At 45.1% G+C, this 143,815-nt stretch overlaps 1 protein-coding gene and 1 long non-coding RNA gene across 4 annotated transcripts; one reads left to right on the plus strand and one right to left on the minus strand.

The window, feature by feature from the left end:
* The first annotated feature begins 4,220 nt into the window (after window positions 1-4,220).
* On the plus strand, window positions 4,221-119,220 carry SPRED2 (sprouty related EVH1 domain containing 2). Of its 3 annotated transcripts, none has more exons than XM_036085916.2 (7): window positions 4,221-4,915; window positions 88,953-89,130; window positions 97,200-97,368; window positions 99,543-99,607; window positions 112,424-112,525; window positions 113,740-113,889; window positions 115,952-119,220. In XM_036085916.2, the coding sequence occupies exons 1-7, from the start codon at window positions 4,890-4,892 to the stop codon at window positions 116,615-116,617; spliced, it is 1,356 nt and encodes a 451-aa protein (XP_035941809.1). In that variant the 5' UTR covers window positions 4,221-4,889; the 3' UTR covers window positions 116,618-119,220. The 3 variants fall into 3 exon arrangements, with proteins under 3 accessions (XP_035941809.1, XP_035941811.1, XP_035941810.1); XM_036085917.2 differs by lacking the exon at window positions 4,221-4,915 and adding an exon at window positions 68,592-68,730; XM_036085918.2 differs by lacking the exon at window positions 112,424-112,525 and having other exon boundaries at window positions 4,224-4,915.
* LOC118531743 (uncharacterized) lies at window positions 106,803-114,331 on the minus strand. The gene is made up of 3 exons (XR_004915378.2): window positions 114,149-114,331; window positions 111,268-111,580; window positions 106,803-108,636 (listed from the first exon to the last, which is right to left on the minus strand). It is a non-coding gene; the product is annotated as an uncharacterized LOC118531743 (long non-coding RNA).
* Window positions 119,221-143,815: the final 24,595 nt, after the last annotated feature.

The raw sequence follows: 143,815 nt of genomic DNA on the forward strand, positions 1-143,815 counted from the left end.
ATATTTGTTGCAAAGTATAAGTTTTTATACTTCCTCCGCTTTGGACATAGCTGAGTCTTCTAAGAGTTCTAGAACTAGAGAATGGCTAAACTGACTCGTTGCACTAGCCTTTCTCCCCAACCTCAAAGGTCGCCAGGGCGCTTACAGTCGGGGATGTTTGCTGCCTCAAAGGGAAGAGAGAACCAGCTCTTGCGAATGAAACAGCACTTCAAAAGAGGCGGCGGCCTATGTAGGGAGAGGGAGCAGCCACGGTCGAAAGACCCTTTGAATAATCCACTCTGAAATTGACTGAGGCTGGTAGAGGTGTAAACTGAAACTCCAGAGGCTAACCCTAAGCGGTTACATTTTCTCCACCAGAAGGTTTCCCAGCCCTGTCACTCACTCCTGCTGGCTTTCTCTCCCTCCCCAACGCGCGCACACACACACACATTTTGGTGGACTGCTGCACTTGACATTGAGCCTGTCTCCTACCTGAAGTGGGGCACCTCGGAAAGCAGCGAGGTTGGCGTTTCATTCATAATATATGACCTCAAGGGAGGAGGGAGGCAGGGACAAGAGCCTTTCATCTCTGCTACTTAAAATCCCAGCAGTGCAGCAGAAAGGGAAAATGAGCTGGGAGTGAGCTGCATCGGGGCATGAAGTATGGCACGATAACGGTACGAGCGAGCGCGTCAGCGGCCCGCCCGCCGGCTATTTATACCATGTAGATTATGCAATCTGGCTCCAGCCATTCATGCCCCGACTGGGACGCCCCGCGCCGGGGGAGGGGGGCGGGGGGCACCATTCCCGGGCGCCGGGTCAGTTTCTAAGTTTGCATCATCCCCTTTATTACGAGAGCTTGGGTTTCCATTCCTGCCGGCTGGCCTTGGGAGAGACAGCTGGGCTACAAACTCACTTGGCACACACGGGCACACACGACCGCTTACTTAAACATAATAAAGGCACCGGGACGCCGAGGCGCTGCCGAGCAGCGCGCAGGGCTGGGCTCCGGGCAGACCGGAAGGAACTGATAAACCGAGCGCTAATGATACCCGCTCCCTCCCCCGTCGGAAGTGTCCTCTGAGCGCCGGTCATTGAGAAATACCGAAGGGGCAGAATGGGGGTGAGGTGAGGACAGGCCTGGGCCGCAGCTGCGCGCGGCTTGCAGAGCGGGGAGCGAGGGCGCCGCGGCAATGGGGGATTCGGCCGGCCGGGCCGGGCCGCACGAACCTTAGGGCACAACTGGGTCCTCCCCAAATCACCCCAGCTGGGCGCGCGCCCCTCTGGGGGTTGGGGGATAGTGATTTATCAGATCCCACTTCGAAACCCACCCCGGGGAGATATACACTCGCGGCCCCTACCGGACCCAAATAAGGTGGGAGGACGCAGAGAAGGGGCGAAGGACACGAAAGAGAGCCGGTTGCGGAGAAAGATAAAATGTCCGCTTCTCCCGGCGCCCGTGCCGGGCGGTAGGGAGCGGGGGACGCGGCCGGCTCCCGAGTGAAACCAGACCTGCGGGTCTACTGAGCATGCCCGTTCCGTGGCCGCCGAGGGTCGCTCCGGTTCCGCGCTCCGGGCTTTCCAGGCGGCTGGCGGAAGGACCCGGGTGGGGGTGCTTCCCCGCCCCCGACTCTGGCTTGAGGGGCGGGTAGGCGGGGGTCCTGCTGGGGGCTCCGCTGGGTGTGCGTGAAGTTGTGAGAAGATCGACTCTACTTTTGAAGCTGTACGATCTCACTCTGAGTCGACACCCTTGAATCGATCGTGTTCAGAGCTGCCCGCCCCCTGTTTTGCTGGTTGTGGGGGAGAGAGACGGATGTGGGTATTTAGCTCTTTCAGTAATGTCATTAAAGTAAAGCCCTAAATCCGTGATACGCGCTATTCTGGTAACAATTTAGTAGACTTTGATAATACCCTGATATTCAGATCAATAAACATATCTGAGTCATTCGCCCAATATCACCATTTATTCGATGGAGCTGCAGGAGTCCAGTAATTGATGGGGAAGACCAAGAGGTGACCTGCTAAGAACATTTCCATTAAAAAGCCCCTTTTGGGTGATGAACGAGGCAGAAGAGAACTGAAAGGATTTCTTTAAAAGAACATGATGGAACGTGAGTGAAGGAGGGTGGCATTTAGTAATACAATTGGCTACAGAGGAGAAAGGGTTGCCATTCATCTAGTTGCAGCGCGCTGCTTAACACAGTACGTTCGCTGTAGCCATTTATTCTTCCCAGCAGCCCTATGTTGTGGGTATTATCCTGACACTACAGGTGTTTTACCCAAGGCTCAGAGAACCTAAGGACCTGCTGGAATTTGGCATCAGGACATCCAAGTGGGGAGCTGGTGACTCCTGGACTTTAGAATGTTTTCCTTTGCTCCTCTGCTGCCTGGTCTGCCATCTGGGGCAGTCATTCACTGCTATTAGCAGGGAGCTGGATGAATGAGTGGTGATGACACCGATTCACTTGCCTACCTGTAGAAACTAATAATCAACTTACCTGCCACCTTGCCATTTGGGCACTCTGAAACTGGAGGGTGGAGCCATAGAGATAGATGCCCATTGGGTGGAAAATTTTGACATGGACAAATATCTGTCCCTGGAAGTTCAGGAATGACTGAGTGGGATCTCTTTCAGCACCTCCAGGAGAAAAGAAATGACCAAAGGTGAGAACTGGATAGATGCCTTTGCCTTATGGGGATTTAGAGAACAATGAGATGCTCCTTTGTTCACTGCTTTCTCAGAGACTCTCAATGGCCTCAAAACCTGAGAAAGACAAGATTGTACTTGTTATCCCTGTTTTATAAAGAAACTGAAGGACTGCTAAAAGTCTCACTCAAGGTCTCAGGCCTGCTACGAAAAAAACAAACCCAGGTGTTTCTCCCTTGTCTAGTTCCCTTTTCAGCACTACACACCAGCACTCAGCATCAAAGGTGGGTGAACCCCAATCCATGTCCACAAAGATCATGGTTGTGATAGGCATGAAGCCTAGGGTAAACCACTAGTTTCTCCTTGACTCAAGGTGATACTGTTACTATCTTTGGAACACTTGTGGCTCTCTAAATGCATACATATACCCTTTAGGTATACTACATTTGAGGCATATATTTAATTTCTTAATTTGTTCAGTGGCTGCTATTTGGTTAAAATCTCAGCATGTTATCTTGGCACATTCAGTGGGGTGGAAAAATGTACTGTGCTTGGAGAGCAGGAAGGGGCAGGGACTCTACCTCTTGCTCTCTTGCAAGACCCCCCCGAAGGAAATACTGAACAGCTATGTAATTTGTGGGACCCACTGCAAGTAAAAGTGTGGAGCCCCTTGTTCCAACACTATAAAAAATCTCAAAATTGCAACAGCCGAACATCAAACCAAGTAAAGATCCCTGTGCAACTGCACAGGTTGCATGCCAAGGAAGTCAGCCTTATCCATTGCCCAGACAGTGCTGCTTTGGAGAGTATGGGCCCACTCAGCCCCGCGGTCCTGGGGCCAAAACAAGAAAAATCATTTAAAGACAAACTGGGGGGGGGGGGGGGATGTGATCCAGAAGCTCTCTATCTCCTCATCTGTGCAAAAGCCCACTGGGCTGGTAACCTCTGGCCCAGTAACTATGGCCTTCAAGGGTCTGGGACAAGAGCCATCCTCCAACATGAGAGAGGTTTACTAAATAATTTTTAAAATGTATTTGGGTTTACCTTTAAATCCGAAGAAGTCCATCATTTCTACTGAAATGCAAACGTTTCTGGGCTGTGTTGGATTTGCCTTTTTTTTTTTTTAATGTACAATGATTCCTCGAAAATGCCCCCTCCACTAGCAAGACAAAACAGATCACAAGATTCATGAGCAATTGAAAAGCCTCTGCCATTTAGAACCTTGGCAAAACACCTGTGCCGTCCCCACCCTCCCGCAGCACTGTGGAGGGTAGTTGGGTCCTCTGAGCCCAAACACCCCTCTGGGCCTCCCCTCAACTCAGCGTCTCCGCCCCCGTCCCCCACCATTTTTAATCCAGGGGTTTCGATGGAGGGAGGGAACCAAACTGGAGCCAGATGTGTGCGAGTCCCCGGCTCCTGCCACCTCCCTTTTCTCCGGCTTCTTAAAACCCGGAGCGTTGGCGAAAAAGGATCCGGAGCCAGACAGACGCCGCACAAACAACTCCGCTCCGAGGCTCCTCCGGGAGTGGAAGCCAGGAGGGAGGGGGAAAGGAAGCCGAGCATGCTCAGTAGGCGGGACAAAGTTTTTTTTTTTCTCCCTTTTTTTTTTTTTCTTTCGGTCGCAAGTAGGAAGCTTTTTGCACTCCACCACCTCTGGCCGCTGGGAAGACGTCATCGCTTCCGCCCTACTTCCTCCTCCTGTTGGCGGCGGTGAGAATCCAATATGGAGTAAATCGGTGGAGTCGAGAGATGGGGCTCGGACGGGGCGCCCTGCACCGCCTCCCAGGCGCACCTCCCCCGGCCGCCGACCGCTCCCCGGAACCGTGATTGGCCAGGCCCCCGGGGGCGACCCCGGACCGAGCCCCCACCCGCGGCTGGCCCTCCTCTCCTCCTCCTCTCAGCAGTCCCCGCCGCTCCACGGCGCGCTTGTTTTTCTCCTCGTCTCCCCCACCGCCGTCCCCTGCCCAAATCTCTCCCCCTCTGCTCGCTGCCGAGCCTCCGGAGCCCCTCCTGCCGAGCCCCGGGCGCTGCGGCGCTCACTCCTCCCGCAGCTTGCCTTTGCACCCCTTCCCTAAACCTCACCCCGCGCTCCTATCGCCTGCTTCCCCTTCTGCCTTCTGCGGCGCCCCTTCATCTCTCGCCGCTCCCCCTCCCCAACCAAATCAGGCGATCTCCGGAGATGTGAAGAAGGGGGGTGAGCGGACAGGAAGATGAAGGGAGCAAAGCTGCCCGCCGCGGGACAGGCGTCTAGGTGAACAGGAAAATGACCGAAGAAACACACCCGGACGAGTAAGTTTGGTCGCGGGGTGGGACGAGGGTGCCCCGCGGGGGCAGCGTGGGGGACGGGGCTGAGGACGCAGGCGGGGACGCTGCTTGGGTGAACTTGGCGTGGGGTGCAGCTACTAGCCGGCCTGTGGGCTTTGGGATGCAAGATTCCCCCCCTTGTTGTTGAAGTGAGGAGGGGGCAAAGACTGCTGAGGGCCGGCGGGGGCGCGCCTTCAGTCGGCGGGCTGGTGGCCGCGGCGGGGGCCAAGGGCGCGCGGGTGACCTCGGGGCGGTCCCCGCTCCTTCGGGGACTCACAAACACTCCCTCCCCCCCCGAAATCTTCCGCGGCCGGAGCGAAAGACCTGACACCCCCCCTCCGGCTTCCTGGGGTCGGTGGGTTTTCACATAGTGACTTTGTGACTCCTGCCCCGCCGCTCGCCCCCCGGTCCCTTAGGCAGCCCACTGGGGCCCAGGCTCCGCCATTTCGTTTTCTTGAATCGCTCTCATTTGCATACCACATTTTCATTCATAAAAAACACGGCGGAGCGAGGGGAGGACTGGGCGCGGGCTGCGCGGGGGTCTGCGTGAGCCGGGATCCCCAGGCAGGTCGCGGTGCGGGAGCCGCCGGAGGGGTCCCGCGGCGCGTGTGAGCGTGTGTGCACGCGCTTTTGGGCTCGGGATAGGCGCCCCGCGGGATCGGGGCCGCTCGGGGGCGGATCCGAGTCGTGTGCTGCGGGGGCGGGCGGGAGCGTGCGGGGCAATGTGCTGCGGGCCAGTGTGTGTGTGTGTGTGTATCTGTGTGCGAGTGTGTGTGCGCGCGTGCACAGGCATGCGTGCCCGGCCCGCGGGCCCGAGGGGAACAATGCTCGGGGCGCTCCGCTGGAGGGGCTCCGGGGCTGACCCGCCTCCTTCCGCGGGATCGGTGCCGTTTTCCAGCCCCGGTCCAAGATGAGGCTCCCTCCAGCCTCGCGGTCTCGGAATCGGGTTTGGCTTTCTCTCACCCCCGCCCGAGGCGTTTCCAATCAGGGGAGAAGCGGAGGCAGGGCTCCTGGGTCCGGCGCCTGAGGTCGTCGGCTTCGGGTCCGAGTGGTCACCGCACGGCGGCCGACGCCGCTGTTCAGTGGCTGTGCCCGCCACCAGCCACTTTTTCTTTTTTTTTTTTTTGTGAATAAGACGCTCTCCTTTATTGTCACATGATATCCCTCCCCTCCTCCCCTGCACATTCATAAATCCGGAGCCTGCTTCGGCTCCTTTCATTCAGAGCTGCCATTAGCTAAGGTAGCAGTGGCGCTGGCTTGGGCGCAAAGAGCCGGTTGGTAGCCGCTGGGACGCACCGTGGGGGGAGGCCCAGAGAGCGTGTCTGAGGGGTCGTGGGGGCTGCGAGTATCTGCTCTCGAGGCTCGGGGTCTCTTGCCCCTGCGAGCATTGACAAGTCAGTGCAGAGAGGGGAAGTGACTCAGGGCTGGGTGACGGGGAGGGCTTTTCTTGCAGCAGGTGACAGAATGCTGTGCTCTACTCTTAAGAATCTACTTCACTTTTTTTTTTTGTTTTTTTTAATGCCCCTTTATCCTTTGGCGTCTGCTGTTGCCAGGCTGGGCGGGAGAGGGTGTTGAGAGGGTTCGTGTTTGGGAAAGGGAATTTCCTTCCTGTGGTCCCCAGGGATCTTTGACTGCTGTAACCCCTGGTCTGCCAGACACCCGCAGCTGGAGAGCATGCCGCCTGGTGTGCATGTCGCTGCGGTCCCACCACCTGTGCTGGTCTTTTTAAACATTTTGCTTTGCCTTCATAGAGTGTATCTTGAAACGATAAAATGAAAAAAAAAGTTGCTCTTTTGGGGAAGAAATATGCTGCTGGGCCTTGCCCCCATTCGGACTTGACTAATAGACAAGTGGTTTTATAGGTCCTCCCTTGTCCTTGCACACACAAATAGCAGAGTAGCAGGGAGGGACCGTTGCCTTGCTCTGGACTTCGGGATTCTTGTTGGAGATTGGTTCCACTCGCCCTGCGTTGGGTTCCTTGGCTCCATCCCTTGGGAATACTGGCCTGGCCTCTCCCTTTTCACCCGCAGCATGTCAGCTTTGCATCCTACCCCATTTGATAGCCAAAGCAAAAGGATTTGGGGTGGAATCACCAGCAAGAAATGACTATGTCTGCTTCATGCTTTCAGAGCAAGTTCAGCATGGAACTGGCCACCCCGACTGCTGTCAGAAGCCCAGTTGAGACAATGGGTATTTGAGGACAGGTTCTGGTTTCAGTTAGAGAATCAGAAAGCTGTGGCGCCTTAGCCCAGTGCAGAAATGGCCTTCCCGGGATTACTTTTAATGTAATGACCTTGGCATGAGACATGAAATGTAAGCCCGTAAGAACATGGGCTGCATGGGCTGTAAACTGCCATTTGTGGACACTGTCCATTATATTATTCAAGTTCTTATGTAATGACCCATCTGAAAAATTCCTTTTAAATGTTAATGCTTGGAAGAAGGTTTCTCTCTGGGTTGCAGAGCTTGCTGTGATTGCCTTTTTGTTGATGGGGTTTTTTGCAACCACTGTCTGGAAGCTCAGAGCTAAAATTATTGCTTGATTACAGTAGTCATAGTTAGCCTAGCTTTTGCTAGATTTATTTACCCTTCCTCTAGTATGAATTTTGATCTTTTATTTTCTTTTCTAATGGCTTTATGTTTGAAGTCCTACAGATACCTTTTGGAAGTAGACAAGGTGTGTTAAAAATAAAGCAATTTGTGACTTCAAATTGGGGACCTACGGGGGAAGTAGTTATACCTTAGGTAAAATAGATTTTCTTGATAGTCCATATTTAAGGCTTTTATTAAATGATACAGATATATAATTAATATGCTTAGCATCAGAGTACAGTAAGTCAGAATCTTGCAACAGGCAAAATAGTGCCTAATTTTAAAAAATAATAAATGTTTGTCTTCTCATGCTCTTTTCCATGTCGATTTAAAACTTCTCTAATAAATATATGATAGTTCAGGAAAGCTTGTCTGCTCTTTTTGCTGACTGTCCTAAAAAATAGCTTCCATACAGAAAATACTCTGACCCTTCTCCTCTGATCCCACTCCAGCTACAAATGCATGTTAAGATTTACAATTCTACAGATTTTTTAAAATAACTTAAAAGTAAAAACCATCAACAAACTATTGAAAATTATCTTTTGTATGAGTGGAAAAATTTTTTTGATCATATGCATTTTGTCTGTATCTTTAAAGCATTTGATTATGGTCATGAATGATTTGGAAATTTGTTGACAAAATGAAGAAACCCTTCTCAAGTGAGCTTAACACAGGAGAAATGAGCCTACCGTTTAGCTATTCTGTTCCTCTCATATACTCTTCTCAGCAACACATATCTTGCTGAGAATGGACTTGTAAGCTTTGTTCTTAGTCATGTTTTTCCTAATGTTGAAAGGTCTTCCATTAAAAAAAAAAAACTTAAATATTTTTACTGAGCCATTTCAAAGAAATTAGACATCAGAATTTCTTATATCTAAATAGTTGAGCTTACTTCCCAAAAGATGAGAATACTCTTCCATGAAACCATAATACCATCATCACACTTTACAAAATTAAGAGTCATTCCCGTTGTCTTTGACATTCAGCCCAACTGACTGAAAAATGTCTTTTACAACTGTCATTTCAGCAAGGTGCCAATTAAAGATCCTGAGTTAAATGCATTTAACTTAAACTTAAGGCTCAAGGCTCAGCCATTTGCTCACTTTCCGATCTAAGGCAAGTTACTTACCTTTCACCTTGGTTTAATCTGAGTGAATAAAATGGGAGTGAATTTTAGCAATTTCATGGAGTTGCTGTGAAAATTATATGAGATAGCCTATGTAAAGCTTACCGTTGAGCACCAAGCATAAATCAGGTGTTTGGTGTTGGCTCTTAGCAGGGCACTGGGATAGGTTTCTTAGAGGCTCAGCTTGTTAATTTTCAAATAATCCTATGAAGAAGGAGTTACCCCATTTATTTTATTATTATTTAAAAGATTTTATTCAGTCACTCATTCATTATTTAGAGTGCACACGCAAGAGTGGTGGGGAGGGGCTGAGGGAGAGACTCTCAAGCAGACTCCCCGCTGAGCGCAGAGCCCAGTGTGGTGTGGGCTGATCCCACCACCCTGAAATCACGACCCTGAGATCATGACTTGAGTTGAAATCAAGAGTCAGAGGCTTAACTGACTGAGCCACCCAGGTGCCCTGGAGTTACCCTATTTAACTGATGAGGAAGCTTAAGTAAAGTCGCTTGCCTAAGACAGCAAACATTTTTTTTTTATAGCATTTTACTCATTAGTCTTCTCAGTAGTCCTCTGAGGTAGATAGGGTATTATTACCTCCATTTATAGAGGGGGAAACTGAGGTCCAGAGAAGATGAGTAACTTGTCCAAGGTCATATCATTAGTAAATGAAGGAGCTAGGCTTTGACTCCAGCCACCTGACCCAGGAAGGACTGTTTTTAACCACTGTGAGGTACCTTCTCAGGAGAGGACAGGCTGGCCAGCCTTAGTCATTCTGACTTCCGAGCTCACACTGTTTCTGTCAGTCATGCTGTCCTTGATTCTTTTGAATTGGTGACAATCTGTCATTGCCATAATTTTTTCCGCTTCCTTTATCTTCTCTGAAATTGCTGAGGCACATACTGAATTAAAGTGAATTTAAATAAACTTGGGCTTGAGAATTCTGTGATACACCTTAAGATAATAGGAGTGTGAATTCAAGAGTTGGTTATTGCTGGATGGTAGCTGTACGTTCGTTGAAATAACGGTTGTAGAAATTAGACCTGGTAAAACAAATAGTGATCCAGTTTCTTCGCATTAGCCTTTAAAAAGGGAAGTTTCTACTCCATAGGAATAGAATCCTTAAATGTTAAAAACACGGAGTTGACTATGCAGAATTGGAATCTTGGTCCATTCCTCAGAAGATGTTGAAAGCAAGACAAGACACTTGGAAAGACCTTAACAAAATTTTGTAAGCCAGGACATTGTCATTGTATAAAGTTAAGTGCCTACTTCGAGGCCGTACATCTTTCTAGGTGGTGGGCTTTCACTTCTCTCCATCTGCTAGGCTTGTTTTCACGAGGATTTAGCAAGTGCTCCCTCCTTTCTAGCTATAGCTGATCCCCTCTGCTTTCCATTTCCTTTAACCAAATAAAATATATAAAAGTGAATCAGTACAAATATCAAAACTGTTCTGCCTCAACAGTCTGCTTACTCCTGCTCTTTATTCTGGAATTTTCTTTCTTCCTTCCCTTCAACAAGTTAATTTCTGCTCATTCCCCCTTCCCACCAGTTCTGCGGCCATTCCTTTTATGAGATCCTCCTAGTCTTTCCTCCCCTCCACTCTTCACGTCAAAACTGAGGGCTCTTTATAGCATTTTCCCCCACAGTGTATGGCAGTTCTCACCATTTAGAGTTGGGCTTATACCCAGCTAGATTCTTACCAGAATATGAGCTTCTTGGATTCAGGATCACCGCTCAACTGCTTAGTTTTCTAGTTGTTGGCCCAATACCATTGGGCACATTATGGTTGCTTAATAAATGTCTGTTGAATTAAAAAATGGATTTAATTATTTTAAAATGCTTTGTCCCTACCAACGAATACAATAATTATAATTGTTGTATTTGGTTAACTTAGTGTGTATAAGCCCCCTCTGAGAAACTCCGCGTTCACATGAAACCCTTACCACATTTTGTGGGACTTGGGTGCAGAACTGTCTTGGTAGTGGTGATCTGTGATTGACAGCTCAAAACCATTTTGATTCCAATGACTGTTGTGGGAGTTGGGAAGTGGAAGATCTTGACTGCAATAAGCCAGGGCCTATGTTTCTGCCTCTGCAGGAGAATCTCTGCGGAAATCACAATATTAACAATTTGCAGTAGCTGCGGGGTTCTGATGGAGTCTCAGCACTCGAAGTGGGAGACAGCCGTGCTGATGAACACCAGTATTGGTATAGTTCCTATATTACCGGGCTGGACACAAATACACAGTCGGACAGCAAAACCCTCAGAAACTGAACAAGATGATAAAAGAGGCAGAGCAGCAAGTTTTGGTGTGTGGTTTTTTTTGGCTTGATTTCTCAAGTAAATTGGGCTGGTTTAGTTTGTTTGTTTTGAGGCCCAGTCATATTGATAAACTCTTGTAAACGCTTCTTTTTAATCAATATGTAAGGCTAGAACATTGATGATTTTTTAAGGCATTTTCAAGGGCCTGTGGTCACTGGAGTAGAAGGAATATTTTGCACTGGTGCACACAGTGCCCTGTGGAGCAAAAAGCGTTTTCTGTGCGCTCACGCTGGGCGGGCATGAAGCATTGTTACTGCAGCTTGGTATGTGTCTCGTGTCATGGGAAGGAAGTCAGACCAGGATCTTAGTAACATACTTGATAGTAACTGGCATAGGAGTTCACTCAAGTACCAACTGTTTTATAACCAATTTCTCTGGCAAACTCTGTCAGCAGTGTGTTCACATGGGGCATGTGGTACACAAGATAGCAAATTGTATGTGTCATTTATGCTACTCTCAAAGGGTAGTTTAATATTTATTTAAACACAAAATACCTGCTTTTGCACTCACTTCAGAGCACAGAGGTGAAGAAATGGATTCAGACTTCATCCTGGCATTCAGAGCTGGTGATTGAAGGGATTAGAACACGGGCAGCTTCTGAAATGTATGGCTTTGTCTCCTGTGTGTACTGATATATAATGATTTTTCAAATCTGGTTGTTTTCATTCTTAGATATATTCCCTGTGGTCCATTCCTAAGTGCTTAAACTTAATTATCAGGTTAAGTTTTTAATTGTCTTTCCTAGTTCATCTGGCAATGACATCTTTGTCTCTTCATTTTCATTACTTATTCCTCTTCTTTTTCTCCTTGCATTGCTTTGGCTCTGGCTTCCAGTATTGATTTTTCAGATAAGCACTACTTAGTTTGTATTTGCATCCCACCCTGAGAATGCACAAAGAAGGTTAGCTGCCCTTCTGGTGTTGGGAATAATAGCATATGAAGCCTTATGCCCATAGTCTTACAGAGTGCTGAGCCCATAGTAGGCTTTCTGCAAATGTTTATTGATTGATTAAAGCAAATATTCATTAATTGAAAAGTAATTTTACCTTATATCAAAATATAAACTATTATTCTTACTGTACCTACATCCAAAAAGATTTTGAGGTTGCCTTTTCAAAATGTCCAAGGAGGGGCAGACTGCGATGGTTTTGGGGTCATACTGTGCTTCTGTCCTCTACTGACCAAGGGCCCCTGGCAGGTGTTTTAAGCCAGGAGCCCTGGGTTAATGTAAGTGAAGCTCACTCTGCTGTCTAATTCATAGGCTGTTAAAAAGTGAAAATGAAATCATGAAGGTAAAGCATTTCAGCACAGTGCCTGAGGAATTGGGAATTCAGTGGGACTCACCCACCTCCAGTGTCTCATATCATGTAGCAAGGTAGGATTTATTTTCAGAATTTACAAGGTAGAGGATATCCATTCGCAATATTTTACCTTCACAGCAACCTTTTGAGTCAAGGAACAAGATTCTCACTTTAGGCCTGTAAGAGCTGAAGTGACCTGCCCAAGGGGGTTTCTAGGAGGAGAATTAGAGCCTCGAAGTCATGTTCTGCTTTTTATTCGGCTTTCCGGTACCGTGCTGGTGGGACCTAGAGTAGCACTTGAGTTGGTGCTGTAATATCAGTAATGCCCCGCTGACTATTGGCCCTTTTACTCAGTGATCCTCGTTGGCTATCTTTTTGAGATTTCATGTTTTAGAGAAGCTGGCCTCCTCTCTTACTGTCAGTGTACTTACCTATAGTGGTAGCAGCCTCGGCTTTCTTGCCATTCCTGTCTGTGGTCCAGAAATCCTATCACCAGTGTCATTCAGATTGTTCCTAAGAGTCAATAGGCTTGGTATGGGTTGGGTTGGTGTGGGGGAGGGTTGGCTGAAGGTTCCCTGAGGAGTGAGTTTTTGTCTACTCGCCTGCCGTGTTGGTGTTTTTTATATTTTCAGCCAAGAAACAAAGTGAATGTTAGATCAGGGGTTTAATTTAATCATCAGCGTCCCAGGAATTTTACTCATTTTTATAGATCTTTAAAGTTGCAAAGTGTGAATATAGTCTTCATATAATAATTAAATCTTTCTCCTTCACTTAATAGGTTAAATCAAATCTGTGATTTTTCTCAGACTCAAATTCCAAAACGGGTCTGTTCTGCCAGGAGAGTATGCATTGGCTCAGTGTTATTTCTGGGCCTGAAGGCCTAATAGTCGTCTTTTCATTAACCTGTGTATAAACAGGTTTCAGATCTGGAGTCTGCTGTTTTTAAACTAGCTTTGAGGTCCTTTCCATCCATTCTTAGATGTCTTTTACACTAAGGAGAATCAGGGGGTACTAGACTACAGGTGTCCATTCAGAGCGTGGTAGACTTTGAATCTAAAGAACTTAATTTTAGGGGCACCTGGGTGGCTCAGATGGTTAAGCATCTGCTTTCGGCTCGGGTCATGATCCTGGGGTCCTGGGATCGAGCCCCGCATCAGGCTCCCTGCTCCATGGGAAGCCTGCGCTTCTCCCTCTCCCACTCCCCCTGCTTGTGTTCCCTCTCTCACTGTCTCTCTCTCTCTGTCAAATAAATAAAATCTTTAGAAAGAAAGAGAGAGAGAGAAAGGGAGAAAGAGAGATGAAAGAAAGAAAGAAAGAAAGAAAGAGAAAGAAAGAAAGAAAGAAAGAAAAGAAAAGAAAGAAAAGAAAGAAAGAAAGAAAGAAAGAAAAGAAAGAAAAAGAAAGAACTTGACTTTAGAAGATACTTGGACCCTAGGGGTGCCCGGGTGGCTCAGTAGGTTAAGTGTCTGCCTTCGTCTCAGGTCATGTTCTCAGGCCTGAGACCAAGCCCCACTTCGGGCTCCCCACTCAGTAGGAAGTCTGCTTGTCCCTCTCCCTTTGCCCCTCCCCCCTACTCGTGTGCTCTCTCTCTCTCTCTCTCTCAAATAAATAAATAAAATCTTTAAAAAAAAAAAAAAAGAAGATACTTGGACCCTAATTGCAAAGCCATGTATTAATTATTTTATTGGGTAAAATAAATAACCGGGGTGGTGAGGCTTGAGGAAAGGGAGTGGCTAGCTGTTGAGGGCCATTCACTTACTGCACCTAATGCACCAGACACTGAATCTGCCAGACAGTACCAGAGCTGTGACTCAGAGCGAGTCTCTGGCCTTAGGGAGCTTATGTTCTCAGGTGCTAGGCACTTTCATATGCCCTAGGGGTATGAGGACAGCATCACCTTGATGATTGACTCTCAGAGTTGTTTTTTCTTTCTTCCCTTGATTCTGCAGGGTTCCTCCTAGAGCTGCAGGCATTGGGATTCCCAAATTTGGGGTGGGGGGGCTCTTCATCCGGAGCATTAAAGGTACTACATGCCCTTCCCAGAATCCCCTAACGAGCTCTTCAAGTTATTTTTAGGGGTGTGTGTGTGTGTGTGTGTATGTGTGTGTGTTGTGTGTACACGTACTTGTGTACTCACACATGGGTAGAATATGTCTGACAGGCAAGGAGAAGATTCAGAGAGGTTAAGTATCTTGTCTGAGGTCACAGAGCAGAATTTGTTATTTTTAATCCAGGTCCTTTAACTTCAGATCCCATGTTTATAGAATATTACGTGTCATAACTTCGTAGAGCTTTAGTTTTCTTATATAAAAAAATTGTGTGTACAGCTTGACTTATATTACTGTTGAGCAAATGAAGTTAGAACTCACTCTGAATCCTGAAAATACCGCAAAACTGTGAGGTGACATTTCTTTCTTGCATTCCTTTTCAGCTCTGTGAAGTAGGAAAGCAGTGCCCACAGAGGTGGCCTTTTCTGTACTGAAATAAAGAGCAACTTTAGGAGGCCTGGGTGGCTCAGTCGGTTGGGTATCTGCCTTTGGCTTGGGTCATGATACCAGGGTTCCAGGATCGAGCCCCACATCAGGCTCCCTGCTTGGTGGGGAGTCTGCTTCTCCCTCCCCCTCTCCTGCTCCTTCTCTCTCTTTCTCTCTCTCTCACTCTTTTTGTCTCAAATAAATAAAATCTTAAAAAAAAAAAGAGCAACTTTACAGATACCTCTTTGGGAAAAAGAACTAGCCACCTTATCCTTGAAAATCTGAATGAGCAGAATGGATAATAATGCACACTATTCTGAACCTGTGTTTTAGCCTAGCTATTTTGAGAGGAGGATCAAACTTGAACTTGCATTGGGAGTCTTGCAAAGTGAGGATTCTGATTTAGTAAGGCCTCAGATTCTGTGTTTTTAAAAAAGATTTATTTATTTATTTGCGAGGGAGAGAGAGAGAGAGAGACAAACAGGCAGACAACACAAGCGGGAGGGGCAGAGGGAGAGGGAGAAAGAATCTCAAGTGGACTCCACACTGAGTGTGGAGCCCAACTTGGGGCTCAATCCCAGGACCCTGAGATCATGACCTGAACCGAAACCAAGAGTCAGACACTTAACCCACTGTGCCACCCAGGTGTCCTTCAGATTCTGCATTTTTTTTTTTTAAGATTTTTATTTATTTATTGAGAGAGAGAGAGAATGATAGAGAGAGAGCATGAGAGGGAGAAGCAGACTCCCTGCTGAGCAGGGAGCCCGATGTGGGACTCGATCCCGGGACTCCAGGATCATGACCTGAGTCGAAGGCAGTCGCTTAACCAACCGAGCCACCCAGGCACCCTGCATTTTTTTTTTAATGTTTTATTTATTCATGAGAGTCAGAGAGAGAGAGAGAGAGAGAGGCAGAGGCAGAGGGAGAAGCAGGCTTCCCGCCTAGCAGGGAGCCCAATGCGGGACTTGATCCCAGGACCCTGGGACCATGACCTGAGCCGAAGGCAGACACTTAACGACTGAGTCACCCAGGTGCCCCCAGATTCTGCATTTTTAATAAACTTCCAGGTGCTGCTGGTGCTGCTGATCCATGGATAACAATTTATGAGTAGCAAGGGCCTCTCTATGGCTGTGATGGTAGTAAGCTCACAGCTGCCAGGTCTGTGTCTTCAAAGTCGACTTCACATACTTGGCATTTGGAATCTGTTGACGAAGCTCATTGGATGAGAAGGTGGTGCTTATTCATGGAGAGATATTATCAAGCAGCCACTTCTCCAACCCTGGCAGGGTTTCCAGCTTTGAGATACAGCTTGACTTTAGATGGGAATGTGCTGGAAGAATTTTTTCTTACAGCTTTAAAAAAGTTCTTGGTGAATGCCAGGAGGCCCAAGAAATCCATCATTTAAAAAGAAATTCAAAGTCCCAGCACTGTATGTAAAGTCTATGGTCAGCTGGCATTCTGCACCTTCCAGACAAATCAGTCTTGTATGGAAAGCCTGCCGCCCTGGGAAGCAGGCGCGTGTACGGCCCTAGAAGAAATCACAGGAAGTAATTAAACAGAGAAGGTCAGAGAAAGAGGAAGTGGTTGTGTTGTTTCTGATGCGAATAGCATTGTTGTTCCTGGGGATCCAGATGATGGTGTTTAAGTCTTCTGGAATGCGACTGCTTGGGGATTTGATTGTATTTAAATTGCAGCCCTTTCAGTTTATTCTTTTAGACAGCAATCTAGTTAGGAAATGAATTGCTTTTAGGTCTTATCAGGAATACCCACGTGCCTAAGCAGAAGTTTTAAGCAGGGAGTTGCTTATAGCTTGGCAAATTGGACCTAAATGAAATGAATGTCAAGACTATTAGAGGTTAATTTTAGGTGTCTGGAGTTCTCCTTAATTCTCCTGATTAAACACTTTAACATAATAGTTTCCTTAATTGGAATAATGATGGAATATTAGCATGCATATTAAACCATTTACCCAAATCTGAATAGGGTTAAAATGCAAATTATCCATCACTTGTCAGTGCTTACTCTTTAGAGATGATTCCTGGTGAGAGATGGGGAAAAGACTGGAATGTGAATCTGGATGGGGCTTTCCACTTGAGGCAGCATTGCTAGGAAAGCCAAGAATAGACCAGAGGACTGAAGTAAGTGAGAGACCCTTTGTTCCCCCAAAACAGTGGTACTAAAAATACCCCAACACTTATGATAGCAAAACTGCAACATGGGGGCGGATGTGGTGGGAAATCTGAAATGAACTGATGACCCTCTGGTTGTGTCTTCATTAGCCTGTCATATTTTTCTTGACAGGAAGGTGATGAGAGCCTAAAGAACTCCCCCCCCCCCCCCCCCAGCATTTAGATACCCCATCTGAAGTCTTGGTCTGATGCCACCACCCAGCAGTTCCCAACCAAGTGTCTGAGAACCCATAAACACTACAAGTGTCTGTGAACCAAATACATAATGTCACCCATTTGTATCTATTACTCTATTTCGATGTACATAGCTGCATTTATAGAATAATAAACTATGACCTCATTAAAATACTACACAATTCACGGTGGGTGTTTGTTGTATATTTTTTCTTAACTCACAGTCATTAACAAATGCAACTGTAATCCCTGAGGAGGGGAGCTGGTATCCGAAATTTCTCCCTTTGAGTCTATATACTTAGAAAATTGGGAATCCCTGGGGCCCTCCTTCCGGATGTAAGAATGTAAGTGTGGTCATTCTGTAGGGGATGCATACGCAAGAGGGTGTGTTCCTACTCCAGGGCGGATTGGTTGGAAGGTCTGGGGAAAGTAAGGGCCAAGTTTAGTTGGAGGAAGAGAAGTTGAAAATGAGTCAGGACATCTCCCCTAGAGACTTGGCATGATGTTGGATCTTCTGATTAAAGGAGGGAGTGCTGGGGGCGTGAGTCTTCTCTGTCTTCAGTTCTTGCCCTTTTTAGCTCCCGAGGTCAGCATTGTGCAATACCTGTGCTGTGAAGCTCTCGGATGGATACCAAGCAGCAAAGAAGATGGCTACCCTGTTAACGTGTACAGAGCTCTGGGAGTCAGGAAACTTAGGTGCCCATTCCTTCTTTGCCACCAGCCTGCTATGTGACCTAAGATGCCGAGCTTCTCCGGACTCTGCTTTCTCATCTCTAAAATAAAGGAGTTGAATAACATAACAATATTGAAGGACTCTTCTAGTTCCAAATATTTCAGGGAGAGTTAATGTTAAAAAAACTTATTCATATTTATTTATAAGCATAATATATATTTTTTTAATTGAGCATAGCTGACACACAATGTCTCATTAGTTTCAGGTGTACAACATAGTGATGCAGCAGCTCCGTACCTTATGCTGTGCTCACCACAAGTGTAGCTGCCATCTGTCACCCTACAACACCATTACCTGTATTCCCTATGTTGTACCTTTCATCTCTGTGACTTATTCATTCTGTAACTGGAAGCCTGTATCTCCCACTCCCCTTCACCCTTTTGCCCATTCCCCCACCCACCTCCCTCCGGCAACCACCATTTTGTTCTCTGTGTTTTATGAGTCTGTTTCTGCTTTGTTTATTTTGTTTTTTAGATTCCACATATAAATGAAATCATTTGCTATTTGTCTTTCTCTGTCTGACTTATTTCACTTAGCATAATATCCTCTAGGTCTATCCATGTTGTTGAAAATGGCAAAAATCTCCTTCCTTTTTATGGCTGACTAATATTCCATGGTGTGTGTGTGTGTGTGTGTGTGTGTGTACCACATCGTCTTTATCCATTTATCTATTGATGAACACTTGAATTGCTTCCATATCTTGGCTATTGTAAATAATACTACAATGAATATAGGAGTGTATATATCTTTTTGAATTAGAGTTTTGTTTTCTTTGGGTAAATATCCAGTAGCGGAATTACTAGATTGTATGATATTTCTATTTTTAATTTTTGTGAGGAACCTCTATGTTGTTTTCTATAGTGGTTGCACCAATATACATTCCCACCAACAGTGCGTGAGTGTTCCTTTTTTTCCACATCCTCGCCAATATTTGTTATTTCTTGTTATTTTGATACTAGCCATTCTGACAGGTGTAAGGTAGTATCTTATTGTAGTTTTAAGTTGCCTGATGATTAGTGATGTTGAGCATCTTTTCATGTGTTTATTGCCACAGAATTCTTTTTTAAAACAGAGAAAAATACAAAGCAGAAATTAAAATACTTCTTGTTGCACCAGTCAGGGAAGAGTTCACTTACAACGGGGTGGGTCTTGAATTTTGGAGAACTCAGATAGGGATGGTGGTGGTATTTTGTGGGGAGGCACAGGTCAAGCCATATAGGGAGGAGGCATCTCTTGTCCAAAGGTTTCTTCCACAGGTAGAAAACTCCTTTTCTAGGTTTATGCTGGGGGAGCTCAGAGAAAGAGCTGGTTGAGTTGGCTGAGGTTAACTTTAGAAGTTGAGTGCCAGGCTAACAAAGCAGGTCCTTGGACATTTGTTCTTTAGGTAGGACAGAGCTGTTTAAGATTTTGAAACAAAGAGGTGATGATGTGGTATGTTGGTAAATTCAAATTAGTTGAACTAGTTAGAGAGTGCAGGCGAGGCTGGAGTCAAGGAGGCTGCTAATAATTGTTGCTTTGCCATACCTGGGCAGGACTTTTCTCTCTGGCCTTAATTAAATGCAGTAGGTATTGTTGTAAAAAGTTTTGTCCCAAGGAGGGTGTCGTTATGCTTATTGGAAGATGGTCAAGTGTGCTGTGAAATTCAGAACATTGCTTTGTAGATCAAACTTACAGTTTGGGAATAACCCAAGTAAGTGTTTTTTTGTTTGTTTTTACTATTGTTACTTCTGCAGAAACACAGCACTGATCTGTTGAGATTGCCCTTGTGGTGCACAGGATATATTGCCCTTCCTCAGTAGAGTAAAATGGTTGCAATTAGGTCATAAAATTATAGAACTGGAGAGGATCTTAGGAAAATACCATCTCGGCTCCCTTCTTTTACATGTAAATTGCAGTCCAGGGAGGTCAAATGAGTATACTGGGGTCACCACGCTAGTCTGTGATTTGGGATGTCAGTGAGCAGATGTCATCTGGCCTTGGTTCCAGTCCTGTTTTGGGCACTGTGTTAAACATTCATGACAATTGCTGTCTTCAAGGTGTGGAACCCCCAGGAGACAGGATAAAGATGGTAGAAATAATTCGGGTTAACGTGGTCCATGTAGATGGTGAACCATCAACACTGAACAGATTGCTAGCTTTGGTCAGCTCTTGTGCAATAGGTTGCAATGGATGAGCTTGCCAAATGCTGTCCCTGTGTGGCTCACCTGCAGACTGCAGGTAGGAGTCCTGAGATCTGACTTCCACGTGTTGTGTTTCAGGGACAAAAGGGTTAGGAGTAGAGAAAGAGGAGGGCCTCTTTCAGCTTGCCCTTCTGGGAGAGAGGAGATAAGCCCTTAGATGAAAAATTGAAATACATGTGATGTTCCAAGGTTTTTGCCCCTGGGCACCAGCAAGAAAGTTTTGAAACATTACCTCTGCTTGTTCTTCCTCCCTAGCTGCAGTGCCTTCTGTTCTCCCCATGTGTTTGCTTTTGATGTTAACTGCCAAGGCAATGTGGTCATAGACAGCAGGAAGTAATATTTGATATGCAGGTCTCGTGGGGTGGGGGTAGGTGGATGCCAGGATGGGAAGGGTGGCGGTTTTGGCACATTAGTGTGAGAACACTGCATGCTTCTAAGCCAACGGGTGCTGTTGCAGCTAAGGAGGGAAGGAAAGAGTTGACCACCTGGTCATATAAGAGCATTTTTATGGTAGCTTTCTACTTTAAGTTTTTCTAAGGTCACTGCCCCATAGGTTGAACCCAGATAAAGTTGGGATTATCCTCTGTACCAAACACAGGTAGTGTTGTAGCCAAGGGCTTGTAGAAACCTAGGCTTGAGGAAGAATCAAAATAATCTCCAAACCAAGACACTATCCCCATGAGCCAGAGGTCCCACAGACAGGCTGGGAGGACACACCCTACTTTGCCACAGTGAAACTTAATCCATTTCCCATTCCTGCTTTGAAACCATAGTCTTCAGTCAGGACTCCCCCTGGGATAACAAGATTTCTACTGCTTGTGTAGGATAGGAAACTTGTATTTTTAAAAACTTTCTTTCTCTTGGGCTTCTATCCACCCCTCCCTTTTGTTTCTTTTTGTTAATCCCCTTCAGCTGGGCATTCTTCTCACTCATAAAGTAAAAGGGTCCCTTGTGAGCCTGAAGATTCCCATGTGGAGTTTCAGGCTCCTAGTTCAGTGCTTCTGGATCATCCAAACCATGTGGGTCGTTTGGTTGTAAATGATGGATCCCCCTTCCACATTCCTTTTATTCCACAATGAGCAGCACAGCAGTGACCAGGAGAATTAGACAGGTGTGGACCACCCACCACCCCTGGCATGCAACCTGAAACAGACCTCCCCCCAACCCCGACTGTCCTAACAAGGACAATTTATCAATATAACAAGAGGCCCTAAGGGTGGAGCATATCTGGGGTTGGTTTGGGATGCTGTTTAGGATGCATGGCCCTTCCTACTTTCCAGTCTTAAACCTTTCTCATCCCTAGACGAATTGAATTCGAATTTCACCTCCACTCTGTGTGTCATTATTAAAGTGAATCCAGGAGATTCTAACGTGCCTTAGACTAATCAGGATTTGGAAGAGGGGAAGTGGGGAATGCCCAACCAAACCTAGAGGGTCGTAACCAACCAAGATGGCTAGGGAAAATTTTCTCTTTTTAAAGATCCTGGGTGACAGATGTTAACTAGATTTATTGTGATGATCATTTCACAGTATATACAAATATCGAATCATGTCATACACCTGAAAGTAACATAATGTTCTATGTCAATTATATCTAAAAAAATAAATAAAGACACCCCCCCCCCCACCTCCCCAGCTTGTCACTACCATTAATTTATCCTACTGTGCCATTTTGGAGGGTATTCAGAAGGCAACACACCTCCATATCTGTAAATGGGAATGTTCTGAGAAGTGTTCCTCCTCCTTTTCCCTTCTCTCTTGATTCCAACTCATTTAAGTTGGATAACAAATCATTATTAAGGGAGGAAGATACCAAATTAATGGTACATGTGAAGCGAGATCATAAGAGACAAAAAATAAATTCTAATTGCTGATCCAAGAGGTCTTTTATTTAATAAAAAAATTCTAAAGCATATGAAAAATCACCTACAGCTGCCCAAAATTATGACTGTTTTTTATTATTTTTAAAAAAGGTTTTGCTAAAACCTTGAGTGCCCTATTAACTTGGTGATGTAATGCAGTTGCTTTTAGGATACATATTTAGCTATTTTAATAGTTAAAGTAGTAAATATAGGTTTTGTTTTGTTTTCTTTAGTGGAGTGGAACCAGTTATTTTGCAGGAAACAAGAATAGTTTTTTGCATTTGATTTTTGAATGCAAAAATCAATGTGAGACTGTTATTTGCTCGAATTTAAAGGAAAATAAAGTTATAGAATCATATGCTTTTACCTAGAAATAAAAATACAGTGACTTAAAACAGATGTCTCTGACAAACACTGATGCCAGGTTTTAAGATTGTAGCTTATCACCCAGAACTAGGAGAAAATGGGACACAGTCTTGAACAACAATGTAAATGTACTCAATGCCACTGAACCATATGCTTAAAAATGGTTAGAACGGTAAATTTTATGTTATGTATATTTTGCCACAATTAAAAAAAAAAATCAAACCAAAAAAAAAATGGGACTGAAGTCAACTAATGGCTTAATAAGAACTCCAGAAAAATGGCAGCTTGGAGCATGACCGTCTGGACCTGTGCACCTCAGACTCTGAATCTTCTATTTAGAATCCTCTTTTGTAGGTTGCTCGTTTCCGGTCTACCCTTAGTCCCCTACATCCCCTCTCTGCTCCTCCCCTCAAAAAAGCTCCCTTCACGGAAGTTTGAGGCAGATGAATTTGAATTTGAGATTACTCCAGTGGCACTCAGTCGTGTGGCTTCTAAAGGTTCCTGCATTTCTTTCTAGACTAATGTGTCTTTTTTTTTTTTAAGATTTTATTTATTTATTTGACAGAGACACAGCGAGAGAGAGGGAACACAAGCAGGGGGAGTGGGAGAGGGAGAAGCAGGCTTCCCGCGGAGCAGGGAGCCCGATGCGGGGCTCAATCCCAGGACCCTGGGATCATGACCTGAGCCGAAGGCAGACGCTTAACGACTGAGCCACCCAGGTGCCCCCTAGACTAATGTGTCTTGACAAGGGGTTGGAATCTCTGAGAAAGGGCTAAAGATCCAAACAGCTTTGCAGGAGCGCTACCACCACCACTGGTCTTGATTTTGGGTGGTGGGGCAATGAGCCCCTCCCAGCCAGGGAGACCAGGGTTGAGGGTCAGCTCGTTACATAGTGACCAACCGATATGGCCTTGGGCAAGCACTTGGCATCCAGAGAGCCTCGGTGCTTCTCAGGTAGAACAAGAATGCTGATCCGGATGTTGTGACAACCATGTGGGATAATGATGCAAAAAAGTGTGCTAACACACGTGTAAAAACCAAACAAGCCAGTCTGCCCTTCCTCCTTTCCCCTATTTGGAGACCAGCAGATTGCTAAACTGGCGGGTGAAATTAAGAATCACTTAATTCAGACGTGTGAGAGTGAATGTGTGCCGTAGTGCACGGCTATGAGGAAACAACCTGCTCCTTGACAATGTCAGGCCCTTTTTTGGTGTTTTTAAGAGTTGATGTTTCTCTCTTTACGTAGTTTTACTAGTAGCATGTTGGTGTAAATTGGATTGTTAGCATTTCTGAGGTGGCGTGCCCCTAGAGTGGGAATATTGGCAACTTTTTATATAGATTTTGTGAATTTTTCAATAAACTACACAGTAACTCTTACCAACAAGTACTCATTCTTGATTGTTGAAAATTTATACTCATTCATAAACTGTTTATAGATTTGACACTTGCTGGCCTTGGGAAAACTTAAGTCACCACATCACCACATTTGATACTTAATTTGGTAATCTCTGTGTCCACTAGAAAAAACAAATGTTATAATGAGCTGCTGTGATAAGCTCTTGGGGATAGGGTTATTCATGGTCGAGGGCACAGTTGTCCATATGAGAGTACCCCCCCCCTTTTCCTCCCCCTCCCAGGATTGAAAGGATCCGAAGATCTTACCAATTCAGGGAGCTGAGAAGCATGCCCTGTTCCACCACGCTGGATGGCCCTTCAGTTTCTACTTGGACACTTCTGTGATAAGGACCCCACGTGCCCAGTGACTTGGGCATGCAGCTCTGATTGTCGGCGAGTTCTTCTATGGAACCACTGTCCACAGCAGTTCTGACCGCCCTGCTGATACACAAAGGCAGTGCTTGCTGTCTTCTGCTGGCCAGGCATTATCCCGGTGTCCTTATCAGTGTTCAGGTTCAACCCTCTCTCTCATAAAATGGGGGCCCAGAATTGGAGGTGCTTTTCCAGATGCAGCCGACTCTTAGACATTGTGATATTTGCCTCTCTTCGTGCAGTCTAGGGTGGTGGGGGGCCATGGTCCGTATAAAGGCACCAGGCTGTTTGCATCGAAAATACATGCTGCTCATGCTGAGCCTGACCCAGGATATATTGGTCACCCTCAGCTGCTGTGGGCTTTAGAGCAGTAGACCTCTGTCCCTGTGACAGGGCAAAAGGGAGGCCCTCTTTGTGCTAGCCTGAGCACTTAGGTATCCTCCTGGCTCTTGGTGTGCTGGGCACAGATAGGGACGAGCATTCCCTCCTTTCCCGAAGGAAATCTCCACTTCTAGGTGAGGTACTCTAGTGTTTTGTATTCCCTGGATGGTATTCTCTGGCACGGGTGCAGAAGGACAGGCAAGGAGGGGAATGAGCTGCTAATAGCATTGAAATTGGTGTTTCTCAAAGCTGGTCCTGGGCCACCTAGTCCATCTGTAGTCTAGCTGGCTTGTTAAAAATGCACATGTCTGCAGCCCCCCCTCCCCCCACCCCCAGACGTCCTGGATCAGCCTCTCTGGGGTATGGCCCAGGGAATCTGCATCTTTGAAAAGCTCCCCAGGTGATTCCTCTGACTGCAAGCCAGGAGATCCACTTCCTAAATTGTAATTACATCCTTGATGTTCATTTTCCTAATTGTCCAACTACTGAGTACTCAGGAATCTTAAAGGCCACCTTTGAGCCTTACTCCAGCCACCCAGTGCTTTTAATAGTTCCTGAGTATGTGTTTACACAATCTGCATTTTATGAAGTCCTTAAAGACATATTTACCCAACAAGTCACCAAAGGCGCTCCAAAGGTCAGTTTTCCTCGACTTCTATGAAAGGTTCTTAACTCAAAGTCAATTAACACCAAGATAGACACCAATTAAGGCAAGGAAGTGAGCTGTTCAGGCCAACATTCCATCCGTAACTTTTGTCCCCTGTTGTAGCTTAGTTTTACAAGTCACACCACATGACCTGTACACGTGTGGCCAGTTACAGCATACAGGTAAACGTGCCATTTGTCATGTCATCGTGTGGGAGTGCTTTTAAAAGCATGTAATTTAAGTAACTATGAAATGATGCCATGTTAGCACTTTTGCAACTGACCGACTCGCCCTCCCCATGGCAAGTGGAGGGGATATCACAGGAAGGCTAGGGAAGAAGGGCAGGGCCACTCAGGCTTCTGCAGTGTTGCTTTCAGAGCCTGTGGTCGAATGAGTCTTGCCTGGGTCCGGAGCTAGGTCCAGAGCTGGGATTTCCTCGTTTACAGAGAACAGTTCCTCAAAAGAATTGCAGGAAGATTAATTGAGATAATGTGGATCACGTGCTTCGCACAGCGCCTGGTACATGGAAAGCAATCAGTTTAGAAATGGGTATCTCCTGCAGCTGATGATGATGATTATAACAAATTGACGACCCTGAGAGAGAACAAACCCTTTAAGTTAGCAGTTGCAGTAGGTCAGGAGCCTCCGTTGGCAGATTTTCCCCAGTGAAGGCTCAGGGAAGCCTCAGGTCCTCCTGTGGCGGCTGGGACCCCATCCCGACACGATCTGGGCACCCCACACTGACAACCATTCCTCGGGGGAAAGGTATGGAAGTGCAGCAGGCTCCTGGTTTCACCGGAGACTCCGTGCGTGACATTTTTCAACCTAACTTCTTACCTGTAAAAGCCTCATCCTTAGGAGGAAAAAGCTAGTTCCTCTTTTGATTTGATTTGGGAACCATTTTTAGTTAGGTTAAGAACTGGGATGGGGAGTACAAACAGTGATGTGAAAAGAGCCTCTGCCTGAGAAGGTATACCAGATGCCGCCAGCATGCCGAAGAGCCCAGCATGGGCAGGGAGGAGGGACCGCCGGTGCAGGCTACGTGCAGATTCTCTGGCATCAGCACATGAGTTAGAACCCTTTTTTCATCCCCGCATTTAAAATTATTATTAGTCTTCATCAGGAAACAAAATTCCCATTACTAGAGGTGAGGCTATTTATTCTTTTTTTTAAATGATGTCCAAGGTGTGTATTGCTCAGAGCTATGTTATAGGAAGGCAGTAGGGGCTTCTTGGTAAAAACCAGAGGATTTAAACCAGTGCTGTCCAGTAGAAGTACAATGTGAGTCATATAAGTCGTTTTAGATGTTCTGGTGGCAGTAAAGAAAAAATTAAATACGAACAGGTGATTTTAATTTTAATTCAATACATCTAAATTATTTCAACATGTAATCAGTATTGAAAATTAGTGCAATATTCTGCATTTTTTTTTCCTATCACGTCTTTGAAATGCAGTGTTTTCCACTTGCACCACATCTCATGGGGCCGGGCTGTTTGCAGGGCTCGTGGCCATATGTGGCCTGTGCCTGCTGTGAGGTGGTGCACCTCTAGCCTAAAGCGGACCCAGCTGTGGACTCCACTCTGCTGCTTACTAGCCGCGAGACCGGGGGTAAATTAACTGAGCCTTTCAAAGCCTCACATGTAAAAAAGGGACCACAGTACCTACTTTTCTGGGCTGTTTTTTTAATTCAAATGATGTATGTACATAAATTGATGGGTCTGTGAAGAGGTGCTCTGTCAATAGCATCTACGAATTTTGAGATCGCCACTGTGTGTTGTGTAGGGTGTGGCTGAAAAGCGAAGGCTGATTATGAAAGTCAATTATAGGGCGATATCTGTGGGCCGAAGAAGAATTTCAAAAAATCTGACCCAGTTCCTGGGCCTCTGGCCTTGCATCTTGTACACAAGCATTGGCAGGGGGCTCGGGTTCTGGTCAGTGCAATTTGTCTAGCGCTCTGTGACCAGTTCAGAGAAGAAGGCGGACGGGGAATCGCGGTGGCATCATGGAAACGGTCTCCGCCTCCGAGGCGGGGCAGCGGTTTCAAATTCTGACTGCCCCTTATGTTGCATTTTTCATCTTTCCAAACTTTGGCGTTTTCGTCTCTTAAATGGTACTAATCCTAGGAGGCTTGTGAGGATTCAGTTAGACAACACACGACAGTCTGCTGCGGCGTCTGGCACATCGGAGGTACCTAATACGTGAATGTGACTGGCTTCCAGAAAGCAGTTCCATCTTGTCGACGGGGCCTAAGGGCTGAACAGAAGGGAAGGACCATGCCCCTCTGGTAAGCAGCTCGAAAGAGGGAACCAGCAAGAGAAGAGAGGGGTGCCTACGACTGGTCTTGTGAGAAACCATCCAACTATCTCTGGAACTGAAAGCACACTGATTAATCCTGTCTAAGCCAAGTGAATGGGCGTGGAGGATCTAGAACTCCTCATCCATTTGGTTCATTGAATACTGAGATTCTCCTAGGCTGTGCCAAGGATTTGTGACTATGCAGCGTTCCGAAGGGGACTCTGGCAAAGAAACAGGAAAGAGGAAGAGAGGGGGCACGGCCTGGGTGGGTGGCGTATTGGGGAGTTACCCTCCACACACGGGCTAGGTCATAAACATTTTGATAACATTTTTTTTTTCCTGTCCCTTCTAGTCCTCTGGCTTCCTTACCCGGCTTTCAGTAATTTTGTTTCTCTGGAGAAGAAAATGACTACTAGAGCGTTGCACTTTCTTGTATTAGTAGTATCTGAAGACACTCCCAAGAGTCAAAGGGAGAAGTGTTCTCAAAATGGAGTTCTGGGGTTACCTGTGTCCCTAAGGTGAAGCATGAGGGGATGCGATGTCTTCAGAGATCCAAGGACAAGTGAGTCAGCCAGCCAGAGAGAATAAATGCAAGTTGATCTTTTGATTTAAGCAAACCAGACACCAAAATCTAGATTTGCAAAGCACATGAATGCGGGTGTGTGTGACAGTCACTGTCCACAAAGACTCAGCATAAAATTGCTTTAAATAGGCAGCACCCCCGCCCCCAGCCTCGAGCTGAGAGAAACTTTGCATGCTGTGTATCCACCTCTCTGATTTACCAGCAGCTCTCTTGCACCTGTGGCCACAGAGCAATGGATGAGAGCCCCCTCGCACGGCATCTTTACTTGATGAGGATAATTTAAATGGCCCAAAGATTATCGTTTGATAGTTTTTCACTGCATGCGGGGTTTTCCTTAAATTCAGGCGTAGGTATTAATCCTATTCTCCCCCCTACCACCACCACACACACACACAAATGTGTAGCCACCTCAGCTGTTAAGTTGTGATTTGTGAGTTTTCTCATGGTTAGCTCACATTAGCTGTGAGGTCAGAGACTTTCCAGGGTGGGACTCTGAGCTATGAATAAAGGAGCTGAGTGCCCCATTTGAGAAAGAGACTGAACTTTCCATTGCCCCAAGTAGTGTCCAGTGACTTGGAATAGAAGCCCATGTGAGCCGCCCCGGCAAGTGGCTTGGTGGAGAGCCCTGCCTCACTTGTGGGTCTGAGCTCTCAGGAAAGGTGGATCTTATCTCAGAGGAAGTGGTGGCTCCCTTTATCAGGCCATTCTGGCAGAACAGGTTTGCTCCCAACAAAGGAGAATTTGATGTTAACTATTTCTGGCCTGTCTCTCCCCTGCAGTCAAGGAGGGCTGATTTGCCTAGCCCAGAAAAGGTGAAATGACACGTTCTGAAGTGTGTGGTGCTACCTGCCCCCAACCTTCCATCCCCCGTCCACAAGTCCCCCCCAGAGATTAAAAAGTCAGGACATTTCACGTGCAGGTCACAGACAGTATAAGGACCAACTTCATTTCCACAACCATTTAGGCCCCTGTCACTGTCTCTCTAAAAGCTTCTCGCAATCTTGGGGACAGACAGGTGCGCAGACAGGAGCAGATAGAACATTGGGTCCCACCAAGCAAAACTAGGCTCTTGCATCTAAGGGAAGGAGGAAGGGGGCACATGGCTGGTGTTGCTGTTTTTAACATTTCAACTGATTATTCTTGACCACCATGAAGAGAGAATGATAAGAAGGGTGTTGGAGGATTAGAAAGTTTGTAGGTTTGGGTGGAGAGGACTAGGAAATCCTGTTTTCTCACATTTTCTCTGGGGGTGCAAGTTCGGGGTTTTCTGCCGCTGGGATGGTGTTTGTGGCTCTGGCATTTTGCCCAGGGCTGAGGTGCTTGCTCTCCTGACTTAAGGTCAGCGTTAGCAGCTCCAGGGAGTGTCCATCAACAACATCTCGGCTGGAAGCACCATGTTACAGATGAAGATCCTGAGGCTCGGGAGCTAAACCCAGGTCACACAATTGCGTAGCAAGAGAGTGTGGTTGGCCTGGTTGTTTTCTCTTCCCACAGGGATCATCCAGATGAGTGCCTGGGAGAAAGGGATGTGGGCTGCTGTCCATCGCAGGAGTCAGCGGGGGGGATTCGGTAGGAATTTGGAAGAGTTCCTGAAGGAAAGGGCAACAGTCACTCTGCAAAGAGGTCCTGGGTCTCCTCAAACAGGAGTGCCCTTGGGGGGTAGGGGGAGAGGAGGAGGAGGAGGGTGGATGAGCCTGAGGACTTGTGGAGGAGCTCAGATGTAGCTGCTTAAATTAGTTCAAAGTGAGAAATGTAATTACTATACTTGCTCCAACCAAATGTCTGAACATTGTTATAAAATGAGGTGTAATCACAGAAGAGAAGATTGCAGTGCGGCATTACTCCCACAAAATAGCCTTTTGTGTTCTCTGGAGCCCTGTGGTGCTGATTAATCTTTTGGGGGTGTGTTGAAGTCCCATTAAGTTCAGGTGTGTGTATTGGATGTAATTGGGGGAGGGGGGCAGTTTTGGTCTTGCTCATTTGGACAGTCATTTACAGTTTGCATTTGTGACAAGTTTGTGATGAAGGAAAAAAGAATCACCATTAAACATTTTAGTGCAGTACTTGAGGCCAGAATAAACTAAGATCTAAGCAAGAGGAAAAACCGAGGAAGATGTGTGGCACCTGGCCCTCTTTAACTGCTATTTGAGTGATGAAAGATGAAACAGGTACTTGGGTGACTCCCTGGACCAGTATCTTGTCCACCGAGCCGAAAGTGCTTTAAGGAGGCAAATGGAGCCCCGATTCTGCCGTTTGTTAGTCATGTGACCTGGAGAAGCTGATCAACTCCAAGCCGCCTTAGTTTTCTCTTCTGGAAGATGGGCCAATGTATGCACAGTGACGTGAGATAACTCCTGGCACAGAAGAAAGCACAAAGGCTAAATATTAGCAAGCTGCCATTATCGTCATTATTCTGATCATGTTTATTGTGTTTCTGCCACATGTGTAACCAAAGAAAGTGGAGAACGCAAGGTCTGTGAGGGAGCGCATGGCTGGAGCTAAGTGAGGTTGGTCCAACAGAGGTTCCTCCAGAGGTTTCCCGGGCCAGGTGTTGGGGAGGGAGGGATTTGTTTGGCAGAAGGAAAGGGTGATGATGTTCAAGCTGGGGAGGTGGTGCATGGGACGACTGAGCTGTGTGCATTTATAAGAAACGGACACACGGTTTTGTAGACCTAAAAACCTGTCCTCTTTGATCCAGGTGGCTTCTCTGTGATCTTGTGTTCCCAAACTTGGATCTGTTGACTCTCCAGCTCCCCAAAGCCTGAGGGTCCATTCTGTGCATAGTAGGGTTTATTTAGTTCTGAGAGGTCAGGGCATTGGCCTGGTTTGTTCGTCGTGTGCAGTGCCTGGCATGATAGGAGCCCGGCAGCATCTGCCAAATGAACGAATAGGGGAACAGTATGAATGACTATCTACATTAAATTATACATGCTCCTTGAGAAGCTCCCTGAGAAAATTGCCATTACTGAAACTGTTTAGCCATCCAGTAAAGAGAGGAGAAAGACTTTTAAAACATTTGGTTTGGTCATAGTTAAGTTGTAGAAACTTGCTTTTATACCTACTCACCATGCAGTTTATTAATACACTTACTATATGTGATTAATTTTGCGAGTATATTTGATTACAGATTTTAACTTCACTTGACAGGGTTGCCTGCCTCACACAATCCTTAAAACAATTAAGGGGAGCATGAACATCCCTTTTTCAGAAACTGTGCTGCTGCTTCTGAAGTCGTGTTGATATTCACCTGATGATCACAGTGCGCAACCAGTGCTGGGAGGCGCCTGGGTGGCTCAGTCGTTAAGCGTCTGCCTTCGGCTCAGGTCATGATCCCAGGGTCCTGGGATCGAGCCCCGCATCGGGCTCCCTGCTCCGCAGGAAGCCTGCTTCTCCCTCTCCCACTCCCCCTGCTTGTGTTCCCTCTCTCGCTGTGTCTCTGTCAAATAAATAAATAAAAATCTTTAAAAAAAAAACAAAAAACCAGTTTCGGGACGTCCAGGCCTCCTAGACCCGGGGCTTTGCTGTGCATGTGCATCACCCGGGGGTTTGACTAAGCTTTGGGTTCCCAGTCAGCAGGTCTGGGGTGGAGGGGCTCAGGGTCTGCGTTGCTAGTAAGTTGTCAGATGCCATTCCTGTTGCTCTCTCGGGACCATACTTTGAGTAGCAAGACTTCAATTTGTAGTATTTTGAGGCTTTTCTTTGTGTTCTAAAGGTGTCTAGCATATCTTCTTCTAAATGTTGACTTTTATACTTAATTCCTTCTGGAAATAGCGGTTTCCTTAGAAGGGCTGTCGTTTGGTTCGCCCGCGGTTAGTATGGCACAGCCGAGTGTGGCTGCTCCGAGAAGCTTGGACATCGCAGGATTCCCTGTAAGCCTTTAGTGAAGGCTGATGTTTTATATTTGGCTTTGGGGAATTATTTGGGCATTTTGGATGTAAATCAAATGTTACTTGTTGCAGTGTTTGGCAACAGGTACGGATTGTGCCGATAAAATTCTTGGGCAGAAGTGTATAAAATCCCCCAAACATGGTAGATTCGTTTCTGTTTCTCGGTTTTTGACCACATGTGCTCATCAGCGTCTAACCTTTTGTAGTTGATACTGAACCACACTTTCTGGAGTCTTGCGAAAGAAAAACTAGTTACAATTCTTTGCATGGCTGTACCATGCCTATTGATTTTAATAATTTCTGCATTTTTAGAGAATTTCTTCAGATGCAGCTACTTTGTGGGACTCCATTACTCTAATTCAGGCAGTAATATAGGTGTGAGTTTAACTTCCAGTTTGTGTTAAGATGCTGTGATTGCATAGTGAACTATGATAGGAATTGCTGTTCATTCACTAATGAGGCTTCACCCGCTTTGGTGCTGGGGGCTCAAACCTGCCCCCTTCTCCTTTTTTCTCTCTAAGAGAGAGAGGCTTGCCTGAGTGGTATCTAGTCCAGTGGCTTTGCATACGGTCTGTGTGCAGATGACTCAGATTGATTTCTCCAGGCCGGCCATTCCCAGAACTCCAGATGTGTCCAAGTATCGCCACATGGAGGTCTAGCATGCATCTAAACTTAAATGTCCAAAACAACTTCTGATCCCTGAAAAATGGGCATCCCACTCACCCAACCTTCCCTGTCTTGACAAATGACACCACCATTCCCTCAGTGGTCCAGGTCCCAAATCTCATGGTATCTTTGATCCCACTTTCCTGTATTGCCTGTTTGCATCTAATTCATCAACAGAGTGGTTGTTCCTTCGTGACAAAATAAAATTGTCCTTTTTTCCTCTTTGCAGTTACCTCCCTTGGTCAGGCTGCACGATCTCTCCCCTAAAGCACTGCTGGAGCCCTCTGGCACTCTACCTCACTCTTGCCCTCTGTATAATACGTTTTCTGCAGAGTAGTCAAATGATCTTTACAGAAACCACATTGTTTCATGTCTCTTGTTCCCTGGAAACTTCTGACCCACTTTACCAATCCCCAGATTCTTTCGTTGGCCTGGATCGATCATTCTCCTCATCTGGTACCATTCTCTTGGAAGCAGGCCAGCTCTTTTCTTGTCTCAGGGTCTTTGTATTGGCCATTCCCTCTGACTGAAATGCTGTTCCTCCTGCCTTTCCCATCATTGGCTCCTTCCTCATAATTGTATCTGAGTTTAAATGTCAGCTCCTCTGGGATGCCTTCCCTGACTCTGGTCACGCTGTTACCTCATCCAGTTTTAAATCGGTGCAGGATTTAATCACTGTCTGTTGAATTACACGTTCATGGTCTGTCTCCCTGTCCATGAGCAGGAACCTCCTTTGTCTTTTCTCTAGTGTGTAATAGTGCTTAGAAAGTGCCTGAATACAGTGGAATCTCAAGTATTTGTGACTTTATCTTGAATGCAGAGAACTTTAGAGTTCTACCAGCATTGGTGTTTATTTACTACTGTTGGGGCAAAAAGTAAAATAATAAACATAATCATTTCTAAAGATTTTTTGCTTTGTTTTGTTATAGTATAAAGAAGTTTCCAGAGTATATCCGAAGGTGAGGTCCTGCAGCTGCAGGTCTGCATAAAGCAACTGACCCTCCTAGTGATGTCTGAGCTCCTAGGAAATCAGTGTGCCTTTACAGTTACCTTGGGACAAAAAAAATTAGCAGATGTTTGTGTGTTTTAATCCTCTGAGTTGCAGTTAATAATCTGTGGGTGAGGGGCGCCTGGGTGGCTCAGTCGGTTAAGTGTCTGCCTTCAGCTCAGGTCATGATCCTGGGGTCCTGAGATCAAGCCCCGAGTCGGGCTCCCAATTCTGTGGGGAGCCTGCTTCTCCCTCTTCCTCTGCCTGCCGATCCCCCTACTTGTGCGCTCTCTGTCAAATAAATAAATAAAATCTTAAAAAAAAAAAAAAATCTGTGGGTGGTCTAAATGTTTGCATTTAGTTAATTAAAAATATTGACCCACTGTTTTTGGCAAATACTTCTTGAGCTCTTGCTACTTGTAAGTCTTTATATTTGATGCTAGAAGGGGAAAAAATGGTAGGAGACATGGTGACCGACCTTGTAATTCTGCTTGTAAACATTTAGTTGTTGACTTCTGGTTAAATGTAGTAAATTGAACAAGTGTATAGATCTCTGCTTCCTCCCAAAGCTCTAATAAAATGACATAAGGAATAAAAACAGTATAAACCCAAAAACCTCCCAGAGAGATATCAGCCAAATTTTGCAAGATGGAATGGCATGAATGCTGATTTAGCAGAGTGGAGAAAGCTGAAACCGAACTGCGTGCCTGGGTGGCTGGTGCAAAGTTGGGGGTGGGATAGATGGAAGTTTTTGCTACAGAATCTGAAAGGCAGGGTTTCCAGATGCAGCCTGAACTAAAAACAGGGGTAGAAGAACATTGCATCAGAGCAAGGGAGAAAGCAAGAGAGCACCATGAAATTGAGGGAATAGGGTCTAACACAGAAACAAAGGGAAGAAGCCCCAGCAATGTAGCTACACATTTAGGTCCTAAGAGCAACCTTTCTGGATGGTGGGGATGCAGGACAGGTGGTCCCAGAAGGGATGGCACTAAGAGCAAAAATGCTTTTGATCCTATCAAGAGAATGTTCTACAGCTCTGGCCCAGTTTGCAGATGAAATAGTCCTTAATATATAGAAAACTAAGCACGAGGTGGCCATTTTTCATGTAGAAATAAAAAGTCAAGAAATATGACTACTGAATTTTACAAGGTCAGTTCTAAATAAATATACCAGTGTATCACCAAATCTTGATTTAATTAAAATGTCCTGTAACTATTCAAGAAGGCGTGAGGAGGAGAATTGTGGAGGAACCAGGGTGACGGAAGAGTGCTGAACCTGAGAAAGCCAGTAGATAGGTGCTAATATTGATGTTACAAGGGTTGTGCATCGGTGGCTTTATTGGACAAGTATTCACAACTGTACCCTCTACCATGTTGGGCATGGGCTTGTCAGGGGCTATTCCTTTGGAGGAAGAGACATGTCTAAAGAAATCTAGCTAAGACTCCTACCTTGAAGAAGTTGGCAATCTAGTTAGAAAGGCCAGAGTCGGGGCGTCTGGGTGGCTAAGTCGGTTGAGCGTCGGACTCTTGGTTTCTGCTCAGGTTGTGATTTCGGAGTTGTGAGGTCAGGCTCTGTGCCCAGTGCCGAGTCTGCTCGAGACTCTCTCAGCCCCTACCCTACTCCCTAACCTGACCCCCAACCCCCCCACCCCCGCTCATGTGCTCTCTCTCAAATAATAAGTCTTAAAAAAAAAAAAAAAAAAAAAGCCAGAGTCTGTGAATTAAATATAATCATGTTACCTTATATTGGGAGCAAAGGGCCAAAAAAGGTGACAGAAACATTATAGGAATTTGATGGAGGGAAAGAGGAGATTATCTTGGTTTTGGCAGTTCAGAGAAGCTTCAAGAAGAGAAAGGAATTGAGCTTTGCCTTGATGGATTGGTAGGGTTTGGATAAAAAGGAGGTAGATCCAAGCCCATTCTGGTTGCCAGTGAGAATAGTTAACCTTGTCATTTATTCAGTATGATGGTCGTGAGGGCTGGGTTTATTCTTTGGCACTGTCATTGGCTGATTTCTGGCAGGACTGGATCATCTTCAGGATTCTCATCAGTGTTGGGCTTCTGGCCAGGTCACATAAGATCATATAAGCTGGTGAATGGGGTGCCAAGATGCAATGTGCATCTATTTCTCTATCAGAATTTTTCTACTAAGTGTTTCATTCAAAACAAAAAGTCAAGTTCTTTTCCTTTTTTCTTTTCTGATGGCCATGACTGAATTTTTCTTGCATGAACGGTTCTTGTGTTCTTATTTAAAAGAAGAATTTGGCATATGGCAGACCTCTTCAAGCTATCTTTAGTTGGTTGTGGGGTGTAAGTGATTAAGAATGCAGCTGTACTTGCTACCAACACATGCTTTTAAGGAGCGAACTGCTAAGCAGACAGGCCTGGTTAGAAGTTTAGAATAGCCTCTTGGGATCAAAGATCTAATTTTTCAAGTGCATGATATTCAAGAGTCCCTCCCCTCAGGACTGAAGCATTGAGGGCTGTTTGCGCCCAGAGGCAGCGTGACTTATTTGTTTAAAATGGCGGCCACTCTTGGCTCTGGTGAGGCAGCCATGCTTCACTTGGAGTAGACGGGAGGAGGCTGACTTCACTTTACTTTGCATAGTTTGGCTTCAGTGCTCCTTAGGAATAAAACATTCTTTACTTCTCTAGTGTGTCCCAGGACAAATCCATCTCTGTCCTGTTGCTCAGTCACACTGTGGTGCTGGGTCCTTAGTCTTCAAAGCTTGGAACTCCCTCTTGCCTTTCCTCCAAAAATTTGTTCTTTCACTCAGCAAATATTTACCAACTTTCTGCCATATGCAGGACTGTGTGGAGAGCACAAAGATGAATCAGACATGGGGCCTGTCCGTAAATGTTGTCAGTCAAATAGAGGACGTCTTGCAGTAGGGCGGCCACCGGGGAGCTTTTACCGTGAAATGCCCAAGAATAGCACCATGTGCTGGAGGTATTTGGAAGGGGAAGGAGAGTTAGATGGGTGGGTTTCAAGTAAACCCTCATAGAGAGGGTGACATTTGAGTTGAGCCTTGAAGGACAGGCTTAGCTCTTCAGAGTGGAGGTGTTTTAGGCAGAGGTATGTAACATGTGAGCTACAAAAGCAAGAGGATGATGGAGAATTAGAAGAAAGAGTAATCGGTGCTTTTTCAGCTCTCACTATACCCCAGGAGGCACTTGGCTGGGGTGTCACCCTGGTTATCCCATTTAGTCTTCATAGCAGCTTTTTTCCTGCTATGAAAACAAAGGCCTGGAGCATTTAAATAACTTGCCCAAGGAAACTCATAAAGTAGGAAATGAGTGGGGATTTGAACCCAAGACAGTCTGATTCCAAATCTCAAACTGTCGGCTTCTAGGGTGGAGCAGGCATCAGCTTAAGCAAAAGATCATTTGAGGGGAAAAGGAGTAGTTGGGAAGGTAAAGTTTAGAAAAAAGTGGCTTGGGGCAGATGGAAGAAAGAACCTTGGAAGAAAGAACCTTGAATGCTGAGCTAATTACTCTGTAGGCAGCCGGGAGCCATTGAAGGCATTTAATGGGGTGTGACGTGGCCACAGCAGGGCTTCCAACTCTAAGGCAAAAAGATCTGAGTTCCTCACTCCGTGCCAGAAACTATACCAGGTGCCTGATACCCCTAGTGCCATTGAATGGTCCTGGCAGCCCTGTGAGAGTTCTGTGGGCGCCCCCTCCTACCCAGGAGGAAACAGGGAAGTTGAGAGTGGTTACGTGACTTGCTAGAAGTGGAATAGAGTATGGTGTGCGAGGTAGACTTGAGGTCAGAGGCAGAGAGACTGGTAGGGCCACCAGAGGAGCCCAGGAGAGACAGAGGTGATGCAGGGGAGGGAGGGAGCTGTGGGGGTGACAGGATGGGGGTGCAGCTAAACGAGGTGAGAGAGTTGGTGTGGCAGGTTTCTAACTTCCATCTTGTGGGGCGCAGGTGCCAGAGAGAGCCCTAGGGCAGTGCGAGCAAAAGAGGGAGCAAGCCGCCTTCCTTTCCAACCCCACAAATGACGTGAAGGGTCAGGTTGGGACGGTCTGCCCACAAGTGGGCAGAGGCCTCTGAGGCCTGACTTAGTGATGCTTGAGGTCCACAGGGATTAAAGGTGGGAAGAGAAGAGTATGGAGGATGGGGAGCTGGGGCTGTGGACTTGCAGTGCTGGACACTTGGATCTGAGGCTGGAGAAGAACCTGGGATGGGATGAGGGCAGTCAGGGCGGGGCACACGGATGGACAGCCAAGGGCGGTATCTCCAGAGGGGCCGGTAGTGGAGAGAAATTGCTGACGTGGCAAAGTCCTGGTCGTAGACATCGCTGTAGTTTACACTTGCTGCTAGAGTCAACCCCAACCCAAGGCAGTCTCTCATCTTCCTTGTTCAGAAAAGGAATAAAAATCCTATGATTGGTATAAACTTGCCTAAGAAGAAGACACAGAAGTAGTGTCTTTTTAATACGAAAATGTAGTGCTTCAGAAATTTTTTTTTTTCAGTTCCTATAAAGGGAAAAAACCCCGCTGGCTAGTACCTGAGTGTTGCGTCCTTTGGATTCCACCTTTCTCTGAGTCTCCCTGTTTTCAGATCGGGCTTGGTGTGCCGGAAACTTGAGATAATAAGCAAGATAGCTCACGGCTCCTAGCCATCCTAGTATCAGAAACAGACAAATGCAGGGGTGTGGGACTGCGGTGCCCACATGTAGGAAGGCGTCCTGTCCCCTTGAGTGTTTAGTACATGCCGGGAGAGGGGCGGAAGAGTTGTGCTGCTCTCTTCCAGTGAGTCAGTTGAATGTTTGATTGCGTGTCTAGGAAACAGTGGTAAGAAATCAGTCTTCAGATAGCGTGTGTTCTCAGATTTGGCCCAGAGGCAGTTCTTGGTTTGGGGGCTTATTAAGCCTTCTTTGCAATAGGAGGTCTGATAAGCCCTTGTTCATGTCCATCCACGACGGCCTCCAGGTTTCCGTAGATGAGGGGCCTGTGCAGGGGCCCACAGCCACCCCCCACGTATGACCACCCTGTAAAAGTAGCACTCTGCCAGAAGCCTATGCATTTTAAAAGCAGGAATTTGTCTGTGGAGTCATCTGTCCAAATGTAATGATGTACAATCGCTTAGTTGTTGAACTGTGGTTGATCTCTTTCTAGGAGGAAATGAGAATTTAAATTGTTTGCTGGACTTAAAAATTTTTACATATGAGGAGACCCCTCCTCCACTGGTCCCTGTCGCATAGGGACAGCTTTGCTCCCAAGCAGCGGTCACTATTGATTGACATGCAACAACTTTTTTCCCTGGGTACTTTTCACACATAATAAGTCGTCCTCACAACAATTTTTTCCTTGTGTGGTTTTAAACCCATTGTAGAGATGAAGAGCCCAGATTCAGAAGGAAAGTAGCTTGCTCGGGATTCCCCAGCTGGTAAATGCCAGAGCTGGGATTGGAACCCGGATTTCTCTGACTGCACCCTGGTTTTCTGCTTTCATTATCAGGAGTAGTCTGACAATTGGCAGTGGTAATTATTGAATGATTAAATGAATGAATTTATTTTTATTTATTTTATATTTATTTTATTTGAATTTTTTTTCTCCAAAAAAAAAAAAAAATAGAAAAAATAGCCTAAATGCCCTGTAGTATGAGAGAATGAGTATTTGAGATAGTTGTTTGGAGAAGTGGGCCACAGACCAGGAGACACCAAAAAAAAAAAAAATCACCTTTCTATCTGGTAAATCTCTTTATTATGTTTATGATTGCAAAGGGAAAGGAAAAAAAACTATGATTATTCACCCAACAGGGATGGGTAAAATAAAATTGTACTCTTTGGCTCTGGATTTGGGAAAGTAGGTAGGAGTTAGGGATGAAGCTGGAGGAGCAGGTTGGGGAGAGGTGCAACATTTCCTACATTTCCCACATATTCCCACGATAGTCCTGCATCTTTGTGCATTTGTCTGAAAGGTGGTGGAAGGCTTCGTTCAACATTATTTTGGATAACCCGCTGCTTTGTTTTTATCTCTGTAGCAATAACTTTGTGTAAGAAAAATAGCTAGTTCTGGGATCTTTTGCTTTTTGAAAAGGAGGCGGAGAGATCTGTTTTAAACTCTTGACAGGCCTCTCACTCTTCCTTATTTTCCGTTATTTAGTGGCAGAAGTAGAATCTCTTGGCCATTGAGGTCTGGGGCCAGAAGTGCCTGAAGGACCCCAGTCCCATTCTGACTCTGCTTCTATCCCCCTTCCTTTCTGCTCAGCTCCCAATAACCCACCAAAATAACACTTAGGAAGACAGAGGTAGGGTCTGGGGTAGGAAGAGGATTGAGTGTCCCTGGCATGTTCTGATTAATCCTATTCATTGTCAAGTACAGCTTTTTAATGAGCTGATTCATTACTGAGAGTGGGTCTCATGTAAATCCCCAGTTTGTATCCTGTGGATTTAATTTCTTAACAATTTCCTCATTTCAACACAAGGCTATTGTACCATGGGTTTTATGATTTCCTTCGAATGTAGAGCCTCACCTCACATTTTATTTCAAAACTATGAGGTAAATATAAAAGAAAAGAAAAAGCTTAAAAAAATAAACCAAACACATCGGTGGATATTTAACTTCGCTCTAAAAGAAGGATTGCCCACGCATAAAAGTATTGGAAGGAATTACAGAAGAATCACTGATAAGTTTCCAAGCTTTTGTTTGTGTGATACCATAGACAAATTTAACAGACAAATATGCACACACACACACACACACACACACACAAGTTTGCCTTAATTGTGATTTATGGAGTTAATACAAAACTGTGAAAAATTTAGGAAATTACCAAAAAATACATAAGACAACCACTAGAAAAACAGACAAATTAATACTTTAAAAATGCCAAGCTAACTGGTAAAAGAAAAAGAGAGTTGGCTAAACATGAAATAAAAAGTTAACCCCACAAATTATTAAAGTAATGCAATGAAACAATAGCATTTTTCAATTCCTATTAATTATCAAATAGAAAAATTTTTAAATGCTGATATGGCTTTGGTGAGGGGACATTTTTCATATATTGCTGTTGAGAGTAGAATTTAGTGCACTTTTTCTTTAAAGCAATTTGGTAATATATATGTATTTTTTTAAGTTTATCATCTTTCTTCAAAATTTCTTCTAGAAACTTGAAGATCATAATCATATGAAAACCCATTTATGGGAAGTGGTGTTTAAAGTTACAGGAGTTGAAAATGTTGATAAGAGAGCATAGGGGAGTGGTTAAACCACATGGATCATCCACACGACCAGATAGTATGCAGCCTCAGTATGTTTAAGGAATTAATACTAGTAATACAACATTGCCTGAAAACAGGACACAGAACTCTATCTACAGATCACCATCCAAATTTTGCCTAAAACGTGTGTAACAAAAGGATCAGAAGGAACTCTATCACACTGTTAGCTCTGGTTATGGTCATTTTTGAGCTGTGGTGTTATAGGCATGTCTCTTGTGTTCTTCTTTATTCTTTTATGTATATATTAAGGTGACCAGCTGTTCCATTTTGCCCAGCACTGCCCTGATTTTAGCACCGAAAGTCCTACCCTGGACAGTTGGTCACTCTAGTGTACATGTATGCATATTGAGATGAATTTGTGCCATTTGGCAGGAAGGGCCAAAGATAAAGTGACAAGTGACAAGCTGATGGGGCCTGTGTAGGAGTCAAGCAATAGATTTTCTGGTGATAAATTCATATGTCTTATTTTAGAAAACCCAGGCAAAAGTAAATATGCAAAAACTTAAATGGTGCTTACATGTGGCCAGTATAGTTCTAAATGCTTTTGGTGATTAACATTCTTTAATCATTCCAGCCTGTGAAGTAAGTACTGTTATCACATCCCCATTTACAGAGGCATAGAGAAATCAGGTAATTCACACAGGGTCCCACGGCTCTTAACAGAGTCGATCTGCGCTCAGGCAGCCTGGGCTGTTACCCACCACCTGTGTGTCTGCAGACTACTCCCACCCCCTCCCCCTGCTCCAGCCACTTCCATTGCTGCCCCTCTTGATGTTCATGTCCTTCTCGCCCATACCAGGCCACTGAGTTGGCCGCCCTCGACTTACTGCTGCTCTCCATTCCAGCCCCCGCCATGCCAGGACTGCCACTGACCTCAAACAGAGGAAACACCTTCCCCGTCCAGAGCCTGGGGTGGGGATTTCCATAGCAGAGTCGCTGGCCTCTGGTGATAGAGTTCTTTCAGTTTTGCCACATGATCTTGTGGCATAGGGCTGGGTCCAGGTGCAGCTTTAGTTATTTCTGGAAACACTTCTCCTTTTCCTTGACTTCGCTGAGTCTGGCTCCTTGGCCGTTCTCATCTCTGAAGGTGATTTCGGCTCCTCTGCCCAGACCATCAGACATTTCTGTAGGTGCTGGAATCTTCCACGATGGTTCTGGACTCTGTGCACATTTCCAGATGAGTCTGAACATGGGGACAGAGTGAAGTATATTAGGATGTCCATCCTCCCTTTTGCTCAACTAAGACCCCAGTGACTGCCTGTTGCTTTGTTAGCCATGGTGATCTCTGGGTGGTAGATCACAGGTTGTAGATTTTCTTTTTGCTGATCTGTTTGAAGCATTTCTTCGACAAATTTGCTTTACTGTCCAGGTTTTTAAACTGTATTTCAGTTTTCTCTTACAACGCAGTTTTACTCCTGCAGAATTCCCAGCTCCTTCAAAATCCGTGCATGGTAAAGAGCGTCCTAACCCTCATTCAAGTTAGAGCAACTCCGTTTCTTTACCAAAAAGAAATACCTTCAGCTCTTGTCTGAACTTGTACCTTGCTGAGAACTCCGCCAGAGTTTCTGCTTAATTGTTTGTTTTGTCACATTAATGGAACAATGAGAGGGTACTGGCATTCTTCACCCATGAGGTGGAAGCACAAAATCACATTTCTTCTTAGGTGGGGGGAGCGGAGGTGGGGGGGTGGTGGCAGGGCAGGGAATGTTTTTTGCCTTTACATCTTAGAAATGTTATTTGACAGATTATCAAGTTTTAGGTACTTCTTTATGAGGACTGTGGTGTTTAAGCTAAAACAAAGTTTATATTTGGACCTCATGTGTTGTATTTTCAAAGAACCTGTGAGTTTCTTTGTAGTCTTCCTTCCAAAAATTTCAAAAGGATGAGTCACTGTCCCTCCCCTTAACACACTTTTTTGGGAGGGAAGAGGGAAGTAATGTAACAAAATTATTCTTTCTGAATTGTTAAAGTAGAGTATCTTCAGAATTTTTAGTGTTTAAAGGAAAGACCATGTTTCCTAAGGCAAGATACTCCTTAAAAAAAAAAAAAAAAAAAAAAGACTCATATATCTTTGTATTGCTGTCTCTGAAAGGGTGATGAGGCATCTGCTGGGGTGAGAACAGGGGAGAATTGCCAGGGGGATTCCTGACACTGGGGTAGAGCCGTAAAGCAAAGGGCCTTTCATCCTCAAAGGGAAAAGGGATAGAGGCCTGAGAAGCTAGAGGGAAGGGGACAGGTGGGCCAGTCAAGCTTCCCGGAGCCCCTGTGCCCACAGCTCCCTCCCGCCAGCATCTCTGGGGAGCTGTTAGAAATGCAGAATCTCCCTCTCCCCCCCATGAATCAGAATCCCCTCCCCCAGATGACCCACCGGCACTGCCTGTGGGTGCTGGCTGAATTGGTGGCTTGTGTGGCTACCCAACAGAGCCGTTTACCTATCTAAACCAAGGGCAGTGGGGGAAGGTGGGCTAGGAGCTAGACTGAGAGGTTGTTTAATTTACAATATACTCTAAATATATAATATTATAATGTGATATATAAATTTATGGTACTGGACTATGTGCTCAGGGTTTGGGTTTTGTTTTGGGTACCAGGAGACGACCAAGAACACAATAGGAGTGTGTGTGTGGGGGGGGGGGATGAAATGTCTCCCTTTCCCCTGCCCCCTTGTCTTCCTGGTAGTCTTTGGATGGGACCGAGGGACTAATTGTCCCATTGGTAACAGACCCTAAGCACATGGTAAGTGAGGAGACTAGTCACCCTCATCAAGGCAAACAGTAGTTTTTCATGAAGGTCCTCACTCTGTGGGCTCCAGAAATCACTGAAAAGGGTGTTGCAGGCCTATGGGCCTTGGCTAATTTGAGCATGGCCCAGGATAGAGTAGGAACAGAGACCTTAGCTGGGAGGCAGGCATGGGCTGGGCTGGGTTGGGCTGGGCAGCCTGCTCACACGGGGCCCTGGGTTGGCGTCACCTTACCCCATCTTCATTTGTCAGGTACTGATAAGTCTCTTGCCCTGCCCCTGATGGGGGACCTGTGATTCTTACTTTGAGGATTCAGATTCAGGGTTCCGTAAGCTCTGAATTCACTCAGGTTAAACTTCTCCCCCTAAGCAAGTATGAAAATAAGGGACTGAACACAGTTCACGGGTGAGTCTCTGGCCTGGTTCTTTTTGGCTTTGTCATGCACTAAACCTGGCATTGTCCTTAAAACCTCACTGCTAACTCATGGTGGCTTTTAGCTATTTGGTCTCCCTAGTTTTTCAGTGTTCGTAAGTTCCCTTTTTACGTAAATGTGTATGTTAAGGTTAAAGTTCGCATTTTTAGTTAACAGTCTAAACTGTTAGCTCTAAACTGGAAACAAATAGGCATTCTGTGTTGCATAGGGTTAATTATTTTAATATTTCTGCTTTTGTTTAACCAAATGCTATAGTATGTTCGCTCTGGAATTCACATATACACAATTACCTAATTTTGCAACATGGGTCCTGTTTACTTCAAAAATAATTTTGAAGCATTTAGCTGGCATGTTTTGAAATTTTTGTATTTTTCACTTATTGGTATCAGAATTGAATATATTTAGCTGTTGTTCTCTGTTCAGTAAGCTGAGATTTGGGTGTGCTTACCATGATTTTGTGCAAAAACTGATGAGGGTTACAAATTATTAGATAGGAAAACTAGAAGCCTCTGGAGGGAGGGAGTTTATATTCCCTTTTCCGTGGTCCTAGCTGGAGAAGAGTGACTGTATTTCTGAAAGAGAAAGCACAACCAAGAGCTGTGAGTACAGCTGAGGAGGAGATTGTTCTGGTAGCCATTTGGAATTTCGGTCTGCAGTGTTCTGTGACAACAGGTGAGGGAAGCAGCATCAATTGAGTACCTACCACTTAACCCATTCTGCATGAGGTTTTTAGTATATTGGCCACAAAATCATACTGGAAGAGTCCCCACACACACCCCCCCCACCTTGGGGTTTTTAGATCTTCAGGGTATTTGCTGAGTACCTCACAATCCAAGTATTTTTCTGTAACGTTGAAACCAGCTTCAACTTAAAAAAAAAAAAAAAAAAAAAGTAGCTCTTGAAGAACTGTATGTGGGCAATGTTTGTTGAGTGAAATGTGGCCGGGCAAACAGGACTGTACGGTGAAGGTCGTGAAGAATGCTCTCATGCCTGGGACTTCTGAAACCAAGTGTTCTCAACACACAGAATGACCGCAGAAGGTCCAAAACCTGAAATGTCCTCCCTTAGGCACCCTGAGCGTATTACTTGGTTTCTCTTCTTCTATTGACTGGGAACCATACCGGAAGGACGGAGATCATCTACTTCTGACAAATCTGTGATTACATTCAGACCTTACTAGATTGGCAGCACTGTTCTGGGTCTTGGGTAATCAGAGGTGACCTTACATTTGTACGGGGGAGCTGCACCCTAAGTGGAGAATGCAGTAAACAAGAAAAGTGGACTGTCCGGACCCCTGCCAGCAGAGATGGGATGGAGACCAAATGATCCAGCCGACCCAGCTCAGTAAAGGGTGGCTCTTGCTATTGCTGTCACTGGTACTGGATGGCCTGTGGGGGGACGAACGTGCCTTGACTAAATTTGGGGGAGATCTTCTAATAGTAGAGGGCACACAGAGTTAATGCCTGTGCTTTTTCTGATACGGTATCATCCCCCACTTGGCCTCACTGTCTCCCATAAGCATGATCAGGTGCCAATTGCTGGAAAAATCAACTGTGCCTGAATGTGTAGGAAGTTATTTGGGATTTCCAATGTTTTTCTTCCTCTTAAAGAATAATAAAGCAGGCTCGCATTTCTGGGGTAGTGGTGGTCATGGTTCATCTCTTCTGCTCCCTACCTCATTCTGCTACTTTGCTCAAAAAGAACTTCTGGGCTCACAAGCCTTTTCCCTGAAGAGGTCATCATTTCAAGGGAAATGAGCTTGCGTTTAAAGGTTCTAGGTAAGAAAATCCAAGGTTCCTGCCTTTCTTCTATTTCCCAGTGGCAGTTGTCAGGGAATGAAACACTGATGACCCTCTTCCCCTCAGCTCTCCCCACCCCTATGTCAGATGGAATAAGATGAAAAGAAGGCAGTGCTGGCTCTCCTGTTTACCATCCTTCTTTCATGCCCCCCACGGTGCTGGCAGCGGCCAAGGAGGTGGTGAGATTTCTGCCACTGCACCAGCTGGGCCACCTGTGAAGCCACTGCGAAAGTCAACATGTGCAGCCTTTGTGTCTGGCCAGTAGGTTTCATAATGGTGCTTAATGGAAGTTCCTGTTCAGATGCCCTCAAGCTCGTTGTGTAATTCTGTCTCTGGAGCGCCCGGGTATCTTCTCTGAGCAAGATCTTCAGGGAGCTTTAAAAATTTTTCCTCTAACTGATCACTTGGCAAGGTCCTGAGGAGGCCCCATGAGTGGCCATTAGAAGGACAGAGCGGTTGTCCTAGTGGCCGTTCAGTAGAAATCTGTAGTAGTCCTCGTGTTGTACCAACTTTTGTTCTGGAAAGGTGGGAATGGAGGGCACACACGTGACTGAGCTGTGAACTCGGAGCCCTGGGCCTGGTGGCGTAAGTCCCAGGTGGAGGAGGGCCAGGTAAGTAAATAACCATGCTATAAGTCAGGACCAGGGAGCTCAGTGGGAGGGGTGCGTGAATGGGTCACTCGGGTGGAAGCCGGGGAGGGGATGGAGGAGGGCACTTGCTGTGATGAGTCACTACCTTGGATACCTGAACCGAGTATTACACTGTATGTTAACTGACTGGAATTTCAATAAAAACAAACAAAAAAAGAGGTTGGAAGCCAATTTCCTTGTTTTGAAGTCTTCTTTGAGGGGAGGGACGAATTCCAGTGAGCGTGAAGAGCGGTGAGAAGGGTTCTTTTCAGGAGTGGTAGTGTCCTCTGCCTTCTGGGCTGGTCTCAAGGAGACCGACAGGGGGGCCTGCCTGAGTTGTGCAGCCTGCGGGCCTCGCACTCAGCCTTAAACCGAGGGCCCCACCTTGCTTGGTTTAACGCTTTGCCGTTGCTGTCCTGAAATTCTTAATGTTTCTATTTTTGCTTTGGCAGTGGGCCCTGTGAATCATGTAGTCAGTCCTGCCTGTGGAGGTGGGGCTGTCAAGGTGGGTTGAGTCCGACTCCCAAGAGCTCTGTCTAGGAGCAGTGGGAGCCATGCAAGGTGTGGCGACAGGGTTGTGGAGGAGAACCAGGGAGGCTGGCAGTCCACGGAGGGAGGCTGAGCACGTCGTGCTGGAACAAGAGACGTGGCAGACACCAACACAGCTCCGGTCCCCACAGCTGGTGGAGCTGGGCCGCCTTCAGGCACTGGGGCCAAAGGGGAGAGGGTTGTAGGAGATGGCTGAGGCTTCTAGCTGGGCTGGAGAGTCCGCTCGCCGGCAGGAATGCAGAGGAAGGGTTCCCTGAGCCAGTGGCAGCGAGGCAGATGTTTTGCAGGAGTGGGGTGAGGCCCTTTCCAAAAAGACCCGGAAATCTCTGGTGGGACAGCTTGTGGAAACATGCACCACAGCTGCTCAGCTGCAGCAGATGACCTGCAGATCAAGGTTTGTGTCAGTATCCAGAGCTTCACTAGAACAAATATTCATCCAAAAATAAACTTCCCGTTCTTCCTGTTTTTATAACTTGCCTATTTCCTCCGAGTTTGAGGCTGGTCTCCAGTTCCGTGGGTTATTAATCTTCAGAGGATCAAGACCTCTATAGAAGTATTTCCTGTACATGTTTATCTACCCAGCCCTAAATTATTTTCTCCAAATGATAAGAGAACTTTTCCATACTGGTGTGTCAGACTTTTCCTTTGAGAGATTTCAATGAGGCACCACAGCAAGAAGGCCAGACCAGAAGGGTCTATCCCAGCACATGGGAAACGCCGGCAGGGGCGAGCAGTGACCGGCGGTGGGTGTTCGTGGGCGCCCTCACTCAGCTCACCTCCTCCAGACTGCGGATGGCTCCTTTCTGGCCAGAGCCCTAGGAGATAAAGTGATTGCCGCAGAGGGCCCGATGAGAGGGAATTTTAAGCACCCTACTGAATATCCACAGGGGAATAATAGCTCCAGAAATACTTCTGCCCCTTTGAAGAATTTAAAATACCCCTCATTGGGCCATAATTTGTTCTTAAAACATCTTCCAGCCTTGCCCTTTGAAAGACAAGGGGATGAGAGTATATTTGGTGCTCATGACTGTGCACAAAGAAGAAGAGAAAAGCCATGCTGAAGCTTGGGCCAAGTTCAGACCCGGTAGACAGACAAGCTTGGGTACGTGGGCGTGGGCGTTACCACTCACTGGCTCAGGAAGTCCACCTGCCTCTGGGAGACGATCTTTGGTCTCCTACCCTTCTGTGCTTACAGATCCCAGGCCAGAACGCTGGTGAGTATTTTTTTTAAATGTAAGCCGTCTTGTGTGACTCTTGCAGAGAGGCCGTGGGGACCGGGCTGCGTGGGTGGCGGCTTGTGCCGCAGCGGAACTTGGAGGGAAGCCAGCTAGCTGCCTTTTCCTGAGGCCTTCGGAGGTGGGGCAGGGATGTCCTATTTTGCACAGGGCACCGCCCCTCCCCCTTGGCGATCCAGGTGACTGGATTGGGAATTTCTGTGCCAGACCACGGCCCACTGCTCTCAGCCCACACCGTCCAACATCGTAGCCCCAGGCCACCTGGGCTGTGGTGCACTCTGAACCAGGCTAGTGTGAACTGAGATGTGCCCTAAGTGTAAAATAACACACTGGATTTTGCAGACTTACTACAAAGAAGAAGAAGAATGTAAAATAATTTCTCATTAGTAAATCATTTTGATTACTTGTGGAAACGAAAATATTTCAGCTATATCGGATTATGTCAACTCTATTACTCTATTTAGTTTTGCCTGTTTATTTTTTAATGTGACTACTAGAAAAATGGTAATTGCACAGGGGGCTCACATTACATTTCCACAGGACCGTGCTGCTGCTAGTCTATGTGGTGAGATCAGCTGCTAGTTGTGGCTTTGAAGGCAGTGCATTCTCAGAGGCTGGAGGGGAGGGGAGGCCCCTCTCCTTGGTGGCCTGGCTGAGGGGAGACCCAGCCCTAACCGTAGACAGTCTGTGGCAGTGGGTGGGACAGCCTCCTTCTAAGCAAAGAGTTAATAACTTCATAAACAGCAGCAGGAATTTTAAAAAATCCTTTCCAAAGCACCCCTCCTGGCTTCATTTTTTTTCTCTTAGCCTGCTTTGCAGACTAGCCTCCTTCCTGGAAGCTTCCTCTCCTCGCTGCCCCCCCAAATTCAGAACTCCTCCTGTCAGCATGGGACCTGCAGGGATGGTGTTGTCCATAGGATCTTACAGTTTTGTTTTGTGCTCTTGTTTAGATTCTTCTCTGTCCCCAGGTCGGGCTCCAGTAGCTGTCACCGCAGGAACGACCCAGTTAGGCTGGAGAAGCCGCTATTTCAGACTGGTCCACCTTTGGAGTGGTGGGCGTGAAGCTTAGGAAAGTCCTGCTCTACAAGGATCGCAGTACAGAACCACAGGCAACCTCCTAATGTCGGGGTGGCATTTCAGGAAGAGGGGAGTGGGGAATCCCACTGGTATTTGAAAGCCTGAAATAATTCCCTCTTGCAGGGAGGAGTTTCACATTGACTTCAGAAGGCCAGGAACCTGTTGGATTGTACAGTTATCATTTACCAAAGGCTCTTACATGGTGAAATTTCTCTGCTTGGGCACCTGTGCCCAGGGAGGGGGTTTCTGTCCTCAGCTGTCCCAGCAGCCCTGCACCAAGGGGCTCCATAGTGTTGACGAATTTTGTCCACACTTCTGTCCATCGAATACTGAACTTTTGCTGGAATAGTCAACACGAGAACCAGCATTTCTTAAGTGCCTGTTCTGTGCAATGTCTTTCTTACATGTACAGTTAATTGGCATCACAGACTCTAGTATACCCCAAAGTAGGAACCATTGTTTCCCCTTTTGCAGATGGAGAAACTGAGTTTAGAAAGATGAGATAAGTTCCCTGAGATCTCATGGCTAGAAATCAATGGGGCAGGGAGTACAACTTGGGTTATGGGACTCCAGAGCTGAGGGCATAACCATAGGGTGGCACTCTGCGGTGCCCAGATGAGCCCATGAATGCGTTGTTCCATTCTGTGCATGCATTTGTTTATCAACATGTCTGCTGGTGCAGGCTGGGACATGACACCAGGGAGGGTTTGATTCTGGGTTGTTGCGAAAGCGGGGCTCAAAGTTGAGGAGTACTGTGAGTGTCTCAGAGCTTTGCTAGGAGGACACCCTCTCACATGGCTTTTATTTTTTTATTTTTTTACTTTTTTAAATTTTATTTTATTATGTTAATCACCATACATTACATCAATAGTTTTTCATGTAGTGTTCCATGATTCATTGTTTGCATATCACACCTAGTGCTCCATTCAATACGTGCCCTCCTTAATACCCATCACCAGGCTAACCCATCCCCCCACCCCCCTCCCCTCTAGAACCCTCAGTTTGTTTCTCAGAGTCCATAGTCTCTCATGGTTCATCTCCCCCTCCGATTTCCCCCTTTCATTTTTCCCTTCCTGCTATCTTTTTTTTTTTTTTTAACATATAATGTATTATTTGTTTCAGAGGTACAGGTCTGTGATTCATAAGTCTTACACGATTCACAGTGCTCACCATAGCACATACCCTCCCCAATGTCTATCCCCCAGCCACCCCATCCCTCCCACTCCTCACCACTCCAGCAACCCTCAGTTTGTTTCCTGAGATTAAGAATTCCTCATATCAGTGAGATCATATGATATTTGTCTTTCTCTGATTGACTTATTTTGCTTAGCATAATACCCTCTAGTTCCATCCATGTTGTTGCAAATGGCAAGATTTTGGGGGTTTTTTGATGGCTGCATAATATTCCATTGTATATGTAGACCACATCTTCTTTATCTATTCATCCGTTGATGGACATCTTGGCTCTTTCCATAGTTTGACTATTGCGGATATTGCTGTTATAAACATTGGGGTGCATGTACCCCTTCGATCACTACATTTGTGTCTTTGGGGTAAATACCCAATAGTGCGATTGCTGGGTCGTATGATAGCTCTATTTTCAACTTTTTGAGGAACCTCCATACTGTTTTCCAGAGTGGCTGCACCAGCTTGCATTCCCACCAACAGTGTAGGAGGGCTCCCCTTTCTCCGCATCCCCGCTAACATCTGTCGTTTGCTGACTTATTAATTTTAGCCATTCTGACTGGTGTGAAGTGATATCTCATTGAGGTTTTGATTGGATTTCCCTGATGTCGAGCAATGCTGAGCACTTTATGTGTCTGCTGGTCATTTGGATGTCTTCTTTGGAAAAATGTCTGTTCATGTCTTCTGCCCATTTCTTGATTGGATTCTTCTCTGGGTGTTGAGTTTGATAAGTTCTTTATAGATTTTGGATACTAGCCCTTTATCTGATATGTCATTTGCAAATATCTTCTCCCATTCTGTCGGTTGTCTTTTTGTTTTGTTAACTGTTTCCATTGCTGTGCAAACTTTTTATTTTGATGAAGTCCCAATAGTTCCTTTTTGCCCTTGCTTCCCTTGCCTTTGGCGATGTTTCTAGGAAGAAGTTGCTGCGGCTGAGGTCGAATAGGTTACTGCCTGTGTTCTCCTCTAGGATTTTTGATGGATTCCTGTCTCACATTTAGGTCTTTCATCCATTTTGAGTCTATTTTTGTGTGTGTGGTGTAAGGAAATGGTCCAGTTTCATTCTTCTGCATGTGGCTGTCCAATTTTCCCAACACCATTTGTTGAAAAGACTGTCTTTTTTCCATTGGACATTCTTTCCGGCTTTGTCGAAGAGTAGTTGACCATAGCGTTGAGGGTCCATTTCTGGGCTCTCTATTCTGTTCCATTGATCTATGTGGCTGTTTTTGTGCCAGTACCATGCTGTCTTGATGATGACAGCTTTGTAACAGAGCTTGAAGTCCGGAATTGTGATGCCACCAGCTTTGCTTTTCTTTTTCAACATTGCTCTGGGTATTCGGGGTCTTTTCTGGTTCCATACAAATTTTAGGATTATTTGTTCCATTTCTTTGAAAAAAGTGGATGGTGTTTTGATAGGGATTGCATTAAATGTGTAGATTGCTCTAGGTAGCATTGACATCTTCACAATATTTGTTCTTCCAACCCATGAGCGTGGAACATTTTTCCATTTCTTTGTGTCTTCCTCAATTTCTTTCATGAGTATTTTATAGTTTTCTGAGTACAGATTCTTTGCCTCTTTGGTTAGATTTTTTCCTAGGTAGCTTATGGTTTTGGGTGCAGTTGTAAATGGGATCAACTCCTTAGTTTCTCTTTCTTCTGTCTTCTTGTTGGTGTATAGAAATGCAACTGATTTCTGTGCATTGATTTTATATCCTGCCACTTGACTGAATTCCTGTATGAGTTCTAGCAGTTTTGGGGTGGAGTCTTCTGGGTTTTCCACATAAAGTATCATATCATCCGCAAAGAGTGAGAATTTGACTTCTTCCTTGCTGATTCGGATGCCTTTTATTTCTTTTTGTTGTCTGATTGCTGTGGCTAGGACTTCTAACACTATGTTGAATAGCAGTGGTGATAGTGGACATCCCTGCCGTGTTCCTGACCTTAGGGGGAAAGCTCTCAGTTTTTCCCCATTGAGAATGATATTCGCTGTAGGTTTTTCATAGATGGCTTTTATGATATTGAGGTATGTACCCTCTATCCCTACACTCTGAAGAGTTTTAATCAAGAAAGGATGCTGTACTTTGTCAAATGCTTTTTCTGCATCCATTGAGAGGAGCATATGGTTCTTGTTCTTTCTTTTATTAATCACATGGCTTTTAAAATGCTATGTGCTGGGGTGCCTGGGTGGCTCCCGTTGGTTGGGCATCTGCCTTTGGCTTGGGTCATGGTCCTGGGATCGAGCCCCACGTCTAACTCTGCTCATCGGGGAATCTCCTGCTCCCTCTGCCCCTTCCCCCACTTATGCTCGCTCTGTCTCTGTCTCTCTTTCTCTCAAATAAATAAAATCTTAAAAAAAAAAAAAAATGCTATGTGCTGCAGAACCTTCTCCCCACATGGCTGTTGCCTCCAGTGGAGGGGCCCAGGCTGTCTCGAAAGCTGTTCCATTGGCCTCCCCAAGGTGTCTTACAGCTTTATGTTATTTGCAGAAAGGGCAACTCCATGGCTGGCTGGCTAATTTGGTGAGGTTTGGAAATAAGCAAGGGGTTAAGAACTGTATGTTCTGGAATCAGGCTGTTCTCTTCATCCTACCTCTCAATGGCTTTAGGGGTTGGGCTCTTTGCTCTCTGGGTGGCAGTCTCCTCAATTGTAAAATGGGGATACTCAGTACCTGTCTCAGATAACTGCTGTGCAAATTAAAAAGGGCACACAAAGGCATAGTTACTTGGCACATCAGGTAAATGTCAGTTAACATTTCACTATGATATGTTCATTAATGCCATTTAATGCTGCATGATGGATTAGAGTCCTATACAGAATGTACCAGAAAATATGATCCCGTGGCCTGAGTTTTTTGTTGTTCTAAGGCAAAGACATCAGAATTTATACCTTTGTATCTGAATATGTACCTTTGTACTTGACTGTTGTATCTTTCAAAGCTATGACCTCACCTCAGGAAGCAATATGCATATCTTGATCTCCCAACGATTTGCTTGAAACATTTTCAGAAGCCTTTCCTTTTTGGAACTCCCAGATGAAAAAAAGATGATTATATTAAGTATTTAAATTGTGAAAGTAGGGGCGCCTGGGTGGCTCAGTCAGTTAAGCATCTGCCTTCAGCTCTGGTCATGGCCCTGGAGTCCTGAGATCGGATCGAGCCCGGCATTGGCGTCGGGCTCCCTGCTCAGCGGGGAGTCTCCTTCTCCCTTTCTCTCTCTCTCTCTCTCTCTGCCCCTCCCCCACTTGTGCACGTGTGCACTCTCTCTCTCAAATAAAATCTCTTAAAAAAATTAAATTGTGAAAATAGATTTTAAGTGTGGAAATGGCCTTGAGTTCATTAGAGCTAAGTTTGGTTAATAAGTCGAGAATAAGCTTTGGTGACAGATCTGCTATGGGTTAAAAAATCGTGTTTTAACTAAAAAGTAAGGGTTAGGTTTGTTTTGTTTTACATTTTGGTGGTTGGCTTATTTATTATAAGACTAGCCTTGAAGGCAGCCCCGGAAGAAGGGTTGCAGGCAGCTCTGGACTTGGGGCAGCGTCTTTGGGACATGAGCAGAGGCTGCAGAGCAAAGCCGTAGAGGCACCTAGTGTAGTAAGTAACACCTGCCGCTGAGTTGGCGTTTGGGGCTTGTGTAGCTGGTGATGGGGCCAGGAGCAGAGGGTTCCCTGCATCCAAGGAGTAGAGGCCAAAACCTGGCTTTGGGTGTTGACTTGCCTTCCACGTCTGTTTACCCTTTGTGATACACAGAATTCAAATCCGAAAGCGTCAGCATGTGTCAAGGGAAGGCCCTCAGGTTGGTGTCCTCCACCAAGACTTTAAAGCTGGGCATGGGAGAATCCTTCCTCTTTCTTCTGTATTGCCATGGACAGCTGAGTGGCTAGAAAGCACCACTGAGCTGGCACTCACTGGGGGTGGAGGAAAATGCATATCCCCATGGAAAATGATGGAAGAAAGTTCAAGAGTTTTGTATCTTGAGGCTCATGATGACTAATAGGTTCATCCAGAAGGGCTGGGCCCCCAAACAACCTTTAGATTATTTCCTACAGGTGGAAATAAGAGGTGCCATGTTCAGTCTATCCTAAAGTTTATCTTGGCTGCGGAAAGAGCATAGGGCTTTAGAATTTGGCTGGTCGAACTCCAGTGCTGCTCTCTATTGCTGGGTTGCCCTGGTGTCGTAACTAGAATTGCCTAGGCTTCATTTCCCTCATCTGGGAAATTGGAACCCAATTCCACTTCAGGGTTGTTGTGAGAAAGGGTCATAAGAGTTGCATATGTGAAGAGCCCCAGCAGATGCAGACCTTCCACCTCTCCCAGGGCCTGGGGAATGACACCAGAATTAACCCCATTGCCATGCAGAAGCCCACAGTCGTACATCAGAATATGCCACCTGCTGCAGGGAAATGTCCCAGTCCTTTGTGAGGTGAGGCTTGTTCTCCTGAAAGGAGAATTGCCAGTTCCTCGCTGCTTTGAATAAGGCCATCTGTTCAGTACTCAGCAGCTCTAACAGATTAAGCGGCCCAAGACCCTTCTGCCTCTTAAAACAAAAGCTTTTCTGTAGCTAACAGAGGCTAGCCTCAGCAAGATGCACACTGGCACTTAATGCTCAGGTGAATACAAGGAAACACCTAATGGAATGCTCAATATGAACTTGATATTGATTATAGGTCATTTCTTGTTTGGATTTAAAGGAGGCCCACCTTCAGGTTTTCAGCTCTTTGCCAAGTCCCTACTTTTTCCTATAGTCCTAGTGTTATCCTTGATTGCACTGATCATTCAGGGAAGCTTGGCCTGGATCCCTGACTTGAGGTCCCCGGCGAGACCAAGCACTAGGTCAGCCGGGTCACAGGCAGGCTCCAGCAGTGAGTGTGTGGCGGCCGCTGACCTCTCACACTTAACCCCTGACTTTCCTTGAACCATCCCGTTAGGCTCTCGGAGCTCTGATTCTCAATTTTTGCTGCCCATTAGAATTACCTGGGGAACTCTGAAAAATCTAGAAATACAGGCTGTGTCCCAAACAATTAAATTAGGTACCACTGTTTTAAAGAGGGAGGGGAGAGCAAAACTCCCAGGTGATTCCAGTGTGCAGCCAAGTTTGAGAAGCAGCGCTTTAGGTGATGTGATGAAAAGTCTTCTGGTACAGTTCCCTCCTGAGTTGACTTGCTTTGGCGAGGTCATTAGCTCTATCCTCTACAAATCATCTGGGGCCAGCGTGTCACTAGCTCTAGGGTTTGAACTGCCTGTTGCAGTCAGTAGTGAGGGAGGTCTCCGTGGCATATAGCTGTGATGATAACCTATTTTCTTATGAAACGTCTTACACAAAGGTAAAGAGAATAGTGTAGGGGATCCCATGTACTCCTCACCCAGCAGTCATTCTTGTTTCCTTTGCCTCACCACACACACTTTTTGGGGAGGTAGGGGGTGGGCTGGAGTATTTTAAAGCAAATTCCAGACATCATTTCACCCATAAATACTTCAGTATGCATCTCTAAGAGATAATGACTTAAAAAAAAAAAAAATAACCACAGTACCGTTATCACACCTAAGAAAATGAACAGTAATTCTTTGATCTCATGTAATAGCAAATCCGTGTTCACTTTTCTCCCAATTTGTCACAAAAATGCACTTACACATTTGGTTCGTTCCAATTAGGGTCCAAATAAGTATAATTCATTTTTAATAGTTTGACTTGCACCCCGGGGTAATTAAACCGTCATTGTGTGCACACACAGGTAATGACGCATCTGCAGGTCTGATAAAAGCTGTAAATGGCGTTCGGCTCATCTGATGTTTACGAGATGGCCTCTCTTTGCTCCTTACCTTCCATAGCCCTTCTGGTGAGCCTTGACCTGTCGTGGAGGCCCCCGTCACAACCACTTCTGTGCTGCTCTGCTTCTGCCTGAAGGCATAGTCCCTTTGGTGAACTTAGAATAGAACCTCAGGTTGCTTGTAGAAAGAGAGTATGAGTCAACTCTGTGGACAGTTTCGAATTTCCTGCTCCTTTGCTGAAGGCAGTGGCTGGGAAGGGCTGGAACTGCCTCTTGGGCTCCTCTCTGGGCTCTGCTGAGGGGTCCTGCCGGGCTGGTTCTCTTGGGATTCGCCTGGGACTTGTGCTCTGATGCAGGGACCAGCCAGCAGCTCAGCCCTGCTTCCTTAGGGTGCAGATGGTTCTGTGAGGCTTCGCCTCCAGCTGGACCTCTGGGTTCAGGTCCAGATGATGACCAGGGGAGGAGAGGGTTACTTTCTGCCCTCCGAGGGCAGAAAGAAAGCTACCTCACCAGTCGCCCAGTCGGCACAGTGTCTGTCTTCTAAGAGCTAGAATGCTATTAGGATTTCTTAAAGGGACAGATGACTGGATGGCCCCTGGGATGAGTGGGTGGCAAGTCTTTAGGGGGAGTGAGCAGGAGAAAGATAAGGATGGAGAATGGGCAACCTAAATAATTGAACTCTGGCTCCTTGCACAAATATCTGCTTGTGTGCCTACTCCATATGCATCATATCAAATCAGAATCTCATATTTCTGTAACCGTTTTTTTCCTTTAGAAGGGCTTTGTCTTGACTTCAGATGGATTGGCAGTTGCAAGGTTTTTATTCCTTCTTTCTCTGTACCATGGCCAGGTTAGTTACAGAGCAGTAAACAAGCATCTTAATATATAAAGGCAACACTGATCTCTAAAGTTGTTCGTCACAGGATTGTTTTCATTAGCAAAAGGTTCAGAAAAACCTAAATGCCCTTTAATAAGGGACTAGTTAAATCATAGCATTTCTTTATGGTGGAATATTGTACAGATGTAAAAGGGGAATAAATTAGTTCTATGTTCCCATATGGAAAGGTCCCGAGGAAATAAAAAAGCAGGGTCCAGAACATGTGAATAATATATTTGTATAAACCCTGGAAGGATACACAGAAAGCTTTTAAAAGATGGTTACTATTGGTTTGTTGGGTGGGAGAAGGACCAGGGCAGGTGGAATGTGGTGGGAGTATGCCTTTTTTTTTTTTTTTTTTTTTTTTAAGATTTTATTTATTTGAGAGAGAGATAGAAAGAATGAGAACAAGAATGGGGGGAGGGGCAGAGAGAGAGGGAGAAGCAGCCCCTCCACCCCTGCTGAGCAGGGAGCCCGATGTGGGGCTCCATTCCAGGCCCTGGGATCATGACCTGAGCCAAAGGCAGGTGCTTAACCAACTGAGCTACCCAGGTGCCCCAAGGGAGTATACCTTTTTATATTTTGATTTATGAATCATGAATATGTTACCTATGCAGAACAATTAAATTTATATCCTGCAGATAACTTGATGGCTTATCATGCCCCAGCTAATCTTAGACAAGCTTCTGACCATTCCTTATCTGTACTTAAACACCTCAAGAATCTGGTGTGTTCTGAAATGGATCAGTGAGCCTATGACCAGCCCATGGAATGTGTGCCATATCATTCCCATGATGCCCTGCTCAACAGCAGATTATAAGTATTTGCTTCTTTTCTGAAGCCCATGGGCTTTCACCCTTCCTCACCCTGAAATATAAACTGAGGGGGCGCCTGGGTGGCTCAGTCGTTAAGCGTCTGCCTTCAGCTCAGGTCATGATCCCAGGGTCCTGGGATCGAGCCCACATCGGGCTCCTTGCTCAGTGAGAAGCCTGCTTCTCCCTCTCCCACTCCCCCTGCTTGTGTTCCCTCTCTCGCTATGTCTCTCTCTGTCAAATAAATAAATAAAATCTTTAAAAAATAAAAATTAAAAAACAAAAACAAAAACTGAGCTGACGTCTAAAGTTTAACCAGAGAGGATGGGGAGAGGCTAGGGAAGGTCGGCTGCTGTGTCCTCCAGCACAGTTGGTTGCCCTCTTAGGAGGAGGAGGAGGAGGTATTGTAGGAGAAGCTGTGGGCCCCTGGGTAGGGGGATTGGGGTGGCTTCCCTTCCCATTTCTTGTCTATCTGCACAGTCTTTTGTTTTTCCCTTGGCATCCCATGTGCCATATTGTCTGTGTGTTTGTATTTATTTCCAGCTTCTACTGAGTGGTAGCAAAATCCCTTTGAGCTGAACTGGTCCCACCCTGGTAGCTAGGAATGTTCTAAAGTTAAGACTTGCTCTTCACATTTGACACATTCTTAGTATTAGTGCTCACAGGAAACAAACAAATGGAATGCATGGAACTGTTTTCTCCCTCTTGAGTGGAGAAAGAGGGGCAGAGAGAATCTTTGGGGGAGACTTGAAGCAAAGAACATGCTTGGAGTGAACTTTGTTTTAAATTATTCTGGAAGATGAAATTCAAGGACACTCAGGACTTATTCTTGGCCCTGCCACAAATGTACCTTTTATGTTCTATTCCAGTTTGTGCATCTGGGGCTTACTCTTTGGTTTTGTGTCTATAAACTAGGTGGGACCTACATCCATTGTCCATTCTCCTCACTATTCTGTTTTAGCCGTCTGGTAACTAATTTTAATAAAACTTGAAGGCCGTCCTTCTCTATGGCAACTAAGTGAAGAGACTGAGTAAGCCCTCCTTGGTCCCTTTTCTTCCTTGAATGAATACTACAGTGAGTACTATTCTAGGAGTGAGTACTGATCAGGTTGAGGTTTGATCAGGGATTTGTTTTCTCATGTACAGGTCTTTTCCTCTTTCGAATAGAGCTGTATACATGATGAAAATCGCATGTGATGATAATTACCCTTGGCAGCTCTGTAGGAGGCCAAGCAAAGGCAAGCCTTTCCCCTCTTCCTCCAGTCTTGGGAAGGATCACTGTATTTGTGATGGAGCACTAAATGAGGTAGTTGGCTAGTATTCACAGTCCATGTTGAAAGATGAGTGTGTACTGCATCTTTAAATACCAGGGTCCTGTCAAGGGTAACGACAGACCAGGAGAGGCACATGGATAGTCAGTCCCCAAATCTTGACCAACTCCAGGGTGCATGTGTTCCTTGAGAAGAAGAGCCTCTTTCTTTAAATGTATGCAGACTCGGGCTTCTGTTCTCTTGTTCAATTATGCATATATAAGCTTCCCCTATAAGGCACTCACCTTAACTATCACAGAGGGCCAGGTTCTTCTCTTGGTGAGGTACTTTGGATTCTCCCCTTTCCTCTCTGATCAAGTTTTATTATGACCACTCTTAGGGATTTCTGAGAGGGGAAGATCCTTTGAAAGGTGGCACCAAAGTCAGTGATCTGTAAGCCTATCTGATCACTTTGCACTCTCTTGACCAGCAAGCCCTAACTCAGATTCATTGGCCCATTTTTTTTAAATTTCTGATAGAACTAAAATGCTTATGGCAAAATCGGAAACAATTTTCAGAGTAATCAGTAGCTTTGGCTGCCCTTCTGGTGATTTATTTAGCCTGGCACCTGAGAATTGTAGTGCAGGTAAATATTCTGGACACTGTCATCTACTTCTCTTGTTCTGGAATCATTTCTGATTGCCTTTCAGAAACCAAAAGTTAGCAGTGTGACAGAATTGAGGGATGATTTTGGTTTTTGCTAGGTAGGTAACATAGACTTGGAGTCAAAAGTCACAAGCCCAGTTCTGGCTCCTACAGCTAAATTTGAACAAAAAACTTGGCCACTGGCCTTAGTTTCCTCATATGTCAGATGTGATTGGTCTAGAACTAGAAAGGTTTGCTTTAGGATTCTAGGCTGCTCTCCTAGTTCTTTAGTTAATATCTAAGGTCCATAGATGTGAAACCCATAAATTATTTGCCCCCCCCCCCCCCGGTGCTGAATCAAAGAACTAAAAAAAATCTTATTAAGCCTTATATACAATATCTTTTGTTTTTATCAGAAATGAATAAATAGAGGGAGCGCCTCTCTATTTGGGTTGCTCAGTCGTTAAACGTCTGCCTTCGGCTCAGGTCATGATCCCAGGGTCCTGGATATTGAGTCAGGCATCGGGCTCCCTGCTCAGCGGGAAGCCTGCTTCTCCCTCTCCCACTCCCCCTGCTTGTGTTCCCTCCTCGCTGCGTCTCTCTGTCAAATAAATAAAATCTAAAAAAAAAAAAAAAAAAGAAATGAATAAATAGAAAAATAGGGAAATGTTTCCCGGTTATTTTTGTAATGGGGTTCAGAGAGTGACAAAGAATATGTTAAATTAGTAAACATGCCCCACATCACTGTAGATGCCTCTAATGCTCTTTCTACCACCTGGATGTCATTTCAGGTGAATGTTTTCCTTTGCATTTTCTAAGTATTCTACAATGAACTTAACACATTTTGTAATGAAGAAGAATATACATTACAAAAGTTTGCTACTACCTTTTTGTCATTTCCTCCCTCCATATAATTTTTATCTCCACCCCCTATTTAAGCCAATAAAAGTTAATCTGTGTGTGTTGAATGAAATGAAAGAAACTCTGGTCTACTAAGGGTTTACCATTTGTTAGACATTGAACTACAAAAATGAAAAAAAAAAACATCTTTTCTTGAGAGTCTCAAGTCCAATAGCAAGGGGGACATGCAAGTCACAACAAAATGCTGTAATCATGGCACCGATTGCCATGAAGACAGAAGAAAATGTACTAGACTCCATTTCCTACCTCCGGTCTCTTGTCTGGGATAAAAGTCCTGTGAAATTGTAAGGCTCGATGCCTGCATATGATGCAGCCACGGCCAGTGTTGGCATTAGCTGCTATTGTTGACCAGCGTTGTTGGTAAGGAAGACAGTTCTAGCTTTGGGGTGAGAGCCACATCCTTTTAAACTGGTGTGTTAGTTTAGGCTGGCCTCTTAGATCCAGGGTCAGGACATAGCTTTGCCCCCCAATCTGTTGGTCTTGATCCACCAGCATTGCCAGCTTTCTTTCCGGTCCTCTCTCTTCTCTGTCCACTTCTTTTTTTTTTTTTTAAGATTTTATTTATTTATTTGACAGAGACAGAGATAGCGAGAACAGGAACACAAGCAGGGGGAGTGGGAGAAGGAGAAGCAGGCTTCCCCTCGAGGAGGGAGCCTGATATGGGACTCGATCCCAGGACCCTGGGATCATGACCTGAGCAGAAGGCAGACGCCTAACGACTGAGCCACCCAGGCGCCCTGTCCACTTCTATTAGTAGGCGGTTTTCTCATGTAGCTCTTACCAATCCATGCCTTGTAGAATTCTTGGAGGTTCAGGGGCGCCTGGGTGGCTCAGTCGTTAAGCGTCTGCCTTCGGCTCAGGTCATGATCCCAGGGTCCTGGGTGGAGCCCCGCATCGGGCTTTCTGCTCAGCGGGGAGCCTGCTTCTCCCTCTGCCACTCCCCCTGCTTGTGCTCTCTCTCTCTCTCTCTCTCTCAAGATAAATAAATTCTTAAAAAAAAAAAAAAAAAAAAAAATTCTGGAGGTTCAAAGCCTGGACTAGTTTAAGCTCTACATTTTCCAGACAAGGAACTTGAGGCACCAAGAAAAGTGACTCTGCCCAAAGGCACATAACTAGTGGTAAAGCCGAGCCCAACCTCCTGCCTCCCAACAGAATGAATTTGCAGGATGTCTAACCCCAGCAGTGTGTGCTGTGTACGTAGGTGAACAGTTGAGCATTGTGGAGAGTTCTCAGAAGAGATTTCCATTTCCACAACTGAGTATCTGTATAGCCATCTGACAGAAGTGGCGTCCACGAGAAAGGTTTGCTTAGCTAGGAAGCTACCATTATCTTGGATAAGTTTTTTATGACCAACATTATGGTAAGTGGTAGATTTAAGACTTCCTAGAATTACACAGCCTTTGAGCAGCTTCAGGTCTCATTCTGTCATAAAGTTAGGGAAACAACAGAGTGGGCTGGCTGGGCTGATGGCAGATTTGGGTCCGGCACACACAGTCTGTGTAAGGATCCTCATGGTGCGAGTGTGTCCTGAAGAGTGAGCTCTCCAACCTTAAGCAGATTGCAAACACAGACCTCACTGTTCAGCGTGGCAGATGTTAAATACACTCACCGGTCACCCATTGGGCACTCCCTATATTCCCTTTCGAGGTCTTGAGGCATCCTCATCCCTTGAACTTAAAATTCCATGCCCAGATGTAGGTTTGGTTTGTCTCTGCAGCCCGTGTCTCCGAGGCCTGGCTCTCTTGCCCTGTTTGCTGTCCAGGCTTAAAGGGTTAACATGGTCTTCTAATGGACACCTGGCCTCCAACGTGGCCATATCTGCAGAACCCTGAATGCTCTTACCATTTCTCTGCTAATCAAACCCTTAGCTCCTTTCCTAATTTCCCAGAGTGACTTTCCTGTTTCTGATATAGTTTGGATTCCTTCTTCCACTTTTATCAGTTCTGCCCTGTTTGTGTAACATCTTATGCTGGAGAAATTCAGACACTCTAGACTAAATTGACCTAGTAGTTCAGCCCCTTGTTTTTACTCCACACAGGCCAGGCACAAAATTTGTGGGTATATTGATATAACTATATGGAATGCCCCACACTAAGTGGGCACTGGGTGAATGTCAGTTCCCTTAACCTTTCCTTAAGGAAATCTTGCCAAATCCACAAGCTTAGCCCTGAGAGGCCCTCACATCATAGCGTTTCTCATTTAAAAAAAAAAAAAAATCTGGGGTGCCTGGGTAGCTCAGTCGGTTAAGCATCTGACTCTTGATTCTAGCTCAGGTATTGATCTCAGGGTCATCAGTGGCGGGCTCTGTGCTCAGCGGGGAGTCTGCTTAAGATTCTCTCTCTCTCCCTCCGCTCCCCCCACCCCTCACTCTTGCACACACGTGTGTGCACACACTCTCTCTCAAAAAAAAAAATAAATCAGCTAAGTCTAATAGCTCACATGCATGTAATCAGTGCAGGTCTTCTGGCTCTGACCAAGCTGAGCATCCCCAAAGTAACCATGAGCCTTATTTTACCCTTGTGCCAACCAGTTACACTTTCAGGAACATGGCTGAAAACTGGGCTTGGTCTCAAGTGAGACTTGTCATGTGTACGTCTCTGAAATCCTGCTCCCAGTAGGTAACAGTAGAAATCATCTGCCTCCCCCTTCCCTTTCTTGAACAGCCCCAGCCCTTAGCATCCACGTTGGTATTTAACGTATGCAATTTTCTATTGGATCGACTTTGTAAAAATGTTGATAATTGCCAGTAAGGCATCCAGTGGCCACCAGGCTGTGTATCTAAGTACACCTCAGACTTAATCTCTATCCAAACAGCTGGCTAAGACCTTTTTTTTTTTTTTTTTAATAAAAGAGCTAACTGAAGGCGGTTAGAATGGTTTCTTTTGTTCAAATTTCCTCTCCCAGAGACCAGTCCCAGGACTCCCTTCACCTGCATTATCCATTAATGCAGTGGGTTCATTTTCCCCAAATAAACACGCTTTCCTGCCAAAGAAAACAGGCAGTGCGATTGGATGCAGGGACGTGCCTTGGGACCTGCATCTAAGGCATGTTCTTCATTTTTCTGGGTTGCCCTCAGTCTCTTTACTGGACTCTTGTCGGCAATGATGATATGGCAGCCCTCATTTCTGAAGGCCCCTCAAGTTGTATTAATCCCGCCTGCGGCTGTCCAACCCTCTTGAAAGCATCCTTCATTTCTGTTTGTTCAGTTTCCTGAATGCCTCTTCCAGATCATCTTTCACCTCTTGCTTCAAGCTCTGGGGACACATGTGGTTTCGACAAAATGTACAGATGTGACTTGGGGGAGGGGAAGCATGGCTGTGGGCTCACACACATCAGCTGGGCTCTGAAATAGGGAGGTCTTCTTCTTTGAGTGGGCCAGTCAGGAAGGAATGGAGGTGGAAGGGCCAACAGGCAGCCTCAGGCCCTCTGGATAGCCCCGCCAGCCATGAGACAGAGCACTGTGGTATGTGTTTTGCATTGTAAGGAACGCATGAGCTCCAGCTTTCATGGACCAAATCACCATAAATAACGCCTGTGTGTCTGGTTTCTAAATTGAGACATTAAACAGAATAAAGGACCAACGACCAAAACTTCTATAGGGGAAAGACCCAATTCTTTATCCGCTAAATTGTTGATCACCAGGGCTTGGCAAACTTTTTCTTTAAAGGTGTGGTTGGTAAATATTTTCAGTTTTGGGGGCCATAGGGTTTCTGTCACAACTGCTCAGCTCTGCCTTTGTGGCTGTAAAGCAGCCCCGGATGATACAGAAACAGACCAGTGTTTAGTGGCGGGCCCTAATTTGCCCACCCCTGCCCGTCAAATTTATAAAACTTAGAAATATTCTAATCATCGTTGTTTGCAGAAATTAATGAGTGCTGTCTATGTGGCCAGGCCCTGAACTAAGTACTTGTTGTGAGTTATCACATTTATCCCATTCAGAACAATTCTGTGAGGTTATTAATAATATTATACCCATTTTACCAATAAAGGAGCAGAGGCTTTGAGAATAAGGGCCAGACTGGATTTTGAACCAAGACAGCTTGACTCCAATTTCCTGCTCTTTTACCACTACACAGTACAGCCTGTAGATTACATCATCAATATCCACATTTATCTTTAGATCTTGACATTAGCCAGTATTTGGACTTCAGCCTTTCCCCATGCCCCCTAAAAAACCCAAAACATGCAAACAGATTATGGCTAAAAACTCTTGTACAAATTAATATGTGGCAAAAATTTAAAATGAGTCCATTAGCAAGTTATAATAAATGAAAGCCATGTTCTGCTATGCTTCCCAGCTAGTTTCGCTTCTTAAATACCGAAGGATCATGGGAGCTGAGTATATAAAGGCCTGGGGCTCTCAGGCCAAAGGCATCCAGGCTGGTTTCCAGGTTCCAAGACCTAGTGCTCTGAAAATGTGGAGGTAGAGCTGGGCCTGGAGCAAGCTACTGCTCCTTGGGATGGCCTCACCCAGGGCTATTCGCCTCTTAACACCAACACTGACATGAGCTGTTAACCCACTGTACACATACGTGCAGGCTCCTCAGTTGCCCCTGATGGTGTGCCAATCTCGTGTGGTCAAGGGAGACTGGATAGTGCATACTACAAGTTGTTTGCTGCCCGGTGATGGTCATTTGCATGCGAGTCTACCAAATAGAAATGTTCATTAAAGATGGCAGAAATCAAGTTTGGACGCCTCTTGTTGTTACAATAAGTAGTGTGTTCTGAAGAAAGCTAAGGAGAGTAAAATGATCAGGGGGAAAAAAAATCTATATCCCATCATCTACAGCAATGTTTCCCAAAGTGCTTTCTTTTGCTTGTAGGGATGGTAATGGGGGAGGGGGTTCCTGTGGTCAGATAAACTTATGAAATGCAAGACTAAACAAACAGTATTCTCGAGGCTATAGTTTGTAGGTTTCCCAAAATGTTTGTTTGGTTATTTTGTTTTGTTTTTGGATCCTCTTATAAAATTGTTTACAAGGAACACCCTTAATCTTAACCCAGAGGCCTTTCCTAATGTTGACGTTTTGGTAAATTTCCTTTATGGTCCAAGATTTTTTTTTTTTTTTTTTAATGGGTGAGGTGGCAGCAGCAACAACTATGGTGGTCACTAAATCTGAAACAAATCTTTTTTAAAAAAACAAAAGGTGGTCACTAAATCTGAAACAAATCTTTTTTAAAAAAACAAAAAGCGTTATGTATTTTCTTTCTTTTGTGTGTTTAACTTTATTTTGAAGTATTTCATCGTCATAGATAAGTTGTAAGAATAGTACGAAGGACTGTTTTTTAATTTGTTACCTCTACTAGATGGGCAAAGTCTTTTTGTTTTATTTAAGATTGTATTTATTTATTTATTTATTTATTTATTAGAGAGTGTGCCCGCCCTTGCACACATGTGTGTGGGTGGGGAGGGTAGAGGGAGAGGGAGAGAATCTTGAGCAGACTGTGCTGAGCGTGGAGTCCAACATGGGGCTCGATCTCACAACCCTGAGATCATGACCTGAGTCGAAACCAGGAGTCGGATGCTTAACTGACTGAGCCACCCAGGTGCCTCTGAAGGACTCTTCTATATCCAGTTCCCTATTTGTTAACATTTTACCATAATTGCCGTGTTCTCATTCTGTGTGTGTGTGTGTGTGTGTGTGTGTATGCGTGCACATGTATACACGTTACTACTGCCATTACTTTTATATATTTTTTGAAGATTTTATTTATTTATTTGACAGAGGAGAGAGCACAAGCAGGGGGAGTGGGAGAGGGAGAAGCAGGCTTCCTGCTGAGCAGGGAGCCCCATGTGGGGCTCGATCCCAGGGCCTTGGGATCATGACCTGAGCCAAAGGCAGATGCTTAACCAGCTGAGCCACCCAGGCACTCCGACTTTTATATTTTTTAGTTAAATTTGAGTTATACATTCTTTTCTTTTTTAAAGAGCTCCACTGAGCTGTAGTTAAGGAAAGGTTTTATTTTTTTATTTTTTTAAAGATTTTATTTATTTGACAGAGAGAGACACAGCGAGAGAGGGAACACAAGCAGGGGTAGTGGGAGAGGGAGAAGCAGGCTTCCCGCGGAGCAGGGAGCCTGATATGGGGCTCGATCCCAGGACCCCGGGATCATGACCTGAGCCGAAGGCAGACGCTTAATGACTGAGCCACCCAGGCGCCCCGAGTTATACATTCTTTAATGAACTCTACACTTACTTCTTGAAGATAGTTGCAGAAACTCAAGTTAGGCCAGAAGTTTATGAATTCTCATTTCTCCCTGTTGCATTCAGGCAAATCATGCTTTGCAAGTGTGTGAAAGGTTTTCATTAAGTTGGAAGTGGGTATTTTGATAAGCCTATAGTTTGCAGTCTTTATGAGGAAAGAATTTGTCAGAACCAAGGAAGGCTTCAGCTCAGGCCCACACACAGTCCTGACCAGTTTGGATTTGTGAGGTTGTCACTTGACGTTGTGTGGGGACCATCACAACCATTTGCTGCATGTTTTCCGTCCACTTGGGCAGTGTCCTTTGAGGATTGGCCTTGACTGTTAGCTGAGGTGGGAGCCTTGACCTGACACACTCTCCTGTCCTTTAGTTTCAGAAAAAAAGGGAGCAGTCCAGAGGTCCTAGGTTTTCATAGGACATCTGTATTTTAAGTGTCCTGTAGTGACTTGTCATACTTTCAGAACATATCAACAAGGACGATTTTTTTCAACAACTAACTTCAGTAGTGGTTTTGTTTAACGTACACTGGAGCTTCCATATCTGGGTTTTTTTCCAGGCATGAAATCAGAGCTCTCTTCCTCCCTCAGATGGTTTAAGTAACCCAATTTGAGCATAAAGTAAGTTGAGCAAACACTGCTACCTTACAAAGAGATGTGTTGGTGTAAGGGGACTATGGATGTGACTTACATAACCTCTCATGGAGTGTTTCCAAAACCATATAAGGAAGCTGGAAATAGTAACCTCTCCCTTGTAATGTCAACATTGAGCTCATGAATGAGGCTGGGGCTTGCGTCCTCAAAGGAAACATGAGGAACAACCACCAGATAGTCTTGGGAGGAGAGAGCACCAGGCATTTGTTCATCGGGTGGATGCAGCCCTCACAGTGGCCTTTGGACACGTGTGTCATACCTTCAAGCTGGAAGCTCCCACACCCATGGTGACAAGGTTGCACTGTGTGACTGGTGCCCATTCACACATACGATAGGTTTATATCTAACTAGAAAAGTGCCTTGTTTGGGTACTGTAGGGACTGGAAAAAAAATTTTTTTTTTAATTTTTAAAACATTTCATCATGAAAATCTTTAGGTACTCAAAAGAAGAGAGACTAATATAGCCAATCCCCATATTACTTAACACACAGATGCAGCAGTGATCAAGATTTTACATTTCCTTACCCCTCCCCGACTTTGGTAAAATATTCATAACAAATCCCAGCTATCACATCATCTCATCCCGGCATACTTTCTCTAAGAAGTAGACATTTTCTAAATACAATGCCACTCTCCCACTTGACAGAATTAACCAGGACCCAAATTTTGATGTGTAGTTTTTACAGAGCTCCTGCAGCTAGGTTACCTTACAACATAAGAATCAACAGGGTCCGCGCCTATACTAACTCACTGGTATCTTAAAAGGGGGAGGGTCCTCGCTCTCAGCTCTGAACCAGATTATTTGGATTGGAGATGGGGGTGGGTAAGCAATTTGCGCTTGTGGTTCTACCACTGTAATCTCAGGTATTGAGCTGTGCCATTTGCTTCCTTGGCATTTCATAGTATCATCAATGATTGATAATCATAACTTACAGGAATTTTTTTTTAAACAATATTTTAATTGGAAAAAGCATCTGTCAGCTGTCAGGCTTCCAGCTTCCACTTTTGAGAAGCAGGATGTTGAATGTGAGTAATGACACAACAGGCCTATAAAATGCGGACTAACCCTCAGATGACTCATCCAGTACGATGCAGTATATTTGTCAAGGAGACTGAATCATATATGGGGGAAACCACTTTTCAAGCAGCCAGCTGGTTCTCAGGTCCGCAAGAGACAATCCATTTTTATCGGAAGCTTTATAGTAGCAATAATGCTAATACCCAGCACTTGGGCTCTACAATGTAGAGGAAATGGCATCACCCGGCAGGTACGTGCTTACTGTTTACGTGAACTTTATTTTCTCCTTGTTCTCTTCTGCCTAACCTTTCTGATAATTTAACATTTTTTAAGGGAGAAAAAAAAGGATTCTAACTGGAAGGAACTGAAGTGTGTGTGTTTGTGTATGTGCGTGTGCTCACATGCAAGGACAGATAGGTTACCACTGGTCTTTGGACAGACAGAGCTCTTGTCCACTCATCTCCCTTTCTGAAAACAAATTTCTCCTTAGATATTTAGGTAAACTCATCCCCTTTATTAAGCCCTGAGTTTAAAAGATGCTGCCTAGGAAACAGCTTTTGCAGAGGTGGTATATCTTTTGGGTGGGTAGCTTAAAACTTTAATAAATAGAAAGAGAGAAAGAAAGAAAGAAAAAAGAAAGGAAAGAAAGAAAAAAAAGAGTGAGCAGAGGTGAGTTAAAGGATATGGTCTAATAGTAACTATTGTTATTTGTTGTGTTGGATTTATTTTCAATATTGTGATTTTTCTTATCCCCCAACATACACAACTTAATGCAAGAAAGCTTTATTCCCCTACTGAGTGACTATGTCTAATTTTTGCAAATCATAATTTGCTCATACTGAATTCATGCATTAACTTTTCTAGGTGGGAGAAAGGGTAGTGGGGGTTTTGGTAACAACATTTAATTATAGCTTTCACATGATATGAAGGATTGTTCTGCATAATTGGGAAGCTGTGTCGCCTGTCTGACCTCTGTTTCTTCACTCACTAAATTTAAACAATGCCTGACTCGCGAAGGCACAGATCTTGTTTATTTGAGTATATTAAACATTCCTCTTTGTGTTGACAGTCCATTCGGTGTCTCCTCATATTTAAAAAAAATACTTTTTGTGTCCTACTTGTTAGGGACAGATGCTATAGTTGGCTTATAGTAGTACTATTTATGCTTTCCTAGTCTGTCCAGAATGGCTGGGTCGGGACCTATAGCACAACTGCCCACAGATTGGCCCAAGACTGAACATTCGTGGAACAGCTCCATGTATGGTGGTGAATCCTGTTATCACTCAGAGAGCATCAAACAGATGTAGGCTCACCGAGCTGGAAATGGAGGCGGTCTTTGTTTTCTCTTCCCCTTTCTTGTAAAGCCCGTAATAATGACTTGTTTTCCTTGAGGGATGCGTATTCTAAACCGCCCGGTAAATGTATCGCATTTACCTATTTCAATACATTCAGAAATTCAGATAAAAGGGAAAGCCAGCACAAAGAGAGTTTGTTTTGTTTTGTTCTGTAGATTCAGAGGTACGCTTTTTTTTAGAATGGCCAATTTGTTTTTGAAGACAGGGCCATCTCCAAATTTCATTAATTTTGCATTCTATAAATGAAAGCCACCTGTTATGCTGTAACATGCTAATTATGGTAGAGGACAATAATGAAGAACAGTATTTGAAATATGTGGGGGTTCTGCTAAGAATTTTCCTGCCACGTCTGAGGTGTTTATTTTTATGTGTGTGTGTGTATACATGCTTATATAGTGCATATTTAATAATAGCATTTGGTGGTATTAAAAAATACTTCAGATTGAAAGTAAAGCTTTTTATTCCTTCTCATTAGCTTTTTTTTTTTTTTTTTTTAATTGTAGAAGAAAAGCTACTTTAAAAATGTTAGCTTGGGGCACCTGGGTGGCTCAGTTGGTTACGCATCTGCCTTTGGCTCAGGTCATGATCCCGGGGTCCTGGGATGGAGCTCCTCATTGGGCTCCCTGCTCAGCGGGGAGCCTGCTTCTCCCTCTCCTCCCCGCTTATACTCTCTCACTGTCTCTTCTCTCTCTCTCCAATAAATAAGATCTTTAAAAAATAAAATAAAAAAATAAAAATGTTAGCTTGACCTAAAGCCTGAATTTGCGATCTTCTAGTAGATGGGGTTCTCTTGCTGCTTTGATGGGAGCCATCAGTTCAAGTTTCACTTTGTCAAAAATTATCAGAAAAATGATGTGACTTAAAGCTGTGAATTAAAGGCAGAATAGCTCCTTTGCTCTGGTTTCACTGAAATCTTAGGTTCCATTTTATCATACTTTTCCCCTTAAGGCCTACAGAAAATGTTACAGGCAGGTGTATAAAAACATTTCGTCTAAAGTTCTTGATGTATTGGCATTCTCAGTGAAAATGTCCTGCTCTCCCTGTGATTTGTGTGGTTGAGACTCAGGTCCTGTCCACATCATTTTAGGACAGCATAGATTTCGTTTTCAGCTTTGGTTTCATTACCCACTCAGAGCATCTTGATGACTGCAATTTGGCAATGACAATCACCCCTAGGATTGTGGCCCCCTCTCTCCGAGGCTCTCAGAGGCCCCTGTGCTGTTAAGCACCATGACCTGTTGGTCCACAGTGACCACATGGTTGTTAGAGTCCTTCTTACCCTTTTGAAGGAAAAGGAATATAGAGCCACGGCCGGTACCAAGGGCCTCGTATCATTCAACTTGGAAGTGATCAATAGGTATTGAGTGAGATGCTGCCTGTGTTCAGAGCTATGTGCTGGGTGGTGGTAAATTAAAAAATGCTTGTTATCTGGGCCCAGCTCTGTCCTTGCTTTCATTCCCTCTTCAGCAGTGGGATTCGTCATTATTTGCAGTAGATTTCTCCTGGGTTTTCTTTTATTCATAGATTTACTGGAGTCTATAATCTGGAGCCACTAATTGCTCTGTGTAGAAGCACCTTTTAGCTATTCCCTCTTGGTTCTTCCGAATCTAACACTTCTTGGATGGCTATCCAGAAAGAACTGCCCTACCAGAAAAATTCATTTGATAGTTTTGGAAGCCATGTTTTTGGAGCCAAGTAGAGTGACAACCTCAGACGAAGGACTTATTTATTTACTTTTTTTTTTTTTTTTTTTGCTTTCTTCTTGAGGAGAATGGCAGTCAGGGAAAGCATTTGAATCCTAAAAGCTTAGAGCGTCCGGGATATTTTATTGGAACAGATTAGTAAACATCAAGGACAGTTTTTCCATATCTTTGAGAGTTGAAGACCCGTCCTCCCCTCTTTAGCATCTATTAAAATTATACTTAATGACTCAAAGCTATACTGAATTCAGTAACCATTTAATAAAAACATTGTTTATTTAAAATCACCATAGATTGGGGCACCTGGCTGGCTCAGTCAGAAGAGCGTGTTGGGTGTAGAGATTACTAAAAATACATAAATAAATTTAAAAAATCACTATAGATAATCAACATTTTAAAAACCCCTTATTTGTATTTAGAGGGACCTGTTTCGTGAGTTTATAATCTTTTCTTGCTGTACAGATGGATGATCTCTGGATGAGTGGTGATAACTGTGGTCCCCAAGGGGAGTGCTGGGCCTGTCCACTGCCTCTTGTCTACTGCCCACTGTCCTACCATTACACTGTCCTCCCCACGTCTGAGGTTGTAGGGAGGACATCCTGCCTACATAGTGGATAGGATTAATAGCACTTGTAGGTAGATCTTGTATCATTATCTGGAAATAACAGGTTTCTTGTTGTAGCTCAAAAAAGCCAGAGACAAGCACAGAACCACTTCTTAGGACATAAACCCCACTCTTAAGGACACATAAATGGGGTGAATGACCACTGACTTATCAAACCAGCATGAACTTTTCTTAGTCCTGAGAGGTATAAATTTGCTGACAGCTTGTTTGCATTGACATCTGTGCGCAGATTGTCTTTAGGGTATATGTGGGACAGTTATGGAAGCCATGCCCATTCCCAGTTGGATTCTTAATCGCCAACATTTCTTTGTAATTAATGATCACCACAGAGAAAACGAATGCTTGAGAGAACCAGGCTGGCACTTCAGCCCTTCCTGAAAGCGCTTTTGGCCCACGTGACAACTCTACCTTCCTTGCCTCACACTCTGCGAGCAGCACGGGGAGTTAGCTACATCATCTTCATAGAGCTCAGTATGCAAGGAACCGCGACAAGATACTGTCTCTTTCCAGATTTCAACCCAAGAGATGACTTTCAGTTTTCAGTGTTAATTCATACAGTTGTAAAGATTTTTCACATTGGCGATGTCCAAGCTGGGTTTGGCTTTTTTTGTGGTTTTCTTTTAAACACATGTTCCTTGTACCCATCCAGTGAAAGAGACGGGTTGCCTGCCTTTGCTGTAGCCCCGTGAGGCCTGCTGTTTGACTGGGCCTCTTGAATTCCATGAAATGGAGTGCAGACAGCATGTGTCATAAAGGCTGCTTGGGAAGGGTGAAGAGCAAAATTAGTGCCCGTGGGTGGGCATGTGTTCTCATCACATCGCCAAAGAGCTGCAATGTGCAAAATCTGGCAGGAACTTGTTCCAAAGAAAAATAAAACAGCCCCTTTTTTTCCTGCTTTGAGAAATATTAAAAAACATCGCGCTAACCCTCACGTTGAAGAAATGGAACTGTTAGAAAATCCTTGCAATTGTGTGCGTGTGTTTTAATAATCTTAGAAACAGAGGTTAATAAAAAGGGACTCATCATATGAAATATTTTTTTAGGGATTCTTGTCACTTATATTGTAAACATCATAAGCCTTCTATTCGAATATAATTGGTTAAGGATGAGGGGAATTGGTTAGAGCTAACAATTAGGAGAAAGTCTATTATATTTAACTTCTGTTCTTTGATGTGATTTTGTAAGAAAAGCCATTTTTATCTCAGTAAAACCAATTACAAAGTAAATGTTTGTGTTTTTCATGTATGTGATTTGCCTTGTATCCGAAAGAACAAAGCGTAGGCCACATTTACATTTATATTTGAGGCATAAGATCTTCCTTTTATAGTTACTTTGTGAAGGTCTTGCAAATTTGTTCATTGCTCCTCATAGTGTAGAAGAGTATTTCATAGCTTAAAGGGTGCTCATGATGTATATTTTGCACAATGGACATATGCTGACCTGATAATTAGGGGCGAGTTTTGTGGGTTGTTGGTTTTGTTTTGTTTTAAAGATTTCATTTTTCAGTAATCCCTGCACCCAACATGGGGCTCGAATTTACAATCCCGACATCAAGGGTCACATGCTCTACTGACTGAGCCAGCCAGGTGCCCCTGTTTTGTTTTGTTTTTTTAAGTGGCAGTGTTTACTTCTTAAAGACTACAGAAACTTCCTTAGCCAAAGCCCCAGATTCCTGTATTTGGGGTCCTTCCTGAGTATATTTATTTCAAATGTCCTCTTTTTGTTTCTCAAATTGGTTGTCTTTTTTTTTTTTTAAATCATGGCCAAATAAATAAATAAAATAGACCATCTTAGCCATTTTTGAGTATGTGGTACATTTGTGTTCATTATACACTGTTGTACAACTGATCTCCAGAACTTTTTCACCTTACAAAACTGAAACTATAGCCATTAAACCACTCCCCATTTCTCCCTTATTCTAGACCTTCACAATCACCATTCTACTTTCTGTTTCTATGAATTTGACTATTTTAGAAAGTGGAATCATGCAGTATTGGTAATTTTGTGACTGGCTTATTTCACTTAGTATAATGTCCTCACAGTTCAACCATATTGTAGCAAATGACAAGATTTCTCTCTCTCTTTTTTTTTAATCTGAAAAATATTGTATGTATATGTACTACCTTTTCTTTATCCACTCATCCCTTGATGGACATTTAGGTTGCTTTTCCTCTTGGCTGTTGTGAGTAACACTGCAGTGAAAATAGATGTGAAATTAATTGCCTTTTGAGATAGGAATTGACTTCCAAGAAATGTTAGAGTTAATCTTCTATATGCAAACACATCAGAAAAAGTATCATTGTGTCATGTCACCTTATGTTTATCCAGCCTTTTCAGTCTACACGAGAGTTGCCATATGCCAAGTTACTCACTGTAGGAAATTGCTGGGTAGGTGGCAGTTTTTGGTCTGGGATAGTGTATCCACAGTGCCTGAAGGAATTGTGACTTTCCTAGAGGTGAGCTTAGTCCTGGGAGGTGGCACAAGCACACTGGTGAATGAAGTGAGCTGTGGGGAGTTCCTCTTGAATGACATTAAGACAGGGGCCCTTTTCTTCTTCCTTCCAATATTAAATGGCAGCCAACAGCGACAGCATGACTTCCAGGTGGTGTAATTACATCTGCTTGGCCTCCAGACTGCCACCATGTCAGTAAAGCTTTCTGGGTGTTTGGCCACGGCCGCTCGGTTGCCCTGCCTCGAACAGTAGTCATTAGCCACCACTGGATGCATGACCTACCACCTGCTTGGGCTCCCTGGGGCAAGCACGTCCGTGATGGTCAGCAAAGCCTCCAAAGGTCTCAGTTATCTGTGAAGGTCATGAGTCTTGAAATAAAATAGCTTCCAGTCCTTCCACAAGCTGGTAGACTCTGTCGTGTGGGAATAGCCCTAGAGTTCCCTGGAAGTTCTTTTTGAAATGAAACTAGAATGAATACTCTCCCATAAATGAAATAATATTTTAAGCATATTGTGTTAAACCGTGAGCAAGCGTGGTAGCTAGTTGGCCTACACATTCTCCTTATTGCCCTGTTCTCTTCCGGCAGGAGAGTAACTTCCTAGAAGCACATGTACTGAGTGGATGGCTGTTTTGTAATAACTCGGAAAGAAATTGCCCTCGTAGGTCAAATCCTGTCTCTGTCGTGGTGAAGAACTAGTCAAGAATTCGCTGCCGGGCGATTATCCCTCGGGCCCGAAGCTTGTTTTGTCCTTCTTGATTGTTCACCAACAGTCACTGCCACTGTAGAAGGAGAGAACAGTTTCCTCAGTAACACTTAATTAGGAATTCCTAAACTCTAGCACTGACACTGATACCGTTGTGACATTTGCATGTAAACCAGTCGTTGCGAGTTTGGTTAACTTAAGTATGCTTTCCTTTTGGTTTGTCTGCTTGCTGTTTAGGTGAAAAGATTTCTCAGCCTTACTAGCAGATGATCATCAAGTTGGCCCTTTTTAGGGCTGGTCAAGGTCCAGGGCTCCCAGATGAAGCCTAAATCAGAAGTCTAGGGATTCCTCCTTGCTTACCCCTTCTCCCCCACCCCGCATCAGATAGGAGCACTCTTAGCCAGAGCTGAGTAGAACCGGCTGTGCCCACTGAAGGTGGGCCACAAGGCTTCTGTTAAGGAGACTCTTAGCAGTCAAAACCATTTGGGAGTATAACTGTGATTCATGTATTTTAGGGCTTGATTAGGCTTTCATGGACTGGATTGGGAATCCTGATGCTCACCATTTTATGTTTTTTTTCTGTGGGAAAAATACATTCCGGTTTCAAAAAACTGATTTACAAGAAAACTTTTAGACCAGAACTCATTCGTGACATTGAAGGAGCCTGAACCAAACATGAACCTTGAAGTGCACCGAGTTGCTGTAATCCAAGGTCTATAGTATACGTCTCGTCCCATTTTTAAGTTAGGCAGTTGCTTCATTACCTTTTCCTAACATTTTTTTTTTCCTTTCTCTCTGAAGGTAATGAAGATTTGGTACTGGAGAATCGGTCTTGAGTCAGTTGATTAAAGCATACAGGATGAACTATTTGGGAGAAAGGGAGCATCATATCCCTCTTCTCCTCTTCTTTGCCTGCATTTGGTCTATAAATATGTCTTGGGGATTTTCTTCCATGTGGCTAAAGAGAATCTCACGTTTGTGGATGGGTAAACCCAGCTAGATGGCTACATTGTGTCTGTTTTATTCAAAGATCTTAAAGAACTTATTAAAACTCAATTTTCATCATTTTCTTGTTTTTTAGAAATACTTTGATAGACTTGTTTTGCTCCTCAGAACCTTAAAATTGCATAATGATACTTGTACCAAGAGAACATATCTGTTAGTTTGTTGTGGTTTCAGGTCTTTGTAGTTTCAAGGGTTTTATTTTCTTCGCCAAGTCAAAATATGTTTTCGGTTGCATTTTACTGCTGCAAGTTTTCTGATCTGCTTTTGTAGAGAGTATTTGGGTGGCTTACGTTTGCTAAGCCCTCTGGCACAGCTGAATGACTTTAAGCCCTCCTCCCCCCTTTTTTTTTACACAAAGTTAAAAGAGGGGGCCACAGTTGAAAAGGGACCTCAAAGGTCACTGGACACTACCCCTCGTTTTACGTAGGAAGAAACTGAGACTCACTCTCAGATCGATCAGTCGTAGAGTCTGGGGTGTCTCACCCAAGAGGGAGGAGGAGATGTGCAGTAGAGGTCATGTCTACTGACCTTGGAGACTAGCTATACTGACTGGTCTGAGAGTGAAGATTGCCTCTACTGCTGGAAGGGTTGAGTCCGACTTCCCAGCCCCTCCCCCAGCTCTGCCATTTTGTTCACGTGGCTGTGTTATTAGTGATACCTTCTCATTTCTCCTCATGAGTCCTTTGACCATCAGTTGCCTATACATTAAACTTGAAGAGACCAATGAGAATAATTTATATCCTCTAGATCACCTATGTTAGATATGGGAAACATTTGCCACAACATAGGAACCTTTTTTAAAAAAGTGTGGGGGGGGTGGTGTGAGCTCTTACCGGATCTCAGTCCTTTATCTGCCCCCAATGCCAGTGACCTTGAACAATTCCCTTCTCTTGTCTGGATTACAGGTTTTCTAAGCAAGGGGTCTAGAATAGAGAGTTTCTATATTTTTTTTTCTAGCTTAAAAAGTGTGTATCTAACTTATTTGTGTGGCTCTTTACTAGTCCTGATTGTAGACCTAAACTCCACCTACAGGCCCCACCTATATTCCGGTCTCTACCTGGGAAAAGAAGAAGTCCAGAATTCTTCAGGGAGAGCAGATGCCTTGCATGTGCTTTGTTTGTTTCTTTGTGTGTTAAGCTTTTCATCTTTGTTGAAGGAGGTGGTGGAAGCCTAGAAGAAAGGGAACAAATGAATTGGTAATTCCTGCCATCTAAAAGGGCGTCTATCTGTCGGGAACAGAAGCAGGGAGGCTCTTAAAATCTAGTCAGCCTCTTGCCAGCTCAACATGTGGACTTACTTTCTTCCTTGTAGGCTACATTATCACCTTCTTCGTGTGAGAGTAGGTTTTATTAAGGACTGGCTCGTAAAGGATTTTGTAGATTTAGAATTTGGTATTAACATAGTTTGGTAAAGTAATTTCCTGATCTTTTCACCCGGGTTTGCTTTAGGGTGGGCAGTGAGGGAGTGGCAGGTAAAAAAATGGGAAATGTGACCTGGACCACGGGAGAAGTAAGCTGACTTTTTAGTACCATTATCAGCATCTTCTAGGTTTAGTGTTGCTCTCCATTTAGAATAGTGTAGCACTATAACTTTTCTCTCTCATCTTCTTTATGAAGGTCTTCAGTTGTTGAGAAAAATTGAAAGAAGTGTATAGTTAACACTCACTAGCTCCTGTCTGCAACTAACATTTTACCGTTACTGCTTTATCGCCTGGATATCTGTGTGTCCATCCCTCTCTCCATCCAAGACGCCATGTTATTTTTTATGTAGTTCAAAGTAGGTGCAGATATTAGTGCGTTTCTCCCTGAAAACATCTCAGCATGTGGGATCATTAGGTACTCTCTTCCTTTGTTTTCTCCAATTCAATGAGAAAGCAAAGATATTCTGAGAAAGTCAGACTTGGAAGTTCAAGGGCTGCAATTTAAAGACCTGAATTGGAGATTATTAACTTTAAACAGCTCCCTTTGCCATTTGTGTTTTGAAGTACCAGTTTTTCTATTACATGTATACTTTAATGTGGTGAGAGTTAATTTTCTTTAGTAATCTAACATTTCCATTAGCTGGTCTTTGGGGGTTTAAATGTGGATCGTAAATACCATTTTTGGAAGGGTGTGTAAAACAGAGGGAAAGTCAAAGAAAATTATTGCTTTCGGAGTAAAAAGTAGAAGAAGAAAGGGTTCTTCAGGGGTGGGTTATTTTGTTTGTTTTAAGTTGGTAATCCTTTGATCTTGATTAATTATGAACTCCACTGAACTCTGGGCTCAGCAAAGCAGCTGACAATAAAAGCAAAATCATAAACCTAGATTCAGACTTCGGCCTCTCTCCTCCCAGGCCTCCCTCACCCCCACTTCACACTGTGTGATCACCCTGAAACTCGGCCCTTCAGCACAGAACCATTCCAGTCTGTGAGAAGTAGATTCATTCTATTTCAGTTGAATAAATTTTATTTTTTAAAGTAGTTTACCCATGTCCAAGTTGTCCTGCTCTGGTGATTTTTGACGAAGGCTCAGAAATGTTCAATAGATGCCTTGAATGTTAATAAACTATTGTGATAAAAATCTTACCCTCATTTGCTAAAATGGTTTGTCTGTATCTAAAATTCCCATGTTGACGTCGAGAGAATCTATGCAGAATGTGGGGATAGAATTAACATTAAAATAAAACACACACATATACACGTATATGTTTATCTTGTTTCTTCAGTAACTAGCTACGGCAGATACGATTCCTTTCCTAGGCGTACACGTTAAAGGGATGAGGAGTGGAGGCAGACTGGCGACGAGTCCAGTTGGGTTTGGAAGCCTTGTTTGGTATAGAGTTGCCTTGAAAGCAAGAGTCTAAATGTGAGTTATCCCCCTTGCGCTCATATAATCCTCACTTGTGACAGGGCAGAGAATCACTCAGGGCTTTACAAAAGAAATCTTTTCAAAAAAATTTTTATAACTTTGTTGAATGCAGCAGAATTGTAATCTTTTAAAAATTTAAAAATTGTGTTATATTTACATTTTTGTTGTCAGAGTTTAATTTCCTGGAAACCAATGTTTTAAAACTCAGATAATTTAAAATGTATTCTACAGCCTGCTATTAAGGTAATTAATTACCCACTGTATAGATACTTGACAGGTAAGGATACAGAGGTCCCAAGTGGTTGCCCAGGGATCTCCAGTTCCCTAATTTCCCCCAGGGTTGAAATTAGGATTTCTGCTCTTAGTAGGGATTAGAGCAAATAGTTTTCAAATTTCAAGAAAAATGATTACTTTCTTCACTGATTGTGCATCCCCCCACAATAAACTACTAAGCCTGTCCTGCCCCACTGCATCAGGCTTGACCTCAGCGGGGCCTTTCTTTTAGCTGTGTGTATTACTCACCTCAAGAGGGACTTGCTCAGGAAAGTTATACTGACATAGGGGGAGTTGTCAAAGAGCCATTTTAAAAAATCTTCGATACAACTTCTAAAATTGCCTTTTCAGATGCTGAAGTTAAGATTTAATTCAAACACTTCATTGTCCAGGTTTAAAAGAGCCCAGTGTTATGATTTTAGGTTGTATATTAGCAAGACAGCCCTCATGCCTTATCTTTATCATGCCCTCATTGTAAGCAACTCCTCATCACAGATATTAGATATTTAGTATTCTTGTGACTGCTGAATTTAAGTGCTGAATTTAAATGTTGGTAGGAAAAGTTTTGTTGTTTTTTTTTAAAAAGACTACAGCTCCATCTCCAAGACATTTGATAGGTTACATAAATAAAATCAAAGATTTTTACAGAAGAAAAACAACCTGAGAGCAGTAGAAGTAGAATCCAGCTGAATCACTCTTTTCCTGTGGAGGATTCATGCGTGTTCGAACTACAGGCAATAAAAGTTAGAGTTGAAATGAAAAATTTCTTTTGAGCACAGTACAATGGAGTGAGTTTAATGTAACCTTGTAAACCTTGCTGATAAGGAAATTCAAAACGGTAATTGCTAGCACGTCCATGCACCACCATGGGCATCCGCACCTTCTGTTCACGGACCCCAAAGGTTTGCCCCTAGCATCAGGGCTCTCGCTGAGGTGGGGGCGCAGAGGCTCGGACCTGCCTTGGCCTGCTGTTGATTTCACTGGCCCAGAGGAACTGTCCGCAGTGCTCCCAGGGCAGTGCTCCCAGGCTGCAAGGATGTCAGAGGACCCCCAAGTGCCTCTGATATTTCCTCAACTATTTCCTCAAAGGCCTCGTTAAGCCACTGTAAAGCTTATGAGTTTAATGTCCAGTCCTGATCTTTGTTCCTTTTTGTCTTTGCTTCATTTCCTTTTCTTGGCCATTGGGTCACAGGACACAGCAGCAAAGAAAGAGGGAGCAGAACGGTGAATGGCACACTGCCTAGTACCCTCCCCTTGGCCAGCCCTGCAGAACGTCCATGTCTGAGGACATCTACAGGGCAGGTGCCCTGGCCCCATGCGAGAGAGAATGTGCCAGAATGTTCAGTGCACGTGCTGCTCTGGCTCTTAGGACCGGAAAGTGTAAAGTAGCACTTGAGATTAGAAAACGTGTCTGTTTCCAGTGCATTGTAACTTAAAGGAAGATATTATAGAGGCACATAGCAAGCTAAATCGGTCCTCTGTATTAAACAAGGTGTGGGTCTTTATTTTGAATCATAGAATCACTACTTTATAAACTACGAGTTTGTGGTAGTTTTTCTAAAGGAGTATTTTTATATTAAGATTTCAGTTGGAAAATAAAAACACTAGTGGCCGTATCTAATTGACTTATGAGGATTGGTTTTAAAATTACTAAATGTAATAATCATTCCTATTTCAAACACCCAGTCTTGCTGGCAGTGTCCTTCACAATAATGGAGAAAGCAACCCTTTCTATTATGTGCAGTAGAAAATGGTGTGTGGGTGAGTGGGTCTATTTATATGCCTCAGTGTAGCTAGGTAGCATAAACAACAAAGATGCTGCGTTTATATGTGGCATTTGAGGATGAGAATGGGCATGCCCCGTACCTCCCCCTCTGGGTGAGGGGAGCACTTGGACATGGAGGGCTTTAGTGACCTTGCAGTACAGCAGAACGACCTGGCTGGTGATGCAAGGTGAAGGTGGGGATTCCTAAGACATTTTCTCATACACTCACTCACAGATTCTGAGCCCAGTACACAGTAAAGGAGGAGAACCTATTCACACCCACTCTGGGGCTCCCCCAGGACCCCAGGCTTTGAGCCTGTATTGGTTCCTGGATGAAGTCATCATAAGACAAGCACCCACTACCACCATCACCTTTTGGGTACCGTGTGTATGTATTGGGGTTCCATTCTTGGAAACTCATTACATACCATTTTTAAAGTACCAAAATTGACCATAAAGATAAAACCTAGAACAGCTCCATTGTAACCCTCTGGGGGAATTTCTCTGCAAGGGCAAGATGAGCTGTGGCGTTTCAGAAAAGCAGCAGCACAACGAAGATTTCCTCTCTCGGTACATCTAGTCACGAGCAGACTGCTTTGACACCATGAGTTCAAAGTCATGGTGTTAGTACCTGTTCAAGTATGTGGATTCTTTTACTAGCATATACTGGGGTAGGGCTGTCCCCAGTATGACTCTCCATCAAGTGTACTGCGTGGCCGCTTTCACGGATGGTCAATAACTGTAGGGAAGGCTTTTTCGTAAGTGGTCTTAGCCTACTTTTCAGCTTCCCCAACTCCAATATCCTGCAAACCAGTTCTCTTTATGAAGCAAACATTTAAGGTTCAGAAAATTCCTTCTATGCTTCATAGTGCCTGCTCATCAGCATTTGAGAGGAAAGCTGATGCCTTTGCCAGACTTGGCTGCGGCCAGATCTAGCATCTTTAGTGGGCTTTTCTTGCCACTGTTTCCTATAATGGCCTAACTGTACACACTACACATTTTGGTAGACATTAAGTGTCCTACCTTTAGTGGCTGGCACAGAGCTGAAAATCATGGTACCACCATGCGTAGAACCACATCAGGTATCACTCCCTTGCCTATAACTTTCGAGGATAGAAATTTTTAAGACCAGAGCGGTCCACTTTTAAAAAAATTAAGTAGTTGATACTTAATGAAATAACCACTCACGAAACCACCACCTGCTTAAATAGAATATGACCAATTTCTGGCTTCCGCATACATATAATACTTTATATACATATATAATCAAGGAAATCAAAGAGACTTTGTAAGTCTCTAGGTACAAGGATGACTGGAGGTGGGGTGCGGGATCTGATGACAGTAAAGAGTGTGCCCGGCTCCCCCGGAGGACTCGTGTTCTATTCGGGCGCAGCTGGCGGCTCTGCCGGGTGGAAGAGGGAGTCTGAGAGGCTAGGATCTGGGCTAATCGCTCTCAAGGTCTGGTGCCAGGAGAGGAGGGTGGAAAAGAGCGGCAAGGCAGCCGTGTGATCAGATGAGGGCGGGCCCTGAGGAGGGGGCCGGGAAGTCTGTGTGGGGGATGTCAAAGTTCCAGTCTCCGTCCCCAGAGCCCAGGGAGGAAGGTCAGGAGCACAGGGCCAGTTCGCAGATGGCAAATGGAATTATTTTCCTCTACGGGTGTGCCTGAAATGTAGGCTCAGACCAGGTCTTTTATAAATCCGACTTGCGTTGATAATTGCTGGAGTTCCGTCTGGGATTTTCTTCTGTTGTCAAGGGCCTGACAGCCTCCCTGTTACTCTTCTCTCGGCCAGCAGAAAAAGGCGGGCGGTCTGGAAACCCACTCCTTAGTGGCCAGGGGAGCCGGTCTTTAAAGGCACTGTTTTGTAATCAAAGTCAGACCTTCAGCAAAAATAATTTTGATGGCTACTACTTACCAAACTTCTCTGTATCAAGCATTTGACCTCTAGCACGGCTTTTAACCCTCAGGACATCCCAGCAGGGTAGATCGTCTCTGCCAGAGGATTCTTCAGCTACTGAGGTCAGGGTGCTGCTGAGCCTGTGTGGCTCTGAATGACACTTACAGAGGGCGCTGCCTCATCCCCATTTCCTGCAGTTCCTTTGTTTACCTTGTTTACTTCTGTAACGTGGTCCAGACAGGGCCTGCTTTGAATATAGAAGAGAACCTAGAACATAAAAGCCAAAGATCCAAACCCTGCTGTGCCCCCTTGGAATCAATACCCCCAAATAAAAATCTAGTTTTGAAATTGCTCTTACTCTGCCTCCCCCATCCTGCCATAGGATGTCACCTCCTTCCTTTGCACATTGATGTGATCACAGAACAAGTCTCTTTTTTTTTTTTTTTTAAAGGTTTTATTTATTTGACAGAGAGAAAGACAGCCAGAGAGGGAACACAAGCAGGGGGAGTGGGAGAGGGAGAAGCAGGCTTCCCGCGGAGCAGGGAGCCTGATGTGGGGCTCGATCCCAGGACTCTGGGATCATAACAAGTCTCATTTTTACAGATAAGCCCCCATGTTCAGAATGCAAAGCTTTCTCCTTAAAGAAACCACATTTAAATGGCAGGTCTCCGTTCAATTCATAGAAGCCACTTTTTTACTCATAATGCAGTGAAAGAATATGATATTATTTGGGGGGTGGTAGTCAAATCCCATATGTAATGACATTGAGTCTTTGGGGGAGTTTAGCTCAAGTTCAGACACTAGGGCTCCATTCAGTTGGTGTTTGGATCTACGTGTGGAACTTCACCGGGTCCTAATGAGTTACACCCGTTTAGCAGTTGCTGCTTGCAGAAGCATTTTTTTAAGTTTTGTTATTTTTGACAATAATAGCATTTTTTGAATTTCTTCTGAAGCATACCAGCACCATTTTCCTTGTGCAAATTAAAAAAACTAATCTGCCCTTGCCCTTCCTGTCCCATCCTCCCCCAAACAAACCCAACATCTGGCTTAAACATGTTGTTTAAATTCTTTCCAGAAAGAGACAGAGGGAAGGTGGGGAGGGAGTTTTCCTCCCGTATACCTTTTTGGTAGTAGAGTTCACTGTCGTTTCTGTTCTGGGCGGGGTGACGTGCCTGAGTAACATAAATACACCACAGATAGGAAGCAGTTGGCCTGTGGCCAGGCAGCTGGATTATCCAGACATCCTTCACGGCTTTCAGTGCAACCCTTCATCCCCCTGCCTTGTTTTAAATAGCCAGAGGCCTCAGTGAATGCTGGCTGATGGGGCTGTTGCCAGAGGAGATGGGGTGGGGGGATTCTGTTCCCCTGCCCCCAACGCACACACCCCATCACAGAGGAGTCTGTGCTCTTTGGAAGCAGCATAGGAGGAATTAGGGCAAGATCGAGGATGCGGCAGGCTGCAAGCAAAGACCCAAATTAGCAGTCCCTGTAGTCTAAGAGCCAAGGAGTGGGGTATTTTTTAAAATCTCCAATAAATGAATACTTTTTGGAAGTAAGTTTATGGCACCAACATAAGTCATGCAAACTTCCCTTTTTCGTGTTTACTTAATCCCCTCAAAGGAAGGGAGAACGGCAGACAGCTGCAACACAAAAAAAGTAAAAAGCATGTTCTAACAAGAGGTGTGTAGAGTTTCAGTTATTCACCTTGGCCATTTCCTGTTGGGATGAACCCATCGTACACTAACAGAAGATCTGAGAAAGCTGTGTGTTTCATCCTGAAGAGTTACAAATCCTGAGGACCCTTAGTTTTTCTAGAATGAATGGGACATGGCAGGGAAAAGTATATTCTCAACTTGTCTGTATGTAACTAATCTAAACAAATGTTATCAAATGTTCCTAATCTCTGTGATCTAAAGGAAAATGGGTTTGAATCATGAGATGCATGGATTAATGAAAGAAACCATGTGATTATTAAATTTAGTTTTCTTATTAATGAAATCTTTATCCTATCCCAACTAAGCTATTGTGGCTCATAAGCAAATGAGTATTGAACACTTTATTTTTTCTCAGAGATTTTGTTAGCTACAAATAACTTTTTTAAAACCTGTTTATAAATTTCATGCATTTAACCCATTCATTGGGGCGCCTGGGTGGCTCAGTCGGTTGGGCGCCTGCCTTCAGCTCACGTCATGATCTCAGGGTCCTGGGGTCGAGCCCTGCATCAGGCTCCCTGCTTAGCGGGGAGTCTGCTTCTCCCCCTCCCTCTGCCCCTCCCCCTGCTCATGCTCTCTCTCTCTCTCACTTGCTCTCACTAAGTAAATAAATACAATATTTAAAAAAAAAAAAAATTAACCTTTCATTCCACAGCCTACCACATATAAAACACTGCTGTAGGTTCTAGGGATGTAGCAGTGAACAAAAAGAGCAAAGGCCTTGGTTCTATGGAGTTTACAATCTAGTTGGAAAAAGTGGGCAAACAAGTAGGGCAGATGTTGTTTCGGTAGCATGTAGAAAGATAAAGAAGGATGAGAAGATGTAAGAGGATTGGAGGGTACTACTTTATATAAAGTGGACAGAGAATCTTCTCTGATGAAATAACCTTGGGCAGAGACCTGGAGGAAATAAGGAAATGAGCTGAGTTAGTGTGGGGGGAGAAGGGCGGAGTGGGGGGGATAGCAAATGCAAAAGCCCTGAGGTCATAGTGTGCTTAATGTGGAGGACAGGGGCAATGGGACTAAAGTAGAATGAGCAAGGAGGAGAGTGATAAGTGCTTGAGTTTCATTTTTACTCAGAGTAATGTAGGAAGCTTACTGGATGTCTTATTTTAGTAGAGTATCATAATCTGACTCACCTTTCTATTTTCTTAGAAGGTTGGGTGGGTGTGGAAGTAGGAAGGCCAGTTAGGAGGAGGTTGCAGTAGTCTGAGAGGTGATGGCGACTGGGATCAGGGCAGTGTTGATGGAGGTGGTAAAAAGTGGATTCTGGCTATATTTCAAAGGGAGAACCAGTAGGATAAAAAAGTATTGACAATTAAGAGTTCAATCTGAAACATGTTGATTGAGATATGCCTAAGGAGAGAAATCACATAGGTAGTTGATTTTACTGATCTGAAGCTCAGGGAAGAGGTCTGGGTAGACATGTGAATTTGGGCACTGTTAGCACCTAGAAGAATTTTAAGTGGAGTTGTTGGCCCTGGCTTGGGTTATGGATGGTTTAGCCACAGTTAAAGGAGGAGAGGCCGAGAGTACGGGCACAGAGTCATAGGCATGCTGGTGGGCACAGGTGCAAGGTCCCTTCTGACTTTGCCTGTCTTCCCAGGGAAATTAAAGCAATTCCTCCATCAACTGAGAGGGACAAGGTAGGTGGGCCCATGAAATAATCTTCTTGGGGACAGATTAGGGAAATGTGGCAGCATGCTGGGGGGCACCTAGAAGCCCACTTGAGGTTAGTGACTTTAAAACTAGACCTTTGAACAAAGTCCTATTCAACAGCCTGGGTAGGGCATGGAGTTAAGGAGGAGGTAGAATTTCACCAGGGTTGGGATTTCACCGGGCATTACAGTGAAGAAAGAGAGGGCAACATGTTACGTTTTTGTACAAAAGTGTGTTGTGATGGACTATGGAACTTGAGTACTGAATCAAGTGAGAACATGAAGGTTCGGGGGAAGGGGGTCAGAGCAATAGATGGTTGGTCCCAGTGTGGTGAAGACTTGTAGGAATGTGGAGGGAGTGAGCCACAAATTTGGGAAGTGGCAGCTGGGGAGCATGCTGCTTAAAACTGAGGTTAAGGAGGTGGTGCAGATATTAGTAATGACAAGGACATGGGTGTGACCTAGGCTGGGGTACGTAAGGTTGGGTGTAAGACAAGGGCATTGGGGAAGAGTTCCAGAAACTGAGAGGCCAAGGTATTGTACGGAACTTCTGTGTGAATAAGGAAATTACCAAGAATCACAGCAGGGATCGTGGTGGAGAGATGGAGGGACAGTGGGCCCATCTGCCACTGTCTTCCAGGAATGAGGGAAGGGATGCGGCCCAGAGGTCTGTAGAAGATTGAAGAGGAGGGTAGTAGTGGCATGGTCAGACTTGGGAGCTTCAGAGAAACCGGGGCATGCCCCAGTAGCCTGCAGCAGAGGTGACTACCATGCCCCACATCAAGCCTCAGCAAGGAGGGCGGCTGGACAGAGAGCGGTCTTGTGTCAGTGGGCCCCAGAAGCTCAGCCCCAGAGCACATTTCCATGTAGGTTCAGAAAGTGAAAGGAACGTCTGTGAGGTCCCTGGAGCAGTCAAAATCATTGAGACAGAAAGTAGAAGGGTGATTGCAGGGGCTGGGCAGAGGGGAGAACAGTGGGGGGTTTAAAAATGTCTAATGGGTATGGAGTTTCGGTCTGGGATATGAAAAAAGTCCTGGAGATGGATGGTGCTGAGAGTTGTAGAGCAGTGTCCACGTACTTAATGCCACAGAATTGTACAGTTAAAATGGTACATGTTATCGCATATATATTTTACCAGTTTTCAAAATGAAAGGACTAGTCTGAGGAAGGGACGAGGAAGTAAGGGAGCAGGGGGGCATGGTGGAGGGGAGTAGAAGTTGAGCCATAGGGAGTCATGGGAAATCTGGGTGAGTGCGGTGAGCAAGGGTGTAGAGGAGAGGGACTGTCTAAAGGGTCTCTGGTGGACTGGACATGGCAGTGGCCAGGCTCTGGCTGGCATAGGGGGAAGGAGAGGTCTTCCCTGAGTCCCAAGGAAAGAGGGGGTTCTATGTTACTCTACATCTTTGTTTCTCTAGAATCTGGCACAGTGCCTGGCATGTAGAAGATGTGAATATACGTTTGAATGAGTAAAAAATGAATTCTATCCAAAGAAAGAAAACAGCAAATGAGAATTTAAATGGCCTTGCTGAAAAACCCAAATATGTTTCCCCAAAAGTGATGAAGAATGACAAGAGCTAGAGTTGGTCTCTGGAGAAGAAAGAGGATTTTTGGCAAATGTGCAAAAGAAGTTATTGCGAAATTGAAGTTTAGACTGGAAAAAATAAAATCATAAACAGAAGGCTACACATGCGTAAAGGGTATTGGAACTGAAATCTTTTCCCACCTACATACGCGATTGCATGGTGAATTTGTGATTTGGAAGGAAATTATCCTGTTCTTGTGCTAAATCAGAAGATGATTAGCTTTATAAAATGTTAAGCCTAGGTCATTCATTGCGAACTAAGTTTTAAGGGTTGAAATTATAATATCCCCTTAAGTTCATAGGTTTGACTTTCCTAACTTAGGGATAACAAATTACAGCATTTAGCTCATTCATTTTGTTATTAATACTTATACCCAGAAACTAGAGAACATTATGCCTGCATACATCTTCAAAGACTCACAAACATCTTTAAATTTACTGGGTATCTTTTTTAAAATGTACTTTTGCAAGGTATTTAGTTGAAGTGTTTTTGGGGGTTTTTTCCCCTCAAATTTGAGAAGGGTCACTTTTTTTTTTTTTTTTTAAGATTTTGTTGATTTATTTGACAGAGAGAGACACAGCTAGAGCGGGAACACAAGCAGGGGGAGTGGGAGAGGGAGAAGCAGGCTTCCCGTGGAGCAGGGAGCCCAATGCGGGGCTAGATCCCAGGGCGCTGGGATCATGACCTGAGCCGAAGGCAGACGATTAATGACTGAGCCACCCAGGCGCCCCTTCCAGGTGCCCTGAGAAGGGTCACCTTTTAAGGTTGCCGCCAGACCTAGATTTTCTTTTGATGACTCCAGAAAAGTGCCAGCCAGTGGTCATCTTGAATTGTGAAACGTGTCCTGCAGCTACCAGACCATTGTCATGCCCCGTTCTTCTTGTTGTTGTCGTTCTAGTGACAGCTATATTGTGCGTGTCAAGGCCGTGGTTATGACCAGAGATGACTCCAGCGGGGGATGGTTCCCACAGGAAGGAGGCGGGATCAGTCGCGTGGGGGTCTGTAAGGTTATGCACCCCGAAGGCAACGGACGCAGCGGCTTTCTCATCCATGGTGAACGGCAGAAAGACAAACTGGTAATGGCAGACATGCAACCCACAGGTTAAATCAGCAACGCCCGATTTCTTTATTGTTTGATCGTAAGCCCTCTTCTCATAGGTTGGGTTATTGTTGTTGTTGTTTTTCCCTCCCCTTATTTCTCTGACTTCAAACTGTTGTGAAAACTTTAGAAGTTAGAACTCGGGAGCTGATGCCAAATGCAACACGTAACCCTGGCTTCCCAGCAAAGGCACTTTTTACCACACACCATATACCGCAGGTGCTTAGAAGTCGTGTATTTGGCTCTCTTGTTGGCGTCTTTGATTAACTAAGCTGTCTTTCTGTCACTGTAACAAGATACTCAAAACAAAAGTGTGTGCTATGTTATGAATCACACGGTAGTGAGCTTCGAAGTCGGGGTTTTTAAAAAATGTAGGGTTTGTTCATGGAGCATGCTATCAAGGTTTGGATGGTAAAAGGTCAAATGCAAAGGCAGAATGTCACCTGACGTATGGTTACTTGTAAATACTGTTTATCTAAAAGATACTGTAGCTTTTGTTTCAGACACTAATGAATAAAACGTGTTTGGAAAAAGTAGTGGCATCCCACGTCTATAATAATTCTGCATGCTTATTAAATATGTACTTTGGAGAGTGATCATTATTCTTTCACGAGTGGAGCATTGGTAGTTTGTAACATATAGTTCCATGAAGGAACTTGGATGTCCAGTTCTGAGTTAGGAACGAATCTATGATATGAAGAAAAATTGAATGTTCCAACCTGTTTTTAATTGGTGGCCTTGAACCTAGAAGAACATCGCTCCTAGCTGTCCACGTACTCAAAAGCCAACTGTTGCTTCCAAATGTGCAGGATCATACTGGATCTCAACAGAGAAAATATAAAGACACCACAGGAAATGTCAGTGTTACATCTGAGACTCTTAACAGCAAGTGTGTCACATGTTGAGTTTTATGAGTTAAATGTACAAATTTAATCTTCTTTTGCAACCACTTCTTACTGTTTAAAAAAGTTACCAAACAGATAAGACCGAACAATTTGTAAATGTTATATATAGATTAACAGAAATGCTATTTTCACACTTGATTCATTTCCAAAAATGCAATGAATGAAAGTTTAAAGGGAGAGAACATAGCTCATTTTAAGAAGGGTGTCCATTCAGGAAATTCCCTATGTATTAGTCAAATAATCAAAACATCCTTATTTACAAGATAATCACAATAAAGGCAATGTAACCACGCTACCAATAAAAAGTAAAAAAACTACCATTCAGCTAATGCCTACCATGTGCTAAATACAATGCTAGCCCTTTAGTTAGGTCACATCAGTGTGTCCTTACAGTAGCCTATGTAATTATAACTGAAAAAATGAAGATTCAGAAAGACTCCTTGTTCTCAGTGATCCATCTTGAGGGCCTGGAACCAGTATTTGAAACCCTGTCACTCTGACCCTAAAACTGAGCCAAAGTCACATGTGTGCAACTGCTGTTAGCCCTTTGGTGTAGTTTTTTCCCCCATGTGCATATTTTTATTTTTACATAGCTCTGACCAGAGCTTGTCAACAATTTTGTATCTCATTTGCTTTGCCTTAACATTCTCATAAGAAATTTTCCACAGTGCTGGTATCAAGTTGATGTAACATTGTTGATTTGATGATCTCCTTAGGGTTATTATAAATATTAAGGTTCCTCCCCCCCCCCCCATATGACGTACCTTCATTTTCCACATTTACTATTTTCTTGGAATAATTTAGGGGGTCAAATTTTTATGACTTTGGATTCTTGTACAAAGAACTGCTACCAGTGTGTATGAGAATTTCCTTTAACACATGGGAGGTTCATGTATTTTAAGTCTCTACCAATTTGACAGAGGAACAGTGGTATCATGTTATCGAGTGCTAAAGGCATCAGTGTGTTTCTGTTTGTTAAACAGCTGTAACCGTGAATTATCTGTCAGTGTTCTTTGTTTATTTATCTATTGGGGGCCTTATTTTTCTCCTTGCCATGCATGCCCTCTTATATAAGAAAGATACTAATCTTCATCTGCCTTATTTACTGCAAATACCCTTAAAATTTGTTGCTTACCTTTTTGTTTTAGTTAGTGTTCTTTTTCTAGCAAAAATTTTGATAGAATTTTTTTTCACTTGTTCCCTTTTTGTTTTTATTATTACTTTTGTGCTAGCAAATTATCTTGCCTGAGCAGTTAAATCTTTTTAGATCTCTTTTTTCTTGGTATTTTCATAGTTTGTCATAGACTATGTCAACCTAACATTGCCTTTAGATTGTCTCATCCAGCCCCTTCATTTTAGAAATGTATTTATAAACTTGTATCTTACCACTGACTTATACATAATAATTGTAAACTTTTACCATTTTGGTCAGGGCCCTTTATGTAAATAACCTCAGTTAAATTCCTGCAACATTCTGAAGGAGGAAGATACTTTTATCTCCACTTTGCATTGGGAAAACTCAGTGCTCCAAGAAGTGATCCATTTCCTCGATCTAGGCACGTGGTCATTAGCAGAGCCAGCATTGGAAACCGTTTCATTGTGAGGCCAAAACCTGGTCCCCTCACACTAACTCTGCAAGGTACTAGGGCAGTCCTGGTTGTGGACCAGCTTCTGTTATTTGTTGCTATTGCACAAGGATTGTGTGCCTCGTCACCTCGTCGTGTTCCCCCGCCCACCCCCCCGTCATGTTTCTCAGTCACTCAGTCTCTCTTCCTGTCCCCTCTATATTCTGTGACTCTACACTTCTAGACTTTTATATGCCCTCGAACTGAAATCACACACCCAGTTGTGTTTCTCCATCTCTCCACCCCTCGTACTCTGGGAAATTCTGGACTGTTCTACTCTGTGGTACTTAACCCTGATCCCCCCACCCTGTCCCACAGTACACACACACACACACCCTTTGGAGATGCGGTGACTCCTCCTTTGGCCTCCAAGCTTCCCTAACACAGCACTTTTGCCCCACTGGAGGGTATGAACCCACATGGGAGCCTGCAGATAGGGTAGGTTGTTGAAGGACCCACTCTAAATGGTGGAATGGTGAGGAGAGGGTGGAGATCATTTTTGATGGATAGTGTCAGAGTTGCTAGTATTACAACTAGGACAAGAAGTGCTTTTTCTGATAGAAACAGTGTTATCACTAGTTTTTCCAATGTAGTGCAGTTCTAGAATTTAACACATTTGTTCTTGTTATTATTTGAATTATATGTTGAAGCCTGTGAACAGAGCTACTATTGTTTCTGTGGGGAAAGTCTGTTCCAGACATCCATTCAGAAATCGTTATTTGGATAATTTTTTTTTAAGTTGGGGACAATTAAGTTTTCCTGAGAAATTATATGTAAATGTAAAATGTCTGAGTTGAATCATTTTAGATAAACTAGAGAAGTTTACTCCTTAAATCCCATGAGAAACCACCTACGAAGATGAACCCCATACTCTAAAAGGCTGGTCATTCCATTCGTTGTACATGTGCAGGTCTGTGAGCATACATACACGCTTGGTGGGAGTTCCAGCTGCTGAAGCTCTTTGAACAGCAATTTGGCAGGATGTTCATTTTAAGTGTACATACTTTTTAACCTGGCAGTTTCATATTTAAACGCCATCCTATAGTGATAGTCTTGCACACAAAGATTTAAGGAAAGCAATGGTTCTCAAACATTTTTGGTCTCAGGATCCCTGTACACTCTAAAAATGAGGACCCCAAAAGGATTTTGTTTTATGAGTTATAGCTACTTATTTTTTACCGTATTAGAAATTAAAACTGAAATTTAAAAAACTATTTATGACAAGTTACTATATAACTATTTTCCAAAATAAAAATAAGTGGAAAAAAGAGTAGCATTGCTTTATATTTTTACGAATCTCTGGCTTAATAGAACATAGCTGGATTCTAATATCTACTCCTCCTTTCAAGCTGTTGCTGTTTGTTGTTTTGGTTGAAGTGTATGAGGAAAATCCAGCTTCACACAAATAAGTAGTTCAAAAAGGGAGAAAAATATCAGTAGCCTTTTCAGGTAATTGTAAATGTACTTGAATACCCCACTAAAACTCAGCTTATAGTAGTTTCTGAAATGTGCGATCCAAATCCACATTAATGAACTTTTCATACCCTGTTACATTAAAATCTACTGCTTTATCTTTCACTTTGAGTGGACCTTTTACTCGTTCCTGATTTTTTAACATCATGTCATTTAAAAAATAATGGTTTACTGAGTTCAGCGGATCTTCCAAATGTTGATGCATTTAATTTTGCAGTACCAAAAAATCACATTTCTTAACATCATTAGGAAAGTTGTTAAGTATTGGGAAGCTGTCCAAAATTCTGATTTCACTGGAAAGTTCAGATTTTATTATTGGCAACAAATACCTCCAGTTGTTTTCCTTGAAGTGACAGGCTGGCTGTGTCCATTTTCAAGAAAGTATCTGCCAAATCCTGGGTCTGAATAACCATCGTTCATCTGTCGGTTGTTCTTTCAAGTAAACCTGGTGATCCCTGGGAAAGGCAGTTCGTTCAAGTCACAACTAAAGCAGTTGCATAAGTCGTTCATCCATATGCAGCAGAAGTGAACAGGCTGCTAGACGTGCCCCTCCCCTTCCATCTGAGCGTTTGTGCAAAGCCCACCTTTCTTCATACACTTCAGCCAGAGCAACGGATTACAGCAGCTTGAAGGCAGAAGCAGATCTGAGAATCCAATTATGTGTGCTTCCCATTTCATCACACAGGATAAAAGCTGTGTGTTCAAGGGTCAAGACTTAATACTTGTTAACTGCTTCATCAAGGACAATCCGACATAAAAGTGGCCCTTTCCACTTGGCCCGAGCGGCAGTGATGAATCTGGTGATTTGCGTCGAGTTTGGTGCTGTTGCTTGCCTCCATGCATGGCACACAGGTTTTACTCACTGTGCCTTTGGCCCCCTCACCAGAAATGGCAAAAACTGTCTTACTATGTGAGATCGTTTTTTTTTTTTTAAGATTTTATTTATTCATGAGAGAGAGAGAGAGTGAGCAAGAGCATGAGTGAGAGGGGAGGGACAAAGAGAGAGGGAGAAGCAGACTCCCCACTGAGCAGAGAGCTGGACTCGGGACTTGATCCCAGGACCCTGAGATCATGACCTGAGCCGAAGGCAGCTGCCTGACCGACTGAGCCACCCAGGCGCCCCTAAGTGAAAATAGTTTTGCCATCCTGGACCCTCTGAAGTGAGGAGGGGGTAGAGAGGGAGGGCTCCCAAGAGCTCACAGAACAAAATTTGAGAACATGTATCAAGATGTTCATTCCAGCACTATTGCTAAAAGCGACTGATTAAAAATAACCTGGGGGCGCCTGGGTGGCTCAGTCGTTAAGCGTCTGCCTTTGGCTCAGGTCATGATCCCAGGATCCTGGGATCGAGCCCCACATCAGGCTCCCCGCTCCACAGGAAGCCTGCTTCTCCCTCTCCCACTCCCCCTCCTTGTGTTCCCTCTCTCTGTCAAATAAATAAATAAAATCTTTAAAAAAAGAAAAGAAATAACCTGAATGCCCATTAGTGTGGAAAATGGCTGCGTAATCCTAACGTATCCCTACTGAGCCATGAAACAAAACTTCTTTCCTGTATCTAAGACGTGTTCTCAAGGAAAAGAAAAGGCAAGTTGCAGAGCCAGTTATAGGTGTGGCCACATTTAAAAACACTCACAAGCTTAGGTGCGTATATAAAGAAGCCGCAGGAAGGGACCTGGCTCTGTGTCCCCCATCCTGACAGTGGCTGACTCTGGAAGTGGAGAAGCATTGAGGGTGCGGAAGGAGAGAGGAGCCAGAATGGAGCCTTCATGTATTTGTGTAGATTACTTAAATCTTTGACGATATGTATTTCTTGTGTAGATTCTTTTAAAGCTTCCAGTGACAATATTTAATCACCTTTTTTTCTCCCCATGCATCTCATTTAAAAAGATAATCTTTTTAAAGACTTTCTCAAGTTTTAAGTTAATACCAAACTTCACTAGAGGGTTTACACCTGTGAGGTTGAAAACACCTGAACTTTTTCATTTTTGTCATTAAACTTAGATATGTAATGATGTTATTTTGTTTAACGGGACATAAAGTGATGGTACCTGATCCCCTTCCCCTCACTTATTTTAGGTGGCTGAACTTTTCTAAGAATTTTATAACTTCCCTAAGAAAATTTGCCACTGGAGGATCTTAAACTTGGAAAACATTGACCAAAGACTAATTTTTTTTTACCCTAAAAACATGGAGGGGGCGCCTGACTGGTTCAATCTGTAGAGCATAAAACTCTTGATCTCAGGGTCACGAGTTCGAGCCCCACGTTGGGATAGAGTTTGCTTTAAAAAAAATACGGAGAAACTGGAAGTCTGTTTTTACAAAAAAGTTTATTTTGAGACTTTGAATTGAGACTATTAAATTCTAAAATAGATAACATTTGTTGGTTAAAGCCTTGGTTATTTGGATTTCCCCAATTTGGAATGGGGCTGGGCTGACATTTAATCATTGCACTATTCTTAGAGAAAAATGGCCATAATAAGCAATTTAACCATAAATAGAACTGTGTGAGGGGACCGTTGTCTTCTTTCAATACAATGGGATAAAGTGAACTGCTGGGGACCTCCATTTGATATACCAATGTGACTATTATACTCATATACTTATTAAGTCAGAGACCATTTATTAGGCAGCACTTAATTTATGTTTGCTTAGATGTACTCTTGAAACTTGTATGCATTTAAAGTTATTCTCTAATTTGAACTTATACTAATTTAGGCAGGGCTTTACTCTTGCCCTTCGCTTAGTCTAAAATTAATAAGATCTTATTTTGTTAAATGTGGAGCTTTGAAAAAAAAAAAAAAATGTGGAGCTTTGCCAGAACAAGATCGAAGCTATTAAACTTAGCAAAATCATCTTGGTGTACCTAATGAAGCCGTAGGAATAAATATTGTCACTATTTTGGAGTTTTTTATGAATAAAGAATGACGTTTACATTCACATGATTGGCAGTGCTTCTTTGTATAATCTTAAACCCTGGTATCTTTATCAACAACAGCGCTGTGCTGGCCATGCAGTTATTTTGTAATACATCTTGATCTTCTGCAGCTTGGTTAGGGGCACAAGGCTAATGCACATGAAACTGTTAGAAAATCTGTGAAATCAAGTACCAAATTGTGAAGGTCACAGGAAGAACTGGAGTAAATAAAAGAGTAAAATGTGATGGTGGGAATATCCTGGGAAATGAGTGTGACCCTGTTAAGTTTCTAGTTCAGTGTTTTCCAAGCATGTTGGTGTCTGTGTTATTTCCATTTTAAAGATAAAATGATCAAGGGTCTGTAACAATCAACTCCAAGTCACAGCTTAGTAAAAGGCATTTCTGGGCCTAGATCACCAGAAACTTGGAGATTGTTTGAATAATTCAGATAGAAGTTTAATAGATCACGGTGGGGGCAACTGAAATGAGGTTGATCTAGAAGATGTTGAAGTAAAATGAAGTGGACCTGATGGTCAATAATACAGGAGATAGGGAAAGCAGAAGAGAGAGAGACAACCACAGAGATTTTGAGCTGGAGAACGTGAACAGGGAAGGGTCAGCATTGCTAGATACAGGAAGTTGGCAGAAAGTTCAGAACAGGTTAATTTTTTCAACATGTTGCATGTGAGGTCACTGGGAAACACCCATCAGGACAGAGGAGGGAAGATTGAGAGCCATTAAAACAAAGGCCCTGACATAGAAGCAGTAAATCTGAAACAGAGCAAGAGCCCCAAGACCTGGCCCCTCAGCGTAGTAACCAACCTCCCCCCACCCCCACCCCGCCCCAGTGAGGGGTGGGAGGAATTAAAATAACTGAGAACCAGGATGGTTAGAAAGTACAGTGAGGATCACCAAAGGTGAACAGGGCGGGGTCAACAAAGAGCAGATGGTCCACAAGGAAAGCAAAGGCTTCTTTCAAGATGGAGAGACTCACAGATAGGAGAAGGCAGGGATGGAAGGTTTTCATTAGTTGCCAGCAATGATGGATGGTTCCTAGTTGGATTTTTGGTAACCAGACACCATCACGACTCCTTCACAAGTAACCAGCCTGTGTGTTTCAATCCTTCAGGTGGTATTGGAATGCTATGTAAGAAAGGACTTGGTCTACACCAAAGCCAACCCAACCTTTCATCATTGGAAGGTCGACAATAGGAAATTTGGACTTACTTTCCAAAGCCCTGCTGATGCTCGAGCCTTTGACAGGGGAGTGAGGAAAGCAATCGAAGACCTTATAGAAGGTACCAAATTTTGTCATTGCATTCTTAGGTGAACAATGGGAATGTTCCAAGGTCTTTTTTATTCCAGTTGTCTGCCATCCTGTATTTATGTTTTACTGGGGGGAGGCCTGGGGGCTAGGTCAGTAGATGCCAAAACTTCAGGAACAGCCACCGAGAACAATTTCCAAGTGACAGTACAGGGGAGAAGGAGATGGGTTTCAGAGTAAAGGGTGATCCCAGTTGATTTTTAGGCTCTGCTCCGAAAAGGTAAGTTCTGGACTTCCATGTCAGTGACTTTTGGCAAATTTCACCTTCCCCTGACTATTGAAATGGCTTTGGTCTGATCCGTGTTGGCTCAGAAAGGGAGAGTGGATTCTAATGGGCCCAGAAGGTGCCAGGCCTTCCCACTGCCTTCCTGTAATGCAAGCCCAGGGTGTTTGTCTGCTCTGAAAAGGAAGGGGATCTGTGACTCCTGGAGCCCTGGTTCGGGTTAGGCCTCAAGTCTGTGGGAGAGTGGGTAGTAGACATTGTATTGCATGTGATTGTGGCCTGGAAGACTCTTGCGCAGTCAGTTCTCATGGGCTTTTCTAGAGTCCACACATGCAAACGCACAAGTTCTTGACTTCAGCACATTCAGTTATTCATTCAGAGAGTTAAAGGTGCCATGGCCTGGGCCCTGTGAAGAGAGAAAGACTCAAGCAAGGCACGTGAAAGCCCAATTCAGAATTTGGGGAGATTAATTACAAAAGAACGTGGGCTGCATTTGTTTAAGAATTAAAGTGTTCTGAAGTCATATTCTTCTTTGTGGATTTGGGGGGAGAGCAAAAAGCAAATCTTACAGAGAAAACTTGCTCAACGTCAGTAGTAAGACAATTCTAGCTAGATCGTGAGTCTGTTCACCCCAACCATGTGATGGCCAAAAAGGTAGTAAACACCAGTGTTCACATTATGGGTCTGACATAAAGTGGCAGATGTTTAGAATGTTATTAAACATAGCTTCTAAATGTTTACAGAGAAAATAGCTCCTATATTATTGATAGAATTGTGCAGTATGTCCACGTATTCACTGAAGCTACACACAAATTTGACTCTCTTACTTGTAATTTTTGTCTCTGTATGTACTCTACCTGGCTGTTTTCTGTCAAATTTTCCTCAAACATCAATTGACTAGAAAAATTAAACTAGTAAAGGACACTCCTGAAAGATCAGTAGTATTGAGCAGAGGACTTCTTTTTTCTCCTACAATCCCTTGTTAGAAATTTAAATAGTTCTCATTCCTTTCTGAGCAGTTCTTTTAATTTCAGTTTTATGGAATAGCAAAATATTTTCTAAATGCACATTTTTAAAGACCTAACCAAGAAAAGAAGATAAAGAAGAAATTTCCCTGTTGGTATACTTATCACATATGCAGATTTAAGTATGTTTTTCCTTTTGGCCATTAACAGTGTCCATCAAGTTGGTCCACACAGTATCAGGTACTGTTAGGGGAAAAGGGAGATGTTATGTGGATTTACATACCAGAATGAAGAAAAGATGAACACATAAATAAATCAAACCCAAAACGCCCAAATCATTCCATGATGGAATAAACTGGGTTTTCAGGCACGAGCCCAAATTTTGGCCTGCAGAAACCGAAAACTCACTGGTGCCCCAACATTGCAAGAGAAAACCTCTTTGCATGGTGTCCACTTGGAATGCAGCTCCCCCAGGCTGGGTTTTTGAGTCCAGTATCTACATTTCAGAACAAGAGGTGACCCTACAAGCTATTTAGTCAAGCCCTCTTGTTGGCAGATGAAAAGACCAGAAAGTAAGTCCTGTTTACACGGAGACTGTGGCGGGTCTCCCCTGGGGCACCACTAGCAGAGGCTGGTCGTGGTGTGCATGCTTCCAAGCAGTGGGCAGGGCCCCCTGTCCCCTCTGAGGTGGCTCTCTGGGTGCTTGTTCTCTAGTGGCCAGGCCAGAAGTTTGAGGGATTGAGAACAACAGTAGGCAGATTTACTTTAGGGAACATCCTAGCTAGAGTCAATTAAAGAGGAGTAAATTAAAAACACTTAATTCCCAGGTTACGTATTTCTACTGATAACTCACATTCGAAAGGAATGGAATGTGGTTTTATTAAAATCTGTTTTTTAAATGATTGGCTTTGACGTATCATCTTTGGAAATGCATCTTATTACATTTTTTTATCTTTTTAGGCTCAACCACTTCATCTTCCACCATCCATAATGAAGCTGAGCTTGGCGATGATGATGTTTTTACAGTAAGTTCCCTTTGCCCTTTGCTTTCCGGATTAGTTGGTGAATAATCGGAGAGAGGTTCTGTTTAAGGGTGTGAGAGCCACTCCGCAGTTTGGCATTTGCTGTCGCTGTTGGGATGCCATGAGGGAGAGCTCCGTCTTGTCACAACTTTTGCTCTACTGGGTCTGCCCATGTTGCCGTGGTACCATCGGCCACAGGGCGCAACTGCATCCACTCTCCCCGATATGTCCAAGGTTCTCATACATCTTCCCTCAGATCCAGGGTGACCAGCTATCTGGCTTGCCTGGGACTGTCCTAATTTTAACACCAAGAGTCACTAGTCTGCAAAGTCTGCAAGACACGTCAAGCTGGGGCAAACTGGGATACTTGGTCACCCAACTCAGAGTCTTCTGCTAACCCCTCCCTGGCATCCGGGTGGGGGTGGGGGAGCCAGAATAGCCTTTCTGATGAGTAATTAAACATCTGATAAGAAAGGCCTGAAGGCTGATTGGAGGTGAGGCCCATGTATGGGAAGGCAGGAAGGGGCTTGGATAGTTCGACACAGCTTGAGTTAATGGGATATAACTGGAGACCAAATGATTTCTCAGCTTGCTTCTTCATTGAAGTCCTGTGCTTCTAGAAGTTAATTAACTAATAGTCCACTGCAAGCCTGCGGTGTGCTTGGTGCAGCGAGGAAGCCGTAGGGCAGCCTTTTCAAACTCTTGGCCTTGACCCACAGTAAGAAATACATTTACATTGTAACCTACGCAACACACACATCCTTAGACACCTGAAACCAGATCTTTTTTTTTTTTCTTTAAAGATTTATTTATTTGAGAGAGAGCATGAGAGGGGGAGAGTCAGAGGGAGAAGCAGACTCCCCGCTGAGCAGGGAGCCCGATGCGGGACTTGATCCCAGGACTCCAGGATCATGACCTGAGCTGAAGAGAGTCGCTTAACCAACTGAGCCACCCAGGCGCCCATCTTAACTTCATGTTCTGCACTCTGATTTTTTTCCTCTTCCATTTCATTTTCTTCCACTTTTTATTATGAGACTTTTAAAGCACCGCAGGAAAATTGAAAGTACACAGTGAAAACCTAGATTCAGCAGTTGAAACATTTTTCCCCCGTTTGCTTTATCTGTGCATGTGTGAATGCGTGCACACATGTGGTTTTGGTTTTGGCTTTGGTTTTGGTTTTGGTTTTTGCCGATCCAGTTGAAAGTAAGTCACCTCAGCGCTTCAATTTTTTTAATACTGCAGCATGCATCTCCTAGAAATAAGGCGTTCTCTTACAAAGCACAGTATCATTACTATACCTAGGAAGATTAATAGGAATTTTGTAATAATCATCTAATAGTTCTCCACTAGTTTCTGACCTATCCCAAGAGTATCTTTCATAAGCTGTTTTTATTTCATATTTTTAAATATTGGCTGCTGCCCTTTAAACGTATTTTCCCAGTGCACTCACCATGGAACCAGTGATTTGAAAAACTCTACTTTGGGAATGCAGAGGTGTGTAAACCATACCTCGAGCTGTCGTGGAGAAAGCAGGACGGTTTGGATTGACCTGTGGAAGGCTTGGGGAAGGGCACTGACTGTGTAAATATTCTAGTCCAGGGTACTCTGCAGGGAGGGGTCTGGGGGTCACAGAAGACCTCTAGGAGGTGAGGCTGACCTGTTCCTCAGTGGCCTTTGAACACCGCTCAGGAAGGGGCTTCAAAGCTGGGCAGCACGGGGCGAAGGCAGAAGCAGGGATGTGCGCGGCGAGTCGCCCAAGGGCTGCGGATCCTAACGTGATGTGAACAGAGCGTGCGTAGGGGTGTCAGGAAATGAATTCAGTTGGCTCTCCATTGAGCGGCTGGTGTGATGTGGCTCTGAACAGGCTTCCTATAGTGCTCCGAGCAGATCCTCTCAACAGTTGGCATGTTGCTTACATCTGTTCCTTTGTCACGTTTTTCAAGAGACAAACACCAGCAGGCGGGTTAAAAGGTGGCTTCCTGTGCCCCAGAGCAAAACTGTCACGCACAGCTGCTTCCCAGCTACCTGCCAGAAGTGACTTACAGAATCGTGAGAGGGCAAGAGGGAAAGGGCTGATGGAAGCCAGCGTCCCTCCCGGTTTTGTCCTTCAATCCACAGGGGCTCGGCTTGTTGCTCTAGGGTAGAGCCGAATGCCCAAAAGGAAGTGTGGAAACGGCAGGGCTCTTTCCAGACACTCAGTGGAACTCATCCGAAAAGGCGCTCCCCTTAATTGTGTTCCAGGCAGGCCCTGATGTCTGTTTGCCTTCATTGCATTTGTTTACAAACAAGGGCCTATTAATAATGGCACCTCCCTTCCCCAGGGCAGGCCTCATCATTAGGCCTTTGACTGTTAGGAACTCATCCCACATAAGTAAGGACGTTAAGGCGGGGGAGGGTCATCAGGGGCTTCCTGGCCAGGTAAGTGAGGTGTCCGAAAGCTGGAGCCTGGGAAGGGAGCGGCTGCATTGATTTCTCTATAGTCTGCAGCTTCCCAAAGCTTGTTGTATTCTAGAACTTTTATTGATAGGACAGGTATTTAGAACTTGGAACTCATTCATTATAGGTAGAGTATAAATGGCAAGAAGACCTTCTAACCACCTTATGGATGGACCAAAGTTATGAGGGTTTTCTGGGAGAACAGAACCAGGAGTATATCTTTGCCACTAGAACCAGGGGCTTCCCTCTGCTTCAGGGGATTCCTTGGAGCTAGAAAGAACACAGGACATTGTGGACAGTACGTTGATGCATGTATGTTGGGAAATAAAGTGGAGGACGAGACACCCCAACTCCCCCTAGAGCCGTTGGGCGCTCACCAAGCGTGGGCTGTCCCTGCTTACACTTCCCCAGCTCTCCTGCTTATCCCCCAAACCAGCTTGTCCTCCTGACTCCTCAGGATTGTGAAACCATGCTGTAATTCCTCAGAGGAAAATTAGTATCCTGCTTGGCATGTGCACGAGTGCATGTGCACGCACACACTTACCCTGTGGCCACCTGCCAACGCCGTTGCCCCCTCAGTGTTCCCGTGCCTCTCCATTCCCTTCCACTGCCACCAGCAGAGACTCCCAATGAGCAACTGTTCTGATTTTCTGAGTTTGGGCTGTTGATTCATTCGTGTGTCTTGATATTTCTCCCTCCTGTCGATTACAATTGTTTTGTCGCCTTTAAAATTCCAAAGCACTCTGGTGATGATTTCTGTCTTGTCATTTGAAAGCCTGCCCTTTTTCCGTTTTTAAATTTTTTATTTGCTGAATGAATGAATCTTTAATTGGAAGCAGGACATTCACCATTATAGTCTCAGCAACCCTATAAAGCTTTGCTCTAAAGGTGCTCAATAAACAGGTGGTCTGAACCTCAGATGCAGTATGTAACGATCATAGGTTTGCATATTTTATTCATTTGCCATAGTGTTATCCTGGGGGGCCATGCAAGGTTGGGTGACTTTGAGGGATGCTTGGTAGCTTTGTGTCCTGTTTTTCTAGCTGTGTTTTCTGCTGAGTCTACAAACGGGAGCTGAGCTCCTAGCATTGTCGCTCACTGGAAGCTTTTGACTGCTCCTGAGGCTTCTGGCCCTTCCTTAACTCTCTCCCCCTTGCAACACAGTCTCGTCCCGGCCCCCTCTGCTCATGGGGACCTGTTATGGTGACTGGCACAGGTGAACACAAACACCTACATGGCAAGGCTGTGCCTGGCATTAAATATGCAGGCATGAGGCCTGAGCCATTTGGTAAAATTTGGAAGGTGAGTAATGCAAAAAATACAAAGCAACGACAACAAGAAAGGTTAGCGTTCTGTTTAACAGGAGTTTTTTTGGCATTGCTAAGAGTTGGCACACTCTTGTTGATGCCTCTGACCGACAGCTTTTAGTTTCTTTCATTTCAGGGCTGGGGAGACTTGAAAGGGACAGAATGGAAAGACCCTCAAGTCTGTTCCCTCTGTTTTGCTTTTGTCTTGCAGAGAAGACATGTGCTTTGGCATATCTTGTGGAGGAGGCCCATTGTCAGCCTGAGATAGGAACAGTTTAGCTCCGTGGATAAGCTGATCTGGTTTGCTCCCCAACTTAGGACTCACTTCCTCCAAGCTCCCTACAGTTGAGGACTCCGAGGCCAGAGGGTTCGGAGCCTGCAAGGAAAGGGGGCTGGGGGGAGGAGAGAAGTAGAAAAAATAGACTGTATAGAACTAGAACGGCTCTGGGTTTTATGGCCATTTAATGAAGAATTTTCCCAAATCCTGTTCCCTAGGGTTGGGTCCATTAAAACCCGGTGGTTTACTTACTGCTGCCAAAGTCTGCAATCCTTTTTTAATTGTTATTAGCGTCTTCATAGATAGACAAGGATAATTTTGATGTGGTCTTGGGAGAACGCAGCTGTAGTGTGTATGTGTACATACTTCTAGAGCAGGCTAATCTAGAATCTGCGGTCAAGTGTTGTCGCTGCTTCAGCTGTCATTGTGCTGAGTGGCTGGATTCTGACTCTAAAGCTTGGGGATTAGGAGAAATATTTGCTTTATAGACAGATACTTGGGGGTGTATAAAATAGCTAAGTCTTCATCTTCCATAATAAGAAGTCCTGAAATAATATCTAAATCTGTAAACCAGGAAACAGTAGTGTATAACCACATAACATTGGAAACAATGGAGAAAAGCATAAGAAGAAGGAGTCACAAGAACTAGAAGTGTATTTTTCACTGGTGCATGAACACAGATGGGGGGGCAAAACTTGTTGGAGATATGAAATGATACACGTGTTGATTTTTTTTAAAGAAAGAGCGCCAGGGTTTTCTCAGAACGGGGGCCAGGGGGTCAAGGGAGAAGGTGGAATGGAGAGATGCCTTAGTTCCAGCAATCCTGGTCCCTCCTATCCCCCCCCATCGGGGGTTTAAAGACATAAAGAGACACAACAGACGTTGAGGTCCGCGGCTGGAGGTGCTCTTCTTCCCGCTGTTTTCTCTGCCTGGTGCTAGGAAGCGGTATGTCCACCGTGCAGATAATTAGCTGGAAATGTTTGGCCTGCAGGGAGGCGAGGTTAGCTGTAGACATGCCAACTCCTGAGAATTACAGGTCTTAGAATTGGAAGGGATTTGGGGTTCCTATCACTGGCCAGCGAAGCAGGATTCGCCTCGTTTTACAACCTGGGTTGTGGAAGCAGTTCAGAGTCCACTGGGTGACTTGCCAAAGATCACACGGCTAGCTCCTGGTGGAGGAGCCGTGAACACCCTCCCCCCGCCTTCCCGGTTCACCACGCCTATTTTTCTCTTCCTCTGTCGAATAATTATACTTAGGATATTTCAGCTGTTCTGTTTTTTAGACAACAACCAAATACAGGCATTATATTTTAGGGTTCTCTGGGACCCAAATTGGCAAGGGGAGAGAAAAGAGGAGAAATAGATGAGCCGTGCCCTGTGTGGCCCTTTCATGTGACAGACTTGGAGCCTCCAGAGCGAGTGTCGCAGCCCAGAGGCCCCCAGAATAGCAACTCAGAGCTTGACCATAGGAAAGCCTCCCCTATATAAGGTTTTATTTTTTCCCTGCCTTCTAGGTTTTTACTACCACCACCTAAGTATCGTTTCTGGATTTGGGCAGCCCTTCCGGGTAGCGATTCCTAATTAAGCCTTGGTGCCTGAAGGTATCTGTCCTGTGTAATGAGATCCCTCCTCTTCCCGGGCACCCAGAATGGTATTAACCTGGGTACCATCCTTTGCCGAATTGAGAAGAGCAAGCCACATCATTTTGCATGGGTCTAAAATCTCACCTTGAAGCCAGTTGAAAAAGGCTGGTATTTGGCTTACGTTTGGCATTTCATCATACTTTAGGCAGGCAGCCCTCCTTCACAGAGGAAAATTATCTTTTGGAACACCATCCGCTTCCAGCCATGTTTGTCCTAGACTGGAAAACTTGGTCCTTCCTCATGCCCTATGCTTGAACCCTTGACATCCTGTTTACCACAAGCTGCATTTTATTACTTTCTGGCTATTCAGAGGAGTTGTCCCTAATGACATCCCAGGCGCCTCCCATCCACCCCAGGTGTTTTGTAAACCGTGCCTACAGCAAGTGTTTGAAACCAAAGTCCTGAGAAGCAGTTTGTTTTGTCCTAGATGGGCTTTTGAGTATTTGCAAGTTGTGCTTGTTTTCATTCTTGATTTAAGGAGGAAAACGATGAATTCGTTGCATTTTGTAATTATCCAGGTTTTGCTTGGTGGGGAAGAAGTGCAGCACGCCACATTTCCCTTTTCTTGTAGTTCTTTCTACCTGCTCCATCCCAGCAGACGTTAAAACTGAAGGCAAATCTAATTCTGCAATAAAGGGGGTTCGTTTACTGATTTTCTAAGAAGTGGTGGGAGAACCAAGTGTGCAGAGTTTGGAAGCTAGGGAGAGGCCTGCATTCCAGACTTGGTTCTGCTAGTAGTGAACTGTGATCGCTGATCCTCTGGAACTCAGAACCTCGTGAAGGTGAATGTATTTCCTCCGGGCCTCTGTTTGCCGGCCCAGGGGAGGGGAAGGAGAGGCGCTGTGGTGTGGGGCTGCCCCTGGTGCCGGGCCCTCCGCACGTGGGCCTCACAGCCATCCTGTGAGCGACGTAGTGGCACTTCCATGTCTGCAGATAAAATCACCAAGGCTCCCTACCCTGCCAACCCAGAATGCAAACTTCACATCTGCCTGCCGCCTTTCAGAGAGTTTTGAGAAGAGGAAGTATTTATTCAATACGTTTCAGTAAATGTTACTTATTAGATATGCAAGATTCCCAAGTAGCTTCCTGAACGACGGCCTCTTCAATGAGTGCCTGGGCTCCAAACTACTTCAGTGGAGGCCTGAGGTTCCCCGGGTCCCTGGTGGAAAGCCCCCGTCTCGTTTAGATGATCAGTGGCTCAAAAATGTTTTCTCTTGTCTCTACCTTCAACAGTCAAGGGATGGGGCATAATGGGATGGGGAGAGGCTACGGAAAAGAGAAGATAGGTTGAAAATGTAAGCTACTTCTACAAAGTTTAGCCAGTGAAGCTGATCGATGGTGGATGATTAAGAAAAGCAAACATGTGGTGGGAGGGTCAGCCGTATGCTTTGTGGTTGACACCAGGAAGCAGCGTCCCCATAACTGCCGCTGGCTGACACGCAGCACTGCACAGGGCAGCTGGAGGGTCTCCGAAGATGGGTGGGAGCTGCTTTGTCTTCTAAATGACAATAATGATCAAGCTCACATTGCATAGGAAGGGGAGGATCTTTTTATTCGACCCCCATAATACCTACAATGGCTAAATTAAAGCAATTAATACGTCTTAAGGCTCAAACAAAAGCTTTGCAATGCTCTCAGTTTCGGGAAGCCCAGAGGCATTTTGCTAGCCCTCCCACTTGTGTCTTTCTTCATTTACATGCATCTCATCTCATCTTTTTAAGCTGTGGCTGGCAGGATACTATTCTTTCCATTTTCCTCCTTCAGACAGAGCGCATATTCAGGGTTACCTGAAACCCCGCCTTCCTGCTCCCAGCCCCTCAGCCCTTCCAGTGAAGCCAATCTGTGGGTGTATCAGAGTCCTTTCCTTTTATAGCAGAATTTCACCTAACTTCAGAATTCAGAAACCTAAGACTTTTTTTTTTTTTTTTTCCCAATGAGTGGGAATTTTGTTTTTGTTGTTCTCTTCACAATGAAAGAATGCCCACTTTATCCTTTGGGTCCCAGAGAGCAGAATGTCCTAGAGTCTAAGGACAAAGTCGTCTCTTTCGCCTGCTCCTGCAGCTGCCTCGTAGACCCACACGGCCTGCTGGCTGGGGCCACCACGCAAGAGCCCATGCCCGGCTGCTTTCTTGCCTTTTTGAAAGAGGACACCTGGACCCTCTGTAGGCCCGGAGGACAGGTGAGACAGTGCTACCTGGTCGCAAAGACCTGTCGACAAAATGGGTGACCACTTCCAGTTTACTGAAGGAAGAAGGGCTGGCCACAGGTCTGTGGGGCTAGCAGGTACCCAGGGGAAGGCGTGCTTTACTGAAGAGTTAGAAACAACAGCTCGTCAAGCCACCCGAGCCAGGAGCCTTCTGAGGCACTCAACTATCCAGTTTACTGTCTTCCGAGAAGCAGGAGGTGCCCAGAGTTTTGTGTCATCAGTCCGGTCACCCGGCCTGAAGTTGAGAGGAATAGTATACATTTATATTTAGTGTGTGTGCATACTTTTTAAAAAAAACAAAATGCGAAGCCCTTGCAGTGGAAAGAAGGTCGAATATTGCGTTGGTTGCATCAGCTGTTGAGATCTATTTTGGTGGCGGACTGCAGTAAAAATACTATGAATTGCGGTCATAACTGCCAGGTAGCCTCCTTTAAAGATGTAAAATAGCGGCATCTGCAGCCAAGGCTGCAGTCCTTAATCTGAAGGGCTCCTGTGGCCCTCGAATCAGCGAGGCAACAACAGTCTTGGTCAAACCCCTTGGACCCCCTAATGTTCTTAAGAGGAGGGGAGGAGGGTTACACATGCCCGCTCACAGCTCCGTCAGACCGCAGACATCACTGAATGCTTCCCCCTTGTTTTACACATGAGGAAACTGAGGCCCTGGGAAGTCAAACAGCTTGTCCCAAGACACCTGGCCTAACCTGGCCTGGAGTCACTTCTCGATACAGTGCAGTTGGTGCTTAACAGGGCTGTGTGATTTCTGGGTGAGATGGTCTGGCTCCTTAAGCATTTCTGACCTTCATTTTTCTAGGCCTTGTTTAAAACACGTTGGCCTCTTAACCTCCTGATGCGGCTGCTCCTTGCGCTTGGCTCCTGACTCTGTGTTTCCTTCTATCAGCTCGTGTGTTCCTGGGGACACAGGGATGATGAAGTGACTATCCTTGTTTGCCTTCCTGAAGGTGGGGTTCGTCCCATTCCTCTCCGTCCCCAAGACGGAGAAGAAAATTGCCAGTTGCCGACCCCCTCACAGTCGCAGATGCGGAGTCGAGTAGGACGCTCCAGCTGCCTCCTCAGTAGTTCCAAGTGTCCTTGAAAGAACAGCCCCAGGCACATCTTTCCTCGCCCTCAAGCATTAGCCTGCTGCTGCCTCCGCCATTCTGGTCCTTTTGGAAAAACAAAGATTTAGCAGGAAAACTCAAGGGGAGCTGAAGGGATGCACATAGCCTTGTGAAAACACTTGTTTCACTTCAAAATGCAGAGGTCTGACCCACCCTGAATGCCCCAAAAAGCCCTTGGTCACCAGCCAGGGTTCCATCCCAGGATGGGTAATTTAAGCAAACTGCCTCCTCAGCTGCTCTGGCCTCTTGGTGCTTCTCCCTCCTCCCTTCCTTGAGCTTCCCTTGGTCAAAGAGGTTCGCCTTCCAAATGAAGAAGGCTTTCTCCGGACCCAGGCATGCGAACAGGTGCGTGTGCTTCAAGAACTTCCAGGTAAACCCAAGGAAAGGGAAGAATAGCCAAGTTTCCAAGAGTAAGAAATGCTGTCTTATAAAATACGCCCGTGCAGTAGGAGGGAGCCGGCCACAGGTTTAACGTCAGACGCGGGTCTTCTACTCTCCTTTCCCCGTTCATTCCGGTTTCCACCCAAACCAGGCAGCCTCAGCGCAGTATCTTTTGCACTTCGGATTGTGATTTATTGTCAGATATAGGGACATTAAAGTCAGTTATTCAGAAGAAAAGTCTGTATCAACTTCTGAAGCTCTAGTGTGTTTCTCTCATTTGTTGTTAAATTCTGGGGAATTACAAGAAATAACTGAACTCTCAAAATAAGTACTGTTTATGTCTGCAGAGTCTTGGCCCTTGGAAGCTTGCTCTTTTTGAAGAATTTTATTAGATGTTCACTGGTAAACTTGAACCTCTTTTTCTCTTCCTCTGAGCCTTGCTCTGGGTTGTCCACCCATCTAGGATGGAAGCCACCTGGCCTTGCCCCTGCCGTATCACCTTGTGTGTCTGAGCCCACATCCCACAGAGCACCCAGCCCAAACCCGAAAACCTTCCAGGGAAGGAATGAGTGCCACGATCCAAGTGGATTCGCTCAGGCCGCTCATGTCTCTATTTTCTTGATTTTCAGGTTGGCAGCGCCCACTCTTTCATCTTAGACTCTCTGACCCTTGCTCCCACCCTCCCCTCGTTCCTTTTCTCACCTTCCTGTTCTGTCTAGGTTCTTCTTGACCAAAGTCTTGTCTCAGCATTGTGCCCTGTTAGAGGGCTTCATCATCAGGCCACACAAAGCTTGTTACCTTGAACAAAATCACACAACTTTATAATTAGAGGATGATTCCCATCCAGTCTTCCTGAGCTGAGACCTTGTTATTTAGCATTAGAACACTCCATCGCATTTCTGTTGTTTGGTGCCTCCGATTAGGTTGCAAACTTCTTCATTGGACATCTTTTGAATAATGGGCATGGACATTGAGTCAGAGTCCAACCCAAAGCCAGAGGCAAGATTTTTCGGAGGCGACATCTGCAGGTGGCAGTGGTTCTGGGTCTGCTCGCCGAGTCACATTACACAGGAGCGCCCGCGGGTCAGCAGCAGTGCTGGCCCTCGCTGTCCACGGGGGGCGGCGCCGAAGCCTCTGCTTCTGTTCTGCTTGAGCTCAAACCCACGACAGAGACAACCCCTGGAGGGCACGGGGAGTTTAAAACACAGCTAGAGTTTTCGAGTTGGAGGTGACGATGTCAGATTGGTCGGTTGGTAGGTGTCATTCGCTTGTGCATGTAAATAACAGATGTTCGGGAATCTTGCTTATGACTGTGTGTGTGTGTGTGTGTGTGTGCGCGCGCACATAGCTTAGGTGGGCTGCATTTCTCCAGCGTGTGTGGACACAGAGTTATGGGAGAGTCGGTTCCGCAGTACATGTGGATGGGACGCCTGGCTGGCTCAGTCTGTAGAGCATACGACTCTTGAAGATCGTGAGTTTGAGCCCCGCGTTGGGCATAGAGATTACTTAATTTTAAAAAGAAAAGGGGCGTACATGTGGATAAAAGGCAGATTTTCCCCCCTTGTTTCTTGGAGGTGCCTTGATAGTACATTGCTTTTGTTTGTAGGTCACACTCACTGCTTGGCAAGATCTGATACCATAGATCTGGAATAAGCCTCGGCTTCAGTGCAGCCTCTCTCACATGCTCTCCTTGCCAGAGTCCAGACAGACCCCCAGCAGTGCAGGCGTGGACTTCAGCTCTGCCTGCAGGAGGCGGTGAACTGTGGACACGCTTCAAAGCTTTCTGGCCTTCTTGCTCCCTATACAAATTTGTCATTAGATGAGGAGATATTTAAAGGCTCTGCTCAGTCTCATGTTTTCTGATAGGGTCCAGGAAGCTTTGCACTTGACTGTGCAGTGGGCAGAGGCAGTTCGGGGTTAGGGAGGTAGGATGGGTGTATAAGAGGTGCTCTTGCTGGTTGGCTGATGAACTCTAGGAAAACACGGGTGTGCCTCATGGCTCAGAATGACTTTCTTATACATTGTTAACCTGGACATAGGTCACAGAAAATAGGGTGGAGGAGGGTGAACAGATGATTAACAAGGAGGTGACCATGATGCTGAGTACATGGGTAGCTTCTAACGTGCGAGAGGACGATCATTGGGGTGCTGCTTAAGAATTTAACCCTTGAGATTTGAATCACGCTGAAGGGCCCCCACCTACTCATTCAGGAAGTATTTATTGAGATCTTTAGAAACCTTTGTATCATGACACATCATCCCCTATCTCCTGGGTTTACGTAAAGCAGGGCGTACCTTTTTACTTGGAAAGGTTGTGCTCGTGTTCATCTCGGCAAAATCCCTCGGAGAGTGGGCCTCGGCAGGGCTCATGAGAGCTAGACGCAGCAGTGCTGTGTATGGACGCCCCCCTGGGCGTGGGGGTCAGGGCTGCATTTCAGGCCAGCTCTGCAGGGGCTGCCTGCCCTGGTCAGCAGGACCCTGCGCGGCCGGGAGCCTGTCGTCCTGCGTCCGCGCCCCTGTAGCTGAGGTCTGGCACGCGGCGTGCGCTTGCGCAGCTGGACCCGGGGAAGAGCTCTTGGCTTTATTGTTCTGGCTGATCTACAACCACCTGTGTGTGGAAAGGGGGAGGCAGTCAGTACCTCTGAGGACGTGAGCAGAGAGTGGGGCAGAGCCGGAAAACAGGACAGAGTTGGGAGAAAGTAAGAATTCCTATGTGTCAGTTTGGTTTCTTTCAGTTACTGGGATTTGAGGAGTAAATAGCAATTCTTCCCTGAGTTCTGAAATACTGAGGGGGAAAAAAAAAGACCCGTTATGAGTGATGATGCCCGTCCTGGGGGAAGCGGATGGCTCAGGCGGGGACCCCACGATTTGACAGACCTGCGGGAAGCGGACGGCTGGAGGAAGCGGACGGCTGCGGGAAGCGGACGGCTCAGGCAGGGACCCCACGATTTGACAGACCTGCCCCACCAAAGCACAGGGGCGCTGATCTCCACAGCCTCCCACGGGGGGTGGGGTGGGGTGCAGCCCTGGGCCTCCAAGTGGACCGCACCATCCCCAGAGTGGATCCGGCATGTGCTGTTTGCCAGTAGGGTGGCTCCCAAGGGGCCGAGGAGAGAAGCAGCCGACTCTGCGTGCCCTCTTCCACTGCCCTGCTGTGCAGAGGAGTGAGGAGAGGCAGGAGTGTGCTGCTGGCGGGACTGCCGGGGGGGGGGGGGGGGTGCAGAAGTGAGGGGAAAGTGCGCCCCAGTGAGGAATCCAACGCATTCTGGCTGAAGTTACCAAGGGAGTTCGCTCACACCCTGGGGACAGCCTAAAGTAGATCAAAATTCAGGCTTGACGGGATCCAGAAGCTTGAATGGCATCAGGAAGGGGGCGGGGCGGGGGGGGGCTGCCTTCTCCTGGTTTGGCTTCACTTCCTCCTCAGAAGGTTCTTTCCCTGTGCCCTCACCAGGATTCCAGACTTCTAGGACCCTTAGATCTTAACTTCAAAGATAAAGACAGCATTTTTTCTGACCTCTCCATGAAAAATCTCCGTATTACATCAGAGAAGACCGTGAGTCCATCTCTGAATTAGTCACTCTGGATTGAGGGATCAGAAACAGCGTCAGCTTTGCATCACTTGGACCAAACAGGATTAGAGAAAAAAAAATCTGAAGGGTTGGCCTCCAAAGAAGTGCTGCACATATCCACCAAATTTTAAAAATTAGCAGTAGTTAAGTTGCATAATGTGGGACTATGGTTGTCTTTGTCCTAAATACTGGTCCCATTTTTCTTGGCATGTATTACTTTATAAGTTGGGGGGTGAGGGTATAAAAATAATTTTCTTAAGTCTGTTTTAACCTTGCTCCCAAAAAGATAAGGATGCTAACACAAAACATGTAAAATAAAGAGATAAAGAAGCAAATGAGACAAGGGGAATAGGAGATGGAGAAGCAAGAGCCAAGGAGGAGTTTCTTGATATTTGCCAGAAATAGGACACCTAGATACAAGAAAAACCTTTTCCTCGATTTGGGAGGGAAAAGGATCTGTGACTCTAAGGAGCCAGGGGAGGAGGAGGTTCTGAGGATTCCTGGTTTTCAAGGTGGTGGCCACAGTCCATCCCAATATCTGATCACCTTCCAAAGACACTGTCACAGAGCCTCCAGTCTGAACTCATCGCTTCTACTGGGAGAGCAGCTCTCACCACCAACAGACAGGGGCCTTCATTCTCTGTGTGATCCTCGCTCTCTCTCTCTCTCTCCCCCAGCTTACAGTGACCCCCAAGGCTTGCCTTCAACCCAAAGATTACAAAATTTCTCCCAGGAAAGCCAATGCCCACGATACCCTTGAGGTATCCTTATTTCTGAGACTTTCCCAGGCTGGGATTAGCTCCACACAGAAACACTTGGGTTTGGTTTTTGCCTGTTTGCATCTCCCCTGCTCACCAGGGTCCCATGCAGCCAGGGCTACAAATGAGGTGACCGTTCTTGATCAAATGTAGCAGACCCTTTCCCCAAAGCCTGGTGACTGCTCCCACATTTGAGAAAACAAACCCAACTTTCCAGGGTTAGGTGGCTGGCTTTCTCTGCCCTTTGAGCCTGCCACATCATGTTTAGACAATCGGGCCCTTTAGGGGTCCTTCTGCCTCCCACAGCCAAGATAAACTCCAGATTTCGGGAAGTCCAGCAAGACACCACAAGTGGGGGTAGACGGCATGTTCGGTTTGGGTATGTGGGTTTGGTTTTTGTTTTTGTTTCAATTAACTCTTGGTTACCTCCCTCTAAACAGACAGCTACAGACAGTTCTTCTAATTCCTCCCAGAAGAGGGAACAACCTACTCGGACAATCTCCTCTCCCACATCCTGTGAGCACCGGAGGATTTATACCCTGGGCCACCTCCACGACTCATACCCCACGGACCACTATCACCTCGAACAGGTGAGCAACCGTCTGGTTCTTCCGAGAGCACGGGGTGGGCAGCTCCTGATTCTGGAACAGCCCCCTTCCCCTTCCATGTGGCGGCGGCACATCCTTACTTAGTTTTCTGTGTGCCAGACCCCGTGCTAAACCTTTCCTGTGCTTAATCTCATTGAATCCTCACAAATTATCCCACGAGGCCCCGATTTATAGAGGAGAAGGCTGAGGGCTCAGAGAGAGTCCTTGATGGGACAAGTTACAGATGCAAGCGTGTGCTTACCCAGAGTGCTGTGCTGCCTCCTGAGTTCCTCTATGCACACGGCTTCCTGGCTTGGTGTGCAAGCCCGGAGCCAGGATCAGGACTAAAGAATGCTGTCCGCTTGGCTCGGGCACCCTGGCATCGCAGGCTGCAGGCCCAGGCTTGCTTGGGGAGATGTAGCTGGAATCTGGAATTCAGTAATTCAACAAATATTTACCAAGTGGCTGTTTTGCGGAACAGGTTCCCAAACTGTGGGACATGGACTGGTGCCCGTGGAGGGTGATGTGGCCACCAGGCTGCTTTGAAAAGAAAAAAGGGAACACAGGGCAGTGAGAGTTTTGTTTTCAACATAAAGCTAGATTTATAGAACTCTAAAAAAATCCTATTGTGTGCTTCTTAATATTTTGGCACTAAAATGTTCTTAAAAATCACTTTATGGTAGCTATAGATGGGAATTGACCTTTTGACTGTCCTTACTTTGCAAAATAATTAGCAAAGCCTATTCTCCCAGGATTTGTTTTGATTTATATAAAATTGTGGTTTTCCAAAGTCTGTGAAACTGTCAGGAATCTAATAGGAATTAGGCAACATGTGTGAGACGTGGTCCCTGCCCTCAAGAGGCTCACAGTCTGGTGAGAGTGATGGATAGAATTACCAGGTGATAAATTCTAGGACAGTATTAGAATGACAATAATGGTGACAAGTTGTGTGTGCACTGTGTGTAGATTCTCTTCATTCTCATGATAGCCCTGTGCTATTTGATAGAGAATCTGAGGCTTGCTGGTAAATTCTTACTGAATTTTACTCCAGTGGTTTCACTCAGAGCCATGTTCCTTACCCCTTAAAAAGCCTTCATCCCCAGAGGACCTCCGAGGTAGAAAATCTCACTTTCCGCCACACCAAGGGTGCCTGGGCCAGGCAGGCTTCCCTGCGTCTGTCTGCTAACAACGGCTTCAGCGCCTTCCCCCCTGGACAGGGCCTCCCTGCAAGCCACAGCAGGACTAGCTGCCCAGATGACTTTGTCGCCTCCAGGAGAATGCCAGGAGGGGAGGGTTTGGAAGGCTGGGGGTGGGGCTCTGGGTCTGGCCTGCTTGAGCTCACATTCCAGCCTGCCCCTCACCAGCTATGAGATCCTGTCAGGATTCAAACTCCAGGCAGTCAGCCTCCGGATCTGCACTCCTACCCTTTCTGTATCTTCCCAACCAGATGACAAGATACCCCTGTATCCTAGCTCTCATATCCCTTTTTGCTTTCCTGAACATGACCCACAGTGCAAAATGCATGTTCTATTGTGACCCAGTGTGCACCTGTTTGCATACATACGGATACCCACAGATGCCACCCTTATAAGGGGCAGTACACTCCCGTGCTTTTCTGTTTCACCGGGAAAAAAGCTGGTCTTGCAAAAGAGAACACACTGTACAGAAACAGGTGAAACCAATCTAAGCTGTTAGAAATCAGGACCGCAGTCATCGTCACCTTAGAGGGAGGAGGTAACTGAAGGGAGGTGGGCAGGGGCCTAGGGAGGCCTCTCAAGTTCTGTGTCTCCCTCTTGGTGTGTTCAGCTTCCAAAAATTCAAAGTGCCTTTTTACAGTCTGCACACGTTCCCTCATGTATGGTAGTACCTCAACAAAAGGATTTCCGACCCAGGAATGGATTGAGAATCACAACTTACAACACACCTCTGACCCAGGAGCTGTTCAGTAATTCCAGGATGGGTCCGTATTTTTTTCAAGAAATGGCTTTGTCAAGGCCAAGTAAGTGGAGGATTTTGTTTGTTTTTGCCGCTGCTATAAAATGGTGTCTCCTTTCTCCCGGGGCAGCCGATGCCGAGGCCCTACCGCCAGGTGAGCTTCCCCGACGACGACGAGGAGATCGTGCGCATCAACCCGAGGGAGAAGATCTGGCTGACGGGCTACGAGGACTACCGGCACGCGCCCGTGAGGGGCAAGTCCCCGGACACGTCGGAGGACGCCGACTCGTACGTGCGCTTTGCCAAGGGCGAGGTCCCCAAGCACGACTACAATTACCCCTACGTGGACTCGGCGGACTTTGGCCTCGGCGAGGACCCCAAAGGGCGCGGGGGCGGCGTGATCAAGACCCAGCCGTCCCGGGGCAAGTCCCGGCGGCGGAAGGAGGACGGCGAGCGCTCCCGCTGCGAGTACTGCAGGGACATGTTCAACCACGAGGAGAACCGGAGGGGCCACTGTCAGGACGCGCCCGACTCCGTGAGAACTTGCATCCGCCGCGTGAGCTGTATGTGGTGTGCGGACAGCATGCTCTATCACTGTATGTCGGACCCCGAGGGAGACTACACAGACCCGTGCTCGTGCGACACTAGCGACGAGAAGTTTTGCCTCCGGTGGATGGCTCTTATTGCCTTGTCTTTCCTGGCGCCCTGTATGTGCTGTTACCTGCCCCTTCGGGCCTGCTACCACTGCGGAGTGATGTGCAGGTGCTGCGGCGGGAAGCACAAAGCGGCCGTGTGACTCGGTTTCCCTCCTTCCCCTCCTCCCCCTCCTCCCCCTCCCCCCACAGCCACAAGGGAACTTGTTGTCGCCGACATACTCTCACCTTCTTCCGCGCTCCCTGGTACTTGAGGCGCTATTCCAGCCTGGGGAGCCTGCCTGGTGGACTCTGCACTTCCCCCAGCCACGCACTCTGCAGCAGACACACACCCAGACACACACGCACGCACACAGTGTTCGAAGGACAGGAACCTCCGCACAGACACTCGGGTATCATTAACAATCTGTAATCAATCTGTCTTATACATGTGTTGATTTCATGTCTTTCCTGCCCACCTCTTCCAGTGGAAAGGCGCCTGTAGTCGGAACTGCCGGTTTGGGGTGGGGTTTATAGTTGGTTCTTCCCAGACGCTCTTTCTCTTGGTTCAGCTTGCTGGTCGCTAAGGAGCATCGGGTTCCTGCGGATAGGTAATGTCAGAACGATGAAACCCCACCAGAAGTATTTTAACCTGCAGTCAGATTATGTATAGGAGGTGAGCTAGTTAACAAACTTCTACCCCAAAACGAGATCGCTTTAACTTTTGTAAAGCCAAATTTCCCAATGAAGCTGCAGTTTCTATCTGGAGCCCATCATCATTCTCTGTCAATTATTTACTGATGCAAAACATTCACCCATAAAATGACTGAGAATTGAGCCTTAACTTCAGATTAACTTGTGTGAATCAGGAAAATTCCTTAAACCGCATTGCATCCTCATGGACCAGGGCTAGAGAAGGGGGATTTCAGGTCTCTCTGAGCCTCCACATAACCCCTAAAGTAGAACTTTTTTAAAATTGTGTCACCACCACTTCTAAAAATTTAGCAATATTAGAAGAAAACACTAAGAAATTGTGCTCATTGTTTTGCAAACGAAATAGTCTAGTCGCACACACACACCCATGTTCTCCAAAGAGTTACAGTTGAGAAACACTGAGGTTGTGGTAAATAAAATTAAAGGAGCTTCCTCCCACACCCCCACTGGCTATTTTCTGGGGGGGTGGGGGGGGTGCATTTTAAATGTCCTAAATCTGAAGAGTGGTGGGTTGCATTTTGTTTGTGGGTTTCTGTTTTGGTTTTCATTCTGGACTGAATTTCCCATCACCAAATTCTTCATTTATACTTGGGGGAAAAAAACAAGGCCATATGTAAAAACCCTTCCAATGCCTAAGTGTCTTTCTCCTGCATCTCCAATCCCAGACTTGCCAGTTCGGGTGCACAGATGGTTAGGTTAGCAGTCTGGGTCTACCTGTCGCCTTGCCATGTAGGAGGCTTCTACTTAGCTGGAAAAGAGTATTTTTCTAATATATTGCAAGGAGTAGCCAAATCTTCTTGTTGCAGAAAGAAGAAAAGTGAAGAGTGGTACCTAGCATAGTACAATCAGAACGTCATGGAGACCGCAGGGGACAGGCTTGTCAAGGCTGGCTGTTCTTCCCGCCATGATTTCCCTGTGGTAATTGCCAGCTGAGGGCATGGCCTGCTCTCTGTATCTCCACTTCCCCCATCCCTTCTCTATTGCACACAGGACAGCAGTCTTCAAGGAAAGGGACTTTTTTCCAGTCTGCCAATCATATTGGGAAAGTGCTAGCCATGCTTACCTTCATGGAATGTTTTCAGCTCATCTGAGCGCCCATCACATCTCTTTAGTCAGATCATCGGTGTAAATACTCCGTGTGCTTAGGAGTTAGTTGGTAGACGTTTTTCCTTTGTTGGAGTGACTGGTTTGGGCCTTCCTGCTTGGAAAAGGAGCAGAGCGCTGTCAGTCTGGTGATGGAAGAAACAAGAACTGCTTCCCAGCCTGGAGAACATGTAGAAAACCTCCAGCCAGCCTCCAGACCCTGTCAAGAGACCAGCCCCGACCCCCACCAAGCCCCCCATCCTGAGGCATTTCCTCAGGGCCTTTTCTCAAGGTCTCTCCTCTCTACAAAGCACAACACTAATGTAGGTTTGTTAGACCTCAGTTCAAGTGCCCCTATTTATTTCACTAGGAACACACATATCCTGCCGCGTTTTGTTTGTAGTCCCTGTCTAGTGGTTATTTACCCCTTGTCCTTTTCCACCCCTTTGAAGAGTTATGCTAGTGAATCTTACTCCGCCTATACGTTTTGGTCTGTGAAGGCAGCGAGCGGTTAAGGGCACAAGGACAGCCGTAGGGACACTGATGTAAATACGTCTCTAATTGCCACACTGCAGCTGAACAGTGTGTAGTATTTTCCCAGTCAGCTTTGCCATACTGACGTCAATCATTTGAGAGAAATTATTCAGATTTTATTTTTGTATCTGTGGTAACAAAACATTAACCAAAAGATTTGTTTGGAAGCTTCCTCTGACCAACGCCCCCCCCCCCCAAGCTATTTGCTCACATTAACAAAGTGCCTGAAGCATAATTCATTCTTTACCTGTATACTAAAAACCCTGTTGTATTGATTTTTTTATAATAAGCCTTTTTACCTCTGTGTAAAAAATATATATACAAGTGTATGATGTACATTTTAGTTCTTAACTTTTTTTTATGGTTTCTAATATGTATGACCAATGTAGCCATTGCTTTAAAACGTACCATGTAAATATAAACACATCCTATCAGATCGTTGACTTTGGGGTATTTGTCTAGCAGGAGATTGGCCGGGGGGGGGGGGGGGGGTTGAGCCTCGGCGCACGCAAGAGTTCTCGCACAGAGGATGGGAAGGGGCTTCCTTTGGAGAAGGACGCGTGGACACTGGTCTGTTTTTGTGAGGCCCTTCCCGGCTGTGGTTATGTCATATTCCCGAGGGGAGACTGCAGCTCCTTGGGCTTGGATGCCTCAAGCAAAAGGAATGCTGTATGTCACAGCCCCGGGAACACCCCCTCGTCCTAGGCCTGGCTTCCCCCACGCGTGCTCCTCAGAGGGAACAGCTGTATTTCCTCCGAGTTGTTTTCCACCAATTCCTGCCGAACCTCGGGTGGGTGGGTTTGTGTGGAGTTTGGGAGACGGTTTCTCACAGAAAACAATTGTTAACACTGCAAGACCCTTGGTCTCCTCAGAGTGGTTCTGTTTCAGTGACGTCTGGACCACTTTCCCTTCCAAATGGGCTCTTTGGATGCCCAAAAGTTACAGCGGCAATCCCCCAGAGGAAGTAGAGTGTGGGGTCTTTTAAGGGTCACAGGGGAATGTTTCAGCTCCTCTCTAGAGAACCGAGCAGGGGCCTTAAAAAGACACGGAGAGGGGCCCTCTGTCTTAGTTTTAACTCTTCCAAGCCACTGGCAAAGGTGAAAAACAATAGGAGATGCTGGAAGTTGGAAAGCAAGGGGAGAGAAACAAGCCATAAAGATTAGTAACTGTAAAGTTACTAATGTAAAGATGATCAGAGAACACGAAATCTGTTCGGAGTAGGAGGGGCATAAAGATTATAGTGGGGTGAAGAGCCAACATGGAAGAAGACATCCAGTGGAAAACATGTTTTCAAGAAATTTGATGAGCCCTGGTCCTTTCCCAGCCTTGCTCTCATACCTCTGCTCACCTCTCTGGGGGCTTGAAAAGGGGTCACTGGTCCAGAGCCTTGCTCAGTCCTCGCTGCTCTCTTGGGTCCCTCAGTCTGCCTCCGGATTAGCTGCTCATCTTGTGCCTTGTGTGCTCAGCCAGGAGCTGGGCGCGCTGCACACATCATCTCCTTTAAACCCCTGCCGAGAAGAGGGATCATTTCCACCCAGGTGAGAAAGCAGGTATAAAGTCCATTAATTCAATCTTGACTCAGTGTCTCTGTCATTGTTAGCCATTAACCCTTGGGCAAGTGACTTCACCTCTCGGAGCTTTGGTGTTTTCAGGCAGAACAAGTGGAATACCACCTGTCCTCTGGGAAGGTCAAAGGCTGTGCTGTAATTACAGTGCATCATACAGGAGGCGCTTCGAAATGCTAGTCCTGTCCTCAGTTCCTCCTGCATTCTGGAAACCTGAGGAAACATCAGGAACTGGAGAGGACAACCTCTTGAAGCACAGGAGGCTGAAGTCATTGTGGCTATTTTGTGAGTAGACCTACCACATATACGTTAAGATTTCTTTTTCTTAACCTCTCTGCAATTCTAAATTCGGCTTTGATTCCTTGCTAGCCCAAGGGCTAGCTGCAGAAGTGTACTAGGCTGGCTGGATTCCTCCAGGACCAATGCATGCAACTTGCCAGAAAGTCCAGGGCCTCGGTCTGAGCAGTTCTGCTGAGAGGGCTAGATCTGGCTCAGCCTATTTGACCAGAATTGGAGCACATGGTCTTGCAGAGCTCTGCTATCTTAAACCTTCCAGCCCTCTGGTGGCCTTGACACCTGCAAGTCAGTGCCCTCCTCTCCTGGGCCCCTGCTCCTCCCTGCTGCCCCCCACCCCACCTCCACCCCTGGAAAAGCAGGACATCTTCCCAGGGGAAGAATTGTTGGAAGAATTCTGTTTTACAGGGACTCCTAGGGTGGCTTGTTATTCTAATGTGGCTTCGGAGCAGGCAACCCCTCTGTGTGAATGAGGGGCCAGAGCTTGTAAAAGTGTGCGAGCTGCTTGCAGGCACCTGGGACTTTCTGATTTGTGGGGTGAGATGGTTAGAAATGCCACACTCGGTCTAGGCCTGAACCAGATGTGTGCAATGAAGGGAGATGGGACTGGGGACATCTTGCATGACCAGACGCTAGTTGTCACCTAGCAGATCAGGGCCCAGAATTAAAAATCACCTGCTCTGATTATAGACTATACATAGTCATTATAACAATGTCATATGCTACAAAAATATAAAAATGGGAGTCTCCTTGTGTTAGGTTGCTAGGGCTGCCATAAAGTACAGACTGGGTAGCTGAAACAACGGAAATGTATTGTCTCCGTGACAGAGGCTAGAAGTCCAAACACAAGATGTGAGGGGAAAATCTGCTCCAGGCTTTTTACATGGGCTTATAAGTGGCCATCTTCTCCCTACGTCTGTTCATATCATCTTCCCTCTGTATGTGTCTGTGTCCCAATTTCCCCTTTTTATAAGGATATCAGTCATACTGGCTTAAAGGCCCACCCTGATGACCTCATTTTTTAATTTGATTACCTTTGTAAAGATTCAGTTCTCCAAATAAGATCAAATGCTCAGGTACCACAGGCTAGATCTCCATTATTAATTTGGGGGAGACCGTTCAACCCGTAACACTCTCCTGTCCCACCGAAAGTAAGCACTGATTTGTTTTTCTGGACTTTTCTATGCATTTATACATAGATGGGGGTGAGTATACATTGTTCTTACCTAAAAATATGTCCTCAGCCACTCTTAGTTCAGTCCATTTATGGTATTTTTGATAGGTATGTCCTCATTGCCATTTTGTTTTCTGGCGGTTTTGTAGTTCCTCTGTTCCTTTCTTTCTTTGTGCTTTCCTGCTTTCTTCCTTTCTTGCTTTCTTCCTTTGTGATTTGATGATTTTCTGTAGTGGTACACTTATATTCCTTTCTCTTTTTTGTATCTACTATAGGTTTTTGCTTTGTGGTTACCATGAAGCTTACATATGACAGCTTGTAAGAGCAGTCAATTTTAAGTTGATAACAACTTGATTTTGAATGCATCCTAAAGCTCTACATTTTTACTCCACCCACTACAATTTGTCTTTAATACATTTTACATCTTTTTATCTTGTGTATCCTTTAATTATCATAGTTCTTTTTACTACCTTTTTTTATCCTTTGTACTAGCTTTATAAAGTAATTAATCCACCACCTCTACAACATTACAGGATTCTAAATTTTACTATATATTTACCCTCACCAGTGAGATTTATACTTTCATATGTTTTCCTATTACTAATTAGCACCCTTTCCTTTCAGCTTAAAGACATCCCTTTAGGGGCACCTGGCTGGCTCAGTTGGAAGAACACATGACTCTTGATCTTGGTGTCGTGGATTCGAGCTTCACATTGGGTATAGAGATTACTAAAAAAATAAAAAAAAAAAAAGACATCCCTTTAACATTTCTGGTAAGGCCTGTTGAGTGGTGATGAACTCCTTTAGCTTCTGCTTATCTGGAAATTTATTTCTCCTTCCATTCTGAATAACAATGGGTAGAGAATTCTTGGTTGGAAGTTTTTTTCTTCCAGCACTTTAAATATATCATGCCAATCCCTTCTGGCCAGCAAATTTCTGTTGAAAAATCTGCTGATATTTTTTATGAGGGTTCCCTTGTATGTAACAAGTTGTTTTTCTCTTGGTGCTTTAAAGATTCTTTTGTCTTTAACTTTTGACATTTTAATTATAATGTGTCTCTACAGACCCATCTATATGCTGCCTGTAAGAATCACTTCAGATGTAAGGACACGAAGATGGAAAGTGAGAGGATGGAAAAAGATACTCTATGCTAAGGAAACCAAAGAAAGGCTGTATACCTACACTTATGTCAGACAAAACAGACTTTAAAAAGACTACAATAAGAGAGGAAGAAGAACATTACATAATGATGAAGGGGTCAGTCCAGCAAGAGGATATAACATTTGTAAATATTTACGTTTCCAACATAGAAGCACCTAAATATATAAAGCAAATATTAACACACCTTAAGGAAGAAATAAGCAGCAACAGAATAATTGTATGGGGCTTTAATAGCCCACTTTCATCAGTGGATAGCTCATCCAAGCAGAAAATCAGTATGGAAACAGTAGCCTTAAATGACGCGTTATGCCAGGTGGCCCTAACAGATATATACAGAACATTCCATCCAATGCAAGAGAATACACATTATTCTCAAACGCACAGAACATTCTCTAGGATAATCCTGTTAGACCACAAAACAGGGCTTAATAAATTTAAGAAGAGTGAAATCCTATCACAATCATATTTTCTAATCACAATGGTATGAAACTGGAAATCAATTACAAGAAGAAAACTGGAAAATACACAAAGATTTGGAGATTTAAAAACCTGCTACAGAACAACCAGAGTCAAAGAAAAAAATCAAAAGAAATAAAAAAATACCTTGGGAGAAATGAAAATGGAAACACAACATGCCAAAACCTATAAAATGCTGCAAAAGCAGTTGTAAGAGGGAAGTTCACAGTGATAAATGCATACATTAATAAACAAGATCGATCTCAAATTAAAAACCCTACTTTATACCTCAAGGTACTAGAAAAAGAACACTCAGCCCCAAGTTAGTAGAGGAAGGAAATAGCAAAGATCAGAGTAGAAATGAATGAAAAGGAGACTAAAAAGACAATAGAGAAGATCAATGAAACTAAGTTCTGATTCTTTGAAGAAATAAACAAGACTGGCAAATCTTTAGACTCACCAAGAAAAAAGAGAGGATTCAAATGAACAGAATCAAATGAAAGAGAAAGGCACCTGGGGCTCAATGGGTTAAGCATCCGACTTTATGTTTTTTTTTTTAAGATTTATTTATTTATTTGACAGAGAGACAGCGAGAGAGGGAACACAAGCAGGGGGATTGGGAGAGGAAGAAGCAGGCTCCCCGCTGAACAGGTAGCCCCTGTGGGGCTCGATCCCAGGACCCTGGGATCATGACTTGAGCCAAAGGCAGCTGCTTAACGACTGAGCCACCCAGGCGCCGCTAAGCATCTGACTCTTGATTTCAGCTCAGGTCTTGATCTCAGGATCATTCCTAGAAATATACAAGCTACCAAGACTGAATCAAGAAGAAACAGAAAACTTGAACAGATTGATTACTAGCAAAGAGACTGAATCAGTAATCACGAACCTCCCAACAACCAAAAGTCCAGGACCAGAGAGGGCCTCACTAGGGAATTCTACCAAAATTTAAAGAAGAATTAATACCAATCCTTCTCACACTCTTCCAAAGAACAGAAGAGGAGGGAACACTTCCAAATTCATTATATGAGGCCCCATCACCCTAATACAAAAACCTGACAAGGACACCAGAAAAGAAAATTACAGAACAATATCCTTGGTGAACACAGATGCAAAAATTTTCAACAAAATATAACGAACTAAATTCAGTAAAGCATTAGATCATAAACCATGATAAAGTGGAATTTATTCCAGGTATGCAAGGATGGTTCAATATCCATAAATCAATCGACGGGACCTACCACATTAGCAACATGAAGGATAAAAATCATATAATCATCTCAATAGATGAAGAGCATTTGACAAAATTCAATATCCATTTACGATAAAAATTCTCAACAAGATAGGTATAGAGGGAATGTACCTCAACAAAATACAGGTCATAATGACAAATCTACTGCTAACATCATACTTGGGGGTGAAAAGCTGAAAGTATGGTATTGGCATAAAAATACACATAGATCAATGTAGCAGAATAAGGAGCCTGGACATAAACCCACTTATATATGGCCAATTAATTTACAACAAAGGAGCCAAGAATATAAATGGTGCTGGGAATACTGGACAGCCACATGCCAAAGAATAAACCAGACCACTATCTTATACCATACACAAAAATTAACTCAAAATGGATTAAGACTTGAATGTAAGACCTGAAACCCTAAAACTCCTGGAAAACTAGGCAGCAAGTTCCTGACCTGCATCTTGGTGATGACTGTTCGGATTTGACACCAAAAGTCAAGGCAACACATGCAAAAATAAACAAGTGGGACTACATCAAACTAAAAAGCTTATGCACAGGGAAGGAAACCATCACGAAATGAAAGGCAACCTACTGAATGGGAGAAAATAGATACAAATCATATCTGATAAGGGGTCCTTCTAGTTCCTTCTTTAGCCAGTTCCATTGAGGCCATATCTATTTTTTCTTTAAGAGAGGGAGAAAGAGGGGCAGGGGAAGGAGGTAGAGAGAATCTTAAGCAGTTTCCATGCCCAACGCGGAGCCTGACTCTGGGCTCAGTCCCATGACGCCAAGATCATGATCTGAGCGGAAATCAAGAGCCAGACGCTAAACTGACTGAGCCACCCAGGCACCCCGAGGCCATATCTTCTTGCATCTTCCCAAAGGCACAGGGCAGCAGTTGTCTAAGATTAGCATCTGTTTCTTATAGAACAGTAATGTTCAGAAAGAGGTGCTGCCCCAAGTCTTGAGGCAGTTCGCCTATCCTTCAGGTTCTCCTCTATTTTCATTGCCTTGTTGGTATTCACATGGAGAGCCCTCTCTCCGGGCTTAGCCTTGGCCATCAGACAAGGTAAATGCAGCATCCTTAGCCTCCCACTTGGGTGCTGGCAGCTTCCTCTGTGGATCTAAGTCTGCTTAGCTCAGGTGTTCGTGCCTGCTGAGCATTCTCTGGGATATTTCTGAACCAGCTGTCATTTCTTCTGCTCTGCTCTTGGGCTCTCTGATGAGGCTGGGGAATCCAGGGTAGCTTGCAACCCTTTGAGCAGCCACTCCCAGCCCCCTTCTTTTCTCTCCCCGCTGAGGACACTTCCTCTAGCAAGTCAACATCTGAAGATGATGATGCATGCCATTAGCCATTCTTCTTTCACTGTGTTGTATGCTGGAAATCACATTGTTGCTTTAGAGAAAGACAGAAGAGGAGGAGGAAACTGTCTGACCTGGAAGATACTTCCTGCCTGCCCAGGTGGAAGATCATCACTGACAAAGGGACTATTTCTTTCCCTTCTGGGGGTTGTCTGTCCTATTCTGGTTCAGAGGGGCCAACACAAATGGCGTGAAATCCAAGAATGTTCTTCTGAACGCATCCCAGTGGACAATGTGGTTAGTGAAAATTCTGCCTGGATCTTGGCTCGTGGCCCCAGTGTGGTCAGAGGACTGTCGCCAGTTTTCACGTTTGTGTGGGATTTCTGGGAGGTGTGGGGGATGCTGCAAGGGGGTATCAGGTGTGTCTGGTCGGCTTCTGCACTCACCTGGGAGTCTTTGGAAATCATATCTGTGGCTTGATGCAAAAACCATCCCACGTTTTTCCTTTTTTTGTCAAGCCTGGGTAATAACTACCTCTGTCTCATGCTTGCCATGCTCCATTAGTAACTATGGTTGCCTTTTGAGTGTCTTCCAAAAAAGCCTTCCCCCGCCAAGGGAGAGAAAAGTGAGCATGTCTGCCCAGCCCTGAAAGCTGACATTGTAGGCCATCACAAAACCACCCTGTGTGGTGTGCAGCGAAGGAGAAAGGGCAAGAAAAAGAAACACGGGACCCCAGGCTGCGGTCCCATTCTGAGTCTACCTTCTGGGGCCAGGAAGTTGTGATAGGATTCCTGCGTGCTGCTTTTGAATGAACGTCTTTGCTTCCTTGCTGGCTCGATGTGACGAGCAGAAGCCACTTTGACGATGCCTCACCCCGACAGAGCCCCGATATTTACATAGTGGCCTTTCATTCTGTGAACAGAGCGTGTGCCTCTGCAAATATTTTCGGCCTCCCAGCATGCCTGTGGGCCCCTAAGTGCCATTCACCAGTTTTTCAGTTTGTTTTGCAGGCAGCAAGCCCGAGAGGGAGGCCTGACTCAGAGCACGGGCCCCCGGCTGTCTGCCACCACCACCTCCTACCGCTGCAGACCCGGACGGGAAGGAAGCAGTGGGTTTTACAGCTGGTGTTTTGGGTTTAGGAAAAAAAAAAGAGAGAGAGAGAAGAAGTTAAAAAAAAAATACCTCGCACATGTAAAATGACACTAAATGTAAGTACCCATGCAGTATTTGGGGATGAGAGAAATTGCGCGTTTTGTATGATTCATCATTCCTCTTGGTGACAGCGAAGGAGGTCTGTACTCAGCCTCTGGTATTTTGGGAGCTTGTTCCAAACGCTCTGATAAGAGCAGGAGGGCGCAAGTTCCTTGTCCCTTCCTCAGAAGGAGGGTCGTGTCTGGCTTATGTTTGCTTCCCTCTCCTCTCCTATGACTTTGCACGGAGATTCTCATTTTCCCATCAAAAACTGGGTCAGCGGCTTCATGGGTGTAGCGGACCAGGGCGGGGAGAGAGGAGAAAGCCATACTTCCCTGAGTCTGACTTGAGCCTAGAAATATGCAGTGACAGATCGAGATGGGAGGGTCCTGCCTAGGGCTGCCTCCCAGCAGGTGCGGCGGGCTCCCTGGAGGCGGGGCGAGCCAGCAGCCAGGAACATGCAGTCTTTCTAGGATTAGGCTTTTACAAGTTCCCAAAACATGGAGTGCTGCTTCTAGGCTGACACATACCTTGGCAGGGGTAATGGGGCTTCTGCCCGGAGCTGGGAGTCCCTGGGGTCAGGCTGACCTCCAGGCTGCAGTTGGGTAGGTGTGGTTGCCTCTCAGGGCAGATGCGTTCCTGGGCAGCGCCAGGGCCACAAGAAGCAGGCTGACCCAGGGACCAAGTGCACCGTTAGGGCAGACAGGGAGACTCTGGTGGCCGTCATCCAGACTGCTGGCCGGCCTGCCCCAGGCTCCCCACACCCCGTCCACACGTTCCCTGCGGGGTGGGAGGGCCTCCTCATCCCCGCGGCGGGCATATTGCAAGTTCCTTGTCGAGATTTGACAGTCTCGGCATAAAACACAAAACACAAAGCTTCATTTTTCCAAAGCTGCATTAGACTCGAGTTTGGCGACACAGAGTGCCAAGTCCAAAAATGATAACAGTTAATTCTGTTAAGTTCTGTTTCTTGCCTTGGGCGGGAGACCCAAGAGTATTTGCCTTACAATAAATTTACTAAGGTTAAGCTCTACGTTTGTTGTGTGGAGTTTTCTGCACATGTGTTTTATTTTTCTTAATCATCTGATTGTCAAATAAAAGTCCTCTGCAGATAAATTAGCAATTGAGTGACACCTAAAAGCTAGTATCGGTCCCCAAATCTACTGTTATTAACAATAGCCCCCACAGGCCTGTGGTCATTGCCCTGCTTAATGCAGCCCATGGTCCCCCGGCCCCAGCAGCCCCAGGACTTGGGCAGAGACACGTACTTCCCAGGATTATCCATGTGACCCCCCTCCCGCCCGACACCCACACTGCCCAGGCCCTTGGAATTAGGTGTGGGCACATGCCTTGTTCTGGCCAGTGGGCTAGGAGTGGAAGTGACCGAGGGAGGCATTCAAGAGTCAGCGAGTGATCCTCCTGCATTCCACGCTCCCCTCCCCCACACTGCACCCCACCCCCGGGCAGTCATGGGGGCCACCCACTGTGGTGGCAAGCCACAAGATGAAAGCACATTGGGGCACTGAGTCACTCCAGGGAGAACAGCTGACACGGGGAGTGGCCTGAGTCAGGGAGTAAATGAGTAAGGACAAAATAAATCTTGGTATTAAGCCAGTATAATTTGGGGTCTGTTTGTTACCACCAAAGATGTCCTGACTGATACTAAGCAGTTTATAGGCAAAACATCAACCTCATGAGACAAAAAGCCGGTTTCACTTGTGTAAAGGGAAGGCAAAAAGGTGACAAAAGGGCAGCCTGCACCCTCTCCCCCAGGCCCAGAAGCAGCTTCAGGAGCTCCTCAAGCCTTCGTTGGAACCAGAGAAGAGGCAAAACTCTGTTAATCAGAACGTGTTGGGCCCAGAAGGGCTATGCAAGGAGTAGTGCAGAGACAGAAGAGCATGTCACAGCCCCCTCCCACCATATTTACTGTGTGACCTTGAGCAAGCCGCTCCATCTCTGGGTTTCAGCCCGTGCCTCCCTAAGTGAGCCAGGCATGATGGGGCTCCACCTGCCTGGGGTGGCAGGCTTAACCCATGAGCCTTACATTTCTTGGCCACCCCAAGTGGGGTGTGACGAGATGGTGGCTGGAGAGAGGAACCTCTGCTGTCCACAGTCTTGTTTTCATTCAGAAACATCCCTAGGGCCCCAGGCGCTGCTGACGTCTGTCACTATCAAACCTAAGGTTGTATGTATGGGATGTCCCAAAGCCTAGAGCCTAGATGGCTCGCTGGTTGTCATCCCCAATACCCTGGAGATGACAGAAGTGTAGTCTCTGAGCCAGTGACCCGCTGAGTGACCCCAACTGTCCCTGCATGTCATCTCACTCTTGTGATCAAAAGCACAACGTTGCTCACACACATTTGCAGAGCCATTTGGCTGAGGATGCTTATTGCAATATTGCTACTGATGACAAAAAGTCAAGAAAGGGGCTAAAAAAAAAAACAACCAGAAAACCCTAGAAAGTCCTAAATGTCCCTAATGAGTGGACTGTTTAAGTTCCTATATATCTATACTGTGAACTACTCTGCAGCCATTTAAAACCCAGGCAGCCTATTATGTACAGACACTAAAGCCTCCCAAGACATATTTAATGAAGAAAACAAGGTGCATATAGTGTGGATAACACACAAACATTTGTATACACACGTGTAGACACACAAACATGTATGCGTGTGTGTGTATTCTATATAGCTGGAAGGCAGTACAAGAAGCCAGAAATGATGACTGCATCTGGATTGGGGTCTGGTGGGACAAAATTAATTCACTATCAACTCTTAACAACTACCTTTTATCGTATATGGACATATTCCATTTTCCTTAAGTTTTTTAATCAAAGAAGAAAAATACACTGGTGTTAGAACCCCAATCCTAGATTTCAAGCCAAGCTTTGCTACATCACAACTGTGTGATCTTGAGCAAGGCTCAGTTTCTTTATCTGTAAAATGGGGATAGTACAAGGGCTTCCCCCATTGGACTGCTATGAGGATTAAATGAGATAATGCATAAGAGTTTAGCACAGAGCCTGGCACCCATTGGCATTCTTGGCATCCATTCATGGCACCCATTAAACTATTTTTGATAAAGCCCAAAGCTCACTGTCCATTTGACCACAGAGCCTAGATATCTGACACAATCATTAAGACCATTCCTTGAGGAGTGAGTGTCGGTATTGGTTTTAATATTTTATCACCTGGCAGCATCTTGTGGAACACACTCATTCGTAGCCTCTTCCTGTGCCCTGCCCAGCCTGCTATTAACAGTCCCCAAAGCCTTCTTAAAAAGTGTGCTTTTCCATATGGTTTCCCAAAACTCCTACTCAATAGACAGGGTTGATATATAGCTGGGTGAACATCCTTTTCTCCTTGAGCTTTTATGGAGGATGTGAGGGCAAAGGCTCTTCTTACCAAATGAGGGAGAAAAGACTCTCGAAGCCATTACGTGTCTGACACCAGTTCAATTACCCGATCCGTGCCCTTTGCAGCTAAGCACTTCCTAAACTTCATTAGTGCCGCAGGGACGGCTGCCGGCTGACACCCAAGCCTTTTCTGAGAGAGTCGTACGGAGGAGAGGACAAACCTCCATCGTGGCGGCTCACTGCGGCACTCCGGCTTCCTGAACGAGGGAGACCTGGGGCCTCGAGGGCTGAGTGGAGAGTGCAGGTAAGGTTGGGGGCCCAGTGCTAACCTACCCCAGCCTGACTCCCATCACCCAGAGTTTCAAGTGATCTTTAAAATAAAACCTGGAGGGGTGCCAGTGGAGCATGCGACTCTTGATCTCAGGGTTGTGAGCTTGAGCCCCATGTTGGGTGTAGAGATTACTTAAAAAACAAAAACAAAACAAGAAAACAACAACAAATAAAACTAAGAAAATCTGAATAAATTATTTTAAAAAAGGTAAAACAAAACTTGGAGCTTCAGGTTGGTGAATGCATGCGGGGAGGATTCCGTACCCCAGCTCCACTGGGACAGAAGACACTGAGCTCGGGACCCTTCTGGACCTCACCCTATGTATCTCTTCAGCTGGTTATTCATTTGTGCCCTTTATAATATCCTTTGTAATAAACTGGTAAATGAATAGAAAAGGAGGATGAAGGAAAAAAGGAGGGGCAAAGAGTGAAGAAGGACGCAAGCTGAAGGAGAGCTGAAAGAGAAACTTTGCTTCAATCCCTAGTTACTCAAAGAAAGTCAGGAGGTGCAAAAACAGACAAATGACATTCTATTCAACCAGCTATTGCTTCTAGAAAAGACTGGATGTGATAGAGGATACATATTCTCTGAAGTATAAAACAGAGAGACGAGGAGACTAAGACTAAGAGAGGTCAAGGAGAGGATGTTAAGGACAAAAGATTAAAGACATAATCAGTTTTCATTTTTTAAAATTCATTTTTTAGTGTTTTTTTTTAAGTAAACTCTACCCCCAACATGGGGCTCAAACTTATGACCCCATGATTGAGAGTCATGTGCTTCACCAACTGAGCCACCAGGTACCCCCAAAACCACTTTTTTCATCACAGCTAAATGATCTTAAAAGTCCTTCTACCTCCAAGAAAAAAAATACATATACTTGTTTCTGTTCTACAGTCATAATAAATTCAGCATCTTTCACAATAAACAGAAGGAGCCTGTTGCACACCTTTTCTTATTGCACAAAACTGAAAATGAATGATCTTTGTGTTAATCATATTACACACACACACACACACACAACTATAGAACATGGCTTGTGTAGTCTACTTTGTCTCACTCCTTGTAAGGCAAACAACTCTAGAGTCTATCCCACTGTACTGACCCAGCTCAGCCTCACCTACCATAAATACTGGTTCATTTGTCTGTCTAACCAAAGGTTATAAGAGGCTTGAGCGAAGGTTACCGTGCCTTATGCATCCATGCAGCAACAATCAGTGACCTGATCACTGAGAGTAGTAAGTAGACGACAGGGAGGTTGAATTCTTAAAAGCTGTGATCCTGGAACAAGGGAAAGGATCTTGGAAGCCCTGGTTGGTACAAAGGGATGGAGCTTCTTGCCCGTTAGTTGCAAGGCTAACGGGCTTTGGTCAAGAGTATGTTGACATTTTCCCTGACAGAATGGAGACCAGAGGCCCTTCCCCTCTCAGGCACCTGTGAATTACTGGATGCATACAGAACCATAAAGGAAAGGGAGGAAATCCACCTCTTGAAATATGACTGAGATGGAATTCCATGCCACCATGGTGAATGGGAGCTTGAAATTCTATTTAATTAGGCGGACAAAGTAATTGCAAACTTTTTTATCACAACTAGGGAACTAAGAGTCTATCAACTCCATGGGGCACCTGGCTGACTCAGTAGAGCATGCAACTCTTGATCTTGGGGTTGTAAATGTAAGCCCCATGTTGGGTATAGAGATTACCTAAAAATAAAGTATATTTTAAAAAAGAGTCTTATCACCTTGTCAACTACATTTGCATCCCTGGTACCTAGCACAGAACTTGGCATATAGCAGATGCTCAGTAAGTGTATAATGAATGAATGACCAATCCGGAGGCCTTGTAAGATCTTCCTTCAGTTAAATAAAAACGCAATTTTCATAAGTTCTGTTATTTTCAAAGGCAGAGAGTGGGCTGTTACCATTCAGAAAATTGTTCATGCCCATTAGAAAGCAGAAGTTCTCCCTTATACCACGTGTCACTCCCCTGCTCAATTCCTCTAGTGGCTTTCTAGTTCACTCTAAATAAAATACAAAGTTCTTCCTGTGACCTTCACACAGTCCTATAAGAACTGGTCTGCACTATCTCTGTGACCTCATCTTCTACCACTCTCCCCCTCTTCCACTCCCTGAAGCCGCACTGGCCTCCTTGTTGCTCCTCAAACATGTTCCTGTCTCAGGACCTTTACACTTGCTGTTCTCTCCACCCAAAATGCTCTGCCCTGAGATCTCTTCAGGGTTTCATCCTTGCTTACTTCAGGTCTCTGTTCAAATGTCACCTCTTTAGAAAAGCCTTCCCAGATTACCTTATCTAAAATTGCATCCCTCTTATTTACAATAGCCAAATTATGGAAGCAACCCACTGATAGATGAATGGATAAAGAAGATATGGTATATGTATCTACAATGGAATTTTACTCAGCCCTAAAATAGAATGGGATCTTGCCAGTTGAGAGAACATGGATGGATCTAGAGGGTATAATGCTAAATGAACTAAGTCAGAGAAAGACAAATATCATATAATTTCACTCACACATGGAATTTAAGAAACAAAATAAAGGAAAAAAAAGAGACAAACCAAAAAACAGACTCTTTTTTTTTTTTTTTTTTAAAGATTTTATTTATTTATTTGACAGAGAGAGACACAGCGAGAGAGGGAACACAAGCAGGGGGAGTGGGAGAGGGAGAAGCAGGCTTCCCGCGGAGCAGGGAGCCCGATGCGGGGCTCGATCCCAGGACCTGGAATCATGACCTGAGCCGAAGGCAGACGCTTAACGACTGAGCCACCCAGGCGCCCCCAAAAAACAGACTCTTAACTCTAGAGAACAAACTGATGGTTACCAGAGGGGAGGTGGGTGGGGGAGGGGTAAAATAGGTGATGGGGATTAAGAGTACACTTATCATGATGAGCACTGAGTAATATATGGAACTGTTGAATCACTATATTGTACACCTGAAACTAATACAACACTGTATGTTAACTACACTGGAATTTAAAAAAAAAAAAAGAAAAAAACAGAATACCACCAGATTGGGTCACAAAGAGTTAAGTAGTACTCAAATGAAATTCATTAGCCATGTTTCTATTAATCAACAAGAAACCCTGTTAAGGGAAAATTACAAAAATAATAATAAATAAAAAAGTGTCTCCTCTCAGTTTGCCCATCCCACACGCTATGCTTACACTACTTTATTTCTCCTCACAGCCCTTAAGTGACATATAGGACAGTTACTTGTTCGTAGTCTGTTGCCCCATTAGAGCAAGAAGAAAAGATCTTATTCATTCCTCAATCCCTCATGCCTTAAACAGTAACTGGCACATAGTAGGAACTCAAGAAATATTTGTTGAATAAATGGGAGAATTTGACCAACAAATTTCACTGCCTAGGCCACCATACCTGCTAGGTGTTCTCTGGAAGATGTGGTTGGCATGAATTTCAGAGACAGAACTGTTGGAGCTGGAGGAGTCCTAGAGAGCATGGACTTCCACCTTCAGGGCCCTGCGAGGGCTGGGTGTGGGCACCTGACACCTGGGCGGCCTGGGGCTTTCCACTGCCCTAAGGAAGATGCCCTGAGGAGGGAGACCCCCAGCCCAGGGCTCTGGTGTCTTCTCCAACATCCCTGGTCCCAGAGCAAGAGGGAAATTCCATAGACAGTAAGCTATTCTAAGAAAATACATTTGGGAAACACTGGGTTCCGATCTCCTTTCTTCTCAGGGCCACAGGTAAGCTTCTGTGCATTGCGATTCTCCGAGGTAGGGTGACTGTAGATCACATTTCTCAAGCTGTTTTTTCAACCCTTTTTCCAGAGAACCCTTTTGTGGGATATGTGGGATACATCTTAGAAAACACTGGCTTCCTGCTTTCTTCCTGGCTGAAGTGCCTTCTGAATAGGTGTGTGGGAAGCTGCCGGAAAGCCGGTTGCTTTGGTTACGTCAAGAACCCGGAGAAGGGCCTTTCCCTTCCACGAAGCCACACGCGCCCCTGCTCCTTCCGGCGCCTACAGGAGGGCCGCCGCACAGCCCTCTCTACATTCCGCCTCCGCCGCAGTCCCTGCACTTGAACCCACTGCCTTCAGCATCTCAACCTCCTACCCCTCCGGATTCATTTGGTTCTTCTCTTCTCTCCAGGGGTCACCTTCACCTACCTGCCTCCTGACACCCTGCGGAGAGGGCTTCCTCCCTCCTGGAGCCCCAGGCCACCTGCAGGGGCAAGGAACATGCCAGAAGTGCCCCCTCCTCCTGGCCCAGGGGCAGCCCCCTGCAGGGAGCCATTTAAATAGCCCCTGCCTGCCGCGTGTGGTAAAGGAGATGGGGTTCCAGAATAGCATGTGCATGAGCCAGCTATAAAACAATGGCACATGCTGTGGACATGTTCGTGTACATCTGCAGAGAGAAACAGAGAGCTGGGGAGTGATGGTGGGTTTCTCTGGGCAGTGGCATTAGGGGTGGTTTTTTCCTTTTTTGCTTAGCTGTTTTTTTGTTTGTTTGTTTGTTTTTTAAGTAAGCTCCCTGCCCAGCGTGGAGCCCAATGCCAGGCTTGAACTCATGACCCTGAGATCACGACCCGAGCTGAAATCAAGAGTCCCACGCCTAGTCGAGTGAGCCATCCAGGCGCCTCTGCTTAGCTGTATTTTTTAATTTTATTTTTCTACATGCTTTTAAAAAGAAAAAAAGAAAGAAGAGCTCATGTACATGTCACAGAATCTGCAGCTGTCATTCGGTTCCTCACTAGCAGTGTGACCTCAGAGCACCTGACCTCTCGGGTTCCTCATCTCAAAGTTGCCCCGCCTTGTTCCTTCTCCGAGATTCTCCGGGAACCACTTTGGTTCCACAATTAGATTGCAAGCAGCTAGAGAGTAAGTGCGGGTCTCCTGCCGGCCGCACCTCCTCTGCATCTCCCCGACTGCCACGCGGGGCCTTGCACGCTGCAGCCTTAGCTTTTATTACTGCAGGCTCTAGATGAATTCTCAGTGACTGAGCCTGGAGCCGAACACATTTCTCCTTGTCATCGCTCCAATTCTGCGCGGCTGGGATGGAGCCCAAGCCGCAGGAGACGCAGTAAATCTGCTCTTTGGGCCCCACCCATTTCTCCACCAAGCAGATGTGGTAGTGGGGAGCCAAAGGGGTGCATGGGGGGGGGGGCTTGCTGGCCTGTCTGGAGTGAGCACAACGCCCCAGGAGCTGAGTCCTGGAGAAGGGCTGGCTGACTTCAAAAAGCCTCCCTGCCCAAAAGGTATGCGAGTTCGCTTTAGGCAGTGATTTCTCCAGAAGGAGGGGATGAGGCCCTGACCAGGTGCAAAGGCAGCAGGTAAGAGCCATACCTGGGCTCATCCTGTCTTGGCCCCGTGGCCCCCGCCACCGTGAGCCTGGACAAATCACTTCGCTGCTCTGAGCCTCACTTTCCTTGTCCACTAAAAAGGACATTAGCACCTATATTTTGGATTATCAGGACAATCAAATGAGATTATGCATGTATGATCTGGCAATATAGCACGCACTCCTACTGACCTACCTTAAGATGGTTTGAAGGTAGCCCCCAAGTGGCTCAGAGTATAGGGCTGGCTTAAGGCCGGTGCCCCTTCGCCAGCACTAAGGGCTCTGTCATGGATGTAACTCATTTAAAGCACGCTCCAGTTTTGACGTGGGTGGGGTCCATCTTTCCCTTACACTGTGCAGCCTTGAGTGGATTTATTAAGCAAAAGCAGCTCATGGTGCATCTTTTGTGTGCCAGGCATCTGCTAGGTGCTTCGTATCCCTTTTACAGAGAGGACCTCTGACCAGAAGAGCCTAAGAAACTCCTCCAAAGTCTGCTCTCCCTTGTTTTGTTTCACAGACTCTGGAATTTTCCATTTCATTTGTTTGATGCCATTTGTAGTGAAAGCTTCCTAATGCATCTTGGGAAGGAATTTGCTAAATGGTACTATATACAAACTCGCTTCTCCCACATATTAGCCTCACTAAGTGCCACGCCTTTACATAATTCTGAGACATTCTTCTCAAGATATTTGTGGCACAGGGAGGAAGCCCGTGTGGCCTTCTTGCAGCTGTGCTCCTCTAGGTTGGGAACTGTGACAGAGATTCACCCAGAGCTGGGTGCTGACTGAGAGGGAAGTGTTTCTACCCAGTCTTGTGGAGGACTTAGACCCTCTCAAGGGTTCTAAAAACTCAGCATCAAAACGGGAGGGGAGAAGACTGTGGATTCACCAGGTGCTGAACAAATGTTTTCAGAAACGAGATTGTTCGGTGACAGACATTCGAGAAATACAGCTGGAAGGATGGAAACTCAGCAGTTGGGACACACTGGAGTTTCACATTTGACCTTTGGCTTGCACATGAGATTAAAGGACAGAAAACTTTTTCAAAGTCAGTTTCTACTTGGTGCGCCTGGGTGGCTCAGTCGGTTAAGCGTCTGCCTTCGGCTCAGGTGGTCCTGGGATCGAGCCCCACATCTCTCTCTCTCAAATAAATAAATAAATAAATCTAAAAAAAAAAGTCATGTTCTACTTATATATCTAGTTCAAAGTCTTGGTAGAAGTCTACCCAGACTATGTCCTCTCATTTCGATTTATGCCAGTGGTTTAGAGCTTCTCTGTATGACAAATATTTTATAAGTTGCTCTCAATACCCCCAAATAAAATTCAAGGATTACATAAGCTATCTACACACAGATTGATGTAATGAACGTAATACCCTAACTCCAGCACAGGGTCTTTAACCTGTTGGCACTGTCCTGTATGCTGCAGGGCGGCTCGCGGCCCCCCAGGCCTCTGCCCGCTCATACCAGCAGCGCCTTACCCCCAGTCATGACAACCAAAAAGGTCTCCAGATGTTGCCAAATGTGCCCTGGGGAGCAAAATCGTCCCCCATTGAGAACCACTCTTTTAACAAAAAGCATCAATAAAAAGATGATAATTTATAATAAAGTAACATGTATTTCAAAACATCAAGGCTCAAACGTGTCCTCCGGCTTTCCGCACCTACTGATAAGGAAGATGTTTGGGATTTAGAAGACGAAGATCAGAGGTGCTTCTACAAGAAGAACAGAAAAATGAAAGGGCAGAGGTATGGGTGGACATCAGAATAAAAGCTAATGTTACACTAACAACAGAACACTTACCTGTATTTAAGAGAAAGAACAAAACCACCATAATTAAAATAGAGAGAGTAGACTAAGGCAAGCTATAGACTCAAAGTCCTAAATGAGCTGGGACTTATTTATAAGGACAGCCTCAGGATGGTTCCCTACTTTATGACTGGGGTTGTTGCCCTAGTGACAGAATCTCTACTACTTAGAAAGAACTTGGGGCTGTATCCTCTGAAGATGGAGGGAGAGAGGCCTAGTGGTGCAGAGGACCTCCAGAAAAGGAATCAGAATAATGTTCTTGAAAAAGAACGGGCAACTAGAAAATTTTAGAGTGTAATTCTTACAACCTAGATTTCTTACCATTGTGCTATTTAAAAAATCGAATATGTATATAGATGGCAATATTATAATAATATCTTTAAATTCTGTAAAACAATGAAATTCAATGAGATCCTTGTATTTCATGAGTCTGTTATTTAAATCTGGCTCAAGTCTATTCAAAGAAATCTCAAATCTCTGTTACAGATTTTCAGTTAGTTTCATTGTGCAGTAACTGGCCAACAGCATTGAAACCCTTTTCAGGAGAATTTGTAGTAAGAAACGCTTAATGCATAGAGCTGGCTCACACCTGCAGAGTGTGAGTAAATTACACAGTAATTTCCAGACAAGATCTTTCTTCCTTTTAAGCTTGCTTCTCTCTATGGAATGGTCTTCTAAATTACTGGGCTCTTCAAGTAACTTCTTAGAACTTATTTTCAGAATTATTATGTTCTAAGTATCACTTACATTTACATTTGTAATGACTTTCGTCTGGAAGAACATTCAAAAGCCGTGTGGGACAGGAGATAATTTTTCATTGTGTGGGACTATTCCAAACATTGCAGGACACCTAGCTTCCATCCCCTCCCCAAATACCAATGGGGGTGTCAACCGAAAAGTATACCCCCTAATTTCCAACATGCCCCCTCTAGGGTATCATAGCTCCTGTTGATTACCCCAAGCTTCCATGACCACATCCCAGATGTGGATCACTGCCACCCAAGACTACATTGACAAGCACCCACTTTGGATGCACAGACTCATATGTTCCTGCCACCAGCTGGTGTTTGGGGCACAAGATAGGGGTACTTCTCTTATCTTCACTACTATTATCTCTACTACCTCTAACACTTCCATGCAATGTTCATTAATCCTAACTCAACGAAACCCTCAACAAATGGTATTAACAAGGTAACAACTATAGAGAGTTCCCTGTGTGTCAGACCCTGGGTCTTAGGTCTATTGTTTCATTCAAACTTCATGATAACCCTATGAGGTAGATACCATTATTAGCCATATTTTACAGAGGAGAGATTGGATAACTTGGCCAAAGTGACCAACTAGTGAGTGGCAGGATCAGAATTTGAACTCTAGCTCTTACTCTATTTGCTGTACTATTTCCCTAGAACTGGCTTCTCTGTATTCAGTTTAAGTAAAAGAAATAAATGGCAGAAACCATGCTTTTATAAAACATTGTATGTATTTATACCCAAAGTTTTTCCAGACTCCGTATACATTCAGCATAGCCCCCTACACCACCTGTTTTATGAATTTGGAGTTGGAGTAGAGGGAGGGCTGTTTAGAATCTTGCCTTTGAGCCCTGAAAGATACCCCATCATGAAAGAAATATTGAGCTAAATTTCCCATAGCCAGAATGGCAAATGGGTTTCATCTCAAGTGTCAGCTGATTGGTCATGGCTGCCTAGGGTTGAGAAGGATTTTTAAGGCAAGTTGGAGAGGTTATCAATTATTAATATCTGTCCGGGCTAGGGAGAAGGCATGTGGTGGCTTCCATGTTATGAAGATATTATCCTTATTTCCCTAGGTAGGAAATTGTATACTTCAGAAAAGTTTTCAAAAGTAGGAATGAAACTGAAAAGGAAGTTTTCGTGGAATTCGAAATAACCAGAAAACCCCAGTTCCTTAGAATGCCTTTTCATGTAGTCATAGAAACATTAAAGTAGGAAGGGCCTTCAAGGTTATTTGGACTTGTCCATCAATAGATCAATGGATCAAGAAGAGGTAGTATACATATACAATGGAATATTCCTCATCATAAAAAAGGAATGAAATCTTGCCATTTGCAACAACGTGGATAGGGCTAGAGAGTACAATGCTAAGTGAAATAAGTCAGAGAAAGACAAAACCATATGATTTCACTCATATGTGGAATTTAAGAAACAAATGAACAAAGGGGGAAAAAAGACAAACCAAGAAACAGACTTGTAACTATAAAGAACAAACTGATGATTACCAGAGGGGAGGTGGGTGGGGGGATGGGGGAAATAGATGATAGGGAATAAGAGTTCACTTATACTGAGTAATGTCTAAAAGTGTTGAATCACTATATTGTACACCTGAAACTAAAATTAATGTAACACTGTGTTAACTACACTGGACTTTTTAAAATTAAAACATTTAAAAAGAGATTATTTGGATTTATTCACTTTAGAAATGTTTATCAAAAATAGGAATAGAAACAAGAAGGAATTTCTGGTGGTGAATTCTAAGTTCACCAGAAAACTCAGTTCCTCAGAATATTCCATTCATGGACTTGTAGAAACTTAAGGCGAGGAAGGACATTTAAGATTATTTAGGCCTGTGGTTCTCAAATTTGGCTTACCGTAGAATCACCTGGGAACTTTGAAAAATTCTGGTCTGGGTTCTGATTTAATTGGTCTGGGGATAGGCTCAGGAATTGACATTTTCTTAAAATTCCCCTCCCGGTTCTAATGCTCAGCCTGGACTGAGGACTACAGATTTGGTCAAAACCCCTCATTTTACAGATGCGGAAATGGAGGCTTGGAGAAGCCTCGTGGTTTGCTGGGGCGCACAGCTGGGGCAGAGCAGATCCTGCTCTGCAGCCTCGGCCTCGGCCTCCGGCCTGGGCGTGGGGTGAAACCCCTGGGTCCCTGAGGCTGCAGAGCCCCCGTTGGTCTCAAAAGCTCTGTCCTGTTGGCCATTTTCCTTACAGCGGCCGCTCAGGCGGAGCGTGACCACACATCCTAAGACAGCCATGGTGTTGCTGCCTCCAACCCCTGCTCCGGGTATTCCCCAAAAGAACTCCAAGCTCCTCCCACAGGGGTTCTATTGCATATTTGGGTTTTTGGTGTTTTGTTGGTTTTTTTTTAAGATTTCATCTATTTATTTGAAAGAGACCAAGAGAGAACAAGTGGGGAGAGGGGGAAGGGCAGAGGGAGAAGGATAAGCAGGCTCCCCTCCAAGGAGGGAGCCCAACGTGGGGCTTCATCCCAGGACCCTGACATCATGACCTGAGCCGAAAGCAGACGCTTAACCGACTGAGCCACCCAGGCGCCCACATAGCTGGTCTTTCATGCCACTTTCTGTAGGTGTTCCATTGTATTACTTGCTTGCCCTTGGTGTCCCTTCATGGCACTAAAAACAATAGCAAGGAAGCAACAAAGCACTGTCCCCAAAGTCACTTTAAAAAGGCAGAGGAAGAGAATGAGAAGTGGGTTAAATTTGTGGAATGCCTCCTGTGTGCCGAGTACCTTACTCATTTATCCTCCCAACGACAGGAAGGGAAATGTTGTTATCTCATTTTACAGATGGGGAATGGAGGATCTGAGAGGTTAGGTCACTTGCCCAAGGTCACAGCTCACGAATGGGAGTCAGGATTCAAGCCAGTTTCACGACTGCCCTCTGTAGCCTCCTCCGTTATTGTGGCGTGTCCTTGTCCCTTCGAAGGGTATACGGCCCCACAGAGGGCTTATTAGTCAGGAGAAAATGGTAAGGATGCAGTGGAGAAACCTGACCACACAGTAACTGGCTGATCAAGAGGAACATTAGCAGATGGACATCAGCCAACATCACTTATGTGTCTTCTGGCCAGGGTTACGTCACTTGAACCTATTTGAGAGGAACCCACATTGAGGAACATTCTATAAAACAACTAGTCTCTGTTCTTCAAACATTTCAATGTCATAACAGGGAGAGAATGGCCGAGGAACAGTTCCAGAATAAAGAAAACAAAAGGGACACGACATCTTAAGGTTTTCTGTGGTGTTGGATTTGCTTCTGCACCGGAGTGGGGGAAACGCTCTGAGGCCCTACTGGGCCAACTGACAAACTTGGAATGTAGGGTGTACAATAGAAAAAAAATATTGTAACAGTATTAAATTTCTTGAATCTGATAAGTATTGTGGCTGTGTAAGAGAATATCCTGTTCGTCGGAAGGACACACAGGGATTAAGAGATAAGGGGGCCTGGTGTCTCAGCTACTCTCAAATGGCTCAGAAAAAAAATAAATATTGTTGTGGTATTCCTTCTAGCAATTCCTTCTAGCAGCCGGCAGAGAGCTAAGCCTGTGGCAGATAGGGAATTAAAAATCTTTTTTATGTGATTAAATAACCCCACAGTTTCCTGACATCAAGGAAAATACTTTTCAAAGTGGCTTTCTTGGTTTCTAAGACTTGTGCCTGATTCCAGAGAAGGCACAGACAAAATTCTAATCCCTCAGCCACCCACTCCCCATTGTACCCTCAGCTCCTCTCAGGGGAAAAGCCTACTGTGAATTTGTCTTACTGGGTTACCCTTTGTATATATCTCCATAGTTCCTGAAACCGTATTTAGGATGTTCTTACTCTTTGTTTGTTTTAAAGATTTTATTTACTTATTTGACAGAGAGAGACACAGTGAGAGAAGGAACACAAGCAGGCGGAGTGGGAGAGGGAGAAGCAGGCTTCCTGCCAAGGAGGGAGCCCGATGTGGGGCTCGATCCCAAGACCCTGGGACCATGACCTGAGCCGAAGGCAGATGCCTAACGACTGAGCCACCCAGGCGCCCCTAGGACGTTCTTACTCTTAACCATATTCATGGGGTGAAAAAACGAAGCCAGCAGGATAGGGCGGAGTACACTCTCGGCTCTTCTGACCTGCCACCGCTAGGAACATCTTCAGTCAGATTCCCGCTCTACCAGATGGGGAGGACGGAGTCGGGCCTCTTACTTGAAGAACAACGTTGTCTTTAATTTGGCAAATACTGAGGCTGCCTCTGCTATGTGCGTACAGAGCACTTATCCCAGACATCTGAGAGGATAAACACAGTCTGGGCTCCTGAGCGAAATGTTTGGAAACTCCATCCGGGGTCCTGCGAGGCACTAGTTTCGTTAAGACAGAATTGCATCCTAGCCATTCGGCAGGATGCGCCTGTGTTAGTCAGGGTCTCAGCTGCAACCACATAAGCTGCCCTGGATGGTTTAAGTGGAAAAGAAGAGCAATGACTAAGGGATCCCTGGGAGCTCACAGAAGCCCTAGGAAGGCCAGAGTCCGGTTACAGACCGTCCAGGAAGGAGCGGGGCCTTCAGCGGGGCCTCTTTAGCCCACGTCGGACAATGGGCACTGGTGTCCCAAAGCCCCAGGCCTGTGCTGCCCCCCGGCCGGAGAGGATCTGCTGGAGATCTGCCCTCCAAGTGGGAGTGAGCGTCCATGGGCAGATCTCTGCTGGAAGAAAGGCTGGGACGGCGACAGCGACTCCTGTCTTGAGGAGGCAGCACTGACGATGTAGAAAAGTCCCTAAACGTGGGAAGAGAGTTCAAAGGAGGCTTGGTGGCCTCAGGCATCGGGCCAGTGTCCACCAGCAGAGCACCAGCGCGGAGCAGTGACTCCAGGGGAAACTCCCAGTTGCTAGGTTTCGTCTGCTGTACTTGTGTTTTCAGTCACCGTCTTCTTCATCCTCCTCTCTGCTGCTCCGGCATTGTGACACTTACTCAAATATGGAAAAAAATTAGGTAAAAGCCTCAAGTCTTAATTCTAAAGTGAACCTTTGAGGAAGAGACTGGAATAATAGCCATTTCAGGCACCTTGAAACCAGTTGTTTCA

Source organism: Halichoerus grypus, chromosome 10 (genome assembly GCF_964656455.1).
Source record: "Halichoerus grypus chromosome 10, mHalGry1.hap1.1, whole genome shotgun sequence".
Lineage (NCBI taxonomy): Eukaryota > Metazoa > Chordata > Mammalia > Carnivora > Phocidae > Halichoerus > Halichoerus grypus.

Coding starts and splice junctions, on each gene's coding strand:
- SPRED2 (XM_036085916.2), top strand. CDS start 4,890: ATGACCGAAGAAACACACCCGGACGA. Junction 4,916..88,952: donor GAAGAAACACACCCGGACGA/GTAAGTTTGGTC, acceptor TTGTCGTTCTAG/TGACAGCTATATTGTGCGTG. Junction 113,890..115,951: donor ACCACTATCACCTCGAACAG/GTGAGCAACCGT, acceptor CTCCCGGGGCAG/CCGATGCCGAGGCCCTACCG.